We start from the raw sequence: 142,204 nt of genomic DNA on the forward strand, positions 1-142,204 counted from the left end.
GCCCAGTGTTCCCTGTACCCCCCCACCCCCGGCCCATGATCGTTTTCTGTAAATCTGGTGGTGATCATGGACCCCCTGAGAGGTATGGTAGGGCCTGCAGGGCCATGTTGCACTGAGGTGGGTGGCATTTTGGGTGGGGGTATCTGGTGGCTCTCCGGCACGTGTGTGCTCCACACTTTGGCCCCCTTGTGGAGAGGCTGGGGTGGTCAGGGCCCCATCCACCACAAATGTCTGAAGGAAAGAAAGGGAAGCGCCCAGCTTCCCTTTTAGCTTCTCCTCACTTGGAGGTCACCTCCCAGTGAGCCCCGATTTCCTGGCCGGTGAATTAGGAGTCATAATTCCCACGGCTACCGGTTGCGAAAATGAATTGAAATCAAGTATGTTTAGCACAGAGACTGGTACACACTAGGCCCTCATAAATGGCTGTCTGCATCCGTTCATCCATTCGTACCCTGGGAAAGTCAGCATGGAGCAGGGGCTCGAGACGCCCCGACCCTCCCGGGCAGAAAGCGGCCAGGGCCCTTAGGGGTGACAGTTCCTACGCCCCGACCCCTCCACGTACAGTCCCAGAAAACAGTCCCGGAGGAGGTCATCCCCAAGGTCACAGAGGGTCAGCGTAAAGGGGATGTGGAATACGACTCGTGGGGTGCCGAAGACAGTCACGCTCGGCGGAGCCGGAGCGCCTAAGTGCGCGCCCAGTCTCCCACTGAGCCGGGGCACAGCAGGCGGGGCCCAGGGGCCCTTCCCGGCGCGGGTCTCCCGTCGCCGGGAGCTCGAAACCCGGAGCCTTTTCTCGCCGGCCACTCGGGTTTCCGGGAGCCCCGCCCCGTTCACTCCCCATCCCGGCCCCGCCCCCCGCGCGCCCTCAAGTTTCTCCCAACTTTTCCGCGGGTCCCCCTGGGCGCCCCGCCCGCCGACCGGTGACGTAACAATGGTGCAGCGCGGCGGCCAATGGGTGGTGGCGGGGGCCGGCAGCGCGGGCCAATGGCGGCGGCGGGCGGCCCCGCGGTCCTGCCCGGCCGGGGCCGCACTGCGCCGCCCGCCGCTCGCCCGCCCGCCGCCGGCGCCGGCACCGCCGCCCAGCGGTCTGGCCGCGGCGGCTCAGAGCGCGGCTGCGGCGGGCGCGGGCGCCGGCGGCACCCTCCCGTCCGTCTGTCCTGGGAGCTTCGCCTGCGCGCCGACCCGCGGGGGGCCAGCAAGCTTTCCGGCCCGCAGCGGGGGCGGGGACGCCAGGCCAGCGGCCCCTCCGACCCCCACGGTGAGTCCCCCTTCCTCGGCCGGCTCGGCGTGTAGCCGCCGCCCCCCTCATCCCCCCCAGACACACGCGCACGCAGGTGCAGCCCTCGCTGCGCCGGCCACCGGCCCGCAGACACTCTGGCCTCGACCCGCGACCCGCGGCCACCCGGGGTCCGGCCGTGCCGCCCGTAGGGGACGGGGAGAAACTGGCGGGCGGCCCTGGGCGCGCGGCCTTGCCCTCGGTGGCCCAACCCCCCATTCACTGAGCCGCGACCGTGACTCGCTGCCCGGTGACGTGGGGCGGCTCAACTTTACGTAACCTGCCCCGCTCCCAGTGTCCACACAGGGTGCACCCGGGGCGCGGAGACCCAGGCGTGGTGCTCCAGTTACGGTGTCCCCAAAAGGGTGCTGTGGCTCCAGCCCCCAACCCCTGTGCCCGTCTCTGTAACTTAGTTACCCAGTGTGTGTGGACGCAGCTTATCCGCTGACCCAGGTCCCTTGTGCCCAAGGGCTTACCCCTGAGAAAACGCAGTGGGGAGCTTGGGCCAGGGCCAGGGGTTGGAGGTCAGGGCTCAGGTTGGCGCAGGGGGCTCAGAGGGCAAGGTTAGGGCTCAATCTGGGTTCCCTGTGGGTTGGGGGTCCCCCCACTTCTGGAATGAGCCCGATATAGGAGTTAGGAGATCTGGGTTCCAGGCCTGTCTCTACCATGACTTGCCGACTGACCTTGGACAAGTTTGTCCCTTACTGGAAAATGGGATGACAGTACCTGCTTCTTCTAGTCATTGGGAAGACTCAGGGAACTAGCAGACCTGGAGGGGATTTACAGACTGTGAAGAGTGTACACGCCAGTTTCTAGGTTGATTTCATCCTCTTGCCTCCTCCCAGGAGCTAGGGGCGGTGACATCCAGTAAACACCATGTTTGGGTGGAAGGCTAGAGGCCCCCACTTCCTGCTATGGCTCACAGACTGCCTTCCCTCTTTCTTACAGATGAGGAAGCTGAGGCTCAGGCAACAGTAATACACCCACCTACACAGAACTAGGTAATCGCGGTGCGCTAGCCAGGTAGGTCTGAGTCTAGAGCTCTGACCCTGCCTGGCCTGGGGTAGGGCCCTCGACCGCAGTCGGGGGTCAGATGACAGAGTCAAGGTTAGGTGGGGCTGGGGATAGGGAGCTTGGGCTACAGAAAAGATTTGCCTCAGCTTGAGATGTGGGATGCAGCTTTCCTAGTCCCCTACCTGGCTTTCCCCTTGATTGGAGTTGGATGCAGCTCTCACAGGTGGGAGCAGGAACTCTTCCAGTGGGTCCCTGGGCTGGACGGGGTGTGGGGTTTCGGTGTGGCCTTGACGGTAGCTGGGGCTGTGAGGGCAGGGACAGGGAAGGGCATCTTTAGCAGAGGTACCGGAGAACAAGACAGTTTTGGGGAGGGCGACCAGGCGCAGCTAGATCAAGGATGTGGGAGGTGGTTCAGGGCCTGGGAGAGAAGGGAAGCTGTGAGGAGTGACTGGGAGGGCCGGTCGGAGGCTGGGGGCAGGTACGAGAGAGGGCCGGACAGGTGGGGCTGTGTGAAGATTGGACGGGAGACCCCTCTCCGCCCGGAACTTCAACCCTCACCGCGCTTCCCTCTGCCCGCAGGTGGTCGGCCCCAGGCCCATGCCGTGAGACCGGGAGGCGCCGCCAGCATGCCGTGGGACACGCGGCGACCTGGGGGCGGCGCGAACGGCGGGCCCGAGGGCGCGGGCGCAGCGCGCTCGCGGGCGCAGAAGCAGTGTCGCAAGTCGTCGTTCGCTTTCTACCAGGCCGTTCGCGACCTGCTGCCCGTGTGGCTGCTGGAGGACATGCGCGCTAGCGAGGCCTTCCACTGGGACGAGCGCGGGCGCGCCGCCGCCTACTCGCCGTCGGAGGCGCTGCTCTACGCCCTCGTGCACGACCACCAGGCGTATGCGCACTACCTGCTGGCCACGTTCCCGCGGTGCGCGCTCGCGCCGCCCAGCGCCGGCTTCCGCTGCTGCGCGGCGCCCGGGCCGCACGTGGCGCTGGCCGTGCGCTACAACCGTGTGGGCATCCTGCGCCGCATTCTGCGCACCGTGCGCGACTTCCCGGCCGAGGAGCGCGCGCGCCTGCTCGACCGGCGAGGCTGTAGCCGCGTGGAGGGCGGCGGCACGTCGCTGCACGTGGCCTGCGAGCTGGCGCGCCCCGAGTGCCTCTTCCTGCTGCTCGGCCACGGCGCCTCGCCCGGCCTGCGCGACGGCGGCGGCCTCACGCCGCTCGAGCTGCTGCTGCGTCAGCTGGGCCGTGATGCCGGGGCCGCCCCCGCTGTCGGGGCGCCAGCGCCCGGGGAGCCGCGCCAGCGCCGCCTGCTGCTGCTTGACTTACTGGCGCTGTACACGCCGGCGGACGCAGCCGGCCCGGCCCGCCGCGAGCTGCTGGGCGACCGGCCGCGCTGGCAGCGGCTGCTGGGCGAGGACAAGTTCCAGTGGCTGGCGGGCCTGGCGCCACCCTCGCTCTTCGCGCGCGCCATGCAGGTGCTTGTCACCGCCATCTCGCCCGGCCGCTTCCCCGAGGCCCTGGACGAGCTGCCGCTGCCGCCCTTCCTACAGCCACTGGACCTCACGGGCAAGGGCTAGACCGCGGGGGCACCCCGTGTGCTGGATTTTTGGAGAATACTATTTTTCAGAGCGTTGTACCCGGCACTTTACATATATTGTTCTCTGGACAGCAGAATCTCTGCTTTGTCTGTAGCGTGCTTTGGGGGCTGGGCCAGGACGGGCAGGCGGACCCGGAGCTGCAGGTCTTCTGGATCAGGCCGTGCTCAGCTCCCCACCTCCCTGCGTGGACGGAGCTGGGCTATGGGGTCAGGCGACGCCTGAGAGCCGGGCCCTGCCCTCAGCTCGCTACCCAGACCCTGAGGAGCGGCCTCCCATCTTGATTTAGAGCCTCTGGGAAGGTGTCCCAAAGGGAGAGACAGCTGAGCTGGGCAGGTGCAGGGGGGTGGACTGACGTGTCCAGGCAGGGGGACGGCGGGTGCAAAGGCCTGGAGGCTGAGGGAACCGCCCGTGGGCGCTGGGTGGAGGTTCTCTGCCCCGTCAGCAGGTGGGGCCTCGACCACTCCCCTGTGGGGCTGGGCCTCAGGTCCCCAGGTGTGGAGGGCAGGACCCAGGCTGTGTCTCCTGTTTGCCCCCGTCCCGTACTGGCCACCTGCCTCCTCCTCGGCTGTCACTGGGACCGCGCCCTCCCCAAAGAAGCCCAGGCCTGGACTTGTCGCAGTCGCCCCATTGGCTCTCTCTGGCGACTAGCAGGTACCTAATCCTGGGGCTCCTGACGGGGGTGGCTGCGTCATCCCGTGGGTGGGCCCTCCAGCCTCAGCCAGTAGACCTGGTTTCCGCAGGAAGGCTTTGAAGATGGAGACTGGTTGACCCTTCAGGACAGAGGGACCCTGGCCGAGAAGCTGGGTCCGTGCCCCGAGGAGCCGTGGGATCAGGGATGGCCAGGCTGTCCTGCCCGGGAATTCTGCTGGGCCGTGAAATTCAACCCGCGCCGGCATGGGCTGGAGGGCCACGATGTTCTGCCAGGAGCAGAGGGCTAACGATCTGCCCGATGAACAGTGACTGCCTGGCTGGGGGCACCCACTGCCCACCCTGCCCCCTGTGTCCCCGAGGGGGGCATGCCTGGGGGCCGAAGGGGCTTTGGGTGGTGGTGGCAGAGTCCAGGGTGATGGGCCGTCAGAGGGGGGCTGTGGAAGGGACCTGGGCAGCGGGAAGCTCTGCCAGGGGGCCTGGTTCTGGTCTGCACCTGCCACCCACTCTGAGGGTGACCTTGGAGAAACCCCTGCCTTGGGCTTCAGTGTCCCCAGCTGCTTACAAAGGGGCTTTGGAGCATCTCCAAGCTCCCTACCTGCCCTGGCAAGGATGTGACCCCCGTTGCTGGGAAGCGTGGGGTGGGTGGGCACACAGCCCTGGTGGGGAGGAGGGGGGGATGGAGGGGTGTACGGCCCGGTGCTGATCCTAGATTCTGGGTGGCAGCGAGGGCTTCTCCCCTCCTGCTGTGTGTCCTGGCCCAGTTAAACAGCCTTTCTGAACCTTGACACTTGGGGGCAGTGGATACTAGCATCTCTAGCTTAAAACTTGGGACATCAGGAGTCCCCTGGTTCTTAACCGGGGATGCGTTGCTGGGGGAGGGTGCATTCCTTTGGAGGAGGTGGAAAGGGCAGACCAGAGCAGCAGGTCTCCGTGGCTTCTGGGCTCTGGGCTTAGGGAGATGTTGGGAACTCTTGGTGCCCTCGTGCCCAAGCAGCTTCTGCCTGGAAAGAACCTGGGCACCCGATGGGGGACCTGGGCATGCGGACTTCCCCTCATGTCTCCCAGGTCCCAGCTCTGTCCTCTGTGGGGTCAGCCCTCCTGGCCCAAGGCCCAGGGCTAGGCCCCCATCTGCTTCCCTGCTAGACATACAGCTGCCCCTTTGGTGATGAACTCCTTTGAGCCCCCTGGGCTGGGGATGGGGTGATGCAAGGTTGGGGGGGCTCCCTGGCGGGGACCCCACAGAACCCATTGTCCGGGGAGCAGGAGGCAGCCCCTGGGCTGGTCCTGGCACGCAGGGCAGGATCCGGGCAGGAGTTGTTGTGGGCACCACAGCAGGGGGCCCAGCCCCGGAGCACAGCTCATAGCTTGGAGGGGTGCAGGGCAGGACGGCAGCGGGGGGCGTCAGCCCCGGGTGTCCTGGCCGCGGCCGGGTGGGACAGGGAGCCACGGGGAAGGCTGAGGAAGCCCTGTGGCAGCAGAGCGGGGCCTGAGTCCCACTGGGGACCCCTGGCCCAGGGCACCCCAGGCGTCCGTGGGAGCAGAGAACCCAGGGCAACAGTGCAGGGCGAGAAGCCTCAGGGTTATCTGGCCGCTGCTGCCGGCCGAGTGAGGGCGGGCAGGCGGGCCTCAGCACTGGCCTTATCGCTCCCCTGGGCCCTCCAGCACCCCGTCACCACGTCGCCCTGGCGATGAGCAGGGAGGCCTGGGGAGGGCGAGTCCGCCAGGAGACTCAGCTCTTGGCTGCTGGCAGGCGGCCTTGATGGCTCCTCAAAGGCAGTGGCTCTGCCTGGGACAAGGCCCACGTGTCTGGGGCAAAGCGCCTTGGTTCGTTTGTTCACTTCCTTCATTCCATGAACCTTGTCTAAGGAAAGCCCCACTCCTGCCAGTACTGCCCCTGCCATGCCCACCCAGGGGCCCAGTGAACTTCCAACTCCGGAGAGCTCGGGGGCCAGAATTCCTGCACCCCAGACACCTGTCGGGGAGGACAGAGAAGGCTGGGCCACTCGTCCCCAAGGTACTGTGACCCTGTGCCTGGAGCCCAAAAGGGACACACAGCCCTGTGACGGCCTGTGGCCACAAGGCCCCTGCTCTGCCCCCACTTTGGCCGTGTTGTGTGCTAACTTACCCCACTACCTCGATATTCTCACTGATTTCCTTTCCTGTCAATTTCTTCAACTTTAAAATACTGTATTGAGAGCAGTTTCCTAAGTTACCTGAAATCCTGTTCAGAACAAGGGTGCTTCCTGAAGTCGGGATGGAGGGGAAACAGGCACGGTTGGGGAAGGCTTCTGCTCCAGAAGTGTGTGGATGTGAAGCAGCCCTGCTCCACGGTGACTGGTTTTTTGTCCTGCTACAGTTTAAAATTGAGGCATACTTGACATAATAAATGCACAGACTTTAAGTGTGTGGTTTGAGGGGTCATAACCAATGTCAACACACGTGTAACCATCCCAACCAAGGCAGAGGTTGAAGATAAGAGATTTCTATCCTCAGTGATTTTTTTTTTTTTTTTGCGGTACGCAGGCCTCTCACTGCTGTGGCCTCTCCCGCTGCGGAGCACAGGCTCCGGACGCGCAGGCTGAGTGGCCATGGCTCACGGGCCCAGCCGCTCCGCGGCATGTGGGATCCTCCCGGACCGGGGCACGAACCCACGTCCCCTGCATCGGCAGGCGGACTCTCAACCACTGTGCCACCAGGGAAGCCCCTCAGGGATTTTTTTTTTTTTAAGCCACACCGTGCGGCTTGCGGGATCTTAGTTCCCCGACCAGGGACTGAATCCGGGGCCCAGGCAGTGAAAGCGAGGAGTCCTAACCGCTGGACCGCCAGGGAATTCCCACATCTTCAGTGACTTTTATACAGAATTTCTGCTGATAGAATGCATGCTCATGGTAGAACGCTCGGATTGTGCAGAGAAATCCAGGGCAGGATGTGGCAGGGGCCCCTCCATGCAGCTCCCAGGTAAAGAGGCTGCCCGCCTGCCTGGCGGCATCCCACCACCCAACCACTGCTACTAGCATTTGGTGTATTTTCTTCTGTTTTTCTCTATGCACATATATACATATGTTCAATTTTTTTCTATGCATACTTTTTCACATGACATCAGATCAAATCTAGTATTTAAAAACTTACTGTAGAGTAAGCATTTCCGTTCACTGTAAAACATTGTGTAAATACGATTTTGGGAAGCCTCTGGTGTTTACTCTGTGATATCTGATTCAGCTGGCGCTGATACGACAGAGCTGACGTTAGAGAGAACTGAGGCTTTAAAATGTGAACTTTATTTCTTTTTGGAATAAATAACACATTTACATGGCTCAAATTCAAAAGATACAAAAAGGTGCACACTACAGGGGACCACCATGACCAGCTGCTTGGGTAGTGTCTTTCTGCCCCTCCTCTGCGCCCTGGAATTACGAAAAAGATTTCAAACCCACCAAAAGTTAGCAGAGTACACCGTGTCCACTGGCATCATCTACCTCTCCCTGTAGGTATGATCGCCTACAAACTCACGTGATCATTACCACGCCCGAGAGACTTAACGCTGCTATGATGAAACTGCATGACAGACTGCTCAGAACGTACATCCCCCGGGAAGACACGTGCTTTCTAACATCTGCATATTGTTTCATGAGAGGAATGCTCCCGAATGTCAGTTGTTTTTAGTGTTTCACAATTACAAACGATGCTGCGCCGTATGTTTAACCCTGACTTAGGATTTGTTCTTGAGGACAGGCTTCCAGAAGTAGGAGTTCCGGGACTTGAGGGTTTTAAGGCTGCTGCTGGACCCAGTGGCTTTCCCAGAAGGGCCGTGCCAACGGGGGCTCCCCGCTTGCTCCATGTGCACGCCTGCCCTGGGTGTGCACTAAGCAGTGCCCTTTCATCTCCTTTGTCCATACGTGTGTCTTCGGTGTTCCTCCGACTTGTTGCAACTATTTCCCCTTCTAGTTTTATGCGGGGTTTTTAATTCACGGCATCTTTATATGTTGAAGAAATCAAATCTATATAGTATTTTCCTCTGACTTTTCCCACTACTTTTGAGTCTAGAAAGTGCTTGCCATCCAGAAATCAGACAGTTTTTTGCCCCCTAGTTTTAAGACTCTTTAATCCACTTAATGTTTGTCTGAATGGTTAAGTAGCGGGCCGCATCAGTTAACTGTGAAGTCACTGTCCCGTCCTCTCACCTGCGTGCCGCCTTCACCTTGTTAACCCCCCGTGGACCTCGCTGGGCTGCCCGACGTCACTGGCCCTTCCATCCACATCCCACTTCGTTTGCTGGCCCCTGTCATCGCTCCTGGCAATCCTCATCTGTTTCTTCTCAAGACAGTGAGGTGGCATCAGACAGTACAGGTCTGGAGTCCCACCGAGCTGGGCTCCAATCCCAGCGCTCCTTGTGATGACTTAAGCAAGTTACTTCGCCTCTCTGAGTCTCACTGGGGCTAATGGTATTGACCTCTCAGGGCCCTACTGAGGACGTGAAGCTGCACGCGTGAGACCCTCACAGCATATCTGGCACAGGCAAGGGGGGGGTGTCTGTGGGTATGAACATTATTTTATGGGTTCTTCTCTGCCTACCCCCAACAAAGAAAATCCCAGTGGGGATTTTGACAAATTGAGTGAAAGCCATAAATGCCTTTGGAAAGGACTGGTGTCTTTCTTTGCACAATGGCTGTGGTCTTCCATCAGGAATGTCAACTGCCTCCCCAATTTGGGCTCTCTTGGAAGTCTTCAGTAGAGCTTGGCCAGCTCTCGACCGAGTCTGACATTTCTTGTTCAGGCTGTTTCCCGGCACGTGACGCATCCCGCTGCTGTCGTGAACGTGATCTTTTTTCCATGTGCTGGTTTCCACTAGGGCACTTCTGGTGTCTGGTTTTGTGTCCTGGATGAAGACCCAGGCCCAGGGTCTCGAGCCCCCAGAGCCTGCCCACAGTGGCCCTGTGCTCTGCCTCAGGGTACAGTGTCCTCCCCAGGGCCACCTCTGCAGTGGCACTCCCCCAGGACAGCCCCCGGGCAAACTGGTCACGAAATGACGTCTGCCCACACCCTCCTGGCCGTGGGGCTGGGCTGGCGACACCAGCAGCAGATTCTTTGCAGCACCAGTGGGAACAGCCTTCCTGAGTGCCCACTCAGGGCACCTTCTCACCACTCAGACATCAGACTCGACTAGGCTTGGAAAAGTCTAGTTTATTGCACTGTCTCAAAGCACAACTTAAAAAAAAAAAAAGAAAAAAAAAGAAAACTGTACAAAGCACTGAGGCTACAAGTAGTTTAAAAGTATCAAACTAACTAGACTGGGTTAATTGCACTAAAGTCCCGTGGGTTCAGGAGAGCTCTGCCATCTGAGGAGCCCGGCAAAAGGCACAACATACGCAGAAGAGGAGCCTCAGCCGCCTGCGCTCCCTCTGCTGTCACCAGACTTCTGAAAAAACGCATTCTATAAAAGTGAAGTAGTAAGTAAGGTCTGGGATTTCAGCATCTTGTCCTCATTTAGACCTGGAAAACCTCCATCCTCATGGCTAGCTGGGTCCTGTCAGAGAACAAATCTTATCGCTCTTCACCTGTGGCCTGGGGGCTCCCGGACACACCTGCTTAGTAGAAAACAGGCATTGAGTAACTGGGCCCCGGGCCAAGGGCAGGCTAAAAAAAGCAGCCAGGCTGGAGTCCTTCCGTGGGGCTGCCTCCAAGAGGGAGGGGTGGCGGGCTCAGGGCGGATGCCTGGCTGGGCTGCAGAGTCCTACAGCTCAGATGCCAGCGACAAGGGTAGGCACTGCAGGCCGAGCCCATGGACCGAAGTCTGACGTGGCCACAGCAGGCCCCAGTTTCAACCTCGCTGGGCACCCACCCAGATGCCCGCTGACAATGTCTGGCTGCCACTCGCAGCCAGCAGGCAGGTCCCGTGGCTGCCCCACACATCGAGGACACGCAGGGCGGTGTCCAGCCTCTGAAGCTGCAGCCGAGAACAGTGCAGGCTCAGGATAAACCGGGGGAAGGAGTCGAAGGCCTTCCCCTGGTTTCAGAAAATACATTTCTCTTCTAAATTTGTAAGATCTGATTTCAAGTGAGGTATCTCATGTAGGTTTGTAATACAACAAACAAAAAAGGCAAGAATTAGTAGATTCATCCTCTGAAGGTGCTTCTGGTTTTCACGACGTCACCAGCAGCAGGGCTGAGTGTCACCCTACGACATTCCTATGTCACTACCATGGCTAAGGTTCCCACGTCCCACCACACCTGCCTCGGATACACACGCACACTTCCGTATTCCGGGTCACCCACTGGCCTTTACTGTTCTGCTGGAGGCGAGCCCGGCCCCCTGGGAGCGGGCGGGGAGGGTGTGTGTGGCGTGTGCATGTCGCTATGCGTGTGTCCTCGTCCTGGCACAGCTGGCTTCCCATCTGGTGTGGCCAGCAGGGAATGGGCGCTGGGGCCTGCGTCTCAGAGAGGAGGTGGGGGGACCCTGTGGTGGAGACGAAGCCATCCCAGGAACACATTCGGCGGATGGACGGCACTGACCTTGGGCTCCACGGGCCCGGGAGCGGTCAGCGAGGGGAAGGTGACCACAGCAGACGGCGGTACCACAGTGCATGCGACTGGAGCAGCCGCCGTCCCACCTGGGGACGGCCTCAGCGGGAGTCAGAGGCCCTGCTGCTGCAGCAACGGCTCCGCACCTCTCGGCCAAGGCTGTGGGTTCTGGAATGAGACGGAAACAAATACGGAGGAAAGCAAGAGCGGAGCGTCCCACCTGGCTAGACGTGCCCGACAAGAGCGGGCGAGGCACGTCCAAGGGCAAGCGACTCAAAACCGCCCGTGTCCGCCACACGGGTCTCGGTGGCCTCCCTGCCGAGAGCTCCTTCAGATGACCTCCCACTCGTCGTCCAGGTCCTCGGGGTGGGGGGCGGTGGCCTGGCTGCTCGGGGCGCCGTGGGAGTGGCTGAAAGTCCTAGTCAGCCGCTGCAGGAGGGAGCCGGCGGGGCCCACTGCCCACAGCTCGTCTGACAAGGTCACTGCAGGGACAAGAGCCAGCCGCACGCCCGTTACTCCCCAGCCCGGCTCCACGTCTGCACGCGCGCTGCCTAGCGGTGGGGCCCCGGGCACGCCCCGACCGGCACCTCGGCTTCCCTGGCCTTCAAGGGAGCGGCCCGGCGTCCCGTCCTCTTCCCGGGAGACCCTGGCAGAGTCCGGGTGCTGTGTGGCCCCCGGCAGGTGTGACCCTGGGATGGGCTCCCGTGTGGGTGAACCAGCCCTGTGGGAGCAGCACCGCCCCAGCCCCCGGCCAGAGCCCCACCCCACGGCCGGAGCCCCACCGACGCCATCCACGGGAGCGCCAGCGCCCTGGCACCTGCCTGTGAAACACGTCACGTGCCCGGGAATCTTCTTCCAGTAGTCTCCGGCAGGGTTTCTGTCGGTGACGCCGTACCGTCGGGCGAGATCCCCGTTGGGGCAGCGGGCCCACACGGTCCTGGCGCTCAGGGCCAGCTGGCAGGCTTGCAACCCTGCAGTCAAACGGAGCGTCTGTCTGCCCTCAGCCCCGGCCGCGGAAGGGACGGACCGACCCTCCCCGCAAGCCTGCTCTCCCCCTGGCTGGGCACCGAGTGGGAGCCCAGGGAAAGGACGCCCTGTCTGCAGGGCCGGCAAGGCTGCAAGAGCCCAAGACCCGAGGACCAGAGCCCAGGCGGTCCGGAAACGGTCATCCGACAAGGAACCCCAAGGACACGGGGCTGGCGCTCTGCTTGTGGGGTGCCCACGCTGGGGAACACTGAGGTAGACGCTTGCTGTCACCTGCCTCAGCAGAGCCTCAGAAACAAACCAGGCCCCAGTGTGGCCCCAGTGGCCACCGCCCACCCAGCGCCTCTACCTGGCACGTGCTCCCAGTCGGTCCCCACCGGCATCTCCTCGGTGATCCCAACTCGGACGTGCACGTTCCACCTGCTGTCCAGGGCCCACAGCATCTGGTCGCTGGGGCTGGAGTGGACGCTGACCAGGGCGACCCCGGCGGGCTGGAAGCAGGAAGGGCCTTTCCTCAGGGAAGGAGGTGGGCGCACATGATTGGGGAGGGCAGTTCCCGCACAGCCCAGGGCAGCCCGGCACGGCAGGAGCGGCGGGCAAAGGGGTGGGGGGACCAGGCCTGTCCCCAGAGCACAGCCTCACAGGGATAGAAACGCCCCTAAGTCCCAGACTGAGGGACCTCCCACCAAGCAGGGAGCCCCAACTCTTCAGTGCTGCATGTCCTGGGGAACAAAGATAGGCCAGGTGACAGGAGAAGGAAAGGACATGGGGAGACCTGCGGGATGCCGGGCCAGGAGGGGCGGGCTGCGTTAACGGGCAGCGACAGACGGCAGGCGCCACAGGGGAAGGGGAGGTGGCCGGGGGCCTGGTCTGAGGGTCCTCACAAGCCCCTGTTCACAGCTTCATGCTCGGAGAGAAGGCAAACGTGGCCCAGTGTTGGCAGTGGGTGACTCTGGGTGGACCTGAGGCTATGGGAGTTACTGAAATCTGCAAGTTTTCCGTTGGTCTGAAGTTTTTCAAAATGAAAAGTTAAATTTTATAAGTTATGAAGGTAAAAGACACCAAAAAACGCAGTTGCCATTTAGAGTGTTGGGACAGAGGGTCCGCGGGGAGAAGGTGTGTGGACCGGCCCGGGAGCTCGATCAAGGGTGGCTGGGCAGCCTGGGGAGGGGTCGAGGTGGGTGTCTGTGGACATGGGTCTCCCCACTCACGCCCCCGAGCCCCCCTCTTCTGCTCTGCTTGGCATACAGACAGGGCCAGGCCGAGAGCCAGGCCGACTGTGCACAGCTGCCATGAGCTTCGCAGGAAACAGGAACCGGCAGGCAAGGCGGCCAGTGAGCCCGCTCGGCCTCGCGTGCGGGGAGGGGTGCCCTAGGTCCAGCATCGCCCCCCCGCCACCGCTCCAGAGAGGATGAGGGGCTGCGGGGAGCGGATGGACGGCCCTGCGATCGATCGGCACACCACGCTGGGCACAGACGCGGCTGACACGCCCTGTGTGCCTGTGGGAGATGCGATCAGAACTCATGGGCGCTCTCAGCTGAGGAGCATCCTAAACGCTTTCCAGGCAAGAACACAGGTTCTGAAAGCGCTCTCTGCTTTCCCATGGCTGGTGCGGCTGTGACTTCCGCTCTACGGAGACGGAGACGGGGGTCTGTGCCCCTCCCCTGGAATCCGCCCTCTCACTTTGACCAAAACAACATGGCGGAAGCATCCCGCTGGCAGGGCCGAGCCTGGTCTCGAGAAGCAGGCAGCGTCAGCTTCTCCTCTCAGAACTCAGCCGGCATGGAGAAGTCTGCGGTGCGGAGGCCCCGCGGAGGGGAGAGAGGTGTGCGGGGCCCAAAGGCCCGGCCGTGGTGAAGCAGGGAGGAGCCGTCCATGCTGGACTCCGCCCGCATCCCAGCCCCAGAGTCCTGAGAGGTACGAGTAGTAAAGCGCTGCTCGAAGCCACGAAGTTTCCGGGCAGTGGTGCAGTGGGAAGACAGAGAAGACACTGTGATGCGGAGGCAGGGAAGAGCCGGCGGGCGGGGAGAAGCCCTCGGAGGAGGAGGAGGGCCGGGAGGAGAACCGCCACTGGGCGGCCAGGGCGGGTCGGCGCCCCTTCTCTCTCCTCTCCCTCCTTGGGCGCCCGTCATCTCCTGGACAGCTCTGAACCTGGACCCCCTCGGTCCCCCGGCCCCACTGCCCGGTTTGGGCACGGTCCTGCCTGCCACCCGCCAGTCACCAGGGTGCCCAGACACTGTGGGACCCCTCCTGCCTGCCCGCCTGCCTCGCTGCCACGTCTCCCGACTGCCCAGAGTACGGCGGGAACTCCTCGGCGTGACGCCCCTGCCTCCTCGGGGCCTCGGCCGGCCTGCCCTCCCCCCACACGCCCTCGTGCACAGGGCAGGCTGCAACCCACCCTGCACAACCCCACACAGCTCCTGGCCGGGGGAGCTACACCTGCCCGGGCTGAGGGGGGCATGGACACGAGGCTCCCTGCTTCCCTCTGAGGGAAGCCCAGCCCTTCACTTATTCTCATCCAATAAAAAGATAGCTTTTTACTGAAGGGTCACACACCTTTAAAAAACAACACAAACCCTAAGTGTACAGCTCGGTGGGCTTTCAGGGCATGAGGGCAGCCGCTGCCCCCCACCCCCAAACTCGATGATGTCAGGACGGGACTTGAACCTCACTCCCAGGGGAGGCAGCAGGAGGGGCAAGGACATAAGCCAGTTCTCAAAGGACAGGAGAGCAGAAGCAGCTGGAATACAAGCAGGGACGTTGCTGACTGCACATTACGAGGATGAGCAAGGCACCCGTATGGACACATCCTACGAGGGGTGTCATCCTGCAGCATTTCCCAGGCTGGGTTCCGCGGGACACCATGCCACCCCCGCAGCTCTCGGGTCGGCTGCTTCCTGGACACACACCTCCCCGTGAAGCCACGCGGTCATTTGCTCAGCAAACGCCGAGCACCTCAGATGCTGGGTGCCGGGGAAACCTCCCCGCAGACAAACCACGCGCCTCTGTCCTCACAGAGCCTCCATTTCACCGGGGGTGGGCCAGGCAAACACACCAGGGCTGCGTCACGTGACGGGGAGAGAGGGGCCAGGGGAACACCACGGCAATGGGGTGGGGGTGGGGGTCCTTGACCCTGCCGCCCCAGCAGGGGCACACCAGCCTGGAGGCCGGTGAGTGAGGAGGCGGAGGCGAGAAGGCAGCAGACGTGCTAAGGGAGGTGTGGAGAGAGAAGTGATGTGAGCGGACACCGCTGCTGCGAGGACCGCCCTCAGGGAAGCTGGAAGGAGCAGAGTCCCGTGCTGGAAGCCGGTGGAATAATGCAGGTGAGAGACAGCTCGGCTGGGGGCGCTGGGCAGGACCCAGGAGACGCTGTCCCCACTCTGATTCTCAGCACGGGCTGCTCACGCCAACCACCCGGAGGGCCCAGGCCTCGGCATTTGAGATGCCCCACTGGTCACTCTGGCGTCCAGTGGTGGTGGGCAGGTGGGGGCGGGGCTCTTTGAAAACACTTTAACAGGATAATAAAGAAGCGGCGGGAAGGGCTGGGCAGTGGTAGCAGGTGTTACTCAGAGGTCAGGAGGAACACAAAATGAGCCCATTAGCAGCCCCTGGAAGTCTGCAGAGGGGCGGTGGAGGGCACAGCCAGGGCCGTTGAACCAGACTGCTAAGGGTTAAGAGGAGAAGAGGCCACAGGGCAGAACAAGGCTGCTGGGGCGCTGCTACCTGAACAAGTCAGCTCGTGGGAGAGGGAGGGACGCAGGGAGGCGGGCTGTTAAGGTTCCAGGAGGGGAGGAGGGGCCGGTGAAGTCCTGGAGTCGCTGGGGGGTGGGAGGCAGGGAGAGGAGCAGAGGACTTCTTCCTCAGAGAAGGTCTTGTCCCGGGAGGGGAGAGGCGGCACAGAAGAGTTGTCAGGCGCCCCCGCCAGCCCCACACGCTGCCACCATCCTCTGGGACACTGGGTCCCAGCCCTGGCGATGTTCTGTGTCTTTTCCAGGTGTCTCAGTCACCTGTGTGTCCTGAAGGACAGTCACACAACAGGTCCCAAGGAGTGTTTGTCTGATAAAGTGGAGAGGAAGGAGGTTCTGGAAACTCACTGACTGGTGCTTCCCCGCCAGCCAGCCAGCCAGCCAGCCCGCCACTCAGCCATCATCCATCTACCTGTCACTGCCCACCCCGCCCACCCATCACCGCACCCGCCCATCCGCGCCTCCACCGCCCTCCCACCAGCCCCAACCACCCAGCAGGCGTTAGGCTGAGCGCCTGCCCCGTGCCGGGCACGGTGCTGGGTGCTGGGGATCAGTCTTCTTGACTCCTGGATTTTCAAGTCTGGTGAGAGACACGTCGTTAATCAGACAGTCACACGAGGACATGTAAGGCTGCCACAGGTAAGGGGAGCTACAGCGGTGAAGAACGTGGTGCTCTGAGCACGTACCTGGGGTCAGACAGGCGGTCAGGCAGAGCTGCCCTAGGAGCTGTCGGCGAGGTGAGACTGAAGGATGATCAGGAAAGAACCAGGAGAGAAGGGCAGGGAGGCGTGTGCCGGGGGGCAAGAGCGTATGCACAGGAGGGAGCGCGGCCTGAAGGGCCGAGGCTGGAGCGGGCAGGGCAGGGCCGGGCGCCACCTGCAAGGTCTGTCTCCTCAGCAGATCCCAGCAAGGGCTCTGAGATCAGAGGTGCTCAGACAGAGAGAGGTTTGGAAATGTATCCGAGGTCTGATGGCAAGAAACAAGACGCAATGAACAAGAGGACCTCCCAGCCGAGTCGAGGACTCAGTGCAGGCCAGACAGGCACACCACCCTGGCCTCCGGGAGAAGAGGCAGTATGGAAAAGACAGGGAGATTCCATAAATGTCACCCACCCTCTGCCACCCCGAGAGCTCCTGAACTCGGCCCAAGAAATGCTGCTTCACGAAAGTCGACTGGAACACATTCCAATGACCTTACTCCCAGAGGTCAAGCAGGGCCAAAATGCCAAGAGGGGGCTGAACAGGAAGTAGCTGTGAAGACTGCTCCTGCCCACGAACTGGCCATTTTCAAACTGGGAAACTCGCTCTTGCTGAACCCCAGACCCCTCCCTAGGGAAGGTGGGTAAGGCCAGAGTGGTTCTCAGACCTTGGAGTCCCTGGGACTCGTGGGGGACCTCGTTAGACTGGCCCATTCCTGGGCTTGGGGCCAGACCTTCCACATCAGACTTCGGGGCTGGAGCCCAGAAGTGACTAAACAAGCCCTCCTTCTGTGCGCTACCTTCTGTAAGACAGTGCTCTACACTGTGAAGTAGACAAGGCAATACTACCCAAAGCGATCTACAGATTTCAATGAAATCCCTACCAAAATCCCAGCTGGTATTCTTACAGAAATGGAAGAGCTGATCCTAAAATTCGTATGGAATTACAAGGGACCCCGAACAGCCAAAACAATCCTGAAATAAAAAACACAGTTGGAAGACTCACACTGCCTGACTTCAGAACTGTTATAAAGCTACAGTAATCAAACAGTGTGATGCTGACATAAGGATAGACATATAAATCAGTGGAATAGAATTGAGAGTTCAGAAATAAATCTATACAGCCAAGTAATTTTTGACAAGGTTGCCAAGATCATTCAATGAGAAAAGAGTAGTCTTCAACAAATGGTGCTAGGAAAACTGGACAGCACACACATAAGGGAATGAGGCTGGACCCTTAACTCACATGGTATATAAAATTAACCTGAAATGGATCAAAAATAAATGTAAGGGCTTCCCTGGTGGCACAGTGGTTAAGAATCTGCCTGCCAACGCAGGGGACACGGGTTCAAGCCCTGGTCCGGGAAGATCGACATGCCGCAGAGCAACTAAGCCTGTGTGCCACGACTACCGAGCCTGCACTCTAGAGACCACAAGGCACAACTACTGAGCCCACATGACACAACTACTGAAGCCCAAGTGCCTAGAGCCCATGCTCTGCAACAAGAGAAGCCACCACAATGAGAAGTCCGCGCACCGCAACGAAGAATAGCTCCCGCTCGCCACAACTAGAGAAAGCTCACGCGCAGCAACGAAAAACAAAAACACAGCCAATAAATAAATAAATAAATAATAAATAAATGTAAGAGCTAAATCTGGCAATGGTTTCTTAGATATGGCACCAATAACAAAAAAGATAAATTGGACCTCATCAAAATTAAAAACTTTTGTACATCAAAGGACACCATAAAGAAAGTGAAAAAACCCATAGAATAGGAGAAAATATCTCCAAATCATATATCTGATAAAGGTCTAGTATCCAGAATTAAAAACTCTTTAAAAATCCAACAAAAACAACAACAAAAATAAAATAAAATCCAATAACAAAAAGACAACTGAACTTTAAAAAGGTCAAAGGACTTGAATGGACATTTCTCTGAAGACGTACACATGGCCAACAAACATATGGAAAGATGTTCAATGTCATTAGTCATTAGGGAAATATAAATGAAAACCACAGTGAGGCATCATTTCACACCCACTAGGATGGCTAAAAAAAGAAAATGGGAAACAAGTATTGGTAAGGATATGGAGAAACAGGAATTCTCACATATGCTGCTGGGGACGTCAAATGGTGCAGCTGTTGTGGAAAACAGTTCGGCAGTTCCTCCAAGGTTAAACATAGAATTACCATACGACCCAGAAATCCCACTCCTAGATATATACCTAAGGAATTGGAACAGATGTCCAAATAGAAGCTACACGAATGTTCATGACAACACTCTTAACAATAGCCAAAAAGTGGAAACAATCCACATGTCCACCAACTGATGAGTGGGTAAACAAAATGTGGTCTTATCCATACAATGGAATAGCATTCAGCAATAAAAAGGAATGAAGAGGGCTTCCTGGTGGCGCAGTGGTTGAGAGTCCGCCTGCCGATGCAGGGGACATGGGTTCGTGCCCCGGTCCGGGAAGGTCCCACATGCCGCGGAGCGGCTGGGCCCGTGAGCCATGGCCGCTGAGCCTGTGCATCCGGAGCCTGTGCTCCGCAATGGGAGAGGCCACAGCACTGAGAGGCCCGCGTACCGCAAAAAAGAAAAAAAAAGGAATGAAGTACCGATACTGATACAACATGGATGAACCTCAAAAACATGATGCTCAGGGCTTCCCTGGTGGTCTAGTGGTTAAGAATGTCTTGCAATACAGGGGACGCCGGTTCAATCCCCGGTTGGGGAACTAAGATCCCACATGCCGTGAGGCAACTAAGCCCACGCCTCTCAACTAGAGAGCCAACGAAAGATCCCACGTGCTGCAACTAAGACCCGACGCAGCCAATAAATAAATAAATAGTTTTTAAAAAAATGATGCTCAGTGAACGAAGCCAATCACAAAAGACCACATATTGTATGACTCCACTTATATGAAACATCCAGGAGAGAAAAATCCATACAGAGAGAAGGCAGATTAGTGGTTGCCAGGGGTTGCGGGGCGGGAGGAACGGAGAGGGACGCTACTGGGTGCAGGGCTTCCTTCTGGGATGATGAAACTGCTCTGCAATCACACAGTGATAAAAGGTACACAACGCTGTGAATGCACTGAGTGCCACTGATGGTAAATTTTATGTGTGCGTATTTTACCACAATTTTTTTTTCTTTTAAATAAATTTATTTACTTATTTATTTTTGGCTGCGTTGGGTCTTCGTTGCTGTGCTGGACTTTCTCTAGTTGCCGCAAGCGGGGACTACTCTTTGTTGTGGTGTGCGGGCTTCTCACTGCGGTGGCTTCTCTTATTGCGGAGCACGGGCTCTAGGCGCGTGGGCTCAGTAGTTGTGGCATGTGGGCTCAGTAGTTGTGGCATGCGGGCTCAGTAGTTGTGGCTCGCAGGCTCAGTAGTTGTGGTACACGGGCTTAGTTGCTCCACGGCATGTGGGATCTTCCCGGACCAGGGCTTGAACCCGTGCCCCCTGCGTTGGCAGGTGGATTCTTAACCACTGCGCCACCAGGGAAGCCCCTACCACAATTTTTTAAAAAACAAAAAGTAGACAGGCTTGGTTGTGACAATGTACTATTGTTTTGCAAGATGTCATCACTGGGGGAGACTGGGTAAAAGGTACACAGGGTTTCTATTATTTCCTACAAATGCAAGTGAATCTGCAGTTTTCACAATAAAAATCTCAATGAGAAAAAGAAGCAGGCAGGCTAGAATTTTGGTTTATTCATATTCAAAACTTCATAAAAATGAAAAAAAGAAAGAAGGATGCAATTTGTAAAATGGAATAAATAAGGAATTTAAGATTTAACATCATTTGGAAATGCTAAAAAAATTATGTATAATCTTGGTGTGCTTCCAAAGTCTGTGAGACAGTATGTGTGTGTGTGTACACGTGTGCAAGTGTGTGAGTGTGTGTGGGTGTGTGCCTATTCCTGCTTATTTTTAAGTGTCCTTTAAAGATAAGCTGCAGTGCGGGTGATGGGGAGGGAGCCACACCCCCTTTCTGGAAGCACCCAGATCACAGCCACCAACCTGCTTTGATATTTACAAATCAAAGGGGCTGTTCGTGACTATAAACACCCCATGTTCTCAAAAGATAAGCACTCAGTTACTCATTACTATGAACAAGTAACACCAGTGTTACAGGATATACCATTACTCTCTCCCATTAACTGAGAGACTCTCCACAATTTATAAACTGAGATCTTGACTAGACATGATGTTGAAGTTAAGGGGTGAAGTTTTCACGTGATGGACTGTTCCCAAACTGGGACTCCAAAGGTTCTGCTGCTGTGCACACCGGCCTGGGGGCCCAGAGTGACCGTTCTCAGGTTAAGGGATTCATCTTAGCTGCCAGATGCAGCAAAAATACAGCTGAGCTTAGATAACGTGAGCTGGAAATGTGGCAGGTTCCGTGTTTCCTGGAATCAAGACAAGCTTGTTTTCGAGTTACATACATTACTTGTTAACTCTGACTCCAAGCTTCTCGTCTCGTATATTCCCCCAAGAATTCGGACTACAGTCACTAAGTTAGTTGTGGTAAGACCACACACTCTGAAGACCACACATACAGATGGCCAAAAAGCACATGAAAAGATGCTCAAGATCACTAATTATTAGAGAAATGCAAATCAAAACGACAATGAGGTATCACCTCACACCGGTCAGAATGGCCATCATCAAAAAGTCTACAAACAATAAATGCTGGAGAGGGTGTGGAGAAAAGGGAAGCCTCTTGCACTGTTGGTGGGAATGTAAATTGGTGCAGCCACTATGGAGAACAGTATGGAGTTTCCTCAGAAAACTAAAAGCAGAACTACCATATGACCCAGCAATCCCACTCCTAGGCATATCTGGAGAAAACCATAATTTGAAAGGATGCATGCACCCCGGTGTTCACTGCAGCACTATTTATAATAGCCAGGACATGGGAAGCAACCTAAATGTCCATTGACAGAGGAATGGATAAAGAAGATGTGGTGCATATATACAATGGAATGTTACTCGGCCATAAAAAAGAACAAAATAATGTCATTTGCAGCAACATGGATGGACCTAGAGATTGTCATACTGAGTGAAGTATGTCAGACACAGAAAGACAAATATCATATGATATCGCTTATATGTGGAATCTAAAAAAAGGATGCACATGAACTTAATTACAAAACAGAAATAGAGTCACAGATGTAGAAAACAAACCTGTGGTTACCAGGGGATGGGGGGGAGAGATAAATTGGGAGATTGGGATTGACATATACACACTACTATATATAAAACAGATAACTAATAAGAACCTACTGTATAGCCCAGGGAACCCTACTCAGTGCTCTCTAATGGCCTGTATGGGAACGGAATCTAAAAAAGAGTGGATATATGTATATGTATAACTGATTCACTTTGCTGTACAGAAGAAACTAACACAGCATTTGTAAATCAACTATACTCCAATAAAAAAAAAAAAAGACCACACACTCATAGGATAAATGACTCTGGTAATCACAGACAATGGAGAGATATAGCTGATGGCTCTGGTCACCGGTCACCTGCCCTCCGCTGGTGGCAGCTGAGGCAGGCAGAAGTGTGCAACCCAGAAGTTGTCCAGCCCTCCCTCAGCTATTTTCACTAACATTGGTTTTCTACCCAATTTCGTGAGACTACAAGCTTGGCCCCTGTGCTGTGTGGCCTCAGTTGCTTCAGGGGCCTCCGAACTGGTCTCCATCCTACCTGGGGCTGCAGGATAGTCTGCACTGGGCATCTAACTGTCTTGCACTGTTGGCCACGGTCCCTGCTACCTGCAGGGTAACCCCCACCCCCCCACAGCCCTGCACCCTCTCCCAGCAGCACCCCCTTTCTGGCCTCACGGTTGGCCAGGCCCAACAGCGCTGGGCTTTGGCTCTAAGCAAACAGGACTTTGCACCCCACCTCTGGATTCCCCTTTGCAAGACTGCTGCGAAAACCCTCCCTGCTCACAAACTGCCTGCTTCGCTGGCCTCCTGAAGGACCCCCTGCCCCATCTCCCAGCCCAAAGGGGCCCCATCCAGGCTCATCCCACCAGGCCTTCCCCAGTGTGCCCCCCATACCCCACTCCCCTAGGGGCTGGGCAGACTCGGAATCCGTCACGCTTTTCCATTTTCACAGCCCGCAGAGCTCCAAGCGTGCCTGGTCTCACAGAGCCTCTGCTCAAGAAACCCTCATGCAACTGGCATATCGGGGGGCAGCAAGGCTCAGGAACCCCACGTGAGGAGAGGGAAGGCAGCACAAGCAACTCCAGCTCAAAAGAAAACACACAGCCTCTTACTAAAAAGCTCTGGCTTTTCTGAATCAAGGTCTCACCAAAACCGATTTGGGGCTGGAAAGGATGCAGGAGACCGGCTAAGCCCAACCCCTTCATATCCTGGGTGAGAAAACTGACAAAACTAAGGCTGAGAAGTGAGGATCCTGCCCATGGCTCTGGGGCTCAGACCAGAGTTCTCCAGACTTGTAGCAGACTGAGCCTTTGTCCCAAGAAACACACACACACACACACACACACACACACACACACACACACACACACACACACACACACACACACACACACACACACACACCCCTCCCTCAGCCAGAATGTGAATAAATCCAGGAGAAAAGAAAAAAAAATTGAAAATTTTGCAACCAAAGGTAATGTTTATCTAGACAGATCCTTCTGGTATGGACTTTATGTGACCTTGGATAAAATGCAGCAGGAATGTTTCAGGAACACCAAGGCGGATGAATCGGAGAGCCTGCAGAGCAGCACAGACCACACCACAAAAGACGCCTTCTGGAGAGAAACCCTAACCCCTCACGGTGGCCAGTCCCACTTCCTTCCCCTCCAAGTTGTGCCCTCCCTCTGTCCTAATGAACCTTGAATCCACCTAACATTTGTGACACACGGTGAACTCTGCCTTTCCCTGAGGATTTGGGGTCTGGACCGAGCACCCCGAGGCCGCTGTAGGGAAGCCCTCAGGCTGTCCCTGGGCCGTGGCCCCAGCGCTGTCGCACTTTCTGAGGTCTGTCGGGTCATTTTAGTTCTTCCGCGTTTTCTCCTGTAGGGGATCCTTGTGCTGCCTCTGGTCTATTCCTTCTCATTTCACATACGCTTCAAACCTGGATACCAGTGTTAACAGCCTGTATTTAAAGTACCAGCAGGCTCTCAGACACTCTGGCCTTCAACTCAGCGCGTGACCCGGGGCACACCCCCTCCTCCTCGGGCTCTGTGTCCTCAGCTGGAGGATGAGCAGGTGACCTGCGAGGCTCCCCTACCAGGTTTTCACGCTCTGAGTCTGGGACATGGCAGTTCTGGCTGCCCTGGGCCTGCTGTGCCGCCCAGTGGTCTCCCCCGAGACCTGCGAGCCCCGCTCTGCGAGCTGCCTTGGACCCCTGTGGCAGGCACCCAGGGCAGGTGCACGGGGGCAGCTCTGCCAGTACTGGTGGAACACGTTTGGCTGAAGTATAGGATTTTATCTGGAGAATGAGTTGCACTGCTAAAACTGCTGACCCAGCTGAGCGAGGCCACCAGATGCCAGGCTCTGGATGGGAGCAAAGTTCCTCTGCTTCTTTCTTCCTCTAGCTGGCCGACTGCAAAGCCAGAGGACCTCCCCCCTGGGGATTCCTGCGCCGGCTCCTGCAGTCTCCTTGGCCCCCGCATCTGGTCTGAATCCAGCAAGACACAGCATCTGCTAATTGCAGGGGGATGTGCTAAAGAAAAACACTCAGAAACAGGTTTTCTGGGCAGCTGTTACGTTCCGTTCTTCCTGAGCAGGGGCTGGTGAGGTCGGCCGTGATCACTCTTTCTGTTCACCACTGGGGAGTGGACCCCAGCCCGGATGACTGTGCCCGTGGTCAGCAGCAGGGCTCCAGCGTTGCTGTGATACGAGGTCTGCAGAAACTCTATCCCAGGGTGCAGGTGCCTCCAAGAGCTTCTCACATTCAGCTGCTCAACTGAATGCCTGGTGCTGGGGCCCTGTTCACCGGCTGCTGCCCAGGCAGCCTGGGGCTGGCCGTCCAGAGCAGCAAAGCCCAGAAGGGAAAGGTCCCTGGAGGTGACCCTATGGTTTGCTCCCCTGGGACCGCATGCAGACCCTTCCTGGTACTAGCACACACCTGTCAGCTGGGACAGATACCTGGGTGTTTGTTTTAATCTCTGGGTCATCGGGTGTTAGAGACTGGTGAGCGGACTGCTGCAGGGCTGGGGAGGGCCATCCGTACCCTGGCGGCCCTGGACTGGGGGTCACAGCCTTCCGGAATGAGAAGAAAGGTTTAGGGACAAATACCCCAGGGAAGGCTAATGTTTCTTAGGAACAGGGCTTGAAGGGATGAAAGCTCAAAACAACAGGTGTTCAAATGGAGCCATGGGAAAAATGGCGACGTGGGGAAAAAAGTAAAGAAGTGGCAGAAACCAATTGCCCTCAGAGTGGGGCCGCTCCGTCCAACAGCGTTAGACTCCATTTCTGGAGGTCTTCTCCCTCACCTGCAGGCAGCACCACTGTGTTCGTCAGCGACTCAGTGTGTAACAGAGAGCTCCACCGATACCTCGACACCACTCAGAGATGCTCAGAGGATTAAAGGAAAATGGACAGGAGGGAGGGGGCATCCTCTGAGGAGCCCTACCACCACGAGTGCGGAGTTGGAAGGGAGGACCTACACCATGGCTCTCAGCACTGGGTGTGTGTCCGAATCACCTGCAGAGCTTTGAAAAGTCCACAGCCTCCTGGGCAATCATAACAGAAGGAACACACGCATCTATCCTTGCAGTCCCTTCTGAAAGAAACAACACTACAGCGAGAGTGGAAGAGGTTTTTTTGTTGTTGTTTAAGTTCAGATCTCACAAGGATAATGACAAGAGGAGAAAACTGCCACACAATTTTGGAGGCTGGAAAGTGGAGAATGAGCAGGAAAGGACTCAGCAGCTGAGAGCAGGGACCCCCCCCCCCAGCAAACCACACAGCCCGATCGCCGCGCAGAGACCGCAGCCAGCACGTCTCATGCACGCTCAGGGGCCCCAGCCAGGCTTGTGGGCCCCCCGCTTACACCAAGGTCACCGACGTCTACAGAAAGCCCCTGCGTGGAGAAGACAGCGGAGAGACAGAAAGCAGGCAACTCAAGGGACACGGAGACCACGCATGGGAAGAAACTTCAAAAACGTCCTTGAGGGCAAGAGAAGACTCGACCACTGTGAAACAGCAAAAGGAGTGTCCAGAAATTTAAAATATAATCACAGAGGAATTCCCTGGCGGTCCAGTGATTAGGACTCCATGCTCTCACTCCCGAGGGCCTGGGTTCAACCCTGGTCAGGGAACTAAGATCCCACAAGCCTCACAGTGTGGTCCAAAAAAAAAAAAAAAAGTGTATGTTTGTGTGTGTGTGTGTATGTATGTGTGTGTGTGTATATTTTTATAGAAATAACCCAATAGAGGGGTTGCAGGATAAAGAAGAAAGATAAAAACATAAAGAAAATAGAGAAAAGGTAAGAGAAGTAGAGGCCACTTTAGGAAGTCCACAGTACGAAAGCAGGACGCCCAGAAAGAGGACACAGAAATGGGAGGGGCAGAGGCCAGAAGGTGACTGCCAGCATGGGAACAGGACACATCCCAGAACAAACACCGTGAGCTCCAGGCTGAAAGGGCTCCTGGCACGAAGGATAAAACAGGCTCCGCCAGGCACATGTCACTCTCTGCTCTCAGAACGCTGGGAACAAACAGATCTTACAAACTTCCAGAGAGAAAAAGCAGGTCAAATATCAAGGATCAGGTATCAGAATGGCTTCAAACTTCTCAACAGCAATACTGGACACCAGGAGATGACGGAAGAAGACCTTAAAATTCTAAAGGAAGTCTATTTCCAACCTAGACTGCTATACTCATACAAGGTCACGGATAAACGTGGGCAAAGACTTTCAGACACACAACGCGTCCAAAAGTTACCTCTACAGACCCTTCTCAGGAACCGACCGGAGGATAAACTCCACCAAAAAAAAGAGACAGAAAGAGGAAGACACAGGATCCAGGAGAGAAGGGATCCAAAGCACGAGCAAGGCAAAGGGGGCCCAGGAGGACAGAGTGATCAGGCCAGAGGGCCGGCCAGAGCATCCAGGACAGATGACTCCAAGAATGGGATGGAGCCCACAAGAATGGGATGGAGCCCACACGCCCAAGTGTACGGAAGGGAAACGGACACAGCTGGCAGGGAGAGCCTGGGGTTGAATGTGTAAAACACAGAAAACCAGATGGGAAAAAAAGACTACGATCGAGCCCAGGGAAAACAGAGAGTCGTGTGGACAAGCAAACGGAGTGCAGTTTACTGCCCGGCTCAGCTCTGAAGGGTGTGCGCCCCATCACAGCACCGCAGCTCCCGAGGATGGAAGCAGGGAGACGGGCGCACGGCTGGGGGGACAGGCACCCTTCCCTTCCAGCAGGAGTCAACCGAAAACCTCTAGAGCTAGAAGGATAGAGACGCAGCTCCCTATGACGTTACTCAGGGAGATGACGCCAAAAGAAAGGAGTTCTCTAGACGGGGGATGACGGGCGGGTAGACGCGTTTCCTGTAGCACACCTGTAGAACCAGCTGACGTGTAACCTGTATAGTTACGTGTGTGACTTTGATAAAAATAAGAACCAACCAACCAAGATGCCTGAGCCCCACCCCGCTGAGCTGATCTCCAGGGGAGGGACCCCGGCCTGGACATTCTCAGCAAGTACCTCAGCCGGTCCCCAGGTGGATGTGATTCTTCACTTTACTGGTCAGGAGATGAAGGGCCAGTGAGTTTGGACAACGTGCCCAAGGTCATTTGGTCTCATATGGAAAAAAATAACTTTTAGTTCAGGTTCTTTTTTTTTTTTTGCGGTACGCAGGCCTCTCACTGTTGTTGTGGCCTCTCCCGTTGCAGAGCACAGGCTCTGGACGCGCAGGCCCAGCGGCCATGGCTCACGGGCCCAGCCGCTCCGCAGCATGTGGGATCCTCCCGGACCGGGGCACGAACCCGCGTCCCCTGCATCGGCAGGCGGACTCTCAACCACTGCGCCACCAGGGAAGCCCAGTTCAGGTTCTTTTGACTTCAAATAGCAGACTCTGACACTGAAGGTCCTGGCTGGCAGAGCCCCAGGGGCCGCTGTGTCCCCTGCTGCTGAGGGGGAAATGCCGCCACACCCTCCCGCCATGTCAGCGAGACCTGATGCATCAGCAACAGAGCTGGCAGGCACAACGAGGGCAGCCAGTCTCGTCACCGAGAGAAGGCCTGGACCCCAACACACACTGGCTTCCTGTGCCCCAAACATTCGGCGTCAGGGTCCCCACTCACCTGCCACCCCAGCCCTGCGTCTCACAGATGTGCACTCTGGATTCAGGGAGCCAGGCCGAAGAGTTTCACGGCTCACTGCAGGCCTTCCTCGCCTAGAGCCTGTCGGGTCCCAGCCGTCGGGGACGCCCACTGCCCCTGGGGCCAACGGCAAACTCTCCAGGCCAAGGGCCAACTCCCCCAGAACCTGAGCCCGAGGACCTCTTGAGTCTCCTGTCACACGATGCCCTTCCTGTATCCTACCCTCCCAGAGGGTCTTGCTGGGTACGACTAGGATTTAGAGCCGAGAGGCACAAGAAACTGATGTCTCACCAGGCCGAGGATGGTCCCCAAGAATGGACCCCAACAACGAACTGTCCTGCCCAAAGCACCACGGAGCAGCACTTTTCCCTACTCAGAAACACTGGGCCAAATGAATTATCTGCTGGTCACTGGAAGTGCCCACTGGGTCTGCCAGGCCCAGTTCAAGGACTACATCGTCCACAGGAGCCAGAGCTGGCAACCCTTGGTGACCTGGGTCTCCTTCCTGGCTGCTACCCTGACCTACTGCCCCCTCTGCCTTTGGTCACCGAGCTTTCATCTCCCTCCAGGGGCGGCCTCCCTCACCCCTGCTCCCCGGCAGCGCCCAGCACAGCCCCGCGCACTCTCGCATTCCTTTACAATTTTTTACTGTCTGATACATTTTAAACAGCTCTGCAGGGGTGTGACTCACATATAATAAAACGCACACATTTAAAGCGTATGATTTGTGGGAACTCCCTGGCGGTCCAGTGGTTAGGACTCCGCATTTTCACTGCTGGGACCTGGGTTCAATCCCTGGTTGGGGAACTAAGATCCTATAAACCGCGTGGCACAGCCAAAAAGGAAAAAGGGGTACAATTTGATCCCTGTTTCCATATGCCTACACTGCTGACACCACCCCGCACCCCTCCTTCATAACCCCTTCCAATCCTGCTGCCCTCACAGGTCCCCAAGCAACCACTGCTCTCTGGAACTACAGATGAGTCAGCATTCTCTAAATGTCATGTAAATTAATCATTATAATATGTATTATTTTTCCACCTGACTTCTTCACTCAACATAATAATCTCATCAAGTTCGGGTTATTTTCAGCCATATTTCCGCAAGTATTTTTCCTGTCACCTCCCCCTCTCTCTTCTCCTTTGGAACTCTGACTATACTTCTATTAGGCCACGTGAAGCTGTCCTGTGCTCACTCATGCCCTGCATTTTGTTTCCAGTCTCTTTTCTCTCTGTTTCAGTTTGGAAGCTTTTAATCACTGTGTCTTCGAGCTCACCAATCTTTTCTCCTGCGATGCCTGCACTGCCGCTCATCACCCAGGGATTTGCCTCTCAGGGATTTTACAATTTTTATCCCTGAAAGTTTGATTTGGGTCTTTTTTACGGCTCCCATTTTTCTACCTACCGCGTGCAATCTTTCCCCAGCTTCTAGAACATAAAGGATAAAGCCATAACAACTGTTATAATGCCCTGCCTATGCATTTTATTTATTTATTTTTTGGCTGCTCTGCGTGGCTTGCAGGATCTTAGCTCCCCAACCAGGGACTGAATCCGGGCCCTCGGCAATGAAAGCACCAAGTCTTAACCCCTGGACCGCCAGGGAAGCCCCCATCCGTAATTATTAGAATAACTGTCATTGTAATAATCTGCTAAGCAGACTCTTCACAAGGGCGGGTGCCACCCCTGCCTTACTGCCCTATGCAGCCTCGCTGTCTGCACTGCACACAGTCAAGCTTCCACTGTCATAAACAGCATCAAAACAAAGAGCTTTGGGAACATTTCTGATTATTTCCCAAGACTGATTCTTATTAGATTATTCAGTTATGAACTTACTCCATAAGTAATATAAGTTCATTGCAAGATATTCACAAAATAGAAGTGAATTAAAGGAAGAAAAGCAATCAGGCACAACAGCACCACACAGCTATAACCACTGCTATCATTTTGCTGTATATCTTTATAGATTTTTTTCAATGTACACACAATTTTAAAAAAATATTTATTTACTTATTTTTGGCTGTGTTGGGTCTTACTTGCGGCACATGGGATCTTCTGTTGTGGAGCGTAGGCTCTTTGTTGCAGCATGCAGGATCCAGAGCACGTGGGCTCTGTAGTTGCAGCACACGGGCTCTCTAGTTGTGGCCTGCAGGCTCCATAGTTGTGGCACACAGGCCCAGTTGCCCCACGGCATGTGGGATCTTAGTTCCCTGACCAGGGATCAAACCCACGTCCCCTGCACTGGAAGGCGGATTCTTAACCATTGGACCACCACGGAAGTCCCGCACATAATTTTATTTTTTTTTAAACAAAAACAGAATCATCAGACATACTTGGTAACTGACATTTTTATTCTCCATGGGAAGAAAACCTCCTCTGGGAAGCACAGTTCAGGGGACGTCGCTGCCCATGCTGCACGCATCCTGCAGAACTCAACTTGGGCCTCAGCATGAACCCCTGGCAGCATCCTCAGGAGCAGGGACCTCCTAGACACTAAGCATGTAACTAGCAACGCTGCTCTCTTTCTCTTATTAAAAGACCGGTACTGTCAGATGCAACTGTGTCTCATGTTTGGCACGCGGAGCTCTGAGCTCCCTGTCCCAGGATGCCGTGTCGTGTCTCTGTGTGGTATCTCGCTCACTGGGATGTGAGGAGGGATTTAACCCATGGTGCCCCAAATGCAGTGAGAGGAATCTGGTTTAATTACCCCCAAGGTCTTGTACTTTTATGTCAGGAGGGAACACGAGTCTTCAGAACACCCCCAAATTCTTAGAAGCAGGCAGCTGGTTGGACCTGCAGCGCTGGGCTTTGGGGTGTGGGTGCCCCGCTCCTTCTGCCATCCCCATCCCCTGTGTTTGTGACCTGTGCCAGCCGCGAAGGAAGTATGAGCAGCATCCAGGGTTGCCCAGAGCCGCCCTGGACAGGAGCAGAGAGCGAGAGCCACTCTCCCTGCGCCCTGTGCGCTCCCGGTGCCCCGAGACAAGTCAGTGGAAGGCCCAGCAGGGGTGGGGGACTTCTCTAACCCTAACGCCTCTCCAACGCAAGCCTTCCTGACGCTAGCTGTGAACTTCTCTAAAGATCTGGACGTGTAAAGCAGCATCAAGTCCTGTGCCCGCTGGCAGCATCTGCGAGCACGGCATTCTCATGGGATTACCTGTTACCATGTTTGCATATTTATTTGGGGGTTTTTCTGTTCATATAGCTAAAAATACCCAAAGCAGCTGAGTTTAAAGTAAGTTTTTAAGTGCTCGTTTGGCCACTTACCAGTCATATTAGTCTTAGTTTTCCTAGTTTCTCTCTTTTCCAGGAAAAGCTATAATCCAGGCAGAGTAAACGACCACGGAGACCAGATGGGCCAGTCCACCCAGGAAGAGTCAGTTGGAGGCTCCCACAGGGGAGGCCAGGACACTGGGCGGGCTAGGGAAGAGCAGGGGCTGCTCTGGAGGCGGAGGGGGCAGAGGGAGGGCAGAGAGGGTCCTCTGAAGGAAGAGGTGGGACCAGTGCGGGTGGGGCTAGCTGGACGAGCCTCTTCCCCTCGGGCATACAGTGCCCCCAGTGCAGCGAAATCACAGCATCAACTGTGCTCGCTTTACACACACCTCTACTATGGACAGAAAATTCTCCCACTGAAGCAGCAAACTCCAAAGAAAAGATGCTAAACATAACTATAAATATTTTCTCCAAATCCTTCCAAATGTTGGCAAGTCTGAAAACTGAGTCATTCGTTTTGAGTACTTTGTTAAAACTTCACCCCAAAACTCCTACAGGAGGGATGTTTTACCAGAGAAGAGAAAGGGACACAGAAATTGAGAAACCGCTGCTAATTTCAGAAGATCCCTGTGACTTCACTTCTCTGTGCCCTTTAGCATCTGTTACCGCTTCAGCTGCACACATCCTACCTGTAGACCAGGATGTGCATGCCCAAGAAGAAATAAAACAAACTAGAAAGAGGTCGAGGACTTCCCTGGCGGCGCAGTGGTGAAGAATCCACCTGCCAATGCAGTAGACACGGGTTCGAGCCCTGGTCCGGGAAGATCCCACATGCCGCGGAGCAACTAAGCCCATGCGCCACAACTACTGAAGCCCACGCTCCGCAACAAGAGAAGCCACTGCAATGAGAAACCTGCACACTGCAACGAAGAGTAGCCCCCCACTCGCCGCAACTAGAGAAAGCCCGTGCATAGTGACGAAGACCTGAAGCAGCCAAAAACAATTAATAAATAAATTTTTTAAAAAAGAGGTCGATTATGATCAAAACATGGAAACCCCATTTACATTCTGATACTTGAATTCAACCAAACTGTCCTGATTTTCTAAATCTTTTTTTTAAAATAAATTTATTTACTTTTGGCTGCGTCGGGTCTTCGTTGCTTCACGTGGGCTTTCTCTAGTTGCGGCTAGCAGGGGCTACTCTTTGTTGTGGTGCGTGGGCTTCCCATTGCGGTGGCTTCCCTTGTTGCAGAGCACGGGCTCTAGGCGCGCAGGCTTCAGTAGTTGTGGCACACGGGCTCAGCAGTTGTGGCTGGCGGGTTCTAGAGCACAGGCTCAGTAGTTGTGGCACACGGGCTTAGTTGCTCCGCGGTATGTGGGATCTTCCCGTACCAGGGCTCGAACCCGTGTCCCCTGCATTGGCAGGCGGATTCTTAACCACTGTGCCACCAGGGAAGCCCCTTTCTAAATCTTTTAACAAGGCCTCAACCCACCCCACTCCCACCCCGCCACTGGACTAGTCTTCTCAGGACCCTCTGCAACTTTAAGGTTAATTTAAAATTCAATTTAAAGGTAGGCTTTGTCCTAAAACACTGAGTGTGAGGCCACCGAGCATGTGACACGCTGCCTGGACACAGCGTTCCATCGCAGCTCCGGCAGACAGTGGCTGGCCCAGGCCTTGGTCCTCAGCAGGGCTTGGAAAAGCGCAGCAAAGGGCCTGTGCAAATGTAAGGCCTGTTTTTTGTCCCCACAGGAACCAACTCTCTATCTACAAATTCCACGGCCAAGTGCATTTCTTCTACAGCACACTGAAGCTACTGAATAAGAAAATGTGGTCTCATTTAGTGGAACCACCTGAAATAGTTAATGTTTAACAGCCTATTTAGCAATCACTACTTTATTCAAAGCACAGCTTTGAGGCCCTTTCATGTGAATTTGTTCTATTTTGGCCATTTTCCTGGGCAAAGTTGTAGATCACCACAGTCAATAGAGCACTGCAAGTAAAGCTTTCTTCCCCCAGTTTTAGCTTTGCTTCCTAGAGGTTATTCTAGAATCTAAATGTTGAAAGGAAGAGGAATTCGCAGTTTCATGCAGTCCTTAATGTGACACCAAAAGCATAAACAACTAAAGGAAAACGTAGATAAAATGGACCTCATCAAAATAAAAAACTTTTGTGCATCAAAGGACACCATAAAGAAAGTGAAAAGACAATCCAGAGAATGGGAGAAAACATTTGTAAATCATAATTCTTAAAAGGGTCTAGTACCCAGAATATATAAAGAAGTCTTACAACTCAATGATAAAAAGACAATCCAATTACAAAATGAGCAAAGTATTTGAATATTTTAGTTCTCCAAATAAGATATACAAATGACCAATAAGCACATGCAAAGATGGTCATTAGGGAAATGCAAATCAAAATCACAAGGACATGGGGATGTAATGTATAGTATGGTGACTATAGTTAATACTGTATTGCATATTTGAAAGCTGCTAAGAGAGTAGATCGTCAAAGTTCTCATCACAAGAAAAAAAAATTCGTAACTACGACAGATGTTTACTAGACTTATTGTGGTGATTATTTTGCAAGATATACAAATACTGAATCATTATGTTGTACATGTGAAACTAATACAATGCCATACGTCAATTATATCTAAATTTTTAAAAACCCTATTGAGGGACTTCCCTGGCGGTCCAATGGTTAAGAATTCTCCTTCCAATGCAGTGGACGCGGGTTCGAGCCCTGGTCAGGGACCTAAGATCCCACATCCCTTGTGGCCAAAAAACCAAAACATAAAACAGAAGCAGTATTGTAACAAATTCAATAAAGACTTCAAAAATGGCCCACATCAAAAAAATCTTAAAAAAACAAACAAACCATAAAAACCAAATGAATTGTAACAAAAAGTGCCAAGTTGGATCAGATCAGCTTTCCTTTCTCTACAGGTCTGTTCTAATATAAATCAGAACATTCAGTAACCCACACAATATAAAAATTAATTTTTCCTGTTTCAATAAACTTTTTTACCCTGTTTTTTAAAAGAAGCCCACAATGAGATACTATTTTACAACTATTAAGGTGGCTAGAATTTAAAAACTGGGCAAGAGAAATTTTGCAGTGAGGATGTAGAGAAATTGGAATCCTCATACATTGCTGGTAGAATGTAGAATGGTGCAGCCACTGTGGCAAACAGTGTCTGGCGGTTCCTTAAGAAGTTAAACATACGATCACCACATGACCCCACAATTCCACTTAAAGTTATACACCCAGCAGAATTGAAAACGCATGTCCACATAGTCTTGTACACGAATGTTCACAGCAGCATTTTTCATAGTAGCCAAAAAGTAGGAACAACCCAAATGTCAATCAACTGATGAATGGATAAGCAAAATGTGGTCTATGCATGCAATGGAATATTACTGAGTCATAAAAAGGAATAAAGTACTGACACACGTTACAACATGGATGAACTTTGAAAACATGAAGCCAAGTGAAAGATGGCAGATGAAAAGGCCACATATTATATGATTCCATTTATATGAAAAAGGAAAATCCAGAATAGGCAAGTGCACAGAAACACAAAGTAGATTAGTGGCTGCCAGGGGCTGAGGAGACAGGGGTTCCGGAAGAAAAGGGAGTGTCTACCAATGGGTAGGGGCTTCTTTTCGGGGTGGTGAAGAACTTCTAGAATTGGATAGCAGTGACGGTTGCACAACTTTTCGAATACACTAAAAACCACTGAGTTGTATTGCTGTAAAATGGTGAATTACAACTCTTTAAGAAATAACATAAAGCCGTCCGAGGTTGACAGCGCCATACCACAGGAGCAGGCAACAAGAGGGCGCCTCGTCTGAGGGGGCTTCACATCAGCAATGAAACCAGCTAGAGGTCGGCTTGCCTTCACCCTCGCTGCGCACCATCAGAGCCCACAGTGCCCGTGACAATGCCTGCCCCCGTCGCCTGACCGTGGCTGTCAGCGCACCGCCGTGTGCAGACGACTACGGAGCGGGCGTCTGCACGGCGCTTTCTAACTCACAGACGCGATTCTACTCGCTCTTCGCAGGACCCTGTGAGGAGGAAGATCCACGTGCAGCCAGCCTCCCCGTGGCCATGAGCGCTGACCAATGACCTCAAAGAACTCGGGACCGGACTCCTGCCCAACTGTAGGGTCTCCCAGCACAGGCCCCGTGTCCCGTGGGCAGGACTGGTGGTCCTCATGACCAGCCCTGCACCTTGACCTCAGCTGCCCCATCCCTGAGGGTTCATGATGCCCAAAATGTAGACAGTCATGAACACAGGCATTCACCCAAACACCTGATTTTCTTCTTGTCCCCGCTGAGCACTTTTTGTTCAAGGACTAACCACTCCTGCCACACTGCCACCTCTGCATATGGTAACTTCATTTTTTTCCCCAACAAAGTCACAAAGTGGGGACTAGCAACAGTTAGAGCAAATAACTCTCACTAAATCACAGCCCCCCATTTATAAATTTTAGCAGAAATATATTTAACATAGCAACCAGGCCCATCAGGTATTTAAGGGTAACTAAATAGTACACTAAAATCACACTCCCGCTTCTGATTCGAGTGGTGGAACAGTCAAAAGAAAAGGAAAAACATTTAGGATACATGGTAAACTGAAATATGGCCGGGGTCGGGGGAGGGGACGGGGCGCACGAGGAGAAGAATTTCTTCAACGAACCAGGAAAGGCACTCACAAAATAATAATACATTATCTCTATGACAAGATTTTAAAATGACTTTTACTTTCTTCTCTATACTTTTGGATATTGTTTGATGTTTTCAAAAATAATGTTCATTCTGTAAAAAGTTAGAAACGAAACACTTTGAGAAAGAAAAAAAGCAGCATTGGCTCAGATAATTGTTAATCTGTTCAGCCCTAAACTTCACAAATATCAAATTCCGGGTGTGGGTTGCCAGTGAATGAGCGTGTGTTGACCTGGGGCACACCTTAGTCCCCAGGCTCCCTGACACGCCCCTCCTCCCCCAGTTGCTGGGAGGCCACCCTAGCAGGCATGGTCCTCTCCCCAACACCAGCACCCGAGCAACTTACTGACGAGCAAGTTGGTATCAGTTAACTTTTGCTTACCTGGACAGGCGGTTCAATCGTTATCCAGGCTGGAAGCATCAGACTGGGATTCAGAGGCTGGGTACCCACGCGGAAGTAAACTCCACCCCTGGAATCACAGGCCCAGACGTGCTGATTTCCACATGCCAGGCTCATCAGTTTTACAGCTCCTATAGACAAATAGAGAAAAAGTACACACGTTAATTACTCTTGTAAGATGACTCACGTTTCATTTAATCTATGAACTTTGATTTTATACTTCAAAGAAAGAGATGATGCTGCCTTTGCAGGTGAACTCTGTTGCTTGAGAACGTTACAGTGCACGGGAGTCACCAACGCCTCTGGCTGCCCCGGCACCTGCCCCGCGCCACAGAGCAGCCCTTGCACACCACGGGCAAAATAATCAAGATGCCATCCGGACAGTGCCCTGAGCCACCAAGCCCGGCAATTAATATCTCAGTATGGGCCCCGTCATTAGCTTCATCAGATATGTGACTATTACCAGCAAATTCTGGATTTGGGGCAAGGGAATTCATCTTTTAGGTAATCTTTTTCTTTTTTGGCTGCGTAGGATCTTAGTGGCAACACGCGGTATCTTCATTGTGGTGCGTGGGCTTCTCTCTAGTTGCAGCGTGTGGGTTTTCTCTTTGGCTGTGGCGTGCAGGCTCCAGGGCACGCAGGGTCTCTCGCTGAGGCGCGAGAGATCAATAGTTGTGGCACGCGGGCTTAGTTGCCCCGCGGCATGTGAGATCTTAGTTCCCCAACCAGGGATCAAACCCGTGTCCCCTGCAGTGGCAGGCAGATTCTTTACCCCTGGACCACCTGGGAAGTCCCTCTTTCAGGTAATCTTGATCCTAATTAGAATTAAAATTAACTAAGTCTCCCAGGATCTTCATTTTTCTTTTTACATTTCTCCTTGTTTATTAAACCAATTTTAAGAGGAAAGGAAATGGGAGGAGTCTTCAAAGAGAAACTTGATTAATAGTTTATCTGGCAGAAAGAGCAACAGCCCATAGTTACTGACCTGCGCGACAGTGATGCACGGCTCTTGCCGTCCCAGCTCATGTGTGAGGCCGTCAGGACGCAGACCCCGGAAAAGAACGTGGAGAAGCCGGGAGGCAAAGGGCAGGCCGCGGCTTGAACCCAGGCCTGCCTGACCCTCCCCGCCAGCCACCTCTGACCTCCAGGGCCCCACATCCCGTGAACACACAGATCTTACACGGTCAGTTCCCTCGCTTTTGACAGATGAACATGCCTGGGCAACCCATGGCTTATCAAGTTATGGAATGTTTTCATTGCCCCAGAAAGTTCCCTCAAGCCCCTTCCTCAAGAAAGTTCTGCCCCTCTGCCCCAAGGCAGCCACTCTTCTGACTTCTATCGCCATGTATCTGTTCAGTCTGGTCTAGATGACTGTAAAAACAGAATCACAGGTATGCACTCCCTGGGCCTGGCTTCTTTCACTCAGCGTGATGTTCTGTTCATGACATTCATCCAGTCACTCCTTTTTACTGCTGAGTATGAGTCCACTGCATGTAAACGCCACAGTTACTGGTGTATCCTGCTGATGGGCATTTGGGCCATTTCCACTTTTTGCTATTAGGAGTAAAGCCGCTATCATCATTCCTGCAGAAGACTTTTTTTTGTGAACATGTGTTGTTTTTCTTGAATAACACCTAAGAGTGGAGCTCTGGGCTATAGGTAGATATCTGTTTAACGTGGAAAGAGACCACCAGCCTTCCCATTTTACACGCCCACCAGCGGTGTGTGCTGGTGGCTCACACCCTCACGAGCATCCACTTCTGGCACCTCTGTCAGCCATTCTAGCAGGTGTAAAGTGGCATCATGGTTTTATTTGCATTTCCCTGGTAACTAGTGATGCTGAGAATCTTTTAATGTGCTTATGGAGGGCATCTGTATACCTTCTTTTGTGAAGCATCTGTCAAGTCTTTTGCCTGTTTTTTCAAGGTGAACGGTTTGTCTTCTGATGACTAAGTTAGAGGATGACTCATTTTGACTGTAAAGCAGGGGAAAAAGGCGGTGCGGCTACATTCACTGGCAGTGCTGCTCTTGGCCACCTCACACAGTTGTCACCGGTATCAGATGACAGCCCATGTGTCTACACCAAAACGTACAGGCACGGATCCTGCTATGGGGAAATCTCGTCACATGTGTTTAGCTTAAAAGTATCAACCCACTACTACTGAAAAAATTCTTAGTATCCCTTTGTACATTTCCTGAAGATGATGATTTCTCTTATACTGAAATTAGCTGTATTTTTAAAATCTTTTATAGAATGTCTTACCGGGGAGTTAAAATAGACATCCTAGAGCTCTAACATGACCCATGAAAAGATTTGTAGCGATCCAAATAAAGGACTTTCAGCAGAAAGTCCTTCCAGAAACGGCCGAGAAACAAATTCTAATTTTAAAATGCTAATTAAAAATAATGTTATGTTGGAGTCGTCAACCTGCCCTAACAGGAACTACAGGTGGCAGCTGCCACGTGAAGAGTTACATGGTGACAAAAACACACTGGGCCAGCACCTCAGAATTAGCAGCGAATAACACCACCACCAGTGAAGCACGGAGTTCATATTACAAGGCAAGCGTTCTTTTAAAACAAACATAAAAGGTTGCTAGAATATACACTTCAGTGTATAAATCAGCTTATTCTGAATTGAAGAGACAGGTCAAAGAAGAAAACGTTTAATCGAGGGCTTTTCCGTAGTCTCCTACTTCACAGAGGGTCTCCCAGGCTGCCTGGGTGCAGGTGTATGAGGTCAGGGCAGGTGGCAGAGAACACTGGCCCCCCCCAGCACCCCCTGGCTCGTCAGTGTCCCTTGGAGTTAAGCGGGGCCCTATCACTGGTTCTGGACGATGGGCTGTGGGCAGAAGGGATCTGTCACTTCTGAACTGAACCATAAAAGAGCTGGCAAGAGGGCCTTGCCTTTCGGCTGTCTCCTGCCACAGTGACCAGAGGGGCAGAGCCACAGAGCACCGCAGGGGGTCAGTAAGCCACCACCTGGGAACCACTACCACAACCATCGAAAGACTGACAGGTCGAGAGTCAACTTCGCGGGAGCAGAAAGCAACCTTCACTGTGTTACATGGCTGGTATTTGGGACTCGTTACTGTAACAGTATTAGACTGACTAACACAGACATACTGCGATTTTCCTGTCTTCCCCCTATTTTGTTCTTCCCTCCCATTAAAAAGAAAAGTTTTAATTACTTTATTCAACAGATGAGACATTTTCCCTTTAGGATTACTTTTTAAACATATATTTTAGACAAAAAGTGGCATTTATTTGGTGTTTTACGATTTATAAGACACTTCTCTGCATAAATTACTATATAAGCCTATTTGTTATCTAAAGGCACGAACCGACACTGAGTATTTCTTCATTAAATGCTGTGACCGGATGTATTCGATTACAAATTGCATTAGTTTGCTAAACATTCCAATGCCTGACATATGCATATTTATGCGTACTGGGAAATCAAACGTTATGAGCATATTAAGTATCTGCTAAATGACACAAATTTTCTTCCAAAAACTAGGATGGTCATAAATCATAAAATTCCATATTCAGTCTCTATAACTGGGTTCAGTAGCTAGACATTTAATTGAAGAATTCTCTTAATCTAAGAAATGGAAATCAAAACTACAATGAGATACCACCTCCCACCAGTCAGAATGGCCATGATTTTTAAAAATCTACAAAAAACCCCCACAAATAACAAATACTGGAAAGGATGTAGAGAAAAGGGAACCCTCCTACACTGCCGGTGGGAATGTAAGTTGGTGCAGCCACTATGGAGAACAGTATGGAGGTTCCTCAGAAAACTAAAAATAGAGCTCATATGATCCAGCAATCCCACTTCTGGGCATATATCTGGACAAAATTATAATTCAAAAAGACACATGCACCTCTATGTTCACAGCAGCACTATTCACAATAGCCAAGACATGGAAACAACCTAAATGTCCATCGACAGATGAATGGATAAAGAAGATGCGGTACATATATATAATGGACTACTACCCAGCCATAAAAAGACAAAATAATGCCATTTGCAGCAACATGGATGCAACTAGAGATTATCATACTAAGTGAAGTTAGAAAGAGAAAGACAAATACCATATGATATCACTTATACGTGGAATCTAAAATATGACACAAATGAACCTATCTATGAAATAGAAACAGAATCACGGACGTAGAGAACAGATGGATGGAGTGGGAGGTTGGGCTAGCAGATGTAAACTATTATATATAGACTGGATGGACAACAAGGTCCTACTGGATAGCACAGAGAACTATATTCAATATCCTGTGATAAACCGTAATGGAAAAGAATATTTAAAAGAAGAACGTAGGGCTTCCCTGGTGGTGCAGTGCTTAAGAATCCACCTGCCAATGCAGGGGACACAGGTTCGAGCCCCGTGTCCATCATCAAAAAGACAACAAGGGACTTCCCTGGTGGTCCAGTGGCTAAGACTCCGAGCTCCCAATGCTGGGGGCCCAGGTTCGATCCTGGTCAGGGAACTAGATCCCACAAGCATTGCACCAACTAAAGATCCTGCATGCCACAACGAAGGTCCCACACGTGGCAACAAAGATCCTGCATGCTGCAACTAAAACCTGGTGCAGCCAAAAAAAAAAAAAGATTTAAAAAGACAACAAATAACAAGTGTTGACAAGAATGTGGAGGAAAGGGAACCCTGCTAGTAGGAATGTAAACTGGTACAGCCACTACGGAAAACATTATGGAGGTTCCTCAAAAAACTAAAAATAGGACTATCATCTGATCCAGCAATTCCACTCTTGGGTATTCATCTGAAAAAAACGAAAACACTAATTTGGAAAGATACATGCCCCCCAGCATGCTGTTCACTGCAGCATTATTTACAACAGGCAAGATATGCAAGAAACACAAGTGTCCATCAACAAATGAATGGATAAAGAAGATATGGCGTGTATGTGTGTGTGTGTGTGTGTGTGTGTACACACACACACAATGGAATATTACTCAGCCTTAAAAAAGAATGAAATCCTGCCATCTGCAACAATGTGGATTGATCTGAAGAGTGTTACACCTAGTGAAATGTCAGACAGAGAAAGACAAATACTGTATGTTTCACTTATATGTGGAATCTAAAAAACCAAAATAAATGAACAAATACAACAAAACAGAAATAGACTCACAGATTCAGAAAACAAACTAGTGGTTACCAGAGGGGAGTAGGAAGGGGGGAGGGGCAAAACAGATGAAGGGGATTAAGGGATACAAACTACCATTTAAAAAGCAAATAAGGACTTCCCTGGTGGCGCAGTGGTTAAGAACCCACCTGCCAATGCAGGGGCCATGGATTCGAGCCCCAGTCCAGGAAGATCCCACATGCTGCGGAGCAACTAAGCCTGTGCGCCACAACTACTGAGCCTGTGCTCTAGAGCCCGCAAGCCACAACTACTGAGCCCGTGTGCCACAATTACTGAAGCCCACACGCCACAACTACTGAAGCCTGCGCGCCTAGAGCTCATGCTTCGCAACAAGAGAAGCCACCGCAATGAGAAGCCCACACACCGCAAGGAAGAGTAGCCCCTGCTCGTCGCAACTAGAGAGAGCCCGCGCACAGCAACGAAGACCCAACGCAGCCAAAAATGAATAAATAGATTTATAAAATTTTTTTTTAATTTAAATAAAATAAAATAAAAAGCAAATTAATTACAAAGATGTAACATACAGCACAGGGAATATAAACAATAATAATAACTTTGTATGGTGTGTAATCTATAAAAATATCAAATCACTATATTGTACACCTGAAGCTAATATAATATTGTATGTCAACTATACTTCCAAAAAAAAAAGTGCATCTGGGAAAGAGAAGTTTGCTACTGCACAGAACCCTCACATGTAGAACCACAGTCTTGAAAAGGCTGTGCTTCCTTTCACTGCTGTGAGCACCACCATGGCCAACTTTTAAAAGAACAATGCAGCACCCCAGGTAACCCCAGGCAAGGCAGCATTAACGTTACCTGCGTTACTACACTCTGTTCACTACTCCCCAGTGAGTGCTGCCAGATGACAGCCTGCCATGGACACTGGCAGGGAGCACACACCTGAACTCAAAATCTGCATCCCCTAATATAAATAATACTTTTTTAAGAAACCTTGATTCACCGGTTTGTCCCACAGGCTACACAGACCATCCCTGGAAAGAGCCAAACAACAGAGTAGCTGGTGGCCCTGACCTGCCTTCCGCCGCCCCCCCACCCTGGCACGTGGAAGGCCAGCACCCCTCCTGCTGTTCCCTGCACGCCTCCCCGGCCTACCAACTCTGGACTTGCTTCGTTCTCCCAGGACGTTCAGAATATCGTAAAAGAAGTCTTTATCCATCCTCTCAGCAATGGCCAGTAACCCGGATAAACAAAATCCAGAGCTCAGGGCAGGAAAAAGACTAAGCGAGGCAGAGCTTCCTGGACTCGGCCCCCGTCATGCACGGCGCCAGACCCGAGCGAGCACCACCCCTCCCCCAGCAGCTTGAGGAGCTGGGCAGCTTTCAGGCCGTCACACCTGCCTGAGACAGGTTCCGTTTGCACATGATGCTTACTTGCACCACCTCTCTGGGGCGGGGATTGCCGTTACCATCAGAAAGGTGAGGACTGATGTTTCAAGGTAACCTGGCTAGCACTGCTCCCGCTGCCGCCCTGCCTCTGCCGGGAGCCCCAGTGAGGTGGTGAGGGCCCAACCACCTCACCTGCGGTCTGTGTGAGCCACTCCAGGCCTGGCTGGACTGCGGACGATTCTGCAGGCAAGAGGCAGGGCAGCTCTGTGAAAGCCTGCCGTTCTCGGCTCCTGCAGCCCTGCCCCCAGCACGCAGGGGAAGCCAAAGCACAACCTGGACTCAGGGTGGCCCTGCCTGGCCCCTCCCACTCTGAAAGGGAGACTCAATCCCACCGAAGCCCAGTCACTCCCCTTGAAAGAACGGCCACCGACCCCAGGGAAACCCAGCCAGCCGCCTCAGAGGCCTGTAACACTCTGGCTAGCGCACCAGCGCGGGAGGACTGGACTGAACGGACGGGAGGCGTGAGCTGTGCGCCGGAGCCCGGAGGCCAAGCCGCGCTCGAGGCCGTTCTCTCGGCACGTGCTGCAGCACAGAGGCCTCCTCTGGGCGGTGGTACCGGGCAGAGCTCTGCTTCTGCCCCAGAGGGGGCAAGGGCAGGGCCCCCAGCGCTCCCAGGATCCTGTAGCAAGGAGGACACCAACCTCGCCCTGGCCTTTTTACCTCCAGAAACTCCCAAACTGCTCTGCTTGGGGGCCAAAGGAGGATGGCTCAGGCCCACAGGATCTCTGAACCAAGGAAAGGCTCCCCGGGGCAGGCGGGAAGACGGCCCCGCACTGGCAGGCAGAGCCATGGCCAGCTGCAGCCTCTCTGGTCCATCACCATTGACGATGGCGGCTGGCAGGCACTCTCAGAAGCTGGACTGTGACCGGCCTTGGGGCTGGGATTAGGTTCAAAACACGGTGCGAGTGAGGCCAAAAGCATGATCAAAATGACCCTGGAAAATTCCCAGCTTTGGAACAAAGCTTACTTCTTTAGTGGAGAGCCAACCTGCTTCTTTAGCTAAGCTGGGTTGTATTTGGGGGCCTTGTGGGACAAAAGAATGACGATACCTCTGCACGTCATGGGATGGTGGGAGGCCGTCAGCTGGAGACGCAGCCGGGGGCTGCCAGGGCGGGAGGTGGACAAAGCGTCCTCCCTTCCCTTCTGCCTTCTTTGTCCTTTTTTTTTCAAACGAGTACATGTGGTTGAATTCTCAAATGTTAACTGCTTGTAAAATTCAATTCTACCACCTAACAAACAAAACACTGGTTACCAGTTCACCAGAACGGGAAACTGCTGGGCATGGAAGTATTCCTAAGGCTCGCATGGACTCCGGAGCTGCCTGGCGCAGCCTGCACCTTCTGACAGCCACACCTGCCCATCTATCTGCCCAGAGGATAACCTAAGGGCGTGGGCTCATTCCATCATCCTATTCCTTGGAACAGGAATGAATTATTTATAAATGGCCTCATGCTGCTTGGCTGCCCTGCAGCCCTGTAGGGGAGACTCAGGGAAGGGCGGCAGCGGGAGGCGGCACACACCCCTCCAGCAGAGGGAGAACTGGGCCCTCTCCAGGCTGCGGGCCGCGGACCCTGCGTCGGAAAGGGCACAAAGCAACCGCCACATTCAGACAGACCAGCAGAGGCAGCTGCATCCACAGTATCATCTCGAGCGTGTCTTACAGCAGCCTTCTCTGAGTTCATGCTCCTCCTGGGTTCTGAAAACCCTGTGACGTGTAAAGCGTGGGAAAGAAAAGCTCCTCACAAGATTCTTAAGAGGCCCATTACCCTGCAAGAGCGGCTAGTCGACCTCCTGAAATCCAGCAACCGACCAAGCAGCTTACAAGAATTCACGAGGGTTGGACACAGGGCCCCGGGAAGCAGGTGAGACACCCCTCCTGATGAGGCCGGAAGGCAGGGCCCGGCGGCGGGGGTGGGCATACCTAGCTGCGAGAGGTCCAGCCTCGTCCAGTGCATGCCCGTGGGGCAGCTCGCGGACAGCGTCCGGATGAACACCTGGCCGAGGCTGTCCAGGGCCCACAGGGCGTCTTGGCAGGCGGCGTAGGCCCTCATCTCGGCGTCGGGGGGCAGCTGCACGGTGGACGGGCGTGACTGGGCGTGCTGGGCGCCGACGCGGCACAGGTCCTTGCTGCTCTGGCAGAGCCACAGGGAGCTTCCTGCGGAGAGGGCATGGCGTCACCGGCGAGCCTCTCGGGGCAGCCTTTGCCTTCAGAGGCTGGCTGCCCAGCCCCCACCCTCACTCCCCACCTCGGGGAAGGAGCAGCCAGGACTCAGGGGGACACACCGGGACCAGCCAGTTCGTAGGAAACAAGTCCGACACATTTAAAGAAATGAAAGGAAGCTGGGCTAACGAGACCTTAGGAGGCCCACAACGTTGCCTCAGAGGCCCGGACCTTGGACGTTGTATAATGGACTGGGAAGCGTTCAACTTGGTGTGTTAACTAGTGTCCTAGAGGGAGCAAGGTCAGCAATGCCTCAGAAGGACAGCACCGAGGACCCTCCCCTGTCCTGGGGGCAGGATGAGGGGAGGTCTGGCGGGGTGGAGGCTGCTGGAAAAGGCCCGGAAAGCTGGAAAGCCTTTTCCTCCCATCCTCACCTCAAAATTGCATGCTTTCATTCTCTCCCCCGTTTTTAGAGTCCTTCAGGTTTAATTCACTTTAAAATGCAAACCACACTTGGGGAAATTAAAACCTCAGTCAGAATGTATTATCTAAAGTATATCGAAAACTTGGGACCAGTTATGGTCTGGAATTCAAAATTACCCTGGACCTTGAAAACATAAGGTAATGGGTATGCCATACGTTTACGAAACAGCCTGGGAGCCAGGCAATACCCGCCCCCCACCTGCCCCCGCAAGAAGTGCAGCAACGTTCCTGCAACAAAACACGTCACAGTCGCAGTCAGCAGGACAGATGGAGGCAATAAGGAGCCTCCCATCAGCTCAGGTCAGGTTTTGCTGCCGAATGATTTGTGCCAAGCTTGGGAAAGAACCTATGGTTTGCAGAGCTTACTTATTGCACAACTGCGGTCAGAACGATCTGGGGAGGAAGCATTTTATTGTACTGACCAGGTTCTGCACATCCTAGTGGGACCACGAGCTCGAACTCACCAACTGCAGAGACCCCCGACATCTCCTCATCTGACTCTCAGCGTGATCCTGGGAGGCGGCTTCGGCCTCCGCTGCGGCCGCCTGACCGCCCAGCTCTCATCTCCTGGAGTAGCTGCACTGCCTCTCCTGGCTCCAAACCCCGAGCTGTGGTCAGGGCTTTGGGAGGTCTGCCCTACCAGGGGCATGACAGTGGGACTTAGGCCAGCCAGAGGCTGTAAACCAGCCTGTGAGGAGGTGACAGAATTCACAGGGGAAATGGCCAGGCACCCAGAGAAGCCTGGTGCCTACTGGCCCTGTGCTATGGCCCTGAGACATGTCACTGAAGTCAGCAGCTGCTGGCCTCAGAGGTCACACTGTACACTCCCCTCCTTCGGAAGGACAGCTCGCCTCCAGACCCACTCAGATCACCACACCAGACCCTTCTCTCCTGGGCAGGCCTATCCAGCTTCGGGGGCCCTCAGCTCAGCCAACGAGGGCTGCTGGCCTGTGACACCACCGCATCCAGTCCCTGAGGGCCCCACGGCCATGCTCCCGCCCCAACTAGGCCACGTCAGACCACAGTTTTAACTGTTCAGCTGCCAACCTGTGCACTGCACTCCCCAACCAACCTTCCTTTGTGGGAGCAGTGGAAGCCAACACAAAGGCCCACTTTGTGGCAGAAGCTGTCCCCCGGGGAACAACATTATTCCAGTAAGTGCCTAGAAAGAATAATGGGAAGAGTACGTTAAAGAAAGAAGAAAGAAAAACCATACATACTTCAGAACTTTAGTTCTAGACCAACTGGTCTTCAAAACCCCTTACAGCTGGTTCTAGACTGTCCTCAAAGTAGGAGACCCAAGCCAGCACTGCAAGAGCCAGCCCGACAAGCAGAGCACCATCTAGCCCAGGGTCGGGGGAGGCCACGCAGGGGGAGAAGAGCTGGAGAAAATTCACAAAGCAGGGTTCACTCAGAAATGAAGCCCCAGTGGGTAAATGTGGATTTACACCTACGTTTACAGATCTGGCCAGAGCCTTGCATTTTCAACAGTGTGGTCATTTTTTCTACTAGGCTCTTTAGGAATGGGAGGATTTTTTCATTTAGCTGGAAATTATTAACATAAAAATGAGCTCCATGTGCTCTTCTTGTAGCCTAATCGGTTCCTAATGGAAACTGATCGCACACCATCCAGACACTGGTATCCAAGTCGTAGGAATGACAGACTAAAAGGAGGGAACTGATAGAAAGCAGAGGGAATGCCTCCATTCCAGACACTTCATACCACTGGCACTAAATTATCTTTTCCACTTGAGCTCATAAGGCTTTTCCTTAAATGCTGCCTCTAAGAGGAGCTGCCTATCCAGCCGGCGTGGAAATGAAGTGATTCACCCACCGATGAGGCTTCCTCTAGAGACGTGGATTTCATTCTTGCCCGCGGAGATCCAGACGCCGCTGCTGTTGACCCCTAGGAGGCTCGGCTGGCACTGGAGCTGCTGAGACCACAACGCCACGCGCAGTTTATCCGCCACCTTCTCCACAGGCACCTGGGCTGCTGTGGCCACCGAGTGTGTGGCGTGGATTATGGTCTGGAACAAGCTGCACTGGTCAAACACCACATAGTCTGTGATGCTCGCCTGCAGGGGAGACGGGCAGACACCCTGTCTCAGCGCAGCTGCAAGCGCCTTCTGTATGCTCCCTGCCTGAGAGGTAACGGCCCGACCCCACCCGTCAAACACCCAGATACCCACGTGCACATTTGTGTGAGGACTGGAGAGGAGTGTGGCAGGACACCCCCACTGCTGACTGTGATTACTTCCGAGGGGTGGACTCAGAGGGATGTAAGAAAATGTTCACCTTTTATTTTATACACTTTTCTATTACATGGACCTGTTGCAAAGAGCATGTATTATTTTTATGATTATCACCCCCTCGCACCCTATAAGTCTTTTATTCTAATCAGTGAGAAACGATTATTTTGTTTTTAAAATTTAGGAATTTCTAATGGACAAGTGTACAATACTTAGGATCATAATACGGGTTTAAAAAGAAGCAATTCATGCCCTAACTGGGCCTGTTACTAATCAGGCCAGAAGGACAGCACAGACAGGAGCTGTCCTGGACGTGCAGAGTGCACCTGGGCTCAGACTCGAGACACGCTTCTCTCACGTTCCTGCAAGAGGTCTTTCTCCAGGGTGCCGCCCTCTAAGGAAGCCTCTCCCTTGCCGCCAGCTCCGGCTGTTAGAAAGCTCTGACTCTGCGGGACTTTCCACGCACTTCTGCCCTGCCGGGTTGGGTTACAGAGAACGTCACCGCCCTCCGCCTAGGACAGCCCCGTGCAGGCCACACTCCCAGGTCACGCACAGCGAGGTGCTGAGTGAAAGTGACACCACCTAGGATAGGGAACTTAACATATAATAAACAAAACACACAGAAAGGAAACTATCATAAAACCCAGCACTGTAGTGCATGTGCGATGCGGCCCTTCTCTTCTGTGAAAGGGCTCGCACTGACTGTGAGCTTCTGCCTGCACTGAGGCTTAAGCAAACGGTGTCAGCACGTCAACCCCGCGGCCCTGCTGCGGAGCCCGCGGCCCTGCTTCTCTTGAAGAGCAGAGCACGTGCCAGCCTGGCTAGGCGGACTCCATCAGAGCCCACAGGACGCTGGGCAGGTACCTGGGGACCAGTGCCACGCTGCCGTGTGATGGCCCAGGAGCTCTGCCCTTCCTCGGGGTGTATGATGCCAGGCCACACAGAAAGTCTGTGACAGGCTCAGTCCCAGCACCCAGCATTGGCAGATAAGCAGGATGCAAATTAACAAAAAGAAAAGAAAGGTTTAACAGCCAAACATAACGCTGGCTCTAGCACTACAGAGAAATCAATCTTATAGTAAATAAAATAACTCTGTTTCCAAACACCTCAGAGATGATTCTGTCAAATTTCTCTGAAGACAATGTTCTAAATATTATGATAAAATGATAACTAGTTTTCTTTAGGTTACTTAAAGACAGAATTTAGTACATACGCTACACTTGAGTGTGTGTGTGTGTGTGTGTGTGTGTGTGTATAAAACCATATAATACGGTTACAAATACAGGGAGGATACTTTTGAATCAATCGTATAACTTTTCAAATAGTACCTGGCATATTAAATTAGAGACTGTGTATATACACACATACTCATCAAAGAGCAAACACAACTTACTTTTCCACATCCTCATGTGAAAGACCTGAGAGCGGCCACTGGAAGACCTGCCCTCGATGAGGCAAGTCTAAGGCGACAATAACACCTGAACCAATCAATGGAGACAGAACACTCGAGAGCTGCTGTGTACCCCACAGCCGCTGATGCCAGCACAGCCTTACCTGCCACGCTGGGGAACCACGGGCGCTACGTTTACACTGAATGGTACCAAAAGGGCAAAAGTTAGCTTGATTATACCTTACTACTTCTTTCTTTTTTTTTTTAAATTTCTTTTTGTTTATTTTATTTATTTATTTTCGGATGCATTGGGTCTTCGTTGCTGCGCACGGGCTTTCTCTAGTTGCGGCGAGCAGGGCTATTCTTTTTTTTTTTTGACAAGAAAGTAGGGTTTATTGGTGGGCATGGGTAGGGAGGGGGCAGCGCCAAGCCTCTCACGAGTGCAGGGCCCGCCATTTGTCCAGGGGGCCACGATTAGGGATGTACTTGACCCCACAGCCATATGGGATGAGCCACTTTTCTGCCACCATGTTTTCAAATTAATCTGCATTAAACTTAGTAAATCCCCACTTCTTGGAGATGTGGATCTTCTGGCGGCCAGGGAGCTTGAACTTGGTCCTGTGGAGGGCCTCAATCACATGCTCCTTGTTCTGCAGCTTGGTGCGGATGGACATTATGACCTGGCCAATGTGGACCCTGGCCACTGTGCCCTGGGGCTTTCCAAAGGCACCATGCATACCTGTCTGGAGCCTGGATTGGGGACAGCACGCCAGTCATGAATGTCCACTGGAAAGGGCTGTCTCCAGGGTCCCTTAGGGCAGCCCACACAGGCAACAGGCCGCACACACTACCAAGGAGGCTGCTGTTTGCAGCCACTGCGCACCGGGCCCCCATGGGGAAAAGAGCACAGGCGGCTTAACTGGCTGCAAAGGGCTACTCTTGGTTGCGGTGTGCGGGCTTCTCACTGCAGTGGCTTCTCTTGTTGTGGAACACGGGCTCCAGGCATGCGGGCTTCAGCAGTTGTGGGTCGCAGGCTCTAGAGCGCAGGCTCAGTAGTTGTGGCGCATGGGCTTAGTTGTTCGGCGGCATGTGGGATCTTCCCGGACCGGGGCTCGAACCCATGTCCCCTGTATTGGCAGGTGGATTCTTAACCACTGTGCCACCAGGGAAGCCCCTACCTTACTATTTCTCAAAGTGTTTACTTTTCTGGGGGCATGTAGGAAAATTCCCCTTTCTTCGTTGAAATACCATTTACTTACGAGGGCTTTTGTACAAGCAGAGATAGTGAATTTTAATTGTGGGTTGGGTTTTTCACATCTATTGTCTAATCTCTCTTCTTCTTAGTACATTCCTCCAGAATTAATCATTATTATTATCTAGGTCTTCAAATGGCTATCAATGGATTTATTTGGCATATAATGACAAATTTCTAAATAACACCAAAATTAAAAAATAAATAAACAAAGCCTACATATTTAAGCAAAAAGAGCTTCACAAGTTATGTCCTGTGATGAAATTCCTGATAATTCTTTTTTTTTACATTGAAGTATAGTTGATTTACAATGCTGTGTTAGTTACTGCTGTACAGCAAAGTGATTCAGGTATACATATGTATACATTCTTTCTCTTTTAATATTCTTTTCCATTATGGTTCATCATAGGATATTGAATACAGTAGAGCCTTGTTGTGCCCTGATATTTCTAGTGTGCTCAAATACAGCAAAGTCTAACTCATCCAATAGTAAAAGCGAACACCGTTTATTTACTCCAAGCCCCCAATCTCTTTAGGGAAAAGAGAGGGGCTGTAAGAGGGAGAACAGAGCCCCCGACTCAGGGAGGCACCCAGGCACGTGGCCCGAGAGCTCAACACCTACTTGCCACCAGTGGTCGTCATCCCCTTGGGGCTTCTTGGAAACGACGCCAGTTCTGAACCACAGGTGTCCTCGGACGTCCAAGGCCCACAGGGTCTGTTGGTCCCCAAGAGTGATACAGACAGGTTCCAAAGCCTGCCTTTCACTGGAAACGAGGAAGAGAGCGTGGAGTCAGCACCCGCATTCATGGCCCCCAGCGCGCCTAGGATGCCGGCATCAAGCGTCCTGGGGGGCTCGGTGTGGGACAAGAGACAAGTTCCGAGGAAGGAAGCTTGAGTTTCGAGTTAAACGACTGTGCGATATATACTGTTCCGAAGTGAGGGGGCGTCTGAAGAATTCCTGAAGGCCCAGGACGGTAGGGGGAGCTCTTAAGGGAAACTAACCCAGGGAAGAAGAGAGCAGGCTCATGAGGGATTTCAGGCCCCGAGTGGCCCATCTCCCCACCCCTGCCTTCACCAATTAAGCGAACAGAAACTCCGCAGCGTGCCAGGCTGTGTTGGGCAGCTGCAGCCTGGCAGACGCTGCCCACTCTGCGGGCAACGCCCTCCTCCCACCCAGCCGGTGACGTCCCCACCAGCTTCGAGGCTGAGCTGCGGGTCCACTCTGCACGGTGCCTACCTGACCTCTGCAGGGGGAGCCGAGGCGTCCTCGGTGCTGCTCGTCCCTCTCCAGCTCGGGACCATCTACACTAACTGGCGTTGGTTGCCCCAGATGGGGAGCTCTTCGAGGGCTGGGCAGGGTCACGTTCACTCAGTGCTCACAACAGGTGCTCACTCAAATTTACTGGGTTGCTCAATTCAAACCGAGAATATCCTAATCTAATTTTTCTAAAGACTACTGATAATTTCACACCAGCAAAATGATCTGACAGTAACTCTTTAATTAAAATTTTGACTGGTAGAAAGTAACCAAATAAATTGCAATTCAGAGATTAACTTCAACTGACTAGGAGGATAATAAAAGAAAAATATTTGGCCTTAAGTCATCTGAGACTCTAAACAGAAACTATCTGACAATGGGCAGTTCTCTAGAAAGACCATCACGAGAGACTCGTGACCGTGTGGGGCTCGAGATTACACATGAGGGCAGTAACATTTTTAAAACTGAGCTCTGACCCAATGCCCAGTCTGCCAGTCAGAAGGAGGCACAGAGTGCCTTCAAGGTCAGGCTGCTGAAACTGGCTCTGGCAATCCCAGAGAACACCACGACCGTGGAAACCTTCAGGGAACCAGCTCTGCCCAGGAGAGGCTCACATGGGTCCCTTAAGAAGAGTCAAGTTGACAAAGAACAGACAGTGGGACAGACAGGACGCTGAAAATGTGTCTGCTCCTCCCCCGATACCTGACGATGTCACATGTCCAGCGCTCCCCTTCGGGACAGAAGCTGCTCACACCCTCCCGGTACAGGAGCGCCCTCTGCTCCGTCAGTGCCCACACCACGCTGCTGCGGGCTGCGACCTGGGACAGTGGGCATGGACAGTCAACCTTTACGGCTCTGGCACAGGGGCGGTCCACGCTGAGACCTGCCGGGGAGAAGGGCAGGAAGCCCCCGGAGACACACAGTCAGGACTTCCCACCTCATTTTCATTCTGTTTGCTTATTTTTCTTTTTTGGTATTTTGCTATATCCTTTCACAATAAGTACTTTCTCTTTTCAAGGTCTAGTCAACATAAAATAGTTAGATCGCGCTTAAATATAATATCCATCTGAACTGTTTTCAGATGCTCTTTGAAAACTGGAGGAATAACAATTCCGAATCCTCTGGTGTCCCAAAGTAGCTAAAAATGTTCCGAAAGAACGTGAAAGCCCAGTGCAGGAGAGCAGCCAGCTCCGGAGCCAGGAGGGCCCAGGCCCAGAGGAGCCAGTACCAAGGGACGTCTTCTGTGGCCGTGCCCCTCGGAGCCTCAGCTGCCACTGGACCCACAGGGATCCGAGGGCTCCAGGCAACCTCTGCAGAGCACCTCCAACAGGGTGGTTCCCCTCCGCCTGCTTTGTACGTGGTACGCGGTGCTTCCACTACTAAAATGAAAACCCCGAAATTCCTAGATGGAAGGTGAGGGCCAGAGCTCAGGGTCCCCGACTCCCCATCCAGGGCTCTTCCCCGCCTCTTTGCAGTCGCTGTCTGATGAGCTTCAAGGCTGGCACAACAGCTGTTACCTAAGGCCCCATATTAGTCCGCAGCCTCAGCCTGCGGTCAGGGCTCAGAACTCAGCATGCTCCCTGCCCGATCACAACAGCACGCTACGGTATCACAGCCCTTGGGCTGCATTTCCTCAAACTCAGCTACGTAGGAATCACCTCCTGGACTTCTTACACTGCAAACCTTCAGGACAACCCTGGAGACTCTAAGCCAGTAGCTCTGGGTGGTTTGAGCTTGTCTGCAACCACTGCCCAGGTGACTCCTAAGGCCTTCCTCACCCCCAGGCCAGAAGCACCCTGTTTCCCCAAAAGGAACGAAACTCAGATGCCACTGGAAGTTGGACATGCGTATGCTTTTCCAGCTATTTTTCACTTTCAAGGGAGACATAGGAACCAGGCTGGAGAGACCAGGGCCGGCATGTGGCCCAGAGCTGGCCAGGCTGCCCTCTGGGCTCAAGCAGGAGCTGCTAGGATGCCGGCTCTCCCACATCTGAGAGCGAGCCAGATGTTCAAGGGCTTTCAATCTCAGAGAATCGAATATTTGCAAACGAAGCAACCGACAAAGGATTAATCTCCAAAATCTACAAGCAGCCCATGCAGCTCAATACCAAAAAAACAAACAACCCAATCCAAAAATGGGCAGAATACCTAAACAGACATTTCTCCAAAGATATACAGACTGCCAACAAACACATGAAAGGATGCTCAACATCACTAATCATTAGAGAAATGCAAATCAAAACTACAATGAGGTATCACCTCACACCAGTCAGAATGGCCATCATCAAAAAATCTACAAACAATAAATGCTGGAGAGGGTGTGGAGAAAAGGGAACCCTCCTGCACTATTGGTGGGAATGTAAATTGATACAGCCACTATGGAGAACAGTATGGAGGTTCCTTAAAAAACTACAAATAGAACTACCATATGACCCAGCAATCCCACTACTGGGCATATACCCTGAGAAAACCATAACTCAAAAACAGTCATGTACCAAAATGTTCATTGCAGCTCTGTTTACAATAGCCAGGATGTGGAAGCAACCTAAGTGTCCATCAACAGATGAATGGATAAAGAAGATGTGGCACATGTATACAGTGGAATATTACTCAGCCATAAAAGGAAATGAAATTGATTTATTTGTAGTGAGGTGGATGGACCTAGAGTCTGTCATACAGAGTGAAGTAAGTCAGAAGGAGAAAGACAAACACCGTATGCTAACACATATACATGGAATCTAAAAAAAACCCCAAAAGGTTCTGAAGAACCTAGGGGCAAGACAAGAATAAAGACGCAGACACAGAGAATGGACCTGAGGATGTGAGGAGGGGGAAGCATAAGCTGGGACAAAGTGAGAGTGGCATGGACATATATACACAACCAAATGTAATACAGATAGCTAGTGGGAAGCAGCCGCATGGCACAGGGAGATCAGCTCAGTGCTTGGTGACCACCTATAGGGGTGGGATAGGGAAGGTGGGAGGGAGACACAAGAGGGAGGAGATATGGGGACGTGTGTATATGTATAGCTGAGTCACTTTGTTATAAAGCAGCAATTAACACACCATTGTAAAGCAATTATACTCTAATAAAAGATGTTAAAAAAAAAAATCTCAGAATCGTCCCTGGCTGACAGTTCATAACAGAGATTAAAACCTTCTCTTGGGGGGCTTCCCTGGTGGTGCAGTGGTTAAGAATCCACCTGCCAACACAGGGGACACGGGTTCGAGCCCTGGTTCGGGAAGATCCCACATGCCACGGGGCAACTAAGCCCGTGCACCGCAACTACTGAGCCTGCGCTCTAGAGGCCATGAGCCACAACTGACTGAAGCCTGCACGCCTAGAGCCTGTACTCTGCAACAATGAGAAGCCCTCACATCCCAACCAAGAGTAGACCCCACTCGCCACAACTAGAGAAAACCTGCGTACAGCAATGAAGACCCAATGCAGCCAATAAATAAATAAATAAAATAAATCTATTTTAAAAAAAACAAACCTTTTCTTGGAATCAGCAATATTAAATGGTTAAGAGATTGATATTTACATAAATCTATTATGGCCTCTTGACATCCGAAAAAGAGCTCCTGCCCCGTAATCGTTTCCAGGTACTGGTGAATCACATTGCTTTTGGAAACCCATATCTCATTTTGCTGACAGTACGTAAACACTGACTCTCATTACAGTTTATTTTTAAAAAACAAGTCCCACTGTGTCTCTTCCAGCTGCTAAAGGTCCCCCCTCTCAGGGCAGTTTCCTAGGATGAGATAAACTCCTATTCAGAGCAAATTATCTCCTTGTTTTTTCCTGACCCACGTGTAAATAAGCGTATAGAAGCAGGGCTTTGACCTGGCTGAAAAAATCCAGCCATAAGTTAAAGGGAAAAATGATTCTAATGCCATTTCTCTGTTCTTCTTTCCTCTTCAGATCTGATACTGCAGGATAAGGGATACGCAATGGTGAGCTGTAAGGAGAATAAGATTCTGTTTCTGTGCCTCGCCAAATAATTCTATTAATTCCTGCCCTAAATTTGTCCTGGGTTGAATGTGAGTCAGTAGCAGAAAACTGCTAATAGATTCCAACAGCAAATACTCTCTTTCCAGAAGTGTTTTCATTTAAATTGACTTCTAGCTTCTTGGTCACTGTCTCTAAGCACATCGCTACCAAAGCGCAATCACACCAGATCCCACGGGTGCTGGGGCGCCGGCTGCAGCTACCTGTCTGTAGGTACAGGTCCCCATTTGTCCTGATGATCCAGGCCGTGTCATCGCTCAGGGCCACAAACACCGCCTGGGGCAGAGCTTCGTACCAGTGACGCTTCCCCTTGATGGTCACTTTTCCACAAGCAAAGGCTCGGTTAGATTTCTGTTCAATCTTCCAGAGAAGGGCTCCTGTGGAAATAAAAATTATATTCACTGTCCAATAAATACTGAGAACTTTCACCCCCAAAAGTCCATTCTGGGTGCTGTGGGGAAGAGAGATTTCTACAACACGCCCCCCCCCTTTGCTTCTACCCCGAATGGGGAAAGAGCCTGCGGCGCCGAGGTCTGAACCCCTGCCACCACCCCCCACCATGTGGCTTGGGGCTCATGTCTCCAAGCCTCATTTCCTCATCTGTGAAATGGGATCATCTGCCCCGTACAGGCTGCTAGGAAGGCTGCAGGTGAGGCTGTATCAAGGACACAGCACACACAGCGGGCGCATCAGAGGCACTCATCACACGGCAGAGAGGCACCACCAGCACTGCTAGGTGTGCCAGGTGAGGGCCCTAAACGACCTTTGGGAGGCACAGTTAGTGTCCTGAGAAAGTCTGAAAGTCCTACAGGGATTCAAAGGGAGTGGGTCAATTCTGGACCAGCCAAATGGATAAGGTGCAGATGGAAAGGAAGCACTTGAGCTGGGCTGTCCCTTTTTTCACTTAGAAAGGGACAAAGAAGAAGGGGAGGGAAGGAGAAGGGCAGACAGGAAGGTGGTCTATGCAGATGCAGGTGGCGTCTAAGAAACCATCAGAGTCACCAAGAGCACAGACGGCTGGACTAGAGGGTCTGGCACGAGGTGCCAAGGGAGGTGTGGGAAGCGAGGCGGCGGCCAAGCCCGCGGACCCCGGGGTGCCCACGCTGGACGGGGCCCTCAGCCACAGCACCAACCCTGGTGGAGACAGAGCTCCTGCTAGAGTAGCGCGAGACTGAAGCGTTTGGAAACACACAGTAATTCACATAATCAGGAAAAAACCGAAGTTTATAAATGGCTGGGGAGATGGACCCAAAGGTAAATGAGAGGAAAAGAATTAAAACCCATAATTATATAAAGCCAGCTAATGGGACAGGCTATTATCTTAGTCTCTAAGGAAAAATATTTTTCAAAGAGATAAAGAGATAGAACAAAACAACCCTGAACAAACTGGTATTTTACGTAGTGACAAAGACCAGGAGAGTTAGAGGAAATCCATCTCAAAGCACAGAGGGCGAGGGGAGGTCACAGGCTCAGTGTTGTCTGCCTTGCATTCCAACGTCCTAACAGTAAACCAGCTACGATACACATACACACTTCTGTTCCACTCGCCATCCCACAAATAGGTAAAGTGGCCAACATTGTGACAAACAAGCAAATTATTCTGTATAGATGAGGGGGTAGAACCTCATCCAGGAAGCGTCTGCTCCAGCTCACTGAAAATGGCCTGATCATGGCATGAAGGAAGGAAGGCATTTTCTTTTCACAGTCAGGGAGTAGATTATTCACCCAAAGCATATATATAGCTCATTACAGAGTAATTTCTAAGAAAGAAACCAAACGATCCAAACTTATCCAACACAACCGCGGGCCCATCTTCATTAGTTCAGCTGTTTTAAAGCAACACTAAGGGACTTCCCTGGTGACGCAGTGGTTCAGAATCCGCCTGCCAGTGCAGGGGACACGGGTTCGAGCCCTGGCCTGGGAAGATCCCACATGCCGCAGAGCAACTAAGCCTGTGCGCCACAACTACTAAGCCTGTGCTCTAGAGCGCACGAGCCACAACTACTGAGCCCACGTGCCACAACTACTGAGGCCCGCGCACCTAGAGCCTGTGCTCCCCAACAAGAGAAGCCATTGCAAGAAGCCCGTGCACTGCAACGAAGACCCAACGTAGCCAAAAATAAATAAATAAATAAGTTATAAAACAACAACACTAAGAAATAGAAACAGATTTATTTTTATAAGGCATTTTATGTTAATATTTCTAAAAAAAAAACCTCAAAAATGGAAGCTATTTGTCTAACTTACAAAACATGTTCATGTGTTACCACTGCAATTAATAAAAAACCAAAAACTGAACTGCAATTACACTATTTTCAGTTGATCTCAAATGCAGCAATCCGCGTTCTTTGGAGAAAACGCCTCAAACCTGCAGGGGAAAAGGCAAGTCTGCTAAATGGACTGGTCCCTGTGTGCTCGGGCCTCTACACCTGGGGCAAGAAGCAGGGAGCTGGGAGGCGAACCTGAGGGCGAGACTGCCACCTGCTGGACGGCATCTTCAAACTTCTGCCAGCGCAGCCCAGCGCCCGGCAACGCGCTGCAGAACAGGCCGCCTTTGTAGTCCAGGCACCAAATGTACTTCTCGGAGACCGCCAAGCTGAGAATGCCGTAGCCCGGCCCGGAGTAACCCATCCAGCTTTCTGCAAACTAACAAGGACAGAGCCTGCTGAGTTCTGCGGCAGAGGACACAGCTGCATGTGTCGTACTGTCGTCAATAAGAAAAGTGTGCAATCACTTAAGTCGGCCCTCTATCTCTCGACCAGCTCTAACAGAAACATTGTGAAGTGGGAGCGGCTGTCCCCTACAAAGACCCCATAACGTTCCTGGAAAACAGTCTGTCACAGATACTACAACCTCTTCCCTCACCTAGCGCTTACATTCAAAGGATCTGGTTTTATTCTACAGGGATACCTCACTTCCCACTTGTATGCAAACTGATTTTTTGTACAGCTAATCATTAGAGATGTGTTAGGAGAAATGGCACTACCACTATCTTTGTTTTTTTCACCATATTGTTTTAAGCGCTGATCCAATCATCGGACACGTGGCACATTACGTGGTTGATGGAAATCTGGCCAAGACACTGCCTGACTGAATCTTGTAGACTAAGGTTTAGATGTTAGGGTTCTTTTAAAAATCAAAGCTAAATAAAGTGTGTACTTTAACAGCTTTCCAAAACTGCAAAAGAAACCCATGTATTTGCACAATCACCCACACATGGACGTTCACTGCTTCACAGAGTTTGGCACCCAACCCCTCTCGATCTGGCCCTGACTCACCAGGACACGCCTTACCCACCCCCCAACGCAACAAAATGTGGCTTTCCAGCTCTCTGGAGGGGGACAAGGCGGGGAGCAGTGAAGGCTGGGGGAGGTCCTCAAAGTACCAGGTGTTCTCTCACCTAGGACTTTTCTAAAGTTCTGGTCTAGAATGCCAACTGCCCACGCCCTCGGCTCAGCTGCTTGGCTCCTGCCATGGTTGGTGGGCGCCGCGCCCCTCCTGCACTTTGCTCATCACCATCGCCCGAGTTCCACTCAACTGGGAGGATCTGCACACGTGTCCAGGACTCTTGAGATCCACGACTGCCTGTCACGGGCACTGCAGCATCCCCAGCGCCCGACGCAGAGCCTGGCAGCCGAAGGCACTCACGAAAGGGTGAATGCGCGGAAGACTGAGTGAAAGGGCATTCTGTCTTAAAACAAATAAGCAGGACATTTCACTTTCGAGGTAGGACAGACAGCACAGCGGTTCGAGAGAGAGGGCCCTGGCCCCACTTGCCATGCGACCTGGTGAAAGCCATTTATCTGTCTGAGTCTCCACTTCCTCCTGTGAAACGGGAGCACCTAGTTTGTGGGTTTTGTTCTTCGAGCAGTATATGAGTTAAACTTGTAAAGTGCTTAGCACGGCACCTGGCACACGGTGAGAGCCGCCCCAATGTCACACGCCATTAGGACGCAGAGAATCCAGAGGCACATCTGGGGAAAGCACATGTGGCTGCGTAAGTTCACACGCACGATCCACACCTCATCCACTCAGCAGAAAGGGTTACAGTACACAGTTAGTTCTGAACCCAAATACATCTACATAATAATTACTTGCTAAGGAAACAAGCACTTTTTAAAAGCCACTTTTTTAAATAAAATGACCAAGAACAGCTAATAATCGTCTTTTAATTGCACAGGCTAGGTAGAACCCGACCCAGGAAACTGGACGCTCGAAACCTGGTTTCTGCACAGCCTGCAGGGGAGCCCTGGCGCCGCTGCTTGGAGGTCAGGGAGACACGGCTCCTCGAGACGCTTGTCTGCGGGGCAGCGCCTTCCCCTCCACAAGTGGACGGGCCTCTCGCCACGGGTTTCTGGGAGCGGCCCCCAGGCCAATCCAGCCATCCTCTGGGATGACTAGCACTAGCTGCCCATGCTGGGCCGGCCCCGCCGGAATCAACAAGGAGAGGCTGCTTTTGTTGGTAAAGTGGGTAACTGAGCAGGGGTGACAGGTCAGCAAGAGTCCAAGCCATTCTAGATCCCTGCGCTGGAAATCTCCCAAAGGCAGACTTCCAAACACCTCTGGCATACGGGTTTTACAGTAGGAATATAATTTCTTTGCATAAACAGAAAAATATAATCAGTTCGCCAATGATTTCCCTTAAGAAAGGAGCGCACATACCTCCTCTGACTTCAGCAGCCCGGGCTCGTCTGTGCCCGGCGGGTGCAGGTCCTGCAGGGAGCGGCTCCCTGCCAGCTCTGTCACGCTCGTCTCCGAGGATGAAGAGGGCAGCCCGTGGGCATAGATGTCCTCCTCATCACTGGACGTCAACGCCTGGTCCCGTGAGGGCTGCTCATGGGCGCTGGCCACCGAGGCAGAGACCCAGCGAGGCCGTCGTCCTCCTGCACTCCCCAAGTCACATTCGGAAGCAGCCAATGCTTTCTGGCCTGTGTCATCGTCAGCAGCAGCGTGCCGGGGACTCGAGCCGAGGTGGCCTGGGGCCCCCAGGTGCCTCCGGAAGCCCTGCTCTTCACTGGGCTCCTCAGCGCTGGTCCCTGGAAGCCACCGCTCAGCACTGGGAGTCCAGCTGAGGCTGGAAGGCACCAGGGGGGAGCCCTGGAGGGGGGCCTCCGGAAAAGTGCTCTGGGGTTCAGCAGGCTCCATGCCCCCCACCTCCTGGGCCTCTGCTGAGCTGCCCCGCTCTCGGCAGGGTGACTGTGTGCTCCTTGGCCCACCGCTCACGGGACAGGGCTCCTCTTCGAGCTCCGCGATGTCATCACTCCCTTCCGCGTCCTCCCTCGGATGCCAGGGTGAACTCAACCCCCCGCTAGGCGGCTGCGTCTCGCCTGCGCCGTCACATAGTGGGATTTCGGTTCTTCCGTCACCTTCCTCATTCAGTGAGTCAGGGGCGGGGAAGGGCGCCTCCAAGACACTGAACGTTTCGGGGTCGCTGTATTCTGGCAGGACACTGCTGGCCTCACCACTGAGACTGCACTCCTGGTCCGGAGACCCTGTACTGGACTGATCCACGGTGCTGCCCAAACTCGAGGTCGTGGACAGCAAGTCTGTGCTCAAGGACTGGGGGCTATCACCAGGACACTCCCAGCAGGGAGTCGATTCAAGGGAACTGGGGCAGGTAGTCCCGCTTCCACCTTCTGTTTAAAAGAAGAACGTTTAAGATTAGGTATGAATCTAGTAAGACACTAACTAAAAAACAAAATTTGGGCTTAAGATAAAAGCGTTTTAAATGAAGGATATCTAAATGGTGAAGAATAAATCTCTAAAGTACAAATTATCCCAACGCAGGGATGTTTTAAATGGATGCAAATACTGTACACACTGATGGGCTCTGAGGCCTTCAAGAAATGTTAACTAAGAAAAACAAAGGAACAAATGGATCACAGACCAATTTCTTTTAATTATTAAAATGCTAAGGGATCTGGTAACATTTTCCTTCAATATCGCAGTGATCTTTAGCTAGAGAGGCTCAACAGGCACCAAGAAGTGAAAAATTTTTTTAAACTCAGTGTTAAATCCCGTATCTGGGAATTCCCTGGCGGTCCAGTGCTTAGGACTTGGTGCTTCCACTGCCAAGGGCCCAGGTTCAATCCCTGGTTGGGGAACTACGATCCTGCAAGCCATGCAGTGCAGCCTAAAAAAAAAAAAAAAAAAAGAAAAGAGAAAAAAAAGCCCATATCTGATGACATACCCTACATTAAACATAAATCGATCCATCTAAAGATTTCCATGACCTTCCTTACAGGTTTATAGAATCTCTGGTCTAATAAATGATGTACATGAATAAACAGAAATTTTTACTTAAATATTGAAAAGTATAACACCCAGACCTGTTAAGCAGGGTGGTATGTTACATTATAGTTTAATGCTTTATGTGTGTGTATAATGTATACGTATTTCACAGTAAAACTCCTTCGAGGAGGAAAGACATTCGCTTTCTGTGCTTTCCAGCGAACGGGCAGTGCTCACTCAGCAAGCAGCAGCCTTCCCAAAGAGTTTGGTAAAAGGCCCCACGGGGGCGGAAGGAGGTCGTGTGTGCTCTGCCGTGGATGGTACCTGTCTTCTTCTTCCTCTTCTTCTTTTTCACTTTGAGAGGCTTCACAATGAGCTCTTGGTCGAAGTCCTCCGAGCTGATCACACTGAACCTCTTCGAGGTGAGCTGGCTGCTCCTGCCCAGCTCGGGAGCCGCCTGCGGCCCGGAGCTGCTGTCAGTGGAGTTGAGCGAGCTGCTCCTGCTTCTGGGCTCGCTGGCCACGGAAGAGCCTCTGAGCCTCGTCTCAGAAGGCGTGGCCCCCGGCGGCTTCTCCGCACGCTGCCCATGGACTTGCTCTGGGCATCCTGACGGCTCCAGACCGTCCCGCACTGAGAAAGAAGAGTCAGTTTTACCATGGTTACTGGAGGGAAAGATGGAGTGCTCTTATTAAGGTTTGCCAGCCCTAAATACCAGCCTGCTAAATTCAGAGAAACCAGCGAAACTAAAAGAATTGTACAACAGGTTCCAACACGTGGTTTTTGTTCTCCAGGAAGTTCATGTATCAAAATCAGTCAAATAACTCACAGCAGCTGTCTTCTGTAAATAACTCAAAGTAAGGGACTATCATAAGGTAGAGCATTTCTCACTTCAACTCACAAAATAATAGATAAAGGTGAGATGCCTATTAAAAAAGGGCTTGGAAAAAAAATAATAATAAAAAAGAAAAAAGGGCTTAGAGGGAATTCCCCGGTGGTGCGGTGGTTAGGAGTCGGTGCTTTCACTGCTGGGGCCCCCGTGGTGCAGCCAAAACACTACTCCTCCAGGGACCTCTGAAAAACACACATGTACCTATAATAAAAATTCTCAAAGTTCAAGGAGGGAAAGGTCATTTTTCACCAGCGCAAACTCAAAACAGAGGAGTTCATTAAAGGAGTCCACGTGCGAAGAGGAGAGAGAGCAGAGCAGGACTGGCAGTGGGCTGGTGGGCCTGGCGCTCTGTCCCCACCTCCATGGACACGTCCTCCTCTCAACACGACAGTAGGAGGTTCCAGCCACAGGACCCTCAACACAGGACTGGGGGTCCATTTTGATCCATCCAGCCATCCTTCTGTTACCGAGTACCTACCGCATGCCAGATGCGTTCTAGGCATGGAGACACGGCCCTTACCCAGACAGGTGGGCATTCCTGCCTCGACCGGGGGCCACAAGTGGGGACGAGCAGGGCAGGGAAGTGACTTGCAGAAGGTCACACAAGATTACACAGGCAGATCTTGGTCTGGAGCTGCACCGTCCAGTACAGTAGCCAGCAGCCATGTAGCTATTTAAATTCAGATTCATAGACATGAAACAAAACTTAAAATCCAGTTCCTCAGTTGCACTCAGCACATTTAGAGTACTTGGCAGCCACGTGTGGGCAGTGTAGTTACAGAGCATCTTCACGCCTGCAGGAAGTCTACTGGCCTCGTGGCTCCTGGTCACTTCTCCCCTGTAAGTGGCACTGCCACTTGGTGACACTGTTAAGGCCCCCAGCTCACAGGCTCAAGAGCAGAGCTCTCTCCGTTTCTACGAAAGTTACAACCCTGGAATGATGTTCGCCCCAACCTGCCCTCTGTGACTTAAAAGGTAATTCACTCTCTTCTTGCCATCTCTTGGGAGATTATAAATTCAGGACAGTGACAGCTAGTACTTCATTTTTGTCTTTTTGAGGCTAAATATCTGGCTAAAGTGAGGCTGTTTTTTATATTCTCCCAGCAGCCAAACCTTGTATTCTAAGGTTTAAAAGACAAACGCTATAGCCATGTCCCAGGCAGGCCGCTCCCTCCCGTGCTGGAGGGAGGGAGCCCCACTTCCTGCCCAGGATCTCCGCTGCCTCTCTTGAGGTCACTCAGACATTAGCTGACACTGGTCAGAGTAGAAACACCAAGGATGGCCCTGTGGCCAAGAGACCCGAGGAAAGCAGTGGCGTGCCCACAGCCATGGCACAGGGCGGGCCCTCCTGACTAACCTGGCGAGGCAGGGGAAACAGCGGCTGAAGCGGAAATCTGGACGGTGACTTGGGGCTTGTCACGTACTACCCCAATCCTCAATTTTCTAATCTGTGAAAGGGGGACACCATTGACTAACACGCTAGGGTCTTCTTCAAACCACGTGCTGTGTTAGGGCCACAAGGTGAGTCACGAGAGCCTTGCAATCAAAAATCTATTCTTGCGTAAGGTAAGTGGTGAGGCAACGACTCCGAAGTCAAGGAGCAGCAGGAAAAGGGCCCCAGGAACGCAGTGAGGAGAGACTGACTCAACTAAGGCGATTGGAAGAAGTTATCAAAAGTGCGGCGATACCGACCGAGTCTTGAATGATAAGGGGGAGGGGTGCACAGGGCAGCACCCGAGGAGGGCAGGCCTCGTCGGGGAGACCCAGGCAGCAGTGTCAGGACAGGCGCACAGCAAGCGAGGAAGGGCCAAGGCCGCTCCAGCCCCAGGGAGGAAGGTAGCCTGGTTAGGGAAAGGCGGGGGCAGGACGCCTGTGCAACTGCCCAGTGAACTTCAGAGGCCCCACGAGGCGCTGGCATCTGTGGGCACTGCCCTCACCTCGGGCATCGGGCCCTCCCGCACGAGGCTGTTCGGAGGACTGGACGAGATCGTGAACGTTAAGTGCTTAGCAGAGTCTGGAAGGTGGTGAGCACAACGCAGTGATGACAAGGCGGGGAGGGGCAGTGGGGCAGGGGCCACACAGCTGTTGTTGCGACCACCAGGAACAAATACATAAAGTACCATGGTCGTGTGCATGCACGACAACACAGAGTAAGGTTCTTTACTCATTAGAATTTGGGCTTAAATATGAATTACCCAAAAAAAGTCAAAAGCACAGAGAATAATCAATACTACAAGGAAGAACTATGTTAAAGGTAAAAAACCGTGTCCCAGGTGACAGACTGAAATGTTCTAAAATCTTACGCATCAATCCCACAGGCTGTCTCAGAGTGTCGGACGGAGATCAGTCAGGTGGGTGCCAAGTTCTCCTTCCTACTCACCCAACCTCCCTGACCTCCAGACCCGCAGAAGCAACTCCACCAAATGTGAGACCCTGGCTGATGTAAGCCTGAAAGCAGGTAACCTTCAAGAAAAGTATCACAAACCGTCTTTTCAGAATCAAAGGAAACCCTCTGAACACCTCGTTTCGAAAAAGCTACAATCATTTAACGAGCAAAAAAATGGTACGTTTTATACATCACAAACTGTAATTACATACATTTTATAACAAATTTTGTAACAAATACATTTTATAACATTTTACAAGAAATACAAACCTATTGATGCTAGTCCTTCAGGTCTGCTTGAAATTCTTATAATGTTCCTGTCTCCCTTTAAGAAAAATATTTCATTTTCTGTGCAGGAAACAGACACGATATCACCTGATCCTTCCAAACCAGCAATTGTGGCCTGTCCAAAAAAAAAAAAAAAAAAAAAAAATCACAAAACCAGGCAATAGTAATAGTTCAAATCGTACAAGCATGTGTAGCAATCCAAATAAGTCAGACAACTGCTCTTCGTTGTCATGATTCTGAAACTCAGGGAAATTCAGTCAAAGTCAGGTAATACCTGACGGATGTGTGACTGAGTCACAACCCCTGCCAGTAAATTTATGAGACTGAGCGAGCAGTCTCTCCCCGCCTCTCGGCCACCCTCTGAACCGGTCCCCGCCTTGCTCCCCGCTCTCTGATCGCCCTTTTCTGGCTTCAGGTGCCTCAACTGGCCAGTCCAAACCCCAGCCCTGTTCCTCCACGACGTCACGCGCTCTGCTTGAATTCTTTTCCTGACCCTTGCTCACTGGGAGAGTTCCAACTTGATTCAGAGGCCGCCTCCTTGGGAAGCGTCCCTGACAAGCTCACCCTCCTCAGCAATGCCCAGGACTCTTCAGAGCTCACAGCACTTTACACAAACCCCCACCTGGCACGTCTCTCCTGGGCTGGAATGTGTGCTGGCAGGTCTAGGTCCCCTACCGTGCGGAGTCCTGTGGGAGAGACTAATAGGCATTGCAACCCTTGGTTTTGAATGAATAAGTGAGTGAGGGAGGATTCCCCTAACATCACCTGAAAGCAGACAGCAAACAAAACACAGGACATCCCTGACTTAAAAAAAATTCTTGCTTCTCAGTCAACAGTGCAAATAAGAGACTAGCTCATTATAGAAGAGAAAATGAGTCTCAGTCCTTTGTAAATTCTTAATAATCCTGACAGTAGTTTGAAAGCTTTTAATCATGTTGCCATGTAAAGACTCTCTGCTCATGACCAGGTCCTCTGTCTCCACTTCTCCATCTATAAGATGAAGTTAATTATACCTACTGGGGAAAGCCCTGGGTAAGTGCTCAGAAGAGAGGAACTGATGTACAATTATACCACATCTTGACCCCGCCAATTAACAAGTGCACATTAAGTTCAAATAGTACCCAGAAAAAGAAGAAAAGCTGTGTTCTCTACACCTGAGGAAGAATACAAAAATGTCTTTCAAATCGTTCCTTAAGAAAAGAAACAAACTCAGGGCTAAAAGGCATCTTGGTGATTCCCTAATCCAACTCACCAGTCCCCTCCCCATGTTCCAGGTAGGGAAACCAAGCCAGGCAGACGAGAGACTCCTGGTTATAGGTAGAACCAGACCAGAATCTCCCAGGAAGAAGAAAAAGGTCAGTTTTTCTTTCTACTAAACCAGTAGTACCAGGCATGGCTGATAACAATCATTAAGAAGCCTTGCAGACGAATTTCATTTTCTGTTCACACAACTAAGAAAACCCTTTGATTTCTACCGTGAAGTGCTGCTTATAAAGAAAAGGGCGTCTGTTAGAGGCCTGCTGACTTCAAGAAGGAAGAACGTGAGCAGGATGGGGGTGGGGTGTGGGGTGAGGAGATGACGTACAAAACAGCAAAAGCTCTGCTCTTAAGAATAGACTGAAACTACACAGCTTTGTTTTTTTTTAATTCCTAATTCCACCTCTGTTGGCAATAACCTCTTACCATCCTGATTTAAACAGAAATTGTTTCCTACCATGATTTAATAATGCTGGGAAAAAAAATAACGCTGGTAAGTTGTCCAAATACATCATTAAGTAAAGTGGGGAAAAAAAATGGCAAAACAGTGTGGCTCCATTTGGGTAGGAGAAATAAGGGTAAAAGAACAGGGTGGAAAGAAAGCTAGAGAAAGAGCCCCCTGCCCAACTCAGTGTTGCCCTGCGGAGGCCTTGGGGAATGAGTCCCTATCTTACTGTTTCCGTCACGTTTGCGTTTTCATTTAATACCCTCGCAGTAATTTGGTAGTCAGAAAACACGTGATTCAAAGAAATTATAAAGAACAAGTTTAATTTTGTGCTTAAATAAAACACACACAGGGCTTCCCTGGTGGCGCAGTGGTTGGGAGAACCACTGCGTTGGAGAGCCAACGCAGGGGACGCGGGTTCGTGCCCCGGTCTGGGAAGATCCCACGTGGCGCGAAGCGGCTAGGCCCGTGAGCCATGGCCGCTGAGCCTGCGCGTCCAGAGCCTGTGCTCCTCAACAGGAGAGGCCACAACAGTGAGAGGCCCGCGTGCCGCAAAAACACACACACACACACACACACACACACACACACACACACACACACACACACACACTTTCTTAGCAGGGGACAGGACTATGAATATTTAAACCAAATATTTTTTCAAATCTACAAAAACAACCAAACCTTCATTTGGATTCCTTGACTGGCCCAGTGGAAAAAGCAAAGCATCTGAATCAACACTGTTCCTTCTATCGTCTGAGAAATGAAGCAGAACAGTCCATAAACATTCTCTTGCCTCTAGACACCAAAGACGTGGTACAATCACTTTACTTACCTGGTTGACGGTGTCTAGAAGGTAAATACTATATTCATTCCAACTCAACACCCAGCCTTCTTGAAAGAAACATGAAACAAGCCCCAGGTGTTTCTCGGGTGAGCTGCAACTTCCCCTGTCAGAGGATTCCAGGCGCGGGTAAAGCTCGAAAGGCTTGACTCCTCCAGCAAAGACATCTTTTAAGATAAACGTGGCCTGAACGGTCCCATGGATGTCAGCCTTCCACAGCCGGAGCCCAGGCCGTGATGCGTACAAGGTTAGATCACTTTGCTTACAAAGTCCTGGTATAAAACAAGCACCAAATTTCCCAGTGCTGAAATTACAAGAAAAAAAGGAGGAAAGAAAGAAAGAGAATGGACTGATTTAAAGTGCTAGCTGTCAACCCCCGATATTAACTCTAACAAGAATTTCTGGACTAAGCCAAAACAAGATTGATTCTTTTTCGAACCCTTTTCTACAGTGTATTTTTTGGTTAACTGAACCGCCTGGCCAACACTGAGGCCACAGAGGAGCCAGTCTCTGTCTTGCACTCCCTACAGCATCCTCAGAAGTGTGCACCCCGCTAAGCACACGCAACAGTTACTGCGCACAGTGCTTTTTTTTAAAAATCATGCTGTTATAGTTTTTAATGTATGAAATCCGAAACAATTTAGATTTATCACTGACAAAGTGATAAGTACATACCTAGATCAGTTTCTTAGGTTAAGTTGTGGCTAAATTGACTTTTAAGTTCAAGGTTCTAAGTGACTGGGGGAGTCCTCTGTACCTTGAACAGCCTTCTGTCCCAATGAGATGAGCCCCTACTATAACAACCTGTGCTAATTCCATCATATTTATCACATTGTATTTTAATTATCATTTTATCAGTCTCCCATCAGATTGGGGATTCCTTCAGGGAGAGACTACCTTGTTCACTTTGTCTTGAAATAGGTACCAAATTATTTGACAAATGAGTAATGAACAACACTTCAAATGGCATGCATTTAACCATAATTATTGAGTATTAACCTACAAATATTCTATAATCCGATTTTAAATCCTCCAATTTATACCAAGGCTTTGATTTAGCTTATGCTAATTTTTAAAATGTGTCGCTTTGAGGCGTTTTATTATAAAAGCTGGTACTCATATACATAAATGAGTAAGAACTTAACATTTATCATACATTTACTTCACTTTTTAGCTTGGCCTTCTAGTAAATCTTTAGCCTCATTGATTTTGGCTGCTATATAAGGAGATCCTCCCTCGTCTGGGTGATTTAAAAGCATAATTCATCGATGAGCATCTCTTATGTTTCCCTTACTGGCAGCAGGGCTTACACCTAGTATTAACGATGCTTCCCGTTTTGTCATTTTGGGTTCAAACCCACCTCTGTAATAGCCACCACTGAAGGCAGATTTCGGTAGACTTTGAACAACTTGTTTTACTTGAGGCTCCATATGCTTCATGGCCTGCGAAGCATAACCCCCTGCAAATCCCGCAGCAGCAATGGTCAGTCCAACCGCTACCGCTGTGCTGGCCGTGGCTCCCGCTCAGCTCCCCGGCCCCACCCGTAGCACGGCTCATCCCACCCCACCAACTCTATGCCTCTACCCTGCACACAGTGCTTTATCTCCACTCTCCTTTAACCCTCAACACAGCCCTGTGAGGCAAGCATCACGACTCCCGTTTCAGAGAAGAGGAAACAGAGGCAGAGGTGACAGACCCAGGACTGACCATCCTCTCCCTGCTCTGAAATTCTGTTCCTTCTAACATCTGACTGCTGTGCTCATCCCAACATGCCAGTGAATGAGCTTTATGTCCAGAATTGGGGCAGCACTTTCAGAATTTCTCTTAAACCCATCACAGGGACCAATCTCCATTCTGATCCTCCGGCTTGGGGTTTTTTTCCTTCTATTTTTAGTGTCATGAAATATCTAACACAAACAAAAGAATATATATGCTTTGAAGCCTAATAATGAAATATACACCCAGGAACCTATCCCTCAACTTTGGAAATAAATTGGTAGTCACATCGCTGATGCTCTCTGGCTCAAAGAGTCCCTGCCCACTCCGTTCTCATGTGTGAGCCCTGAATTTTGTGTTCATTATTCCCTTGCGATTATCGATAGTTTAACCACATACCTACGTACTCCTAAACACCACATAATTTAGTATTGTTTGCCTTCCATTTGTATAAAAATAATAGTACGGGGCTTCCCTGGTGGCGCAGTGGTTGAGAGTCCTCCTGCCGATGCAGGGGACACGGGTTCGTGCCCCGGTCCGGGAAGATCCCACATGCTGCGGAGCGGCTGGGCCCGTGAGCCATGGCCGCTGAGCCTGCGCGTCCGGAGCCTGTGCTCCGCAACGGGAGAGGCCACGACAGGGAGAGGCCACGACAGTGAGAGGCCCACGTACCAAAAAAAAAAAAAAAAAAAATAGTACGATGCTATTTGCATCCTTTTGCAACTTGTTTTTAACTTAACATAATATTTCTAAGATTTATCCTTGTTGATAAAAAAAAGCTGTAGCTTATTCAGTTCCACCGCTATAAAGCGTTCCACAATTTATTCTCCCTCTTGTTGAAGGGCATTTGAATTATTTCCACTTCTTCGTTTTGAATAGTGCTCATTATGAGCATTTCTGCAAATAACCTCCTAGTATTCAGGTCTAAGAGTTTGTCAAGGATACTTCAGAAGTGGAACTGTTGGATTGCTGGGTAACTGCTGGGCTGTTGAGTAAAAGCAGATTCAAGTTTGGAAGACAACTTCAAACTTTTTCCAATGTGCTTACACCAGCCTATACTCTCGTCAGCAATCTATGAGTTCTCATTGCTCCACATCTTTGCCAAATCTCAGACGTCCACCAGAATTCAAATATTAAGAGTTTCAGTTTGGGGGCTTCCCTGGCGGCGCAATGGTTAAGAATCCGCCTGCCAACGCAGGGGACATGGGTTCGAGCCCTGGCCCAGGAAGACCCCACACACCGTGGAGCAACTAAGCCCATGCGCCACAACTACTGAGCCTGCACTCTAGAGCCCGTGAGCCACAACTACTGAGCCTGTGTGCCACAGCTACTGAGCCCGTGTGCCACAACTACTGAGCCTGTGCTCTAGAGCCTGTGCTCTGCAACAAGAGAAGCCACAACAATGAGAAGCCCGTGCACCGCAACGAAGAGTAGCCCCTGCTCACCGCAACTAGAGAAAGCCCACACAGCAACGAAGACCCAATGCAGCCAAAAATAAATAAATTAATTAATTGATTTAAAGAAGAGTTTCAGTTTAACCCTAAGTCCTGCTGATTCTCTCTCCGAAGTATTTCTCTGATTTTGAATGGTAGAAAGAGGACTGGCTTTAGGTCGACACCTGGGCTCAATTTCCAGCCCTGACATTTAATAGCTACGTGGTATGGATCTCAGTTTCCTAGTCTATAAACCAGGGATAATAATTCCCATCTCAAAGGCTGATGTGAGGATTGAATGACAATCTATGAAGACAAAAGAAAGCAATGCTTGTGACACTGTAAGTCCCCACAAACGCTCAACTGCCTCTAATTCCACCCCTGTTACCATCGTGTGCTCCTGTGGGTGCTGGGCCCTCTCCTCACCCTCACTGCACACACAGCACACCCGACCCCCAGGGAGGCATCCACAGGGCCCATCTCACAAAGGCACGCAGATAAAGTTATCTGGGTGTTTCTCTGCACTTCAGCATCTCACTACACCCCTTTGGCACCTCAGTAACTAAATCCTTCCAGACAGGGTCCAAGGAGGACACCAAATATCGAATTCAGCTTTGAACTGAAACTGTTAAGACTAACCAAGAATCAAGATCGTTACTAACCTAACACTGTAGATCGTTCATGGACAGCTCCGTAATCAGCATCATGTTCTGATGATTTTCTTTAGTGATCTGTTCTGCAAAGCTTCTCTAAATAGAGACACCCAAAGGAACTCTGGCATGGTAGCCTATAACCTCTTCCTCCTGCCTTTCCTATCAAATCAATTTCTATTTGGTGATCCAATTTTCAAATCTATATTTCTCCTACTAATAAGTCCTCTTAAAAATCTCTTATCGGACTTCCCTGGTGGTTCAGTGGTTAAGAATCCGCCTGCTGGACTTTCCTGATGGCGCAGTGGTAAAGAGTCCACCTGCCAACACAGGGGACACGGGTTCGAGCTCCGGTCCGGGAAGATCCCACATGCCGCGGAGCAAATAAACCCGTGCACCACAACTACTGAGCCTGCGTTCTAGAGCCTGTGAGCCACAGCTACTGAAGCCCGCACGCCTAGAGCCCACGCTCTGCAACAACAGAAGCCACTGCAATGAGAAGCCCGCGCACTGAAACAAAGAGTAGCCCCAGCTCACCGCAACTAGAGAAAGCATGCATGCAGCAATGAAGACCCAACACAGCCAAAAATAAATAAATAAATAAATTTATTTATTTATTTTTTTAAAAGCTCCTGTCACTTCACCTTAGGTGACTAAAGCGTTCATTTTAACAAACATTTAGTGAGCTCCTGAACCATGTAAGAGACTCTGCGCTGCAGGCAACGTGAAAGATGCATAAGAGGAAGGTCTTGGCCCTGTCTCAGGACGCCCTGCAGCAGACGGGCGTCTGCGAGGTGCCATCTCTGAGGCTCAGAGGGCTGCTCGAGGACTACAGACAAGGGGGACACGTTCTGACCTGGGCATCAAAGGCTACACCTCGGTTACTGAGTGGACAATGACCAGACTGAGAAAGGGGAACGGGCACTCCAGGGAAGGGCAGGCTGAGCGGGGGCCTGGCGTGGGGCTGCCTCTGAGGCGCTGCGGAAATGTGTCGGGAGCGGGTTGGGAGAAGGCAGTGAAGTTGGGGATAACTAGCTGCAGCCGGGTGCAAACTGTCCTCTACCCCGGACTCGGCCACCACCTGCCTGCAGGGCGATTCTGCAGCACTTGCTGATGTCATTCTGAATCAGACACAACAACTCCAACTTCTAAGGTCTAAGCACTGCAGGATTCTAAAATCATAAACACATTAACTTAGTTTCTTAATTTTGGTGGAGCTGATTTCTAGAAAGACCATTGATGACTTTACAAGACACCTTAATTCCCTTTATGAGCCACACTAATATGAAAGAAGTGTTGCCGGTGATCAAATTCTAAGCAGCAAATGGTGTTTTCTAACTTATGTATAACAATGCTGAGCACAGACAGAGCCTGAAACGGGAGAATGAGTCAAAGCCGGGACAACTGTCTCCACAGACAAATGCCCAAAGGCCACCAGATGGGCACGATGTGGCTCTGGCGGGGGCGCAGGCTCCACACCCCACACCCGGCCTGGACTGCAACACGCAGGCGCTGCCGACCCAGGACAGTCCTCCCGACTGGACTGCAGGACACAGCGATAGGCACGGGGAGGGCGCCAGCATACACACAGAGGAGAACCGAGACGGAACACACGTCGGGGGATGGCTGGGGACTTTGAGATTTTTCTAGGAGAAACATACACGCTGTCAACCTGAGGAGGTTCGCAGACTGGGTCAGGAGAGGATGACCTTGTCTTCCGGCACTCCCTGTGCCTGTCCCCGAGCCCGGCTTCCCCGCTGGCCCACAGCAGCCGCCCAACGTGCCGCCACACGCTCCATCCAACGTCTCGCCAGCCCGCACGGTCCCCTCCAGGCACCCGCTAGTTCTGCGTTCCCATCTACACAGAAAGAGTCCTGCCTACACTCACTGCCCACTCCCCCTCCCTCAGCCCTTCCAATGCCACGGCCTGTGCCCCACGAGGGTGGGCACGCGCGGCCGCCACGTTGCCAGAGACAAAGGCCCGGCTCAGCCCACCTCTCGGGGCCGATCAGCGGCTCTGACACGGCTCTCTCTGACACGGAAGCAATGGAGTGGCCCAGAATGCAAGGCCTCCCCGTTCCCTAGTGACACTCACTCCCCAGGTGAGCTCCTCTGTCCCAGAGCTTTGAACACTGTCTATCGGCTAACGGGCCCCCCCGCATGCACAGCTGCGGCCCCACCTGCTTCCTGAGATCGGCCGCGGCTCCTCCGCCAGCCTTCTCGACACCAGTAGCTGGCAGCCCCGCCTAGCCAAGTGCTCAGGCCACCATCTCCAAGGGATCATCTCTCTCACACCCCGGAGCCAACACACCCGTTGGCCCTGCCTTCAAAGCGCCCCCACCACCCCGGCCTGGCGTGAGGCCCTGCTCTCACCTGAATCGCCCGGGAGCCCCCGCCAGCCTCCTTGAGCAGCTGCCCTCACCCCCCTCACGCAGCAGCAGGACTGACTCCCCGGGTCAAGGCCGCTCACGACTCTTGATGGCAGTGGCGTAAAGCAGCCCCTGAGCAGGGCCCACAGGATGGGCTGCCCCCAGCGCCCCTGCTCCCGGCGCCTGGTCTGTGCTCCTAGACCCTCCGTACACGCAGGGCTTCTGCCGCCCCTCCCATCCTCCCTCAGGAATCTGCTCAGGCTCCACCCACCAGCCTGCCCTAAACACACACCCGCTAAGGCAGGTATCCTCGCTAGCTCCATACCCATTCGTTACTACTGAACATTCTAGAACACATTTAATGTCTGTCTCCCTCACAGGACATGAGCTCCTTAAGATCAGAGCTCTTGTCCCCCTTGTTCACAGCTGTCTCCCCAGACTGAGAAGGGCGCCTGGCACACAGCAGAGACTTAGTAAGGATTTTCCAATGTTGAATGAATAAACACTCCCCCTGGGTGACCTCATCCAAGGCTAGGGGTCTCAATGTCACCTGCATCCGATGACCTCATTTTCATTTCTGGCCAAAACCCCTTCCCTGAATTTCCAACCTGTGTATGTTACGCTGGACTGTGATTCCTGCTTAGTTACCTAACAGGCATCTCAGATGCAACAGCCCCAAGACAGAATTCCTGAAGCCTAGACCTTAACCCTGGTCTTCCCATCTCAGTTAAATGGCTTCACCATCTGTCTAGTTGCTTTAGCCAAGGGCACGGAAACCCTTTCTTATTGTTCCTTTCTCTCCGTTTTCCCCTACATCCGATTCACCCCATTACCCTCCATCCCCCTGCCCTCTCCTCTCCATGCCGGGTACCCAGGCGAGGCCTCCGTGCTACTCCTGGGCTCCTGCAGCAGCCTTCTCACTGTTCCCTGCCTGACCGTCTCCAACTAAGTCTCCAGGCAGATCCAGGGTAGCCCAGATAGTCCTTCTCCTGCCTGAAGCCCCCCACTGGCTTTCCGTCTCACCTAGAATAACGCGGTTGACAGTATCCCTCGCCTCACGCAGGCTCAGGCCCTCCTTTTCAGCACCCGGCCCACTGGTCTGCAGCCACCCCAGCCCCCTCCTGGCTCCTCGAACGTTCTAGGCCCTGGCCCGATCCAGGGCCTTGGCATCTGCTGTCCCCTGAGACCAGAACGCTCTTCCCATGCTTTAGGCTTCAGCCCACAGATCTCTTACCCAGAGGCCTTTCCTGACCATTCTAAGAGAGGCCCTGCCCCCAGCCGACACCTCACCCTGATGTTGCCTCTATAGCACTGACCGCAGCCTAGACCTTTATCTTACGTGAGGGCAGAGGCCCGTCCCCTGGCTCACCGCTGTCCCACCGTGTGCCACCCAGAGGGACACTGTTGCATGGGGCACCACTTCCAGGAGGCAGACATGGCTGACATCCTTTTCTAACCACAGCCTAACACAGCACACGACAGACACAAGCCTTCAGGACACAGAGGTTAAAAATGTTTCCGTTCATTCTGTCATCCCTCACTTCTCTAATACAGCTCCCTAGGAGAAATGGGACCCGTTTATCTGTTTCTATATCCTGAAACGGTGCCTGGCAAGAGTATGCTTCTAATGCAAGCTGCCGAAAGACTTGGCTACACAAACGCACCAGGAGAGGTTCACGCAAAGGTGCTCAGGTTTCACACGGGAGGTTACAAGGCCAGGTTTGAAGAGAAAGACTCTTGGGTATACGATCCCCGTGGAGGTAACTGGGTTTTAAATCTCTCTTTTTACACCCCACCTTCCTTCCAAAAGGACACAAGGCAGTAAGACACCGACAGACAAGCCAGGACGAGACGTCAGCAGAAGAGTGGGACCCTGGCAGAGGGAAAGTCACGACCAAGTTCTGCACACCACTAAGCCCAAGCTACAGATTCTGCTGAGCGTTCCAGGGGCCGACAGGGAGATTACTGTTATAGAGACACCAGATTGTTGGTGGAATTAGGGGGGTATTCAGCGTGGAAAGTAGAAGCCAAAGGGGAAGCGCGAGTGTCTTTTAATAGCCATGGACCGCCACGCAGAAAAAGAATAAACTTGCACTGTGCTGCTGCAAAGCCCGGGACACAGCACAACGGACGCTGAGAGGACCGGAGGCTGGCACCCCCAGCACCCCCAGCTGGCCCTCACTGACGCCCGCCCACCTCCTGCCCACTCCCCAGCACCACGCCACCCAGGCCCCCGCGTGCCCCCGGCCCACATGCCGTCCTGCCCCTCCGCCTCTCCCCCGGGCAGGCTGGGACTGGACCGACCCTGCTCGCCGCTGTTCGTCCAGGGAGCAGGTCAAGGGAGGGGCCCTCTCCCGGCCAGGAGCCCTGACCCCTTCCAGACCCGCCCCCTCCCTCAGGACTCCTCCCGGCCCCAAGCTGGGCTACAGCCCATGTGAACTCTTCCCGCGCCCCCCGGCTCGGCTCCACAGCAGGTGACACAACTGGTAGCACCTCCCCTGCCGAGGTCACTCCATTGTCACGATGGTGCGGCACGCGGAGGGAGCGAGGGGCGAGCTCCCACCCGACCCTGAGCCTGACCCCTGACCTCCTACCCGGGCTGTGGAGGAGGGGCCGCAGGGAGCAGACTGCAGCAGCCACACGTGGCGGGCAGGCTGGGGACCTGCCTGGAGCCGCGTCACCACCAGCCTCGACACCAGCGATGCTCACCTTCTCCTTGGCTGTGTTCCGATTTGCTTGACAGACTTCTCCTCGGTGTAGAAAAGCAGACTTCTCTGTAAAGTCGAGACCAGCAGCACCTTCTGGCTGTAGTCCAGTTGCACGATGGAAGCCGGCTCCTCCAGTACCAGGTGGGAGTGACAGATGCCCTGCGGAGAGACGCCAGGTGAGGCTCACAGGTGAGGCACACGGCGCAGCAGGCTACAGTGACCCCACGTCAGTCTGAGAGGACTGGCCCGTGTCCCTCCTGTGCCTGACACTGACTTTGGTCAATGTCTACCTTAAAACGAATGCTTTAATTCTCACTGGATTCAATGTCAACCCACTGCAATGAAATTATTTGCAAAAGTCCTCACTAATGAGAAAACAGTCAGGGTTACCATCTATGTCAGGCTACATCAAGTTGGCCAAGAAACATTTACAAATTCTGTATAATTTTTTTAAAATGTTCTCAGTACACGGTTCAAAGAAGAATCCACAAAGATTAAGCAGAAATATGTTGCACCATGTGTATCATTAATTCCAACAGAACACACTGGGGCTTTCTATAATATTACTGTGACAACGGTCAAAGTCCATATCGCACTCCTCCTCCACAAAGGGTTCAAAGCAATCGTGGGGACATTATATCCTTGCCTACTGAAAGGGTCAGAAGAAACACGTTAGAAAGAAATTAAAATGGTATTAAGTATATTGAAGAACAAAGTAAAGTTCTAGAAGGCATTTTACTGCTAACACAAACTATATTTCTTGGTGTCAAATATCTGCTGCTATAAGCCACTCTTCTCCTGAACCTGTTTCTTTAATTGTTTAGAAATACTGATGCAATGTCATAGACCTTTGCAGGGAAAGAGGGAGCAGCAATCAGATCCACTGGCAAGATGTACATACAGTAAAATTCACTCTTTTTCGATATACAATTCTATGCATTTTGACCAATGCATTCAGTTATGTAACCACCAGCACAATCAAGACAGGGAAATCCCCACTATCCCGCAAACATCAAGGACATCAAGCCAGATTTCCCTCCCACCTTTGCAGTTATGCAGGCTGTAGCTTTTCAATTTTTCACTTAGCTTGTAATGGAATTACATTTATTGTACCGTATTGTGCAAAAACACACGTCTTTTTTGCAAATCTCATGAAATACCTGTGTCTCCAAAAAACAATGATCAGAACCTCAATAAAGCTGGGAAAAGAATGATCAGCATGCTAAGGATAGTGCTTTCTGCATGTGATTTTTCTCTCCATTTCCTGACATCATGCATGAGCAGTGTCCCCTCTGTGCAACTCAGGCTGGGGGAGTGACAGCAGGAAAGTACAAATATGGGGACCCTTAAAACCTTAACAAAATGTTTTCCTGGAGAGTAGCAGTTCTCAAAGTGTGGTCCACAGTCCCTGAGGGTCCCCAGGCGAGGTCAAAACCATTTTCATTATAATACTAGGTTTTATCTGCCTTTTCCACCAAGCTGTGGTTTGTACTGATGGTTGGTAGAGCTACTGAAAGCTCAAACGGGCCCAAGATGAGCAGGGCACCAAAATCCGGTAGCTGCCACGGTGCCCTTAGCCACTGTGCACTTGCAGCAAAAACATGAATTTCACTTCAGAAGGTCTTTGACGCAGGAAAATGGTAATTCCATCTCATCTTGACCCTCGTGTACGCCTATCTTTGGATTCTGTGTGACAAAACAGGGCGCGCACGTGGCCCTCCTGCTGATGCTGAAGCACTTCGGTTCTCTCAAGGAGGAAGCACTTGTGCGGCTGTATGAGCTGTGAGCTCAACCAGCTGCTTTTTTTCACAAAATACATTTTTACTTGAAATACTATAATTATTCAAACTTGGGTATTTGGCAGGCATTTTCTCAGAAAGAACAAAGTAAGCCTGTCAATTCAGGGAAAATAAGTGACAGTATTTGTTGCTGATAACAAAATGCAAGTTTACAAGTGAAGATTAGAATTTGAAAACTTGTATAACAAAATGCAAGTTTACAAGTGAAGATTAGAATTTGAAAACTTGTATCCACCCTTGTGAACCTGACAGATTCCCAACAGCTAAAGACTTTTCTCATCAGAATGATGGCGATATTAACAAAGGTGCTTTCTTTGATGTTATATAATTAAATGTTTCAACATTTGGAAGATGTGCATCACTCAGTAGGTCAGTATTTTCCAAGTGATCAATGCAAGATGTTACAAAATCACACGTGGGTCAAGGAGCCATTCTAAGTGCAAGACAGACCAATAGATTTCACTGTAACAGAGTGAGAAAAATTCATCTATATGCTTTCAGATTCCACGTTGTAACCAACCTTTAAAGAAACTACCATTAGTCAATTTGGGGATGTGGTTAAAGAATGTCCACAATTCTCCAGAAGGGCTATTAAAATACTCCTCCTGTTTCCCACTACATGTCTGTGTGAGGCCAGATTTTCTTTACATACTCTAACCAAAACAATGTATTGTGTGTGACAGACTAAATGCAGAATCCAGCTGTCTTCTATTAAGGCAGACATTAAAGAGATTTGCAAAAATGTAAACCCATGCTACTCTTGCAAACAGCAGTAGAAGTTTTGTTTTGCTTTGTTTTGTTTTTTTCAGCCACGCCGTACGGCTTGTGGGATCTTAGTTCCCCAACGAGGGACTGAACCCAGGCCCTCGGTAGTAAGAGTGCTGAGTCCTAACCACTGGACCACCAGCAGTAGTTTTGAAAATAGTTATTTTCACAAAAGTATGTTATTTATGTTAACATATAATGAGTTCATTATTTCAATATAAAATTAATAAAAATTTTTTTAATTTCTCAGTTTTAATTTCTAACATAGTACACTCAGTAGATATAAAACCCATACAAACAAAACCTCTTTGGAATCCTCTTTTTAAGAGTGTAAAGTGTAAAGGGGTCTTGGGACCAAAATGTTTGAGAACTACTGCTAGAGAATATTCGTAGAAGACAGGTCAGTCTTGGATCAGAGGGACTAAAAGTCATCCAGCTAGTAACTGCTGAATTCCTAGACGCACTAGGAATGATGGCTACAAATGAGAAAACGAAAGGACCGTGCCACCAAGGGGTTCATTCTAACTGAGCAGAGGTATGACAAAACAAAGCACAGGCAGGCAGAAAGCCACATGCGCGATGGGAGCACACCCTAGGTTTGAAGTTGAGCTCTGCCAGGCATCAGCTCATGACTGGATCCCTTGGAGCCTGGGTTTCTTCTCTACTGACTGAAGATCAGCACACACAGCTTAGGGCTCTGTCATGAGGCTTAAATAAAAGGACAAATACGAGGGTGGGGCTAGGTTCCCTGCTGCCACCAACCCTCCCACACAACCAGAGCTTGGCTGGGGGTGAGCTCATCACCCACTGGAAGCACTGACCTCTGTCCACAGTGTGGACAAAGAATGCTGCCCGCCATACAGATGAACAAAGGATGCTGCAGCTATCAGCCACTGCAGCCTCCCCCAACAGTGCAGCTGAAGGGGTTCAAGACGGAAAAGAACAGGATACTTACTGGCCCTAGACAGTTAAGGTGTATATCAAAGGAATGATTTCAATGAGCCCAGACTCTGGTATCTTCCCGTACATAGAAAAGCGCTAAAGTCATTAACTTGAGATGTTTGTTTTTTCTTTAATTAGCAGAAATCTTGATGTTCAACTACCTGGTTTGTGCAAAACTCCTATATATCCTGGCTCTTCCCTTATCTCTTTGGAGCAGTCCCTCAGAGTCATGTGAGAGACTGTCTATCGGGCTTAAGTCCTCAGTAAGTCCGCGGAATAAAAATTCTCGACTTTTAGGTGGTGCTTTTTCTTTTTTTTTTTAGTCGACAATAGTCATGACTGTGAAACGCTTCACATCCTCCTACAAACTCTCCAAGGAAATACGTTTGATAGTGGCTACTTTTCTAATTGATAGCAATAGAAAACAGGAGAATAAAAAAAGTGTATGTTCCAGAAGAAACAAAGGCCAATTCTTCAGATACAGAAGTAGAAGCTTATAAAGCATTAGAAAAGCCCTTGAAAGAAAATGTTACAAACAACAGTTGAGATTAGAAAGGGACAATGGGGAGTTCCTGGTGCCCTAGAGGTTAGGATTCCACACTTTCACTGCTGTGGCCTGGGTTCAGTCCCTGGTTGGGGAACTGAGATCCCACAAGCCAACCGGCACAGCAGACAAAAAATAAATAAATAAATAAATAAATAAAAATTTTAAAAAGGGACAATAACCAAAAATTCAAGTTGACCAACTTCTCCAAATATAAGACAACCAATATTTCTGAAAATAATTTTACCTGATCTAGATCCAGAGAAGAATAGACAATTTTCCCTTTGTCATCTCCAGAGAACAATTTCATTCCATTGGGGCTCCAAGCCAGAGCTGTTATGCTATTCCTGTGAATACCAGTGACGTCAAACCTCCGAAGCTATGAATAAAGGATGAAAATACACACAAGAAAAAGACAAGGATAAACACTGTGAGATGTGAACAAGGTGGTACGCAATCCCTCCCGTTTATGGAAAAGCTGGTGTTCCAAGTTGTTTCCATGCAAAAACCTGCACAAGGGTCCACCTTTAAAACTGACAGAGAAGAGCCAGAGACTATTAAGCAAAATTACCCATATATGCTCTTTGCCAAGTGTCCTACCAGGAACAAAAATGTCATCTGATTATAAAGAGCACAGAGCGAGGCTTTTCTGAGCAAGTGTTTTCTTGACAGATGAGGACTCCTCATTTTAAAAGACATGAGGAATTTGCCAAGAAGTTAAGAAATGCTAAAATGATTAGTACTTACCTGTCTATTTCTTCCTGGCAAGGAGGATACAAGTTGAAAGACTGCAACCCTCCCAGAGGCTGTGCCTGCAGCCACCAGGTCATCAAAGCAGCTCAGCAGTTTCACCACCGTGATGGATTCCGTTTTCCCCTGAAAGAGGAAACATTCAAAAACAAATGGGCCATAATTCAAAGAGTCATGTACCACAATGTTCATTGCAGCACTATTTACAATAGCCAGGACATGGAAGCAACCTAAATGTCCATCAATAGATGAACGAATAAAGAAGACGTGGCACAGGCTTCCGTGGTGGCACAGTGGTTAAGAATCCTCCTGCCAGTGCAGGGGACATGGGTTCAAGCTCTGGTCCGGGAAGATCCCACATGCCGCAGAGCAACTAAGCCCATGCGCCACAACTACTGAGCCTGTGCTCTAGAGCTTGCGAGCCACAACTACTGAGCCCATATGCCACAACTACTGAAGCCCATGCGCCTAGAGCCCATGTTCCACAACAAGAGAAGCCACCACAATGAGAAGCCCGTGTACCGCAATGAAGAGCAACCCTTGCTCGCCACAACTAGAGAAAGCCAGAGCACAGCAAAGACCCGATACAGCCAAAAATAAATAAATAAATTTAAAAAAAGATGCAAACACGATGTGGCACGTATATACAATGGAATATTACTCAGCCATAAAAATAAACGAAATTGAGTTATCTGTAGTGAGGTAGATGAACCTTGAGTCTGTCATGCAGAGTGAAGTAAGTTAGAAAGAGAAAAACAAATACTGTATGCTAACACATATGTATGGAATCCAAAAAAAAAAAAAAGGTTCTGAAGAACCTAGGGGCAGGACAGGAATAAAGACACAGACGTAGAGAATGGACTTGAGGACACGGGGAGGGGGAAGGGTAAGCTGGGACGAAGTGAGAGAGTGGCATGGACATATATACACTACCAAATGTAAAACAGATAGCTAGTGGGAAGCAGCCGCATAGCACAGGCAGATCAGCTCGGTGCCTTGTGTTCCCCTAGAGGGGTGGGATAGGGAGGGTGGGAGGGAGACGCAAGAGGGAGGGGATATGGGGATATATGTGTACACATAGCTGATTCACTTTGTTATACAGCAGAAACTAACACAAAGTTGTAAAGCAATTATACTCCAATAAAGATGTTAAAAAAAACAAACAAAAAAACAAAACAAATGGGCCTGTCACCAGGCCAGCTTTCAGACTATGAAACGTTACCTACCAATGGAATGGAAAACCTCATTGGACTGCAGCCTATATATATTCCTGATTGAAAATGTATACAATTCAGAAAGATAATTAATCTCTTTTTCTTTCTACGTTTTTTATCTTTGAAATGACAATTGTTTTTGTGTTTTTTTCTGGCTGTGCCACACAGCATGTGGGATCTTATTTCCCCGACCAGGATTTGAACCTGTATCCCCTGCACTGGAAGTGCAGAGTCTTAACCACTGGACCACCAAAGAAGTCCCTGAAATGACAAAATTTTAAAACTGCATTTCTGAGAAAGGAAATACTGTTCAATCAAGTATGACTACGTTGAGCTCTTATCAAGAGAGTACTAAGGAACTTGGATAGGAGAGGTAGTTCCCCTCAAAACTAGAGTCTGGAGTCAGAAGAGCTATCCCAGACGCAAGCTCTCCTTTCTCCTCTTTCAACGTGGACAAGTCATCCACCGACTGTAGTCCATGGTGTGTACCTGCCACACAGGCTTGCTTGAGGATCAGTGAGACAATACATTTGAGAGTGCTTTATAAACTGATTCCTGGCGTGTTTTGGTTCTCATATCAATAATCACATTAAATAACACTAACTCAAGCTTAATACATTGGTTTATTAAAAAGCACATGTCAAGCACTGAATACAGATATTCGGGCTTCCAGAGCATCTGAATGATCATTTTTCATTTTGAAACCACTCATTCAGAAAAATTACACAACCATTTCGACCTCGCTAAGACATATGGCAAGATCTTCCATAAGCCATTTTGATCCCTGATGCAGTAATTTAGATGGTAATCAATCTGTGCATTCAGGGGACTGAGTGGTAATACACAGTAGGGCGCAGGCCCGCCCGCTCACAGCTGAGCTGTAGCAATGAGACGTGCACATGAAGAGCTGCCCCCCACGAGCGGGGGTGGCAGCGACTGAGCTCACTTTCACCTGCCACTTTACAGCTTGCAGCGGATGTTCACGGGCTATAAATACACTTGGTGCCACGTCGTGATACGGGGTAAGGGACCTGGATCTTAAGCTACGGGAAGGAAAAGGGGGACCCTTGAAGATGCCTGCTTTTGCAGGTGTATCAGTCAGAGGTGTTTCTGGTAACCCCATGAGAAACAGGATGGAAGGAGGAAGGCGTGGGACCAGACAGGGGACCAGCTGGGAGCCTCCTGCGATAGTTCAGGTGGAGGTAGTATGCGCCCGGTCAAGGGAAGTGGCAAACTGAACAGGTGCAAGGGCAGAACCCTGACGAGGAAAGAAGAGTATGAAGACCCGGTCAGGAGGGCAGCAGTGATGAACAGAGCACATCGACTCTCTCTGCAAGGGACGCTCTGCCAGTCGCGCGTGTCCTGTGCTGGGCACCCTGTTCAGCACTTCACAGGCATCATCTCCTGGGGTCCTCAAACCGCCAAGAGGGCAGGTGCTGGAGTTATCCTCATTTTACAGAGGTGAAGTGGTTTGTCTCAGGTCACAAAGCTAGAGAGAATCAATAGTCAGGACTCACACCCAAGTGTGACCCTACAGAGGCCCTGCTCTGCCTCGCTGCCCTATGCCTTCTGAGCAGATCCATGGCCATGGAGATGGAAGGTGTGGTCGGCTGTGGGAAAGAAGGAGAATGAAAGGAGTGCAGGAATGTGAGTGATGGTTCCATCTCTGCTTTGAGGGAACAAAGTAACATAACATGCTTTAGATGTGTATCGTCTGACATGGCAAAAGAATGTTAAAAAGAGAATATTTTTCCTGGGAATTTGTAACTATAAAAACTGCTACTACAACAGGAATCAAAATCACTTATTGGAGATCTTGCCACATCATAGCACAAAATCAAAACGGTTGTGTAATTTTCCTGAATGAATGGTTTCAAAATCATTGCTCAGATGGGCTGGAAGCATGAATATCTATATGCAATGCTTGTACACGTGCTTTTTAATAAACCAATGTACTAAACTTGACTTAAGGTTATTTAATATGATTATTAAATAGATTTGGTTCTTGACTCAAGAACCAAAACATCCGAAGAATCAGATTATCAATATCTAACTATACTTCAGACAGAAACAAAATAAGAAGTTTCAACTTCTCACAGTATAACACTCTAGCTATTCTGAAAAACATTCCTCTCCAAACACCTAGAAATGTTGAATAAGATACATAAAACATTCTTTTAAACACATAGCTGATCTCTAGAAAAGTAAAGAAAATCTACAAGAGCCGAAAACAAAAAGAATGCTGTCAAACTAGAACAGAAGCCAGCCCTGAAGCTACAGGCTACATAGGGCAATCTGGCCAACGCCTAGACCCTTGATTTTCTGAGGTGAGGACGGTTAATGAGGACAAGGCTTCAGGCCAGGTGACGTGGGGAGCTGGAACTGACATCCCCTGCTAAGGCCAGAATCCCTGAAGACCTAACTCTCAGTGAAAGTGTAAACTAGGGGAAAATCAATTTGCTGGGAAACGAAGCTGACAAGGACCTTTGTCTTATCTCAGGCATTGACTGGAGTGAATAAAAAAGATTCTGTAATCACAAAGCTGCCGTATCCAGCACCAGCGTTTGAATTTATTCTCCCTTCCCACTGAAAAGAACCTTCAGGCCAGGCACTTCACCTGACATGCTTCCGTGTTTGTAGCACTCCAAGGCGGCTGGCAGAGTGACCATCAACCCCATCTGTGGAACAGTCTCAACCCAGGCCCCTCAGCACCCCCACATATTAGGATCAGCCACATACCTCACAATTAGACATGACCACAGGGAGACAGGTCCCCTCAAGAAGAATCAACTAAAGAAAGCAATAACAGAATTGGACAACTCCTCATCCTGACTCAAGCATTTCATGTAGAGTGAGGAGACCCAGAACATAAAAGAAATATGCTTAAGGGGAGGGAAAGATTGGGAATTGGGGATTAACAGATACTACTATACATAAAATAAACAACAAAGACCTACTATATAGCACAGGGAACTATATTCAATATTGTAATAACCCATGATGGAAAAGAATGTGAAAAAGAATATATAACTGAATCACTTTGCTATACACCTGAAACATTATAAATCAACTATGCTTCAGTAATAAAAAAGAAATATGCTTAAAAATGTTAAAGAAATGTAAAAATAAATTGAAACATAAGACCAAACTATTATCAGAAATAACAGAAATGAAAAATAATCAAAAGAATGTAAAATCTCAGGGGTAAACTAAATAGCAGCCTAGTCACAGATGAAAGAAAATTACTGAACTAGATGACAGATTTGTGAGGCAAAGGAAAGATAAAAAATATGACAGATGGGCTTCCCTGGTGGTGCAGTGGTTGAGAATCTGTCTGCTAAAGCAGGGGACACGGGTTCGAGCCCCGGTCTGGGAAGATCCCATATGCCGCGGAGCAACTAGGCCCGTGAGCCACAACTACTGAGCCTGTGCGTCTGGAGCCTGTGCTCTGCAACAAGAGAGGCCGCCACAGTGAGAGGCCCACGCACTGCAATGAAGAGTGGCCCCCGCTTGCCACAACTAGAGAAAGCCCTCTCACAGAAACGAAGACCCAACACAGCAAAAATAAATTAATTAATTAATAAACTCCTACCCCCAACATGTAAAATAAAATAAAATAAAATAAAAATTAAAAAATAAATAAAAAATAGAGGTGGAGTCTCTTTCCAAAAAAAAAAAGAAATTGTAAATGACTTCCACCCCTAATCTAAAAAATATATATATATATATATGACAGATAAGTTAAGAGTCATAGAGAATAGAATATGAAGGTCCAACCTACATCTAATTGGGATGCCAGAAGGAAAGAAAACAGAGGATAAGAGAAGGAAACATCTTCAGAGATAAGGGCTAAAAATTATCCAAAACTAAAAAAAAAAAAAAAAAAAATTATCCAAAACTGATGAAAGACCTATATCCTCAGGAGCACAAGCCTTGAACAAGACTCATGAAAAGAAATACACACATACACATTTTGTACTGAAACAGTAAAACCTCAAAGGCAATGAGAAGATATTAATATGTCAGAGAAAAACGGGAAATAACTAAATATGAACAATTATTAACAAAAGACATCTCAACAATGGATGTTGAGATGTATCATCCTCAAAGTGCTAAGAGGAAAAAACTGTTAGCCTTGAATAGTATACCTCTAAACATTTCAAAGACAGAGAGACATTCAGACAAACAAAAAAATCAAGAGTACTTACCACCAAAAGACTTCAACACAAGAACTACTAAAGGATGTACTCCAGGGCTTCCCTCGTGGCGCAGTGGTTAAGAATCCGCCTGCCAATGCAGGGGACACGGGTTCAAGCCCTGGTCCGAGAAGATCCCACATGTGGTGGAGCAGCTAATCCCGTGCACCACAACTACTGAGCCTGCGCTCTAGAGCCCGTGAGCCACAACTACTGAAGCCCGCACACCTAGAGCCCGTGCTCCGCAACAAGAGAAGCCACCACAATGAGAAGCCTGCACACCGCAATGAAGAGTAGCCCCCGCTCACCGCAACTAGAGAAAGCCCACGCACAGCAACGAAGACCCAATGCAGCCAAAAATTTAAAAAATAAAGGATGTACTCCAGCAAGAAGGAAGAACTGAGATGTAACAAGGGATGGTGAGTAAAGACGTTGGCAAAAGTGTGAGGGAATCTAAACAGTGACTATAAAATATAATAATAATAATGTCCAACTTGAGTAGTTAAATATAGAATGAAAACACTAGATATGTGTATAATAAGAAAGGCCAGACAGAAACATCATAAGAAAGCTACAGACCAATATTCTTCCATGAATACAGACACAAAAAATCTGAACAAAATATTACTAAAAGGAATACAGCAAGATTTTAAAAAAAAAAAGGATAATATGGACTTCCCTGGTTGTCCAGTGGTTAGGACTTGGTGCTTTCACTGCCAGGGCCTGGGTTCAATCCCTGTTCAGGGAACTAAGATCCCACAAGCCATGCCACGAGGCCAAAAAAAAAAGGATAATATACCATGACAAAATGGGGTTTAAAAGATTAATGCATGGTTGGAATAATAACCAAAACTCAATTCATGTAATATAACACATAAATAAAGAAGGAAATCATATCATCACAACAGATTCAAGTGAATATCTGACAAATTTCAATACTCATTCATGATAAAAACTCTCAGAAAACTAGGATAGAAATAAACAGAAATAAAAAGCGTCCGTGAGGAATCTATAGCTAATGTAATGGTGAAGACCAAGGCTAAGGCAAAGATATCTATTCTCACTGCAGGCACCATACTGGGGTCTTGGCCAGCACCGTAAGTCAAGTAAAACATTAAAGGCATACAGACTGGAAAAGATGAGGTAAAACTCTTTCTTCAGAGGCAAGCAGGATCATCTACGTAGAAAACCCAGGCTTCCCTGGTGGCCCAGGGGTTAAGGATCCGCCTGCCAATGCAGGGGACATGGGTTCATGCCCTGGTCCGGGAAGATCCCACATGCCACGGAGCAACTAAGCCCGTGTGCCACAACTACTGAGTCTGCGCTCTAGAGCCCGCAAGCCACAACTACTGAGCCTACGTGCCACAACTACTGAAGCCTACACACCTAGAGCCCATACTCCACAACAAGAGAAGCCATGGCGATGAGAAGCCCACGCACCACAATGAAGAGTAGCCCCCGCTCACTGCAACTAGAGAAAGCCCACGCACAGCAACGAAGACCCAACACAACCATAAATAAATAAATAAATAAAATTATATATATATTAAAAAAAAAAAGAATGTGGAAACCTTACTACCATATAGGTCCCTTACTCTCCCCTCTTACATTATAGTTATCTTATATATTACTACATGTATACACACTGAAAACTCGATCAGTGTTATAATTTTTCTGTCAAGTATATTTTAGAGAACTCAAGAGGAGAGAAACAGTCTACTGTATTTACTATTATTCTTCCTTCATTACTGATGTTCCAAGTTTCCTTCTGGTATCGTTTCTTGTTTGCCTAAAGAACTTCCTGAAACAATTATTTAGAGCAGGTCTGCTGGCAATGAATTGCCCTAGTTTTCCTTCATCTGAGAATATTTTTATTTCACCTTCTTTCCTAATAGATATTTTTCTTGGGTAAAAATTCTGAGCTGACCATTCTTTTCTTTCAACACTTTATAAATGTTGTACCACTGTCTTCCAGTCTCCGTAGTTCCTGATGAGAAATTTGCGGACATTCAAAGCATTGTCCCTTACAGGTAATGTGTCATTCTCTGGCTACTTTTAAGATTTCTCTTTGTCTTTAGTTTTTAGAAGTCTGATTAGGATATGTCTGGGCATGGGTTTCTTTGGTCTATCCTGTTAGGGGTTCACTGCTGGATTCATAAGTCTTTTTTGTTAAGTGCTGAAGTATTTGGGAGATCTGATATATTAATCCATAACCATAGTTTTTAAAGATTAACTATGTAATGGTTTTAAATGTGTGGGGAATTTGAGCAGTCAAATCCATGAGCTATTAAGCAAAGAAAAGAAATAGCAATAGTTTTCATTTTCATACAAAAAATACAAATGTAAACTCTAGAGCCAATCTGCCCAAGTTCAGACAATGGTGCCACCACTTCCTAACCACCTCACAAGTCACTCAACCTCTCTGTACCTCAGTTGTCTCCCTGGTAAAATGGGGATGAGAAAACATCATCTACCTCACAGCGTCTTGTGAGGATGAAATGCGTTAATATATGTAAAGGTTTACAATAATGCCTGGCACATAGTAAGTGCTATATACATGCTAACTAACCATTTGTGTTATTTTAAATTGAGTATAGAGGCTTAACAAAAGCTAACTTTTTAAGTTAAACTTTAAGTTGAATATTGATTAAAATATAGATATTTGTAAATACTTCTCTTAAACACAAAAGCCTTGTCTTATGCTGTAAAAGTCTACTGGCCACAAGCAGAGTAGAACCCCATGAGGCTGTGAGGCAGGAGCCACAACTCAGTCACCCTTGAGTCTCTCACAAAACCCGAGCACTCATAAATCACAGATATCAACTCAGCGGATGAATTCAGTCCACCTCCCCAGTAACTACAATACACAGAGATGCCTGAGCCAACCAACACAGAACAGAGGTCGGTCAGGACCCCAGTGGCAGTGTTCTACAGAAGTGACCTCAGTTAAGATGTACGTGTTCTGGCAGCTAGCCAACATCGATCCTGATCCGTTTTTCACAATAATTTCACCAGAATAGCTAGTGATTATTTGAGTAAGTCAGGTAAGGTATTTTGAGAAACAAAACACTTAGAAAACACTTAGAGGGACTTCCCTGGTGGTCCAGTGGCTAAGAGTCCACGCTCCCACTGTAGGGGGACCAGGTTCGATCCCTGGTCGATGAACTAAGATCCTGTATATCACATGGTGCAGCCAAAAAAAAAAACAAAACCAAAACAAAACCAAAAAGCAAACACTAAGAAAAACATGCCTACTTTCAAAGTTTTCTATTAAGTGTTAAACACTATAATGTTCTCTTTTAAAGTAACTCTGGATTTTTGGAAGCAGGAAAAAAAGTTAAAACATCAACATTTTTAGCTGTACTCCACCTCAATTAAAAATGGTCGGGGCTTCCCTGGTGGCGCAGTGGTTGAGAGTCCGCCTGCCGATGCAGGGGACACGGGGTCGTGACCCGGTCTGGGAAGATCCCACATGCCGCGGAGCGGCTGGGCCCGTGAGCCGTGGCCGCTGAGCCTGCGCGTCCGGAGCCTGTGCTCCACAACGGGGGAGGCCACAACAGTGAGAGGCCGCATACCGCAAAAAAAAAAATGGTCATAAAGTATTGTTTGGGAAGGGCACTCAGGCCATATTCTAGCAAATCAGAAGTAAATTACCCCATCCTGGAACTCGCAAGCATGTTAAACATTAGCCAGGGCTCACACATGCTCAGGTGAGGACAAGCAAGACTCACCTCGAAGTTGTACTTCTTCATCTGGTTCAAGTGCCGGCAGTACAGGTAGAGCATGCCAATGCTGCTGCCCACGGCAATGTAGTCCCCGTTGGCGTCCAGGGCCGTGAGGTAGACCACTATGGAGCGGAACCCCTTCTGGATCTTTGTGGGAATGGCATTGAGGAGATAGTACAAAGGGCAGAACTCTCTGAATGTAACAGACTCTGATACGGATGCCATGGCCAACGTTCCCACAGATGATCTTCAAGCAGGACAGGAATTTTAACGGGCATCTAGGGAAACCTGGGGGCTGAAGAACAAGGCATCATAATGCTTTCAACATCTAGTCATGCAAAGAGAAGTCAGGTATCATAGTGGGAACGAGGAACTTTCAGGTGGGTATGAACTATAGTCAGAGTTGAATTAAACAGAGAAAGTAACCAAGTGCCATTAAGATCACTTCTGAGCATTTTAATTCAAAACTCACTTCAATATGTGCTGGCCCCTGTAATTTATATTGTGATAAACGCTATGGAGGGAAAGGGGTGGAAAAAATATTAAAAACAGTTCTTAATCTCAAGTAGCTTATGATCTAGTTAGGGAGGCAAAAGAAACTGTGAAGAGACATAAAACCAGATGTGATTAGGTGCTAATCTGTGGGTCTCAATCAGAAGAGGGAGAGAGCAGTGTGGACTAGAGAGTGGAGAAAGCTTCACCGGAAACATCCAAAATTCTGAAGCCCACCAGGAAGGACAGAATGTGGAGAAGAGGAATTCCCTGGCAGTCCGCCCTTCCACTGCACGGTGCACGGATTTGATCCCTGGTCAGGGAACTACGATCCCGCAAGCTGCATGGCCAAAAAAAAAAGTGTGTGGAAAAGAAACAGTAAAGACACTGTACTAGAAGAACAGTGGACCAATCCAGACGTAGGAATAAGCTCACTGTGTCGAGGTGGTGGAGAAACGTGTCCCCCGGCTGGATAGCCACAGCCTCCACAGCACTCAACATCAGCTACACAACACCTCCTATCTGTTCTGCACTGACACCCACACCTCTTGAAAATCTGGATTCAAAGCCTCCCTCAATAAAGGGAAGCATGTTATATATCATCACACAGTGTGTTATACTTTATGAACTGTTCATTCACCCATTTAATCCTTACCCTACAGACTTTTACATGGGTTTGGAAGTCCCAGCCACAGCAATCAGAGAAGAAAAAGGAATACAAATCGGAAAAGAAGTAAAACTGTCACTGTCTGCAGATGACATGAGACTATACATAGAAAATCCTAAAGATGACACCAGAAAACTACTAGAACTAATCAATGAATTTGGTAAGGTTGCAGGATACAAAATTAATGCTCAGAAATCTCTTTCATTCCTATGCACTAACAATGAAAGATCAGAAAGAGAAATTGAGGGTAGAATCCCATTTACCATCGCAACAAAAAGAATAATATACCTGGGAATAAACCTACCTAAGGAGACAAAAGACCTGTACTCAGAAAACTATAAAACACTGATGAAAGAAATCAAAGATGACGTAAACAAATGGAGAAATACACCATGTTCTTGGATTGGAAGAATCAATATTGTGATAACGACTATACTACCCAAAGCAATCTACAGATTCAGTGCAATCCCTATCAAATTACCAATGGCATTCTTCACAGAATTAGAACACAAAATTTTACAATTTGTACAGAAACAAAAAAGACCCCGAATAGCAAAGCAATCTTTTTTTTTAAAAATAAATTTATTTATTATTTTATTTTTGGCTGTGTTGGGTCTTTGTTGCTGCACATGGGCTTTCTCTAGTTGGGGCAAGTGGGGGCTCCTCTACATGGTGGTATGCGGGTTCCTCATTGCTGTGGCTTCTCTCTTTGTGGAGCACGGGTTCTAGGCGCTGGGGTTTCAGTAGTTGTGGCACGCGGGCTTCAATAGTTGTGGCTCATTGGCCCTAGAGCACAGGCTCAGTAGTTGTGGCGCACGGGCTTAGTTGCTCCGTGGCATGTGGGGTTTTCCCAGACCAGGGCTCGAACCCATGTCCCCTGCACTGGCAGGCGGATTCCCAACCACTGTGCCACCAGGGAAGTCCCAGCAAAGCAATCTTGAGAAAGAAAAGCAGAGCTGGAGGAATCAGGCTCTCCAACTTCAAACTATACTACAAAGCTACAGTAATCAGGACAAGTATGGTACTGGCACAGAAACAGAAATATGGATCAATGGTACAGGATAGAAAGCCCAGAGCTAAACCCACGCACATATGGTCACCTAATTTAGGACAAAGGAGGCAAGAACATACAGTGGAGAAAAGACAGCCTCTTCAATAAGTGGTGCTGGGAAAACTGCACAGCTACATGTAAAAGAATGAAATTAGAACACTACCTAACACCGTACACAAAAATAAACTCCAAATGGATTAAAGACCTAAATGTAAGACCAGACACTATAAAACTCTTAGAGGAAAACATAGGAAAAACACACTTTGACATAAACCACAGCAAGATCTTTTTTGACCCACCTCCTAGAGTAAAGGAAATAAAAACAAAAATAAACAAATGAAATGGGACTTAATTAAATTTAAAAGCTTTTGCCCAGCAAAGGAAACCATAAACAAGATGAAAAGAAAACCCTCAGAATGGGAGAAAATATTTGCAAACAAAGGAACAAAGGATTAATCTCCAAAATAGACAAACAGCTCATGGAGCTCAATGTCAAAAAAACAAACAACCCAATTGAAAAATGGGCAGAACTAAACAGACATCTCTCCAAGGAGGACATACAGATGGCCAAGGGGCACATGAAAGGATGCTCAACGTCACTAATTATTAGTGAAATGCAAATCAAAACTACAATGAGGGGACTTCCCTGGTGACACAGTGGCTAAGAATCCACCTACCAATGCAGGGGACACAGGCTCGATCCCTGGTCCTGGAAGATCCCACATGCCACAGAGCAACTAAGCCCATGTACTTAGTTGAGCACTGCACTCTAGAGCCCATGTGCCACAACTACTGAAGCCTGCACGCCCTAGAGCCCACGCACTGCAACTACTGAGCCGGTGTGCCTTGAGCCCATGCTCCACAGCAAGAGAAACCACTGCAATGAGAAGCCCGCGCACCACAACAAAGAGTAGCCCCCGCTCGGCAACTAGAGAAAGCCTGTTTGCAGCAACGAAGACCCAACTCAGCCAAAAAAAACCCAACCAAACAAAAAACAACTACAATGAGGTATCACCTCACACCGGTCAGAATGGCCATCATCAAAAAATCTACTGGGCTTCCCTAGTGGCACAGTGGTTAAGAGTCTGCCTGCCAATGCAGGGGACACGTGTTCGATCCTTGGTCCAGGAAGATCTCACATGCCGCAGAACAACTAAGCCCACGCACCACAACTACTGAGCCTGCACTCTAGAGCCTGCAAGCCACAACTACTGAAGCCCGCGCACCTAGAGCCCGTGCTCCACAAGAGAAGCCACCACAACGAGAAGCCCGCGCAACCGCAACAAAGAGCAGCCCCGCTCGCCGCAAACAGAGAAAGCCCGTGGGCAGCAGCAAAGACCCAACTCAGCCAAAAATAAATAAATTTATTTTTAAAAAGTCTACAAACAATAAATGCTGGAGAGGGTGTGGAGCAAAGGGAACCCTCTTGCACTGTTGGCGGGAATGTAAATTGATACAGCCACTGTGGATAACAGTATGGAGATTCCCTAAAAAACTAGAAATAGAACTACCATATGACCCAGCAATCCCACTACTGAGCATATACCCTGAGAAAACCATAACTCAAAAGGACACACGTACCCCAGCTGGTTCATTGCAGCACTGTTTACAATAGCCAGGATATGGAAACAACCTAAATGTCCAAAGACAGATGAATGAATAAAGAAGATGTGGTACATACATACAATGGAATATCACTCAGCCATAAAAAGGAATGAAGTTGGGTCATTTGTAGAGAGGTGGATGGACCTAGAGTCTGTTATACAGAGTGAAGTAAGCCAGAAAGAGAAAAACAAATATTGTTTATTAACGCATATACGTGGAATCTAGAAAAATGGTACAGATGAACCTATTTGCAGGGCAGGAACAGAGACGTAGACATAGAGAATGGACATGTGGACACAGAAGGGGAAGGGGTGGGTGGGACGAACTGGGAGGTTAGAATTGACATAAATACACTAACAAGCATAAAACAGATAGCTAGTGGGAACCTGCTATAAAGCACAGGAAGCTCAGCTCGGTGCTCTGTGATGACCTAGATGGGTGGGAGGGAGGTCCAAGAGGGAGGGGATATATGTATACATACAGCTGATTCACTTCATTGTACAGCAGAAACTAACACAACGTTGTAAAGCAATTATATTCTAATAAAAAAAAAACTTTTACATAAGCTACTGAGGGCCAGAGGGTCACAAGACTTGCTCAAGACCACACGGGCAAGACCTGAATCTAGGCCGTTGCCCTTCAAGTCCTCAGCCCTTTCCAAAGGACTCTCTATCACATCCCCACCCCCTGCTTCTCTTTCTCCACGCATCCTCTTCCTCTCCTGTTGATGGCCATCTCTGCCTGGTCCCCTCCACCACTGGTCTGTATGCCCAAGAGCAGAGGCCACATCCACCTCACTTACCTGTCTAGCCCCTGGAACCTAGAAAAGGGTCAGGCACATCGGAGGCACTAAGTATTAATTAATTAGTTTTTTTATAAATTTATTTATTTTATTTATTTATGTATTTCCAGCTGCATTGGGACTTCGTTGCTGTACACGGTCTTTCTCTAACTGCGGCGAGCCGGGGCTACTCTTCATTGCAGCTTCTTCATTGCGGGCTTCTCACTGAGGTGGCTTCTTTTGTTGTGGAGCACGGCTCTAGGTGTGCGGGCTTCAGTAGTTGCAATGTGCGGGCTCAGTAGTTGTAGCTCGCGGGTTCTAGAGCACAGGCTCAGCAATTGTGGCGCATGGGATGGGCCTAGTTGCTCCGCAGCATGTGGAATCCTCCCGGACCAGGGCTCAAACCCGTGTCCCCTACATTGGCGGGCGGACTCTCAACCACTGCACCACCAGGGAAGTCCCACACTAAGTATTTATTGGATAAATGAATGAGTTATAAAAAAAAGGAAAATCTGCAAGGAAGGAGTGAGTTCAAGAATGGAAAAGAAACAAAATTTCTTCTTTTCTCCAATATGGCCCCAGTTCAATGCTGGAATAAAAATCCTCTAGATCATTTTCAGACTCCTATTTCATTTGACAGTCATGATAGACAAAACATACAGTGAAGCAGGCAGGGTAACTTACAAACACCTTTCCTAAAGGTAAGTAAACAGTAATAAGTCCCTCTGCGATGGTTAAGAACATTAATATACCCTCTTTTAGCAGAAGTTGAAGCTCTGGGAGGTTCAGAAATTTGCCCAGGGTCATATAATTTTAAGTGAAATTTTGACGGTGAATATTGATCCTGTCCATACAGCAGCATACTTCATAAATTTACAACTTTGTAAGGTCAAGACTGCCTTGGCTAAAAGATATCCATGCTCCCCAATCTTTGGTTTGTACAAGTACTCCAGAGAGGTGGGCAAAACCCACATGACCCCGAAATCAAATGAAAATGAAACGGCTATCAGGCAAACACAAGCGAGGACAGCCACAGTCAGACACCTTGGGAAAGCACGTAGATCATTTTAAGGAGGACACTAAAGCCAAAATAACAATGAAAGTAGCAACAGTGGTAACAGTAAACACTATTACTTAACAGAAACTGTTTTACACACGAACTCATTAAATCCTCACAAAAAACCTCAGGAGGTTGGCACCACTGTTATCTCCACTTTACAGGCGAGAAATGTTCTCATTTCAACAGTTCCTCTCCACCTTCAAGCAGAAGGGCATCACAGGAGCAGGAAAAGATGTATTTCCTTGATGGGTGTGTGCACACAAACACTGATGTGCCACAATTTACGTGATGTTTTTAAAATAAAATTTTATTTTTATAAAAGTTATAAATGTTCGCTATCAAAAACATAGCAATATAGAAAAGTACAAAGAATGAAATAAATGCCACTCATAATCCCATCATAGAGACATGTTACATATATAGATAGGGTATAGCTACATGTGTGTAAACACACACAGGGTTTTTCACTTAATAAATCATGAGCACTTGCCATGTCATTAAATACTTCCCTAGAATAAGATTTTTAGTGACCATATAAAAAAACTGCAGAGAACACACTATAGTCATAAACCAAGAGAACACGCTATATTCATAAACCAAGATTTTCTCAAAGTGTTTTAATTTCCACTTTAGCTGATGAGATCTCCTAGGAAGCAAGCAGAGGAGAGAAGCACTTCACAAATGTCAGCTGATATTAGTTCCTCCTTTAAAAGTCTTTTTCCTCAAAGTAGCCCTATCAAATTATGACATTTAGATTTCAAAAACTCATTCCCTTGAACTGATACTATTCACTGAGAGTTCCATAATCTCTACACAGAGGGGGCTTTGAGGTTGCAGTCTGGTTAGAAGGGGGCAGAGGACTTGCCTTGAAACTGCACTGGTAAAGCAGGCACACTAGTCTCACTTAGAAAATATGTTTATTTGAGGTGGCGCAGGCAGTATTAGAGGAAAATATGGAAGGTCAGAGTCTCTGGAACCATCTCCTTGGCACAATCAGTGATCATACAACCAAAAGCAATTTCAAATGTGTAAGAAGGGAGTGCAGGACTCGCTGGCCAAACTCCATTAAAAACTATCATAATTCTGTAGCAGGTAACAGACAGCATAATCAAATTTTGGATCAAAATTATTTAAGCTGAAACCCTATCATTCATCCATGATTTCTCCCTCTCCCTCACCCCTACAGTAATCCCTCACCTTGTTCCATCAGCTCTATGTCCTAACCTACCTCACAGCTGGCCCCTTCTCACCAACTTGTGGCCATGCCTGAGACAAATCCAGTACACCTCTCACGTGGACCACCGCATTGTTCTTGTAACAACTGCTCTCCTGCTTCTACACCTGTCCCTGGAATCCGGATTCATACAGAGCAGTCAGAATAAGCTCTCTGACTTCAACAAAATTAAAAACTTTTGTGCTCTGAAGGATATCATCAAGAAAAGTAAAAAGACAACCCACAGAATGAGAGAAAATACTTGTTAATCATACATCTGACAAAGGACTTGTATCCAGAATATATAAGAAATGCTTAAAACTTAATAATTAAAAGGTTTTTTTGTTGTTGTTGTTGTTGTTGTTTTTTTTTTTTTTTTTGCGGTACGCGGGCCTCTCACTGTTGTGGCCTCTCCCGTTGCGGAGCACAGGCTCCGGACACGCAGGCTCAGCGGCCATGGCTCATGGGTCCAGCCGCTCCACGGCATGTGGGATCTTCCCAGACCAGGGCACAAACCCGTGTCCCCTGCATCGGCAGGCGGACTCTCAACCACTGCGCCACCAGGGAAGCCCAAAAGGTAATTTTTAAGTGGGCAACAGATCTGAATAGACATTTCTCCCCGGAAGACATACAAATGGCCAATAAGCACATGAAAAGATGCTCAATATCATTAATCATCAGGGAAAATGCAAAACAAAACCACGAGATATCACTTCACACTCACTAGGATGGCTATAATCAAAAAGACAGATAAGTGTTAACAAGGATGTGGAGAAACACATACATTGTTGGAACATTGCTGGAACCCTCATACATTGTTGGTAGAAAATAAAATGCGGCAGTCACTGGCAGTTCCTCAAAAGGTTAAACGTACAGTTACCATATGACCCAGCAATTCTACTCCTAGTTATATACCTAAGAGAAATGAAAACGTATGTCTACACAAAAACTTGTATACAGAACTTCATATTACTATTCATAAAAGCCAAAAAGTAAAACAACCCAACTGTCCATCGACTGATGAATGGATAAACAAAACATTGTATATCCATGTAACTGACTATTATTCAGTAATAAAAAGGAATGAAGTACTGATATATGCTACAATATGATGAACCTTGAAAACATTATGCTAAGTGAAAGAAGCCAGACACAAAAGACCACACATTTGCATGATTCCATTTATATGAAATAGCAATTGGCCAGAATAAGCAAATCTACAGACAGAAAGCAATGACTGCCTGAAGCTGAGAGAAGAGAGTGGGGGTGGGCATGACTGCTAAAGGACATGGTGTTTCTTTTTAGGGTGGTATGTCCTAAAACTGATTGTTGCATAACTCTGTGAATATACTAAAAAACACGGAATTGTACACCTTGAATGGTTAATATATATGGTATGTGAAATCTCAATGAAGCTATTACCCCAAAAAAACACACCAAAAAAACCCAAAAAACAAAACAAACAAGAAAAAGAAGAATCAGCCCTCCAACATGCATTCATGACAAAAATTTCAGTAAACCAGAAACAGAGGGGAACTTCCTCAACCTGATAAGGAATATCCACAAAAAAAACCTAACAACTAACATTACACTTAATGTTGAGAAACCCAGAGCTTCCCCAACTGGGCTTCCCTGGTGGCGCAGTGGTTAAGAATCCACCTGCCAATGCAGGGGACACGGGTTCAAGCCTTGGTCCAGGAAGATCCCACATGCCGCAGAGCAACTAAGCCCATGCGCCAAAACTGCTGAGCCTGCGCTCTAGAGCCCACATGCCACAACTACTGAAGTCCATGCGCCTAGAACCCGTGCTCCGCAACGAGAAGGCACTGCAATGAGAAGCCCGCGCACCGCAACGAAGAGTAGCCCCCGCTCAACGCAACTAGAGAAAGCGCGTGCGCAGCAACGAAGACCCAATGCAGCCAAAAATAAAAAATAAATATGTAAATAAATTTTAAAAAAAAAGCTTCCCCAACTGAGATCAGGTACAAAGCAAGGATGTCCCCCTCTCACCACTCCTTTTCAACATTTACTGGAAGTTCCAGCTAATGCAATAAGACAAGGAAATAAAAGGTATACAGATTGGAAAGGAAGAAATAAAACTATGTTTGTGGATGACATGTTTATCTATGTGGAAAATCTGAAAGAATCAATAAAAAAACTCCTGAAACTAATAGGCAATTATAGCAAGGTTTCAGGATACAAGATTAATATACAAAAGTCAATCACTTCCCTATATACCAGCTATGAACAAGTGGAATTTGAAATTAAAAACACAGTATCATTTACATTTGCATCCTCCCAAACAAAACACTTAGGTATAAATCTAACAAAATATGTAAAGAGCTATACAAGAAAAAGTATAAAACTCACATGAACAAAATCAAAGAACAACTAAATAAATAAATAAATAAATAAATAAATAAATAAATAAATCCCATGTTCACAGATAAGAAAATTCAATATTGTTAAGATGTCAATTCTTCCCAACTGAATGTACAGATTCAGTGTAATCCCAATAAGTTATTTTGTGGATACCAACAAAATAATTCTAAAGTTTGTATAGAAAGACAAAAGACCCAAAATAGCCAACACAATATTGAAGGAGAAAAACAAAGTTAGAGGACTGATACTACCCAACTGAAAAACTTATTATAAAGCATCAGTTATCAAGACAGTGGTACTGGCAAAAGAACAAATGGATCAACAGAACAGAAGAGAAAGCCCAGATATAGACCCACATAAATACAGCCAGCTGATCTCTGACAATGGAGCAAAGGCAATACAATGGAGCAAAGACAGCCTTTTCAACAAATGGTGCTAGAACAACTGGACATCCACATGTAAAAAAGTGAATATAGGCATAGACTTTCACAAAAATTAACTCAAAATGGATCACAGGGGCTTCCCTGGTGGCGCAGTGGTTAAGAATCCACCAGCCAATGCAGGGGACATGGGCTCCATCCCTGGTCCGGGAAGATCCCACATGCCACGGAGTAACTAAGCCCGTGAGCCACAACTACTGAACCCGCGTGCCTAGAGCCCGTCCTCCACAACAAGAGAAGCCACCACAATGAGAAGCCCAAGCGCCGCAATGAAGAGTAGGCCCCACTCAGAAACTAGAGAAAGCCCGCGCGCAGCAACGAAGACCAAACGCAGCCCCAAAAAAAGGATCACAGGCCTAAATGTACAGCACAAAAGCTATAAAACTTCTAGAAGGCAATATAGGAGAAAACCTAGATGACCTTGGGTATGGTGATGACATTTTAAATAATATCACCAAAGGCACGATCCAGAAAGAAGTAACTGATAAGCTGGACTTCATTAAAATTTAAAACTTCTGCTTTACAAAAGACAACGTCAAATGAAGGAGAAGCCAAGCCACAGATTAGGAGAAAAACTGCAAAACGTACCTATCTGATAAAGGGCTGTTATCCAAAATATACAAAGAACTTTTAAAACTCAACAACCCAATTAACATACAGGCCAGGGCTTCCCTGGTGGTGGTGCAGTGGTTGAGAGTCCACCTGCTGATGCAGGGGACACGGGTTCGTGCCCTGGTCCGGGAAGATCCCACATGCCGCGGAGCGGCTGGGCCCGTGAGCCATGGCCGCTGAGCCTGCGCGTCCAGAGCCTGTGCTCCGCAACGGGAGAGGCCACAACAGTGAGAGGACCGCGTACTGCAAAAAAAAAAATACAGGCCAAAGATCTTAATAAACACCTCACCAAAGAAGACATACAGATGTCAAATAAGTTCTATGAAAAGATGCTCCACGTCATATATCAGGAGAATGCAAATTAAAACGAGATACCACCACACACCTAGTAGAATGGTCAAAATCTGGAACACTGACAACACCAAATGCTGGTGAGAATGTGGAGCAACAGGAACTCTCATTCATTGCTGGTGGGGATGCAAAATGGTACAGCCGCTTAGGAAGACAATTTGAAGGTTTCTTACAAAACTAAACATAATCTTACCATGATTGGTAAGTTGCAGCCCTTGGTATTTATCTAAACGAGTTCAAAACTTATGCCCACACAAAACCTTCACCAGAATGTTTACAATATCTTTATTCATAATTGTAAAAATCTGGAAGCAACTAGCACATTAGTAAGTGAATGAATAAATAAACGTTGGTACATCCAGGCACTAGAATATTATTCAGCACTACAAAGAAATGGGCTATCAAACCATGAAAAGACGTGGAGGAACTTGAAGTGCACATTACTAAGTGAAAGAAGGCAATCTGAAAAGGCTGCACGCTGTATAATTTCAACTCTGTAACCTTCTGGAAAAGGCAAAGCTATGGAGACAGTAAAAAGATCAGTGGTTGCCAGGGTTTGTGTGGGGGAGGGAAAGGGATAAGTAGGCAGAGCACAGAGGATTTTTAGGGCAATAAAAATACTGACACCATAAAGATGGATACATGTCACTATACATTTGCCCAATCCTACAGAACGCACAACACCAATCCTAAGGTGAACGATGGACTCTGGGTGATTATGCTGTATCAGTGCAGGTTCATCAGTTGTAACAAATGCCCCACTCTGGTGGGAGATGCTGATAAAAGGGGAGGCTATGCACACGGGTGGGGCAGGGAGTAAACGGGAAATCTCTGTAGCCTCCCCTCAGTTTTGCTGTGAACCTAAAACTGCTCTGAAAAAAAGTGTCTAAAAAAAAGAAGTTCTTTGAAAGAGAAATGGGTGGATCTCATACCACTCACCCTATTCAACATTCTACAGTGGTTCCCCAGTGCTCTGAGAATAAGCAAATACCCTTCTGTGGCCTACAGGCTGTGTGGTCTGACCCCTTCCTGGCTCCCCCATCACATCCCCACCTCTCTCCACTCATCCCCCAAGCTCTAGCTCCACTGGTCCACTCTGCCCTCCTCAGGCTTCAGAACTGACTACTCCCCCTACGATCGTTCATCTCTCTCCACACACCAGGCTTCAGAAAGGCCTTCCCTGATCAGATCACTTACAGTATCCATCAGTCCCCTCCTCCTTCTAACATATCATCTTGTTTATGTCCTTCATAATTCTCATCACAACCTTTAATTACTTTATTTGATAAACAGTTTAATGATCATCTCTCTCATGAGAATGTAAGCAACATAAACCCTCTCTTGTTTACCAATGAAAAGCCTCGTACGTTAACAATATCTTTGGCACGGAGTAGATGTTCAGTAAAGATTTGTTGAATGAATAAGTAAAATGTTAACTTCAGGTCTTACTGCAAAAAAATATTCTCAATCCAATCTTTAAAATCAATAATGCTTCCGTGGTTCTGAATATTTCCATTAAAAATATAAAACATCAAAACATTCTTCTTTGAGGCAGGATAATTCTCTCCCCCATTAACACCACAATCCCATACACCTGGAAGGTGGGAGCTGACCTTCACGCTGACTGATAGCACCCAAATGCCTGATGGGCAGTTTTATAAACTGGAGCTAGGACTAGTAACACACAGTCTAAATCATCCACTTAGTACAACGATCAGAAGTTGCCAGAGCCCCCTGACAGCTCTAATGGTTTAAGGGGTCTCTCCAAAATCTCTAGGAAGTGACAGTCACTCCCTGTTGCAGGGTCTTTTTTTTTTTTAACATCTTTATTGGAGTATAATTGCTTTACAATGGTGTGTTAGTTTCTGCTGTACAACAAAGTGAATCAGCTATACATATACATATGTCCCTATACCTCCTCCCTCTTGCGTCTCCCTCCCATACAGTCTATTTTTAAAGTCTGGCTACAACATCCACTGTTCTTTTAAATGTTAAAATCTTATGGCTGAACATAATGAGATGGAGGCAGTCATTTATCTTCCAGATGAGGTTTTGTCACTTTTCTGATCCCAAGCCCGCTGGCTAGCCAGTGCTCAGAGTCTAAAGCCTGATGACAGCATGAAGTTGAGCAGTTCAACAAACCGGTCCGCATCCAGCTTCATCTCAGGCCACTCTTCCAGCCACATACTCCACACTGCAGCCACAGTGAGCTTCCCACACAGTCCCTGAACACACAATGACCTGTGTGTCTTTGCAAAGTCCCTTTCATTCCTTCCCCGTCCCCATACGCATCTTGTAAGAACAAGTTCTCCACAGGAAGCCTTCAGCCTCCCTCTTTCACAGAACGCTATGAGGGCAGTTATCACAGGGCGCCATCATGATTTGTTCTCTATCTTCCTCGATGGCTTCTTTCTAGTCTTCATCTACATCCTGTTCATCCACAAATTTGCAGCGGCTTCAAAAGACCAACAGGGAGTGTGGTACAATCAACGCCCAACACACACCTGTTGAATTAACCTCCCTCAAAACACTGTGCCAGGGCTCCCCAAGTATGACAGGACAAAATATAAAGCCACTCTACCTCAGTCACGCCCACGCTATGCAAAACTTCACTGGTCTCTTATGTCTGGATCCAAAGAATACGTTCATTAAAATTGACACACACTTGGAACAACAGCTCACTTCCACCTCAGCAGTTCACAGAGCCATCAACTACTCCCTCTGGATTCTATCAAGCTCCTTGAGCTCCACTATATCTAGAAATCTCTCCATGCTTGACTCCGAAGCTTGTCTTCATTATGTGTGCAACAGTTTCCTCATCTGTTCTTCACTTATTCTAAGTTTAATTAACTGCTCTGCCTGACGCCTGTTTCCTTCCCTTTTTCCTCATTAAGTTCTAGGAGCTATTTTGTTCAAACTACATACAAGCTAATAAGAAATGAGACCTTCCTCAAACTTGAAGTGTAATTTCTCTAAGAGAAAACTGAAAACAAACCCAGTAGGAGCCAATCTTCTATTGAAAAAGACAATGTGACAACAAAATAACTTAAACCTAACAAAAGCTGCTTACTAGTCACTCCTTCAGGAGAGGACTTTCCTTATCCCACCACCAGTCTCCAAGCCAGTCCTGAAAACTCAAATAGAGCATCCCCTGTATCTATGCCTGCTGGTTCTCAAGTTTGAAAGCTCCCTGAGGGCAGGGACTGGGTCTGTCTGGTCCACCACAGCATCCCTAGAAGCTGGTATGTGGCTGGCATACAACAGGCCCCAAATAACTATCTGCTGAATGAACCAACAAGAGATGTTGGGGAAAAAAAAAAAAAAGCAAGGTCAGAGCTTTGTCAAGGTACATTGTAGCTGGGTGAGAGAAAGTACAAAATGCCTTGCAGCTCCTTGCAGGAGTCACTGGTGACCACAAGGGCTGCAGTGGCTTTATTCCCAGATTCTGCCCATGCTGGGATCTGGGTTTGGGGATTTCCAGAACTCCTTTCCTTAAAGTTCTCAAGACCTTGGCTACAAGGAGGAAGTTAACCCCAAGGGCAACTTATCACTCCAGCAGGTAAGGCAAAGGTGCATGCATGCTGGTACCCCACACTCTGCCTACAAATGTTAACAGAAGCAACAGAACAGAATAAAATTCCTGAATCTCACCGAGAAAGTGAGGAAGAACAAAGGGAAGGGAAGAGAAAAGGAAGTAGGGTATGTGGGTAAGGAGAGCAGGGGCTAGCCTTTATTGAAATGGACCGCGTGCCAGGCACCGTGCTGAGCAATTCACACGCACTGACCCATTTAATCCTTCCACCAAGCCAGAGCTAGAAACTATTACCATCCCTACTTTACTGATGATGAACCTGAAGTTTAGTGAGACATCACTTGCCCTGAGCACACAGCTAGGAAGGGGCAGCGCTGTGAGCCGGGTCTGACTCGAGGGTACCCCACTCTTCAACCTGCACTCACTATTCTGCCTCTGAGGCCTTAAGGCAGGACTGGGAGACGAGTCGTTCATTTATCCATTTAACGAACACTTACTGAGCACCTACTGGGTACATGCCAAGGCGTGGTGCCAGGCGCTGGTGGGCGGATGAAGGGACGGGGACTGAGAGGGTCGGGGGATAAGACGCAGCGTCAATCGTAAGACCACGGAGCTCGGCGCCTCGGGCCCGCGGCGCAAAGGGGATGCCAGGGTGCGGCACAGGGGAGGGAAAGCGCTGAAGGGGAGGGGCGAGCGAGCCGGGTCGCTTGGGGCGGAGGGCCCGCGGGAGGCGTCGGCCGACCCGCGGCGCCCAGGAGAGGTGGGCGACGACCACTCCCTCGGCGGACTGACAGCTTCTGCCGGGCACGGAGCCCGGCGCTTCGTGTGCCATGGCATTCGGCCTCGGCGGTCCGGCACGGGCGAGACGGAGTCCGGGAAAGGGAGGGAAATGGGCAATGAGACCCTGAGGCGAGGGAGAGTGGCCCAGGGGCTGCGTGAGCGGCGGCGGGAAGGCCGAGGGAGGGGCGCGGGGCCGGGGGGGGTGGGGCAGGCGGCGTCGCGGGCGGCGTCGCGGGACTCACCTCCCGCTGCAGCCCCTCCGGACTCTTCGGCCCGGCCGGGCCGGAGGAGGCGGGGATGAACTCCGAGCCGCGGGGACTGCCGGGAACCCGTTCCCTGGGCAACGGGGCCGGCACCGACGAGCGGCAGCTGGCTCCGCCGGCGGCTAGAGCGGCAGAGCCTCAGGAGGCGGTGGGCGGGACGGAAGTGACGTATAGGACTTCCGGCGTGCGTGGGCGGGGCTCCGGGTCTCTTTCCTGGGATCTCTGCAGCCAGCATGGAAGGTGCGTGAGAAGGGCAAGCTCCCCCAGGCAGGGAGGGTACCATTGTTATAGTTTGATCTTCGGGCTGAATGGCGGTCCGTCCCTTGCCCCAGCCCAGCCCGCTGGCCCCGATCAGGCTCTGCGGTCAGCCCGGGAGTCAGTTTTGCCGAGCCTCGATTTTTTCATGTGTAGAACGAGATGATGCAAAGGAGTGTTAGCAGATCCTGACACTCAAATTGTAATTGTCGTTATAAATTAGCACCAGCGGAGCACTTTCCCTGAACTCCCCTCAGAATTCCCGGCTACAGAGCTTTCTGCTTGTAATAAAAGCTATCATTCGGCGAGCACTCACTGTGCGCCAAGTCGTGTTCTAAGTACTTTCAGTGGATCAGCTCGTTTGAGGCGCACAGCGATCCCATGAAGTAACGTCAACAGGTGGGGAGTCGAGGCTCGGAGGGGATAAGTAACGTAGTCACTATGCTACTGCCCTGCCCTGTGATTGACAGCTGATCTCTTTCCCAGCCGAACTGTGAGTTTCTTGAAGTCAGAATATTGGGTTTGGTTCCTAAATATGTGCTGGGTATGGGTCAGACACGATGAATCACACGTGGTCCTCGCCCGCAAGGAGCCCCTACTGGCGGAGGGAAACCCTTAGAAGATTATAGTACAGGTGGTAAGAGCTTTTCTTCCGTTTAACACATTCTAGTCAGCACCTACTACGTGCTGAGATTATGAGAGGGACCAAGACAGTCTTAGTCCCTACTCTGGTGGAACTTAACAGTCTATCAAGGAATGTAAACATGCAAATACACTACACTGGTGAGTGTCATGAATGAAGCTGAATGAAGTACAGCGTGTTCCAGATATATAGTGCAGTGAGTCCTTACCCAACCTGTGGATCTAGGAGGACTTCTTTGTGGAAGTGACTTTCTAAAAACCTACATCAGATCATGTCACTTCCCAACTCAAAGCTTACTGTTTGCTTTCCATTGACTTGGAATAAATCCAAACTTATTATCTTGGACTATAAGTTTCTAGCTGTCTGACTGTCTCCTCTCTCTCCATTTCATTCTAGCCACACTGGTCTTGTTCTTTTTTCACACTCACCAAGCTCATTCTCACCTTAGGGCCTCTGCTGTTGACTTCTCATCATTCAGGTTTCAGCCTAAATGACAACGTCTCAGGGGTTCACGCTAACACAAGACCCTGTTTTATTTTGTGGCACTTATGATCTAAACTGACGATCATCTAATTGTCTGTTATCCACCTCATCTTTGGAAAGTAAGTTCAATGAAAATGGTCCTGGTCTATCTAATTTAGTCATTTCAGCCCCCACAGCTGGCATAATGTAGGCACTTGGCGAATATTGGTTAGTTGTATAAGTAAAGAGTGAATGAAAAATCAATATGATATTTAAAAGAGGAGCTCCTAGGTAACGTAAGGATGGGGGCTGGTTGTCAGGGGAACCAACCATGTGATTAGAGAGTTGGAACTTTCAGTCCCACCCCACCAAAGCCCCATCTCCAACAAGGCAAGAGAGGCTGGAGGTTAAATCAGTCACCAATGGTCAGTCATTTAATCAATCCTGCCCATGTAATGAAGCCTCCATAAAAAAACAAAAGCAAAGGGTTGTGAGAGCTTCCAGGTTGGTGAACAGGTGGAGACGCAGGGAGAGTGGCACTTGGAGAGAGCTTGTCAGCTCTGTACCCCTGCCCACGTACGTTACCCTATGCATCTCTTCCATCTGGCTCTTTCTAGTAATCTAGTAAGTAAAATGTTTTCCTGAGTTTTCTGTGAGCCACTCTAGCAAATTAATCAAACCCTAGGGAGGGGGGTCTTTGGAACCTCCGACCTATAGCTGGTAGGTCAGGAGCACAGGTGACAACCTGGACTTGAGACAGGTGTCTAAAGTGGAGGCGGGGGAGGAGTCTTAACAGGACTGAGTCATTAACTTGTGGAATCTGATGCTGTCTCCAGATAGATAGCGTCAGAATTGAATTTACTGCTTGGTGGCAGTGGGAAAAACACGTTGGAGAGGCCCTTGTGGTAATACATCCTATGCTGGATACTTGCCATGTGCCAGGCCCTCACACCCTCACAGCTTTACACATATGTATATGTTTTATTTGGGGATTTTTTTGGCCGCGCTGTGTGGCGTGTGGGATCTTAGTTTCCCGACCAAGGATCGAACCCGCTCCCCCTGCAGTGGAAGCGTGGAGTCCTAACCACTGAACTGCCAAGGAACTCCTAGCTTCATATATATTATCTGATCTTCACATCAACTCTTTGTAGTAGATATATTTTATCCCCATTTTACAGATAGGCACTTTGAGGCTCTGAGAGGTTAACTAACTTAACCCAAGATTGTACAACTGGCAGTGACAGAGCTGGGATTCAAACCCAGTCATTCTGGTCTTCAGAGTCTAGACTCCAAACTATACTGCCATTGTGCGTCCTGGATTCCTTAAGGGGCCTCTCTCAGAATTTGGACCTTATCCTGTGGGCCATGAGACGCCTTTGAAGGATTCTAAGTAGAGAAGAAGAGAGGGCACAGGAGGGCTGGGAGGGCCCAAACAGCCTGAGTGGTCTGGGTGTTGCTTCCCACAGGAGCTGGGATCTGGGTGAATCCTGCGGTATGGGCAGCGTTAGCCCGAGGAAGGAAAGAGCTTTCTAGCAGAGAGAACTGCACATGCAAAGGACTTTTCAAGAGCTGCCAGTAGTTGACTTTAGCTAGAGATCCAGGGGCTTCAAGGTCGGGGTTGAGGTGAGTGTTGAGGCAGAGAAGTAGCCGGGTCCTGAAGGACTTTGGACCTCCTCCTGCATTCCTAGCGTGGAGATCATCACCGCATCTCCGGGGTTCAGCTTGTCAGTGTGTTGGAGTGGTGAGCTCTGGTGACCCACAAAGCTCTGAGCAAACGTCAGGTATCAAAGTTCCAGAGACTGGAGAACGGGCGCGGTAAGGCAGGGGCATCGGAGCCTCGCGGCGGAAAGTCACAGTTCCACCTCCTTCCCAACCTTTGAAAGTGGTCAGAGTGTTCGGGGTAAAACTTTGTGGAGCCGTTAAGCTTCGAGAGGATTTGTATATCTGGTGAGACCTAAAAACGTAAAAACAATTCTGTTTTGTCTTGTTGCAGCGACTTTCACATTCATCCACACGTCTTCATTAACACTACGTGTTTTGTTCAGTGGATGTAGTGTTGCCGATAGTTTTACTGTTGCAAATTAGTACAGTTTGGGTTTTCCCCCCAACCGTGATCATGAATTTCATAATATTATGTTTCTTTTGCTCCCTATCAGCAAAGACTCTTGGAAGTGCAACGCCCAGAAAACCTGTCTTATCTGTCAGTGCAAGGAAAATTAAGGACAATGCAGCCGATTGGCATAATTTAATCCTGAAATGGGAAACCCTCAATGATGGAGGTTTTGCTACTGCAAATAATATTGCCAACCTGAAAATCAGTTTATTGTAAGTACCTACAAAGTGTGCTCTGTGTGCTTCACCCTTAATGATTGGGCAGAAATTTCATGGCAGTCTTTTAGAATGGGAAGGGTAGTCTCTAGGAACATGGATAAATTATATAAAGCGAAAAAGCAAGTGATAAAATAATGCATGCAACTATGAACTGTGTGTGTACATTTTAAATGCAAAATTATACTATAAATTGTCCATGGTTACATCTGTATATAAAATTATAAGAACGGATTGGAAGGATACAGACTCAATTCATGACACTGGTATCTTCTAGGAAGAAGTATCACTTCATAATGCTGCATTTTATTTCTGTGGTATTGTGATGTATAGTAAAAAAAATACATGTTTCGTCTTTATCCCTTCCTGACACACGGCTCTTAAAACCCTTATAATTTCCTTAGGGACATGAGCAGTGGGAGAATCTTTAGTTAGGCTGAGATTTCTTCTTTTGTTCTCCAGTTCCTGGACTAGCTCCAGAGTGGTAAAGGGGAAAGGAGTCTCTTGTTACCATAACAAACCCCTTTCTACCATACCTGAGTTCGTGTTAATGAGGGGGCTTCTGGAAAACCCTACGGAGGGAGGCAGTAACCACGTGACTAGAGTTGGCACTATCAGCCCCACCCCCTTACCTCACCTCTAGGGAGGTGAGAAGGGCTAGAAGTTGAATTAATCACCGATGGCCAATCATTTAATCAATCATGCCTTCATAACGAAGCCTCTGTAAAAACCTAAAAGGACGGGGGTTTGGAGAGCTTCTGGGTAGGGGAACCAGAACGCTTCCATGTGCCTGAAGGGAAATGTACCCCAGACTCCTCAGGGACAGGAGCTCCTTCGCTCAACCTTCCAGACCTTGCCTTGAGTACCTCTTGTCTACAGGTATGTGAATAAAGGATACGAATAAAGGATATTGGTCTCCTTTAATAGCCTTTGTAATAAACCAGTAGTCTAGAAAGTAAACTGTTTTCCTGAGTCCTGTGAGCTGGTCTAGCAAATTAATTGAACCCAAGGAGGGGGTCGTGGGAACTTCCAATTGACAGCTGGTCCGTCCTAAGCACAGGTAACAACCTGAACTTGTGATTGGTGTCTGAAGTTAAGACGGGGGCAGTCTTGTGGGACAGAGCCCTTAACCTGTGGGATCTGATGCTGTCTCTGAGAGATAGTATCAGGATTGAGTTACACTGTAAGACGCCCAGCTGGTGTCTGGAGAACCTGAGAATAGCTTGGTGTGGAGAGGCGCCCCCCTCCCTTTGATGACCAGGTGTCGGAAGTAGAGAGGGGTATTCAGAGCAGAGGAGACACACAAGAGCATGTTTTCCCTTAGCAAGTTCTTCTAAAAAGACAAAGGAGTACAGGTGGCCAACAAACACATGAAAGGATGCTCAACGTCATCAATCATTAGAGAAATGCAAATCAAAACTACAATGAGGTATCATCTCACACCGGTCAGAATGGCCATCATCAAAAAATCTAGAAACAATAAATGCTGGAGAAGGTGTGGAGAAAAGGGAACCCTCTTGCACTGTTGGCAAGAATGTAAATTGATACAGCCACTATGGAGAACAGTATGGAGGTTCCTTAAAAAACTACAAATAGAACTACCATATGACCCAGCAATCCCACTACTGGGCATATACCCTGAGAAAACCATAATTCAAAAAGAGTCATGTACCAAGATGTTCATTGCAGCTCTGTTTACAATAGCCAGGACATGGAAGCAACCTAAGTGTCCATCAACAGATGAATGGATAAAGAAGATGTGGCACATATATACAATGGAATATTACTCAGCCATAAAAAGAAACGAAATTGAGTTAATTGTAGTGAGGTGGATGGACCTAGAGTCTGTCATACAGAGTGAAGTAAGTCAGAAAGAGAAAGACAAATACCGTATGCTAACACATACGTGGAATCTAAGAAAAAAAAAATGTCATGAAGAGCCTAGGGGTAGGACGGGAATAAAGACACAGACCTACTAGAGCATGGACTTGAGGATATGGGGAGGGGGAAGGGTAAGCTGTGACAAAGTGAGAGAGTGGCGTGGACATATATACACTACCAAACGTAGGGTGGATAGCTAGTGGGAAGCAGCCGCATGGCACAGGGAGATCAGCTCGGTGCTTTGTGACCACCTAGAGGGGTGGGATAGGGAGGGTGGGAGGGAGGGAGACGCGAGAGGGAAGAGATATGGGAACATATGTATATGTATAACTGATTCACTTTGTTGTAAAGCAGAAACTAACACACCATTGTAAAGCAATTACTCCAATAAAGATGTTTAAAAAAAAAAAAAGACAAAGGGGTTATGGGAAAAAACTGTTGACAGTTGCCAATTCTAATTGGAAGATTTGCTTTACTGTTCTTGCACTTTCCTATATATATGTTTTTGTTTTTTTTAATCAGCTTTGCTTATGCAAGGCCTCAAAAAATTTAAGCAAGACTCAAGCTTGTTCCTACCCACGAGAATCTTTAGTAAAATGCGAAAGATTTATATGATCTGAAGAGAAACATGAGTATGGATCTATATATGTGTAGTTTTAATTTCTCAAAGTTGTAATTATATATTTGTATATCTTTGTCTACTGGCCAGAGTCTGGAGTCTTAACTTTCTGGCCTGGGTCCCTGGCTCTTTCCAGTTCTTTCAAACATATCACACACGTCGGCCCTCTGCCGCCTTTTCCTGCTTAGCAAGTTCTATGAAACAGTTCTTACCTTACTGCATAAGATGCTCTCTGATATTTTCTATTCTAATGTTTAATTTTTTTCCTTAAATTTCTTTTTTTTTGGCCATGCTGCACGGCATGTGGGATCTTAGTTCCCCAACCAGGGATCCAACCCATGTCCCCTGCAGCGGAAGCGCAGAGTTTTAACCACTGAACCACCAGGGAAGTCCCTAATTTTGTTCCTTAATTGTTGATTGTGGCCCCACTAGTTTTATTTCGGGTGCTGTGGGTCACAGCCTTCCGTTTACAAAACGCATTCCTAGCTGGTGGACTCTGAGGAAATGATCCGTGTCTTACCCCCTTAGGATGCCACAGGGCTGGATTGAATTGACTTGTTCTAGGGCAGAATTGAGTAGCGGATGGACATATTCGTTGTATATATAAATAACATGTAAATGTGATGACGTGAAATGACGCCAATGGAAAAAGTCGATGATGACCTAAGTACATGGATATTGAGTTTTCGAGGGTTCATCACAACGAAATGAAGCGAGCCTGTGGAGTGTATTTTGTTCCCACTCTTTTCCATCTTGTCCAGGAGCAAAGACACGATAGGATTAGAGAGCAGCAGCCTGGCTTCTGATGAAAATGCAGAAAAGGAGCACCCAGAATACAGCAGGGAGCTCGAGATGCTGTGCGAGGGGCTGCAGACCACCCTGGATGCTTTGGTAAGGTGCAGGGATCCTCGGGTGTCGCGAGTGCACAAGCACCTTGCAGCACTCCACGTGGTTGGTCGTGCTTTCCTTCACCAAGCTTTCGTTTTTCCTTCCTCAACCTCCTCCATTGGTCTCTCTCGCTCTACGTGTCCCACAAATCTTGTTTCCCAAGAGGCTGTCCTAGACCTTGGTTCTTTTGGTTCTGCATGTTGCCAGGGCAATTTCACCCACTCCCAGGCTCCACAGGAAGTGTGTCAGGCTTTGGGGACCCTGCAGGCACTCTCACCTCTACTCATCAACAGTACAGAGGCGAGTGCGTGCGGCTGTGTTCCCATAAAACTCTATTTATGGATGCTGAACTTTGCATTTCAGATAATTTTCACGTGTCACAAAATATTCTGCTTTTGATTTTTTTTTTCAACCACTTAAAAATGTAAAACCCATTCTTAGCTCAAGGGACACACAGAAATAGGCCTTGAGCTGCATTGGGCCTGTGAGCCTTGATCTCGCACATAAGAGATGCTCTTATATGTTTGTTTAAAGTCTGGATGTCAGTACCCACCATGCTGGCCACCGCATGTGCACGAAACACCTCATCTCAACCAGACACAGGGATAAGGTTTTGCACATCTTTGAACTAACTAACTAAAGCTTCCCACAAACATAGAAAGTCTGTATAGTTTAACCTTTCTTGATGGAAATGTTTCTAATGTTTTACATGCTTCCTTGCCTTTTTAAACAGAATATGTCAAATATAATTGTATTTCTTCAAGACACCACTTATTCAAAGTTAGGGTTCCACGTATTATGAGGCAGACTATAGGTTTAAGAGTTTTTCGGGAAAGAAGCACTGCCCTTTTAAACATCACATCCATTGTAAGATGTAATGGTTTCTGAAACATTAAAATGAGAAAAATAAATAGTGCATTGAGAACATTTTGGTGATTTAGCCTTTTGTTTGCTTGAAATGCAATATTGTCTTCAAGATATCTTGCCCTGTATGGGGCTATTTGTCTCCTCTAAATAAATGATTAGGTTTTTGTAGTTGTCCCGTCTGTTTTGTGATGCTGCCTGGGGGTTGTGCTGTGATAAGGAACACTTGCCGCACCCCCCGCACCCCCCCCCCCCCCCCCCCCGCCCAGGCTCTCCACCTGGTGCTCAGGCAGGAACAAGACAGGCCTGGGTCATCAGTCACTTTGTTTTAAGCCCCACTCACGGGAAGGCTGGAGGATAAGGTGTGTGAGCTTGGTGTTTTCTTTGTTTTATCTCCAGGTTCACAGCTGTGTCTCCAGTAGTTGAGTTCTAGACCTAGACTTCTGGACCAGTAGAGAATTAACACAGGCAGAGTAATCAATCGAAATTTCCAGAAAGACCCAATTGAAAACTGACCACATGTATGTTTTTTCCCCAAATTAACCCATTTGATTATGGCAAGTGGTTTTATTTGGACCAAGCACGGGCACACATATTGTTTGAAAGAGAAGAAACTGAATGGCTAAGTTCCTATATTGAAATATTTTATTTATTTATTTCCTGGTCACACTTAGCTTTTTTTTAAATTAATTAATTAATTTATTTATTTTTGGCTGCTTTGGGTCTTTGTTGCTGCGCACGGGCTTTCTCTAGTTGCAGCGAGTGGGGGCTACTCTTCCTTGTGGTGCGTGGGCCTCTCATTGCAGTGGCTTCTCTTGTTGCAGAGCACGGGCTCTAGGCGCGCGGGCTTCAGTAGTTGTGGCACGCGGGCTCAGTAGTTGTGGCTCGTGGGCTCTAGAGCGCAGGCTCAATAGTTGTGGCTCACAGGCTTAGTTGCTCCGTGGCATGTGGGATCTTTCCGGACCAGGGCTCAAACCCGTGTCCCCTGCATTGGCAGGCAGATTCTTAACAACTGTGCCACCAGGGCACAGGGCTTTTAATTGTCAGTTTTTGTTGTTGTTGTTTCACTGAAGTATAGTTGATTTCCAATGTTGTGTTTCTGGTGTACAGCAGAGTGATTCAGTTAGACATATAAATACATATTCTTTCTCATATCCTTTTCCATTATGGTTTGTTACGGGATATTGAATATAGTTCCCTGTGTATACTGAAATACTTTAAATAGCCAACAAAGTTAAACACACGATGCTGGGCTCAGTCATTTGTTGTTAGATGTGGCAACACTCCCACCAGAACCTCTTCATCCTTGACCTTCCATCTTCCTTTCTGGCATAAAACACTTCACAGAGGGCTTCCCCGGTGGCACAGTGGTTGAGAGTCTGCCTGCCGATGCAGGGGACACGGGTTCATGCCCCAGTCCGGGAAGATCCCACATGACGCGGAGCGGCTGGGCCCGTGAGCCATGGCCGCTGAGCCTGCGCGTCTGGAGCCTGGTCTTCAGACAAAGGTCTTCAGACAAAGCCTGGGCTGACCACGGGTGCTAGTTGTCAGGCCCCAAAGTTCTGCTCCAGGGAATTTATTCTATTTTAAAGTGGTTTGAGGGACTTCCCTGGCAGTCCAGTGGTTAAGACTCTGCACTTTCACTGCCGGGGGTCTGGGTTCGATCCCTGGTCAGGGAACTAAGATCCCGCAAGACGTACAAAGCGCGGCCAAAATATAAAGTAAAATAAAGTGATTTGAGAATTAGTTCACATTCTTAGGTTCTTAGGTTAGGATATTGATATTATTTTTCCTATTTTCCTCCATCCTTTAGAGAGAATGGTTTCCCGAACTTGACTTTGTCTTGAATCTGAAATTGGTAGAGGGTGGAGGCACCTTTGTCCCTAAGCTGGACGAACATCTCGAGGTGTGGGCTGTTGGCTTTGGGAGGGGACGGGGAGCTGAGAGCGTGTCCAGCTGCTGTCACTTTAGGGCTGCACGTGCGTGAGACTTTGGTATCGTCATTGATGAATGAGCCCCAGAATGCGGCTGGTACCTCTGGCCCGGTGGGGTCAAGCCTCCAGGATTTTCTTGGCTCTCCTGACCTTTATCAGCTTTTCTTAGCATTAGGTGGAGCTGCTGCAGGACACAGAGGAGAGAGCTCAGGATTGGGTGTCAAGAGACTTGGGGTCGGAAAGCGTGTTATCAAGTCCTGGCCTCGTGCTTCCCTAGCTCAGCAACCTAGAGAATTTTCCCACCTGTGGTACGGAAATGATGAGTCCTGCCTCTTGGGGTTGGGTCAAGTGACATATCGAACCTGGAAAGATTTGGGGAAAGGAGTCTAGTCCTTTAAAAATTAATGCTCGCTAAATTTAGTGCATGCCTCTTCAGATGTAATTGGAGGGTGGTTGAAGGACTAAGTGCAAGGAATTAAGATTTTGACGATTTATATATCTTTGCTTATACCCCCTGGGTACATAAAGCTAACTCCATACTTAGGACCTAGACTTGTGGTCTTAGTAGACCCGTGCTACTGATATCTGGAATCTCTGTTACTTCACCCATTTGTTTTGTTTTGTTTTGTTTTTTTGCGGTACGCGGGCCTCTCACTGTTGTGGCCTCTTCCATTGCGGAGCACAGGCTCCGGACGCACAGGCTCAGCGGCCCTGGCTCACGGGCCTAGCCGCTCCGTGGCACGTGGGATCTTCCCAGACCGGGTAATGAACCCGTGTCCCCTGCATCGGCAGGCGGACTCTCAACCACTGCGCCACCAGGGAAGCCCCACCCATTTGTTTTACTTAACAAACCCTTACGTAGCTCTGACCAGGTGCTCCACAAGTACTATCTTAGTCCCCCGACACCCCGTGGAAGCAGCCACTTTGTGCCGCAGCACAGAGCCTGGCGTATGCTGAGGCACCGTCCACGTCACGTCCTCACCACTTCCTTCCTGTGTGAAGTGTGTAGGGCTGCCTTTCGTTATTACCATTTTATAAACAAGGAAACAAGCCTCAAAGAGGTTTCAGTAAACTGGAAACAGAGCAGGACCCTGTGGGGCTCCTGGGCACGGAAGCCTTTCCGTCCCCCGCTTCTTGTTTGTAGACAAGACTCCAGCCTCCATGACCTTCCCTGAGTTCCAAAGGGCAGGTTCAGACAGTTGCTGAGCAAAGCAAGAGCAGCCAAGAAACCACCTGAGGCGAGATTAAAGGGACCCGAGAAGCTCATCAAGATTAGGAGAGGGGCTTCCCTGGTGGCGCAGTGGTTGAGAGTCCGCCTGCCAATGCAGGGGACGTGGGTTCATGCCCCGGTCCGGGAAAATCCCACATGCCGCGGAGCGGCTGGGCCCGTGAGCCATGGCCACTGAGCCTGCGCGTCCGGAGCCTGTGCTCCGCAACAGGAGAGGCCACAACAGTGAGAGGCCCGCGTACGGTGGGGGGGGGAAGATTAGGAGAGGACCATTGGTGAGACCAGATTAAAGGAGTGCAGGCCCCACACACACTCGAATCTTATCAGCAACCCCACCCTTGAACTGTTGCTATAAAACCCCTCATCAGATCCTCCCGGGTTGGGGACACATAGTTTTTCAGGGCAGGAGCCCGCTGTGTCCCCCTTAGCCTGGCAAAGCAATAAAGCTATTCTTTTCTGCTTCACCCAAAACTCTGTCTCCAAGATTTGACTCGACACTGGTGCACAGAGGCCGAGCTTTTGGCATTAAACTCAAAGGCAGTTCATAAGAGTCAGAAATGAGGGACTTCCCTGGTTGGTGCAGTGGTTAAGAATCCGCCTGCCAAGGCAGGGGACACGGGTTTGATCCCTGATGTCCAGGAAGATCCCACATGCCGCGGAACAACTAAGCCCGTGCGCCACAACTACTGAGCCTGCGCTCTAGAGCCCATGAGCCACAACTACAGAGCCGGTGCACCTAGAGCCCGTGCTCCACAACAAGAGAAGCAACTGCAATGAGCAGTCCGCGCACGGCAATGAAGAGTAGCCCCCACGCGCAGCCACGAAGACCCAATGCAGCCAAAGATTAATTAATTAATTAATTTTTAAAAAAAGAGTCAGAAATGAGCTCATTTAATGCCTCTTCTCCTCTCATTCCATAAAAGCGAGAGCCTGCCTTGCCACCCCTCCAGGTCTTTGGTGCTAAAAAATTAGTGATGTTCGGAAAACTTAATGAAGCGGGACCCAGCAAGCTTCCTCTTCTCCAGCACTGGAGATGGGGGCTTTATTACTGAAGTCATCCAAATTAGTGAAATCGTAGCAACTGTCAGTCTCCTTCTCCCTGGAAATTTGCTGCACATGGAGTTAATGTTGTTGATCACTGGACTTACGATCTCAACAGACTTACATTTCTTAGCTTTGAAATCTTAGAGTTATTGAATCTAAGACAGGATTTCAAATAATAATCTCATATTCTAAATTAATATCTTTTCAGACCAAAATACAGATGAAAATGGAAAAGCTGTCTTCCACTACCAAGGGGATTTGTGAACTAGAAGATTACCATTACGGGGAGGAGAGAAAACGGCCCCCCCTGTTCCACACGTGGCCCACAGCCTATTTTTGTAAGTAGTTCTTCCTGCGTTGATTTTCAAGGGTAGGTTATGAGAGCATTTGGTGTCATTTAGATCTGGCCCTCTAAGAAGCTGACAGGCTTTGAAATTCAGTTGAAGAGGATCCATTGGGAAGGAAGGAGATGAGGACATCTTAGAGGAGTGTTTCTTCTTGCCTTTAATTACCTACTAATCAGCAAAGAATATTAAATGTAATTAGAGACCCATGAAGCAAGTTGCCATTATTAGCCCTTTAAGGCCAACGGGTAGAATGCACTTTGCCTCGTTTTTGTTTTTCAAGAAGGATGGGTTTTTGCTTTGTTTTATTTAAAAAGTACATGGCGGGGGGGTGGGGGTCACTTCAGCCCACCCCATGGAAGAGGACCGCTGGGAAAACAAACTCCATTACATAACTAAGCTGTGAGGTAAGGGCTGTGTTTTTGCTTTATTAGTTTAAAAGAAGGACTAAGCTATTTGATGTTGCTTTGAGGCTTAAATAAGGGAGAAAATCACCTCACGTAACGTGTTTATTGAACGTTGTCAGTTTGAGGTCAATCTGCTATGTATAATGATTGCCAGTTCCTAAGAGTCGAGTGGAAAGGTAACAGGTACTTTTTAATTTCATGACACTTATTTACCATGTTATCTGATTCTAATCTGCACTGGCTGGAGCCCTTCTTCCTCTTGTGCTGTCGCTGACTCTAGCTTTTAAGGAGGAGCTTTGCAAAGTCCCTGGCTGTCCAGTGGTTAAGACTCAGTGCTTTCACTTCAGAGGGTGCAGGTTCCATCCCTGGTCTGGGAATTAAGGTCCCGCAAGCTGCGCAGCGTGGCCAAAAAAAAAAAGTGGCGGGTCGTCCCTAGTCAAGGGTACCCCCTTGAATGCCACTGTTCAAGGACGGCTCGCGTTCCTTTCAGACGAGGTCTCCCGCAAGCTCTCTGACATGTACGGCCGGGAGCTCCGCCTGAAGCGCGCCGTCGTGGAGCAGCTGGCGCACACGGCCGACCGCGACCTGGCCCTGAGCTACCTGTCCATGTGGCTGCACCAGCCCTACGTGGAGGGCGACAGCAGGCTGCTTCTGGAAAGCATGCTGCTTGAAACCGGGCACCGAGCGCTGTGACCTCCCAGTGCGGCTCCGCGCTCCTCCGGGCTCTGGACCTCAGCTTCTGCAGCTCCCCCGGTGGACAGTCTTTCGGGTGGGCCCTGTGCTGCACCCCGATCACGCCCCTGCCGCACCCCGGGATCACGGCCGATGCCTCACCCCGGGATCACGGCCCCTGCCGCACCCCGGGGTCACGGCCCCTGTCGCAACTGGGATCTCACCTGTGCTCTGGCTCAGCCACCCACTGACCTTCGGATCTTCCAGACCTGATCACTTCACCAGCTCTCTGCGGTTATTGCTGCTGCCTGCCGTCCACCACTCAGCGTCATCTGCACCTACTGTGAATTTGTCACTATGAAGACTTCTGCCCGAAATAAATGAGTTCCTCAACAGAATGACTAAGTGATCTTGTTTTTGTAAATTAGGTGTATTTTACATAGATTACATTTACTTAGAAAATCCCTGGTTTAATATTTTTGCGTATTGTTTAAACTGTGGGACCGTATTAGTTTTGTAATCACAACTAACCTTTAAAGTACCGTAGAGTCACTGAGCAAAGACCAGCATCATGGAAATGAAAACTGGCTACCAAAAAATGACCCCTATTTTTGTACTGAGGCTGTGACAGGCCAAGTGAAGTGTCTTCCATGTCATTCTCTGGGCATAAATCCTATAGTTTGGCAATATTTGCAACCAGATATCCAGGGTCAGTCCTGCCATTGCTCCCCAGAAACAGAAATCTAAGAAACTTCATGCTGTGTGATACAGGTTGTAGCCTCATGAAACTGAACTTCTAGCATCCCAGGCAAAGAAAGAAAATATTCCCAAAATAAAAGACTTTATATATGATGGGAATGTATTTTGAGTGAAAGGATATCTCACTGTGTAAGTTGGCATAGCCAAAGCATTTAAAGGCAACATGTCTTAGAATTTCTCTTTCCTTTGCAGTATTTATTAAAATCTAACCATCAGAAAAGCAGCCTGTCAGATGTCCTGCTGTCTGGAAACCGCCTGGTCAGCATTCGGCAAAAGTGGCACCCTGCCCCCTGCGTCCTGCGGCTTAGACAGCAGGCTGCAGTCCTGAGCCAGACAGGCGGGACGGGGCCCTCCGAGGCACGAGGTCAGTTTTATGTTTGGGGTGGGGTGTGGTTACTTAAAGAACAAATGCTCTTCAGAGGAGACCCTGAAGAATTTCTAGCCCTTTCTAGGACATTTCCTGTGTTCGTGATGCCTCGTCCTCGGACACCCAGGTTGCCCAGAAGAACTAATGGAAACGATCAATGCTGCTGATGCCAAAACCCCACCTCTGTGCACTAGCGCTGAATTGAATCTCGGAGACAGAGTTTGGGGTGAAGAAGAAAAGAATAGCTTTATTGCTTTGCCAGGCAAAGGGGGCAACAGCGGGCTAATGCCCTCATAACTGTGTGTCCCATCCTGGGGTGGGGCTGCTGATAAGGATGAGAGTGTGTGCAGGGCCCCCCGTTCCTTCAGTCCAAATATCTGGCATCATCGAGCTGTGGCCTTTCTGGAATAAAGAGTGCTTCGTCAGGTAGTTAACGTCTTCTATTTGTTGGGGGTTTTAGCTCTGCAGAAGAGCTCAAAGGTATTGTTCTGTGTATCCCTTGAGGAGGAACCAGGACCCTGCCCTAAGGCTGCACTATTGTTTCTTGACTACTCCTCTTGTCTCTGCATCCCCTCCGTTCCCTGATTAGCGGCTGTTTGAACCTGCCCTTTGGAACTCAGGGAAGGCCATGGAAGCTGAATGAAACCAATCTCCTACAAACAAGAAATGGGTGACATGGAAGGAATTGTGCCCAGGAGTCCCACAGGGTCCTGCTCCGTTTCACTGCAAGGGACAAACAAGTGAATGAGCCAGGTGTCCAGTGGCATTAGCCCAGGGGTCCCTCACACAGCGGAAGAGGCATCAGATGGATGGAAGAGCTCTCGGCTGTTGAGTTTGCTGAGTTCCAAAGTCATTACATAACTATAGGACAGTTTCTATCTGAAAGGAACAATGAAGCCATTGGAGAACCCATATTAGACTTCTAAGCATAGTGGATTGATCACCAGATATCTCCTCTGCCTCTGGAAATCTTGCGGAATAGACAGTAAAGAAATATTAACAGGTAGAATCCACAAAAACAGAACTGGGATGGGGAAGCAGTTCAAGATGAATTCACGATAAGTACATTTAATGAAAACTAAAAAAAAAAATTCCCTCCCTCTCTCTTTCCAGGAAACACAAAAGCTTAGACAAACCATGAAAGTAATCACAAGGTACCAAACACAGCACAGCTGTGAACAACAGTGATAATGTGACCTCTGTTGATCAACCACTCACGCTATTCACCAAATATTCCCAGACTCCTGCCTTCCCGGCCCATGGAAAGCCTGCACTTCAGTGCCCTTGGGCTTGGGTGGGACCATGTCGCCACCGAAGTGCCTCTCGTGGTGGGTCTAACCTCTCCCGAAGCTCTCTCCCTCTGGTGGCGTCACCAGCAGTGCTTGAGATGTGGCTGCCCCTGCTGGGTCCCCTGCGACCTCTGAGTGACATGACTTGTGAGCAGGAGACACACACCCCTTTGTTGTTTCGAGCTGCTACTACCACCTCTCCAGACTGACCCGAAGCAATTTTAACCACTCTGGGGGAGGCGTTTGGCGGGTCCTCCTTTGGTGTTGATTCTCTTCTTCATTTAAGTGTTACCTGACTATGGCTACCAGTTTAGGAGGAGGTTTCAGAGCCTTTTTTGCAGCAAGGTTGGCCAAGGACCAACGAGATGTGAGCAGAGGCCTTGTGTGCATCATCTCCCAGATCTCGACCCTCACAGGCTCCTCTCTCCGGGGGATGGAGCAGACACACGGGGCGGCGAGCCTTCTGAGACCTCTGGGAAGAGGGCCACCCTAGGTGCGGAAGCGACCTGGGTCTGGACCACCTCTGGAGCAGAGCCACTCAACTCCCTGAATGCCCACCGGCTCACATTTTTACTTGAGAGGTGCCATGCTCTGGATGTGTCCCCCCAGGTTCGCGTGTTGAAGTCCTAACCCCCACGCTCTAGGCCCCCAGGACCGGACCCCCAGTGGTTTCGCGCGGCTCTGGGTTCCCGAGAAGTGCCCGGGTCCACAGGATGTGCTGAAACCGAGCGGGGCCCTGTGGGGCTCCCGGGCATGGAGGCCTTCTTGTCCCCCGTTTCTTGTAGGCAAGACTCCAGCCTCCATGACCTCCCCTGAGTGCCAAAGGGCAGGTTTGAACAGCTGCTAATCAAGGGAGGAGCGGCCAAGGCTAGGAGGCGAGATCACAGGGACCCGAGAAGCTCAGCAAGGCCTCGAGAAGCTCATCAAGGCTAGGAGGCCCGCGCCTGAGACCCCCTGGCCCCTCATCTTGTCAGCAGCCCCGCCCTTGGGAGGTATTGTTATAAAACTCCTTATCAGATCCTCCCGGGCTGGGACACATAGTTTTTCCAAGGCAGGAGCCCACTGTGTCCCCCTTTGTCTGGCAGAGTAATACTTCACCCAAAACTCTGTCTCTGAGATTCGATTGGGCACCAGTGTACAGAGAAGCTGAGCTCTCGGCATCGGTGCCATGGCCTGACCCTCGAGCCCGACTCTCCTGAGCAGCTGTGGTTTACTCGTTCCATCCTGCAGGGACGCCCACCCTTCTGTTCCTGTTGGACCCGCTTTGATATCAAGTTAGAGGACAGGAAGACGCCCCCAGTCACTTGAGAGGGCTGTAGGCAATGTGGCCCCCAAGAATAAAGCCCACCCCTCCACAGCGGGCCTGACGGGAGCACAGCACCAGGGGGTGCAGCCCACAACCCGCAGCTCCGCCTGCCCGGGGCCTCTGCTGACAGTCTCTGCCAGCAGGGGCAGAGGACAGCTGTGCCCCCTTGATGTTGTCGTCTGTGTGTGGGCAAATGGCCCTCCCTTTCTCTCCCTGTAATAGAGCCAAGGAAAACATTCCAAAAAGAGAGATCTTGATAAGTGACTTTACACGTGGGACATCAAAGGACTGGGGGTCCCATCCCTATGCCTCACTTTCCTCATCCATAACGTGTCAGTAGAAACAACTTTCTTTCCTACTTCCCAATAAAATGCTGCCCAGATGGCAAGCTTACGTATTTATTTTTTTATTGAGCCCAAAAGAAGCTTCTAGTATGGACCAAGTCTGGTGAAAGAGCAGCATATCACCAAAGAGAAAGGGGGCGTAGTTTTTTGGAACTGGGGAGCAGGGGAGATTCAAGAAACAGTGTAGTGGTATTAACTGCAATAGCGGTCAAAAGCTCCTACCAATTAGATGTATCGGGAATTTGTTATCAGGTAACGTATCTGCCATTATCACAATGAGAAAGATGTAGAAAAAGGTAGACAGTGGGGTAGAAAGACATTATTCTTTATAAATAAAATGTTCACTTGTGTCAGTATTCACATTAGAAAAATAAACATTCCTTGAAGTAGACCTCCAGGTAAAATACATACAAAGCTAGGACTGCGGTTCTGCCTCCATTTCATGAGAGGGCTCCGTCTCCATGGTTTCCAGAGGAACTCCTTCCAGGGGCCCCGGCTGCGGGGCAGGCCCCTCTGTGTCGGTCGCTATGACAATGTCCCCCTCCCCAGACACTATGGAGCCTGGATGGGACAAGATACGCCCATCAGAAGTCTGGATAAATATCTGCTCCTGTCGCTGGGATGGCAACGTGGGACCCCCACTGGCATTTTCGAAAGCCATGGCTTCCCTGACGGCAGTGATGCCCTCCAGCTCCCTCCGGTCAGCATGTGTCTCGGTCCCGCAGGGCGACGGGTCCAAGTCCCCCGCGCGGCCTGTGAGGCCCCCTTCAGGACCCAGCAATCCACCCTGGCTGGGTTGAGGCCCCGGCTCAGACGTGGTGCCGTAGGCATAGCCAGCTGGCATGACGTCCACGGACCATGCTTTCTCCTGCGGCGGGGCCGCGGCCTCCAGAAGCAGGACCTCGCCAGGGCCGGACCGCGGGCTGCTCAGGTGGGAGCCGCGCACCTCGCGGAGGCTTCCCGCCTCTGCATTTCCAGGCCGGCCAGGCATCAGGGCCATCGAGGTGCCGCAGAGAGCCCGGCTTCCCTGGCCGTCCCCAGCATCCTGTTCTGACGAGTGTTCCTGGGCCTTCTCCCCAGAGGACGCTGCCACCTGGTCTTGGGCCAGAGACCCTGGTTCTCCTAACTGAGTATAAACCCCCAGCCCACGGGCTTCTCGAAACAAGAGAGCAGGGTCTGCAGACCCACTCCCGGCGGCTGAGTCAGCAAATGCTTTCAGCTGCTGGCCCGCCTGTGCTGTGCTGCTGTCGAGCTCAGAAACCGGCATCGTGGGACTTTCTTCAGGTAGGTGAGACGTGCCCCCATTCACTCCAGGGGCAAAACCTAAACAGTTGGGAAAAACAGACAATCATTTGTGTACTGCTATGGCCGGTCACTGTACTCACTATGCAAAACAAGCTAGTCCGAAGTAATTTTCTTGCCCCAAAAATGAAAACATAAGCCCTCCTTGTTACTTGGTAGCTTCCAAGAATGGATGAAATTAAAAGAGGAAACTCAGACTAGTTAGGGGAGAGGAGCTGTGTTCCAAGCAGGTGCTAGAGGGTTTCATGGTTCTCAATGAATAAATCTGCACTCGCCTCCGGAAGAATTAAGTTAGAAGTTCTAGAAGGGAGAACGCCTCTTTAAATTGGAGACTTCGGGATCAGGCGAGGTATCAGGCAGCCCTGATAAGGTTTTAGAATGTGTATGCAACCATGCCCCGCGCGCGCCTGCCGTGCGTGCGAGCTTCTCATTAATCAGTTCTGGCGAAGTAAAGCCGCAACGCGTCCCATTTTCGAGCGTTAACTCTCAGCTGGCACTCAGAGCCAAGTCTCACGAAAGCCAGGCCGTGGACTTGGTGTGTCCTTGGGACCTGTCCCTGGTCTCAGGTCTGCCTAACTTCCTGGGACCCCCGCCAGGTACAACCGACTCAGTACCACGAGGCAGGTCTTCGTTTCAAGAAAGCACCCAAGAAAACGCCAAAGACCCCAAGACTCATGGGGAATAAACATGGAACCACAGCACACTGGGAGGTTGGGGTGAAACTCTTGAGAAACCAGAGGGTTCTCTGAGATGTGGCCATAGGGGCACCCACCCGAGCAGCAGGCCTCTGAGCCCCAGGGTGCACCCCGCAAAGAGTGTTTTACCCGCACTGGCAGCTGGGGCACACGAGGCCAGCCTCTGCAGGCCTCCACCGTCGGCAGAATACTCTGTGGTGTCCTGGGGCACAGTTTCTCTTCTGGTCCTTTTCACCGAAGCCAGCCTGTCCTCTGCGGTCTAGGAAGAGAAGATGCAACCAGCTAAGACTAGGGAGAAACAGGCCACCTTGCACCTTTTCTTCCTGGAAAACAGTGTTGCGAGTTGAAGAGCTCCAACCCCAACAGTGCAATGTGGAGCAGACAGTAGCCGGGCGCCCCTCACGGCCACGCCCACCTCATGCTCCCTCTTCTGCGGGCCAGCGCCCTCCAGGTCCTCCGGGTCGTCCCCTCGGCTGCTGCGCTTGGGAGGAGTGCCGTCCGTGTGTATTTCTTTTTTCCTCAGGAATTCTTCTGTAATTCCTAAGGACTCGGCAACCTGAGCAGAAAGGGGCCCATAGAGACGCTCCACTCAAAACACAAGATTCGGAATCATGTCAACACTTAAGAACAAAGGGCTGAGTTTAAATCTATGAAGTCCCTTTGTACAGCAAGGTGCCACCTAAACAGTGGGAAAAATGAAGATAAATTGTCGTCACAAGCTTCATAATGTTAGTCTGACACCATGGTAACTTTCTTGCCCATTATTCCTCCTTTGCTGAATTCTCACTGGTATCTTCAGAAAGATAATCCTGCCTATTCTGGGACCAGATCTCCTTTCCCAGTTGGTGGAAAGGATGTGGGTTTGAGAGCCAGAGCTGGACCCCAGCACCTCTGCTCAGAACCTGGGTGACCTTGGAAGCCACCTACCTGCTAAGTCTCCTTATCTTATGAGGGAGACCACAGTTGCCCTGAAGGGACTTTGTAAAGAGTAGATTAGACTCCCTATACAAAACCTACGTAAAGCACTGGATGTTAAGGTAATAACCAACAGCTATCATCACTGATACCTGGACAGCATAAAGAGAACACCACAGAGCAGGCAAGGGGTGGGGAAGGAAGGAAGGGCAGCAGGTCAAGGTTAAGCTAGAGAACAGGGGTCGGCAAGCTTAGTGCCCAACAACCTGACAGTGTCCCCTGCCAACAGAGCCACTGTGGTCGCTCCAAAGAGGCTGCGTCACATCCCGAACTGCCCACAAAGGGTCCCGGTGAGCATGCACAGCGTTCGTGCACGTCCTGCCTGCTCCGTAACAGGATGGTGCCCACACCGGCTTAACCGACAGTTTATAAACAGGTAGGTGACCACTGCCAACTGGGGCATCTATGGGAGGCCTAGCAAAGAATCCACTGCATTTTAAAAATATATGATTTAAGAAAATTAAACACAAGAGTTTATTAGGTTATATTAAATATTGAATTTGTATAAAACTAATGATCATGGCCAAAAAAAACCAAAAAACAAAACCCAAAAAACCCATGTATTATATTACAGTGTAGATTAAGACTTCTTGCTACAGAAGCAACTAACTGCTCTGTACTGAGAAAACACTCACCTTTCCAATCACAGACAGGCAGCTCCATCGTCAGTGTAATCACATGTTAGGAGCAGTCAAAGTCAACATGGCCTGAGCAGTCTTCATTGTTGTGTGAGTGATTTTTTAGTAAACCCGACACCACTTATTTACCTTCTGACCTACTTACTTACGTACCTGTATTCACTAGCTGGTTGTATGTCTTAGATCCCGCATATAATTGATGCTATACCGCATTTGTCTTCCTCTGACTTACCTCCCTCAGCATAATGCCCTCCAAGCCCATCCATGTTGTTCAACAGTCTGGCGAAACCAGACTATTACAGCCCCGGCACGTGGGAGCCGGAAAAGCCCGTGAGCTCAGTGCTGCCCTTTGGCAGAGGGATGGAGGGTGCAGGGACTTGCCGGGAGTCAGTGAGCTGCTCAGTGGAGGCGCAGACCTGAGTCTCCGTGCTGGACACAGTGAGAGGCCCCTGATGACCTGACCACGGGCCACACTCTGCCCAGCAAAGGGTTTGATCCGAGACAACTAAATCCTCATCAGCTCATGACATCTTTTGGTCAAGGACCCAATATAGCTAAAGGCAATGACACTGAAATGAGAATTCTGTCGACACAACCGCAAAAAATAACTACTGGTCCCTGTGTAACTCAGCCCTTTGCAAACACCTACACACTGAAGAAAGACACAGTCTATTCACTGTGATCATCGGTGAGTGGGAGGATTATGGGTGTTTGCAATTTTCTTTTAGCTTATCTGCATTTCCGAGTTTTCTGAAAAAAGCATGTATCGCTTTTATATTAAGAAAAAAACCTTGCACTTGACAGTAGAAAAAGCTAGAAGAAGCTGACTGGGAAGATGTCACTACTAAAATAAACATCCTCCTTTTTAATGGACAGCCTTCTTTTGGCTATAAGAGCGAGTCTCTTGTGAGCTTGTTACCTTACTGTTGTTTATTTCCAGAGAACAGGGACCAGAGCTATGGAGGTAATCTTGACACATTTTCTTAACCATTTTATGCAACTCTTCAAATTCCTTGTACACAGCTGGGAAGAAAGGTTTTGCTAGATGACCTTTTTCAACCTTAGTGAAGATAAAGATGACAAAAAAAATGTTTAAACCCAAGGCAATGAAATGGAAAATACAGAGAGAAATCTGAAAGAGGGAAGGCCTCAAGCTCCTCAGCCCTCAGCAGCCATGAACGCAGGCACTGCCTTCACTCCCCAGCGAGAGCCTATGTGCGCCCAGCATTGTGTGCCCATCGGCTGGGCACCAGAATGGGCCTGGGAGAAGCGGCCCAGGAAACAAGCCAGCCCAGATGAGGGCCACAAGAGGATGGTGGCCAGGGGAGCGGTATGGGAAGGCAGAGAGGCCCTGAGGACGAAAACGGGCACAGTCCAGGGCCTGCAGGCCAGGGAGGGCCAGGCCTCTGCTCCTCGGGGCGCCTCCAGGGAGCGTGGGTGCCGGCGGTGAGGCCACATCTCAGAGCAGGCTTATCGGGGGCAGAGCTGCAGTGGAGGAGGCTGGCAGGTGGGTGGGAGCCAGGAGAAAGGTGACTGTCGCTCCTCCCACACAAAGTGAAAACAGTCACGGGTCCACGAGCGGCCTGCCTGAGAGCCGTGTGCTGGGCATCCGGGTAGGACCGGCAGGCTCACTTTAGCTCTGTCCTGGGGCAGGGAGAGGATTTCCAAGGGCCTGGCTCCTTCTAAGTAAATATGAGGGACGCCTTTCTAAATAACTTCAAATCATCCCCTCAATCACTTAGAAACACTAAGGAGACTCACCTTCATCAGAAGAAATTCAGACACGGTCACGACCTGAGCCAGCAGAGGCAGAGCCAACTCCACTAGATCCTCCCGGTCACACTGGTGGAGAAACTACCAGAAGAAAGCGTTTGACATCTTTGACAGTATGGAAAGAATTTCCCAGCAGCCAACGAGTTGTTGTAGCAAAGAACACAGAAGGCAGAAAGTTCCCTAAATTCTCAGTGATTACGCGCCTCTCAACTGTAAATGTTCTGCCTTGTTAAGCATCGCACTTGCTCACCCGCTGACAAAGCCCCGTGGTCAACGGTGGGTTCAGAGTCTGGTTCCCGCGCGACAGCACTGAACGAGTGGTGGGCGCCAGGCCCTGGAGAAGGACACAGCGGTGGGGAAATGTGCTTCCTGCTCTCCAGGGCTCACCAACTAGTGCCCGAGACGAAAATGCAAGCAAATCCCGGGGCAGCCCTCCGCCAGGAGACCACCACCAAAGCACATGTACAGGCAGGACAGACGAGGAGACTAGGACCCAAGGTGGGGGGGAGGGGGGGAGAGGATGCAGGGAGGGCACCATCCTCAGTCCTCAGGATGGGGGAGGGGTGAGTGAAGGGGGAAAAGAGGAGTCATGGGTGCCTCTGGGCACCCAGCTGAGCACCCAGGCAGCCCCCTGATAATAGGGGGTGGGGCAGGAAGCCAGCCTGTGGGCTCCGGCAGGATGTGGAGGGCTCTACAGGACAGCAGGTGGGGATGCCTGAAATCAGCTCTGAAGCTCGGGAGTGGTCTGGACAGAAGTACAGGCGTGAGAGTCAGCAGACGGAAGGTGCTTTGAGAAACCAGGAGGATGAGTGAGATCACCCAGGGAGGCAAGAATGTCAGGGCGAAACCGACACTTCCTAGAAACAGTCATACAAGGCTCAGGGAGGTCACGGGCTCAGGGCTTAGGAAGGGCCATCTATTGGGAGCTGCAAACTGGCAGGGGTTCCAAGGAAGCCACAGATGGTCATAAAACAGTCAAAAAGCAAAAGGAAAACCTTTTCATTTGCAAGATAAAAATGTCTAATCGTGACTTTCAAGAGCCCTTAGAGCAAAATGACCAGCTGGTTTCCAGCACTCAGGAGGCGTGAGAAGGTGGGCGTGTGGGGCATGGCCCCTCTGCAGCCTGACCCACGTCCGGACGTCCAGGACACACATCACAGCAGCAGAGAGGGCACCTCCTCAGTTCCCCGCTTCCCAGCCACGGGCACCTGGCCGTGCTGCCGCTGACTGCTCTGGCTGCCACCTCTCCCCTTGCACAGCGTTCCCGCCCAGCCAGGACAGGGCCCGTTACTGGACGGACACCCAGTTCCTGTATAAATGAATGCCCGTTTCTGGGGAGACTCCCATCTGTAAGATCAAGAGCGGTGCTGTTCGGAGCAGTCCTCGACTCTCAGTATGAAAGGTGTGGCACTGCGAGTCAAGGTGACGTGTTAGGGTCACCTCACTGGTCTCAGATCCAAATTCTGGATCCGCACACCTGCGGGGTGACCTGGTACAAGTTAACAGCCCCTGTGAGGTTCAGGTTTCTCACCTAAGTGGAGCTACTATGGTCAGGGACTCAGTGAAAGGAGGCACGGCAGCTGCGCCGCTGCGGTGCCTACGGGAAGCCCGTGGTCGGAGCTGGGAGGCAGGGCTGCTGCCAGCAAGCCGCTCCTTCTGGGGCCAGTTGTCTCACTAACTTATCTCGCGCTCTCTCTTGCTGTTTTTCACTTCTTTTCTTTAAGATACTCATCCAGCCATTAGCAGGCAAATAAATACATCCTAGTCAAAGACAATTCGGGTAAGTTTGGGTTTCCGCTTTTCTAAGCCAATCCAACTAAATTCGATAAACTTACTTTCAAGGGGGTGGAATGGAGATTCTAGAGTTCAAAACCTGAAACATGCTTTTATACCTTGAAACTTTTTACAAAAAAATAGAAAACCATTTCTGTTGTTTTCTAAACTGCTTCCATGAAAACGCAGCTTATAATTATTCTAAAACTGAAAAAGGCAAGCCGCTCTATATTTAAGGCCCTCTGGTCATTTCAAACAGGTACACCTAGGAGTTATTTCAGATAATGCTGTCTTTGAATTTATTACACACTTCATCTAATTACACATCAGGTGAACTGCTTAGTTGACCTAAACTGGGTATTTTACTTCTAAATTCAGAAACCTAATAGTGAACTGCCACGTACCATGCCAGAGACACAGGTTTCAAGAACAGGGTTCTAAGAGCGACGCACCTCCAGGAGCCTGGCTCTGCTCCTTGCCGGGCCCTGTGCACACGCTGCCCCAACGCCCACCTGCGGGCCAACCGCTCCACTCTGCTCCAGGACGGCTGCGCTGGGCTCTGGGAGGGCCACGGAGTAGCCGCTTCTTCTAGGTCCGGGGTGTCTCTCTGATCCCAAAAGGGCTGAAAAACTTCCATTTTTTGGTTCAGACACCAGCGCCTCTTCAACGTCTACAGACTGACCATTCTAGATAGGGTTGCACACCCAAACAAAAATAAAATAATCATGTTTTATACACCATGATGAAAACCTTAAAGCAGAAAAATGTCAAGTCAAAAGCAAGGAACTTGCTAAATTCTTCTTCTTTGCATAATTAAGACACATTAACTATAATCAATGCATCTTACAGGTAAACCAAGTATCCCTTTAAGACACCAGACGAATACTACCCTGCAGGTCAGGGCTGACAAACCCTAACCCTGGGGTGTTGCCCAAAATGAAACAAAAGACTTTTTTTTTTTTTTTTTTTTTTTTTTTTTTTGCAGTACGCAGGCCTCTCACTGCTGTGGCCTCTCCCGTTGCGGAGCACAGGCTCCGGACGCGCAGGCTCAGCGGCCATGGCTCACGGGCCCAGCCGCTCCACGGCACGTGGGATCCTCCCAGACCAGGGCACAAACCCGTGTCCCCTGCATCGGCAGGCAGACTCTCAACCACTGCGCCACCAGGGAAGCCCCAAAAGACTTTTCTGATGTCACTACCATCTTAAAAATTGACCTGAATTTTATTAATTCATAATTTACCCATGACTTTTAGATTTTTTTAAATTATTTTTTATTGGATATATTTCAAATACCATAAAGTTCATCCTTTGGAAATATACAATTAGGTGGATTTTAGGATATTCACAAGGTTGTGTAACCATCACCACTATCTAATCCCAGAACAGTTTCATCATCCCCCAAAGAAACCCTACACATTATCACACATTCCTCCCTCCCCCCAGACCCAGCAGCCACTAATCTACTTTCTGTCTCCATGGATTTGCACAGCTTTGTGAAAAGAATCGGGATCTAACACTATCTAGCTATTTCCTCATTCTGTGCCAATTCCCTCCTCCTCTGAAAATAGGAATAATACACCTACATCTCCCAGGACTGGTGGAAGGTTAAATACAAGGAAAGGTAGCACAAAGTGTGTCCTCTTAAAGAATTTTCCCTCCAAATCTTCATTAAAATGGAGCCTCAGGAGGGACGCCAGGTCCGCCTGTGGCTTTAAGCACCACGTGGCCATCCACGGCCGACTCAGGAGAGGAGACGAGGCATAGTTCTGGCTGGAGGGAGCCGCTCTGGGACCCCACGGCCTCAAAGCCGTCTGGAGCAAGGCTAGGTGCCTCAATTCCAGAAATCAGATATCCAGAAGCTGCTTTTGCTGTGGTGTAAGATTTCATTATTGAAGGAAATGGAAGTGCCAGCCGGCCTGGTCGTCCAGTTTGTCTGAGGCAGTCCTGGCTGTACCTGCTGTCCCTTGGAACGATTAATAGTGCCCCATTCATTCTCAGAATGTCCGGGTTTGGGTGACAAACTACATGGTCATGCTGCTCCTACTACAACTTAAGAAAAGTTAGAGGTCTCTCAAAAGTCGGGCTCTTGCCAGCTGTGAGATGCGTAGAACCTCCTAGCAGAGGCAGCCGGGCCTAGAGTGCAGGCTCTGAGGTCAAAAGACCTGGGTCTAACCCCAGCCTGGACAGAGTCCTAGGCGTGCCTCGACGGGGAACCCGTCATCCCCTCTGAGCCCCATGCGCCTCGTCTCCAGTAGGGACTCCTGCACCTGCCTTTAGGGCTCTCACAGGATGAGAAAACGTATGTGATGTTCCTGCCCAAAGCAGGCGTGCAATAAACGGTATTACTGTTATTACTATTATTACTGAGGCTGCAAGGTGAGACAATATTTTTGAATCCTAACACAGGGCTGTCCCATGGTTCTACCACTAGGCCTCACTCAGTACAGATCTCCTGGGCCCAGGAGGTGTCTGTTCAGGCCCCAAGGAGCGGATGTGAAAGCGGAAGCAGTCGCCGGCCTCAGCCCTCCCGCAGGAACCCCGTCCGCTGCTGGGAATGAGGAGGTCGCCACGAGCAGGCAAACATGCATTTTCAACAGCTTCCAGGTCCCTAAAGTCACAAACTCCCATCAAGTAGTCACATCAATTCCAACGCCGGTTTCTCTATTTAACGTCTGAAAACTACAAATAACGAACAACAGCTAACACAAGTCAAAGGAAAAGGAAGGAAGCTTAAGACAAAGAGGGATGAGGGCGACCACAGAGGCCTGCCACTTGTTAACGTGATCCACCTGCTGTTTTTTAAATAACTGACCTACTGTACATGGCACACAAATGCTCACCACACATGTTGGGTAAGTTAAAATTTCAGTAAATAAACGTTGACGTGGTGATGCAAACTCATGGTGACTCGTATCTGCTTTGTCTGATTGAGTTTCGGAAGCGGCAAAGCAAGGAGAGAACACGGCAAGCAGACGTCTTACTGCGGACGCCCCAGGCAGCAGCCCTGTGGACTGGCGCCCCCCACTTGGACCTTTCCCAGGCCCACAGTCATGTCAGCATGAGCCGAGAGTGCTTGCGATTAGTTTTACTGACCGGATCTACAGGACTGGTGCCTGCGTTCCCGTCAATAAACCGTCGGCACTGGACGGAAGACACACTTCTCCTCGATTATCTGGCAGCAGTGCAGACAACGTAAAGTTAATTTAAGGATGATGGGCAGGGGACTTCCCTGGCGGTCCAGTGGTTAAGGCTCCATGCTGCCAATACAGGGGGCGTGGGTTCGATCCCTGGTCGGGGAACTAAGATCCCACATGCCGTGCGGCATGGCCAAAAAAAGATTAAAAAAAAAAAAAAAAGATGGGCAGGAATCAGGACGCTATCACCAGACAGAAACGTTACCTGCAGGCCACCCCGTGCTGAGCGGGCCCCTTCCTCACTTAGAAGAGCTGGCGTGGACAGCTCCCGGGATGCCAGGCTGGTGGTCCTGCCCTCCGTGGGGCCCAGGATCATGCTCCCATTGGCTTTCTTAGATAGCAACGTCTCAGGCTCCAGGTGGCCATGGCCTGGATTCAGTTTAAAGTGTCGGGCGAGCCCCCCCTTTCCTATATATGACTTTTCACAGGTCTGACACTTAAAAGTTTTGGGCCTCAGAGAGCAGCTCGATAAATCAAAGAGCGCCTGCCTTCCACTGTGGTCTTCATCTTCCTCCACGCTCAGTTCTGAATAGTCGTCAGAGTCTGAGGGGTGCCCACCGGCCAAATCCTCTGTTTTTATGAATTTATAATCTTTAGCTTTATACTTGGGAGGTCGAGATATCCGTCCAGAACGTGTTTTCACTTTTAAAGATTTTTTTAGTTTCTTGGTGCATTTTGTTTGCGAGTTGGAAATAAATAAATTTGCTGGACTGGATGAAACAGATGTTCCTGCTGGCGGGTCAGAGGCTGACAGAGGGGACAACGTGGTGCCTTGTCCACTCAGGGCCTCAGAGGCCAAGACTCTCTTCGCAGGGTCTGGTCGGAGGGCGAGCAGTGGCCTCTGGACGAACACCTGAACAGGAGGCTGAGGTGAGTGACTCAGGAAACACGGCTGTGGCCCGGTGCTCAGGAGGGGCTGCGCCCCGAGCAGCGGGGAGCTGGTGACGCTGAGCCCCAGCGCGCTGCAGTGTCTCCCGAGAGGCTGGCTCGGCCTGGCTGTCTTGGGCTGGATGGTGGCCAGTGCAGGCATCGGCTTTTCCTGACCTTTCGTCCCTCCAGATGTAACCTTGACACAGATGGCTTCCAATTGCTTAAACACAGAAAGAGAAAAGAAGGACTATGCTTATCAACATTTCTACAATTTTACTCTCATCTTAAATCCACTGTTGAGATTTTTTTCTAACTTATACATCTTACATAGAAAAGAGTCTATATAATGTATCTGTAGTGTTTACAGTGGTGCTTCTCAACCCTTCTGCCCAGTCCACAGTAATCCATTTTACGTCACACCCCTCGTGCTTACAGAAACATTTGCATATACATAACAAAATAAAACGTTCATGCCCTTACCACTCCTACAGAAAGGCCTTCTGATAGCATCTACTCTACATCACTTTAAAAAAAAATACCAGTCAAGATCCAGTAATGAGCTCATGAATATCCTTCTTTATAGTTTTACCATATGTGTGTTAACCTGGAGTTCTTAGTACTCTAAATTGGACTCAATTCAATATGTGGCCTCTTTTTTAAAAGTTTTCAGTGAAATTCTGGAAACCAAAAAAGCCATAAAGAACTATGTAATTCAGGTCGCTACCACCTACCTTACAACATGCAACATTACTACCCGGGGAAAGCCCTCTGCTATGCCCCCAACCCGCATGCCTTTTTCTTCACCCTGTCCTGAATCTGCTCTTTACCATTCTCATGCATTCTTTATATTACACTTGTAGATATCCCTAAAGATATGCAGTTCCGTTTTGATGTGTTTTTAAGCTATAGGTAAGTGAATATCATCTCCGGTATCTTGTTGGGGCTTTTTCCTCCCTATCTTGTTTGTGAAATTCATCCATATTGAGGTGTGCAGCTCTCAGGCGTTCATTTGCTCTGCAGCATGAGATCAATGTTCTCCTGTCAGAGGACAGGTGGTCACCAACCCTGCGCTCTCTGGTCTGCTCTGCGCTGTGATGTATGTGTGTGTATACACGTGTGAGTTCCTCCAGGGCACACACCTAGGAGCGGGGCTGCATTTCTTCACCAACTTTTTTTTTTTTGACATCTAATGAAGTTTTAAATGCATGTGCTTTTTTTTTTTTTTTTTTTGCGGAACGCGGGCCTCTCACTGCTGTGGCCTCTCCTGTTGCAGAGCACAGGCTCCGGCCGCACAGGCTCAGCGGCCACGGCTCACGGGCCCAGCTGCTCCGCGGCATGTGGGATCCTCCCGGACCGGGGCACGAACCCGCGTCCCCTGCATCGGCAGGCGGACTCTCAACCACTGCGCCACCAGGGACGCCCCGCATGTGCTTTTTGATCCCCAGCAATCCTGCTTCTTGGATCCCAGGAGAAACACTGGCACAGGCACAAAGTGTATGTCTGGGAGGTTCAAGGCAGCACTGTCTGTAACAGCAGAACACCCACCAAAGGGAAGGGCTGCTGCCAACAAGGTTCCACAAAGACTGAGCAGTGACCGGGTGCCCGACACAGCGCTTTACGGAGACTAAATGCTGTCATGGGCTCGGGGGAGGGGCAGCAAAACAAGGCTCCTGCCCTCACCAAGCAGAAACAATGAGCATCTTTCTCCAGGGAGAAAAGACAGACAAACCTCATCACCCAGAGCCGGCTTTCTCAACTGCAGCACAACTGACATTTCGGACCAGTAAGTGTGTCGTGGCAGGTGTGCTGTGCACTGTTGAGCACCATCCCAGCCTCTACCCACCAGATGCCAGTAGCACTCCCCAAGCTGTGACAGTCAAAAATGTCTCCAGACAGCGCCAAACGCCCCCCTGGGGCAAAACTGCCCCCAGTTGAGAACCACCAATTTGGGGTCACCAACAGGCCCTCTTTGGACTCAACCCTCTACCAAGTAGAGGGTCAATAAAAATATCACACAGGACAGAATGGAAACCCTCACTGAAATCAAGCTGGGGTGTATGTGTCTGAGTGCGTGTTATACACTTACTACAAACAGCAGAGACAAGTCAACATATTGGTTTTTGAGGAAGGGTACAGAGCTGGTCCTGGGCTACTGTGAATCCAATGACAACTAGATTTACTTGCACATCTTTTAAGAATCACATTTGTTTCACTTTACTACCAATCACTTTGAATGTGTCTCTAAGCTCTTGGGGTATTACCAGATAATGCCATTAAAGACAGACAGAACCCCCCCACCCCCCCAGGCCAAATCCTATTGTTTTAGAATTACCACAAGGGGCCAAGGTGGTCTAATTCTTTCATCTGCTTTCCAGACCAGTTTACCAAGTGGGTACTATACTTGATACTTTGTTATATGTCTATTTCATTCAACAGAGTTTTACTAAGTATCTCTGGGTGCCAATACACAAACAAAAGTTAAGTCCCAGCCTCACCCTTGCGGAGGGGGTGTTTCCCCTGCCCCACCTCAGTCACCTACAAACTTGCTGACTCAGGATATCCTGCCTCAAAATCTGTACTTTCAAAATGCCACTGATGATTCTGAAGGCAGACTAGGTTTCCTAAGGAACACCGATAGGAAAGCAACACCAAGGTGCAACGGGTGCAGTAAGAGGGGCAGAAACAGTTCAGGCCTGGTAGGCTTCCCAGAAGCGGTGACCTCCCCGGGGGGCCTTGAAAGCTGAGTAGAATTTTTGCCAGATGGAACACATATTCTAGGTGTAAGGAAAAACGTGTGAACGCAGGGATGCATGATAAAGGGCACGTTGTGTGGTAGGAAACTGGAAATGTTTCTGTGGGGCAGGAACGGGAAGGATGGGAGGGATAGGGGCTGACCTGTGGGAGTGTGTCCACTTGGTCTGTGCCTTCTAATCCACACCACCCCCGACAGAGAACCACAAGGCCTGGGATCTCCAAAGGCACACCCTGCCCCACCTCCAGCACTGCCTCTCCTCTCCTGTATTTTCAACTTGGACCCACCCTGCGGATCTAGTTCAGATGCCACCTCTTCTGATCCCCTCAGCCAGAAATAACCTCTCCCTTTCTCTCAATGCATTTAGTTCTTTCTCGTACCTCTAGCTTTCTGGCCTTGATCAGAAGTTATCCTGAGTCATGTTTTACCTGCCTCATAACATCATAACCTCCCTAGGGGCAAGGTACACATCTGATTTGTCTTTGTGGCCTCCATGGCACAGCTTGGGGTGGGGGTGGGGGGCGGGCAAAGAATATTAGCTGAACAGACTGCAAAATTACATCGTCGTGAATGCAGGTAGAATTTATAGCACTCCAACTAGATTAGCTACCGAACACGATCATGCTACCCAAGTTTGCTTTCATTTTCCGGAATACGTCATTTTTGGACTCTTTCCTAAGCTACCAAACCCAAAAAGCTGTAGCCACGTGCAACAGGCCCTGGAGAGTAGCCACACCTAGGGGACCCCGGGCAAAAATCACTCAACCCCTCTGAGCTAGTTCTTCATCTGTAAAACGCTGATAAAAGCACTGCTGTGCGGCTGCGCACTGCACACAGGACCAAGCGGCTCAGCACAGCGCCAGGCACGGAGCAGAGGCCAGCAAGTGAGCCACTGGCACCCTTCTGACTCCACAGACCTGCTGTGCAGGGCTTATGTGAGAGGCATCTGTTTCAACAGCAGAGTACGAGCTGGAAAGCCAAAACCTCCCACAAATAAGGAAACTAAAGCCCAAAGAGGTCGCGTTACCCAAGGTCACACCTCTAAGAAGTATGGCATTTGAGCAGGATCATACTTGTCTTCCCAAACTTTAGTGAGACCACCTTTCCAGTCTTGATGACCAACTGGATATGACCCTAAACTGTCAAAATCACTCAGTCAAAAACAAAACCGGAGCTTCCCTGGTGGCGCAGTGGTTGAGAGTCCGCCTGCCGATGCAGGGGACACGGGTTCGTGCCCCGGTCCGGGAGGATCCCACATGCCACGGAGCGGCTGGGCCCGTGAGCCATGGCCGCTAGGCCTGCGCGTCCGGAGCCTGAATTCCTAACTGTAGAGGCCACAACAGTGAGAGGCCCGTGTACCGCAAAAAAAAAAAAAAAAAAAAACCGTAAGTGAAACCCCGTGAAGATCGCTGATTCTATTCTCTACCTATTTACTCTAGTGGAAGAAAAATCTATGGCAATTTTGAAGTGAGAAGCATTGTCCTTTACAAGCCCAGTGCTGAAAGGGGATGCCTTTACACGTAATGGGAAGGACCTCAGGCTTCAGGTGCTACACCGGACCCTCTGGGCTCGGAAGACCATGTTCTAGATCCAGCTTCCCTAGCAGCCAAGAGCTGTGTGACGGGAAAATAGCGCCGCTGAGAAGGGATGTTGGCTAGTATACAGAGTGCTTTCACGTGTCTCATTCATTAAGCGAATGTCAGGCACGTGCTGGGCCATTTGTAACTGGGGTTACAAACACAGGCACTGCCACAAGCCCTGCACCAAGTTAGTGTAATGTACTTAATTCTGTCCCGAGTCTCGTCCGTGCCACTTGCAGCACCTTCCACATGGAAAATTCTCCTCTTAATGTCCTTCTAACCCATTCCGGTCTCCACTCCGGTGTCAGGCCTAAGGACTGCTCACTCTCCAGCAGCCCCCGTGTCAGGCCCACAACATGCCTCACATCCTTCAGGGCTGTGGTCGACGCTGCGCCTCGGGCAGGGCCCGGAACACCGTGAGTGATCGAGGCGGAATGAACGGACGAAGGCCTGGGAGAGGAGCCAGGCGGCACGGAGGAGCCCTGAGCAGGGCTGGGTCCCAGGCAGGGGCCGCCATGGGCACAGGCTCCGAGAGCCCGGAGCGGGGGAGGAGTTGAAAACGCTGGGGCGGTGACAGGTGCGGGTGGCCTGCGGTCCCCATGGAGCTGAGTGTGGGGACGCCCTGAATTGTAACGCGGGCGGACACCGGTCTCTCGGGCTGGGCAGCTCTAAGGCCTAAGGAGGGAAGCGCGGGCGCGGGCTCCGGCCTGCCCGCCGCGAGACCTCGTCCCACTCCGGGCCTCAGTTTCCCCGGAGGTCCCTCCCGGCGCCTCACCTGCGGCGGTAGCAGGCGCCGCGGGCGCGGGGGCTCGGCCCCGGGGCCCCGCTGCAGGGCGGCCTGCTGGGCCGCGTCCCGCAGCCGCCGCGCCGCGTCCTGCAGCACGAAGGGCGGCGGCGGCGGCGGCTTCGCGGGTGGCTGCGCCTTCGTCACCTGCTCCAGGACCCGCCGCAGCTGCTCGGGGCCCAGCGGGGCCACGCGCGCGGCGCTGCCTCTCTGGCCTGCGGGAGCCCGGCGGCCGCCGCCGCCGCCGCCGCCATCCTCACTGCCGTCCTCAGCCTCAGGCTCCGCGTCCGCCATAACGGCCGACGCGGGGACTCGAACCCCGGTCACTGAGCGCCGACCGCTCAAATGTGCGTCACCTGGGAAAGGGGGGGCAGCTACGAGTGCCCCGCAGGCCAAGACACCTCGGAAGGCGAATGCACCTGACCGAGCAGATCGGTAGGCGGGGCCTGAGCCGGGCCGGCTCTGCCACCGCTTCACCAACAACAGGACCCGGCCGAATTTTCTTATGGCTTGTCGTAGACGTATCTATCGTTCACATATCACCTCCTCCAGGAGCTGTCCGGGAACTCTCAGGCAAAGGTCCTCGAGGTTCCAGAGCCCCGGCCCTAACATCACCCTGGCCAAATGTTCTCAACGTCACGTGAAGACCCTGCCTGGACGTAGACTCCTAGGCCCCACCTCCAGACCTTCCGATTTAATATACCCGAGAGGTGGTTCAAAGTGTGAATTTTTTAAAATAAATTTATTTTATTTTATTTATTTATTTTTGACTGCGTTGGGTCTTCTTTGGTGCACGCAGGCTTTCTCTAGTTGTGGTGTGGGGGGGAGCTATTCTTCGTTGCTGTGCGCGGGCTTCTCATTGCGGTGGCTTCTCTTGTTGCAGAGCACGAGCTCTAGGCCACGGACTTCAGTAGTTGTGGCTCGCGGCCTCAGTAGTTGTGGCGCACGGGCTTAGTTGCTCCGCGGCATGTGGGATCTTCCCGGACCAGAGCTGGAACCCGTGTCCCCTGCCTTGGCAGGAGGATTCTTAACCACTGCGCCACCAGGGAAGTCCCTCAAAGTGTGCATTTTTAACAAGTGTGCTCCCCAACCCCGAAATTGTTTCCATGCCGGCCCCCTCCTCCCTACCCACTCACCCAGGCGGGGCGCACCTCGAGGGTGTAGTTTTACTCATTCAGTGTCCAGCGGTGCACGCTCAGGCAATGAATGATGGACGAATATGAATGAATGAACAAACGAGCGAATGAACATCCCCACCCTTCTTCACAGCTCAGTCCTCAGCTCTACCGCCCCCATTTCTTCGGCCCATCCTTTCCCAATCTCCCCTCCTTCTACTCTCCTGATTCCGCGTGTCTTGTAGCCGCTAGTGCGTGCACCTGTCTCAAGGGGGCAGTAGAGCCATTGGTCAACAAACACTAAGCGCTTGTTGGGTGAGTCATCATCGCTGCCCTCTGTATAGAGTCTAGGCTGGAAGAAGGAAGACAAAACCAGCATTTGCTGTATGATATGATGAATGCCATGATGCTCATGGTGGGGGCAGCTGGGGGCCAGGCTGGTGTCTGAGAAGTTTCCAGGGAACTTGCTGATCATTTTTCTCTCCACAGGACCACCATCGCATCGTCATCATAGTCAATCTTGCGTTCGCTATGCTCCCTGCAGTGTCTATCATTAGTGGCCTCACTAAGGATTGGCCAGAGGGGAGATTAGATTTGTGGAATTTGTTTCAATGTCTTTCTTTCTTTCTTTTTTTCCCCCCTCAATATTTATGTATTTGGCTGCGCCGGGTCTTAGTTGCGGCACTCAGGATCTAGGATCTTTGTTGCAGCATGCAGAATCTTCCTTGAGGCATGCGGGATCTTTAAGTTGCAGCAAGTGGGATCTATTTCCCCTACCAGGGATCGAACCGGGGGCCCCCTGCATTTGGAGCGCAGAGTCTTAGCCCCTGGACCACCAGGGAAGTCCCTGTTTCAATTTCTTAATCCTTCTGTTTTCTTTCTTTCTGTCTGTCTTTCTCTTTTCTTTTCTTCCTTCCTTCCTTCCTTCCTTTCTTTCTTTCTTCTTTTTTTTTTAAACTTTTGAAAGAAAGATCTTTTCATCCTTCCATCCTCAGATGTCAGAAAGATCCTCTCTGATCGCTAAGCCAAGTGCCCCTCATCTAGAACACAGTATCCCATTTATCTTTCTGAGCCTGGAAGGGAGGAAAAACTTTTCCTCTATCCTCTCAGGTTCAGTCTCTGGGGGAGTGTGAATTAAACTGACAAGAGACAGATTAACAAGAAAAAAGACCATTTTTAATAATGTATTTTTATTC

General features: G+C 49.8%; 4 protein-coding genes, 2 non-coding genes and 1 pseudogene across 10 annotated transcripts; 2 read left to right on the forward strand and 5 right to left on the reverse strand.

The window, feature by feature from the left end:
* Positions 1-1,067: 1,067 nt before the first annotated feature.
* ANKRD9 (ankyrin repeat domain 9) lies at positions 1,068-6,934 on the forward strand. 3 transcript variants are annotated; one of them, XM_060156737.1, is made up of 3 exons: positions 1,068-1,258; positions 2,225-2,299; positions 2,870-6,934. In XM_060156737.1, the coding sequence occupies exon 3, from the start codon at positions 2,917-2,919 to the stop codon at positions 3,859-3,861; it is 945 nt and encodes a 314-aa protein (XP_060012720.1). In that variant the 5' UTR covers positions 1,068-1,258; positions 2,225-2,299; positions 2,870-2,916; the 3' UTR covers positions 3,862-6,934. The 3 variants fall into 3 exon arrangements, with proteins under 3 accessions (XP_060012720.1, XP_060012800.1, XP_060012886.1); XM_060156817.1 differs by having other exon boundaries at positions 2,225-2,277; XM_060156903.1 differs by lacking the exon at positions 2,225-2,299.
* An 855-nt stretch (positions 6,935-7,789) lies between these two features.
* Positions 7,790-106,040, reverse strand: TECPR2 (tectonin beta-propeller repeat containing 2). 2 transcript variants are annotated; one of them, XM_060155857.1, is made up of 20 exons: positions 105,903-106,040; positions 90,701-90,989; positions 81,557-81,685; positions 81,057-81,188; positions 76,761-76,918; positions 67,875-68,187; positions 65,320-65,452; positions 62,099-62,404; positions 60,206-61,179; positions 58,006-58,189; positions 55,747-55,920; positions 52,235-52,415; positions 50,897-51,038; positions 47,218-47,458; positions 46,456-46,545; positions 44,661-44,894; positions 36,129-36,277; positions 12,386-12,527; positions 11,874-12,023; positions 7,790-11,534 (listed from the first exon to the last, which is right to left on the reverse strand). In XM_060155857.1, the coding sequence occupies exons 2-20, from the start codon at positions 90,917-90,919 to the stop codon at positions 11,383-11,385; spliced, it is 4,203 nt and encodes a 1,400-aa protein (XP_060011840.1). In that variant the 5' UTR covers positions 90,920-90,989; positions 105,903-106,040; the 3' UTR covers positions 7,790-11,382. The 2 variants fall into 2 exon arrangements, with proteins under 2 accessions (XP_060011840.1, XP_060011850.1); XM_060155867.1 differs by lacking the exons at positions 7,790-11,534; positions 11,874-12,023; positions 12,386-12,527 and adding an exon at positions 35,694-35,839.
* Positions 49,817-49,951, reverse strand: LOC132505893 (small nucleolar RNA SNORA70). The gene has a single exon (XR_009535589.1). It is a non-coding gene; the product is annotated as a small nucleolar RNA SNORA70 (small nucleolar RNA).
* On the reverse strand, positions 68,708-74,913 carry LOC132526016 (mitochondrial import inner membrane translocase subunit TIM14-like; annotated as a pseudogene).
* CINP (cyclin dependent kinase 2 interacting protein) lies at positions 105,996-119,890 on the forward strand. The gene is made up of 5 exons (XM_060157023.1): positions 105,996-106,163; positions 109,440-109,608; positions 112,873-113,002; positions 118,278-118,407; positions 119,311-119,890. The coding sequence occupies exons 1-5, from the start codon at positions 106,157-106,159 to the stop codon at positions 119,511-119,513; spliced, it is 639 nt and encodes a 212-aa protein (XP_060013006.1). The 5' UTR covers positions 105,996-106,156; the 3' UTR covers positions 119,514-119,890.
* On the reverse strand, positions 112,013-112,128 carry LOC132505295 (U5 spliceosomal RNA). Its single transcript, XR_009535348.1, has one exon. It is a non-coding gene; the product is annotated as a U5 spliceosomal RNA (small nuclear RNA).
* Positions 119,891-123,866: 3,976 nt separating the features above from the next.
* On the reverse strand, positions 123,867-140,187 carry ZNF839 (zinc finger protein 839). 2 transcript variants are annotated; one of them, XM_060155964.1, is made up of 8 exons: positions 139,885-140,187; positions 134,113-134,997; positions 131,166-131,399; positions 128,929-129,021; positions 128,087-128,227; positions 125,970-126,110; positions 125,684-125,813; positions 123,867-124,880 (listed from the first exon to the last, which is right to left on the reverse strand). In XM_060155964.1, exons 1-8 carry the CDS (start codon positions 140,185-140,187, stop codon positions 123,973-123,975), a joined length of 2,835 nt encoding a protein of 944 aa, XP_060011947.1. In that variant the 3' UTR covers positions 123,867-123,972. The 2 variants fall into 2 exon arrangements, with proteins under 2 accessions (XP_060011947.1, XP_060012004.1); XM_060156021.1 differs by having other exon boundaries at positions 131,226-131,399; positions 139,885-140,005.
* Between the last annotated feature and the right edge of the window lie 2,017 nt (positions 140,188-142,204).

Source organism: Lagenorhynchus albirostris, chromosome 1 (assembly GCF_949774975.1).
Source record: "Lagenorhynchus albirostris chromosome 1, mLagAlb1.1, whole genome shotgun sequence".
NCBI lineage: Eukaryota > Metazoa > Chordata > Mammalia > Artiodactyla > Delphinidae > Lagenorhynchus > Lagenorhynchus albirostris.

What these genes read in the sequence shown, in the direction of transcription:
- ZNF839 (XM_060155964.1), bottom strand. Translation starts at nt 140,187, where the DNA reads ATGGCGGACGCGGAGCCTGAGGCTGAGGACGGCAGTGAGGATGGCGGC. An exon ending in GGCGCCTGCTACCGCCGCAG is followed by an intron (nt 134,998 to 139,884) that starts GTGAGGCGCCGG and finishes TCTGTGTTTAAG; the next exon opens with CAATTGGAAGCCATCTGTGT. An exon ending in CTGAATTTCTTCTGATGAAG is followed by an intron (nt 128,228 to 128,928) that starts GTGAGTCTCCTT and finishes ATCTTCACTAAG; the next exon opens with GTTGAAAAAGGTCATCTAGC.
- CINP (XM_060157023.1), top strand. An exon ending in AACCTGAAAATCAGTTTATT is followed by an intron (nt 109,609 to 112,872) that starts GTAAGTACCTAC and finishes CATCTTGTCCAG; the next exon opens with GAGCAAAGACACGATAGGAT. An exon ending in GTGGCCCACAGCCTATTTTT is followed by an intron (nt 118,408 to 119,310) that starts GTAAGTAGTTCT and finishes CGTTCCTTTCAG; the next exon opens with ACGAGGTCTCCCGCAAGCTC.
- ANKRD9 (XM_060156737.1), top strand. Translation starts at nt 2,917, where the DNA reads ATGCCGTGGGACACGCGGCGACCTGGGGGCGGCGCGAACGGCGGGCCC.
- TECPR2 (XM_060155857.1), bottom strand. Translation starts at nt 90,919, where the DNA reads ATGGCATCCGTATCAGAGTCTGTTACATTCAGAGAGTTCTGCCCTTTG. An exon ending in TTCTAGACACCGTCAACCAG is followed by an intron (nt 65,453 to 67,874) that starts GTAAGTAAAGTG and finishes TTTTTTGGACAG; the next exon opens with GCCACAATTGCTGGTTTGGA. An exon ending in CTCTAGAGGAAGCCTCATCG is followed by an intron (nt 46,546 to 47,217) that starts GTGGGTGAATCA and finishes TATTCTTTCTAG; the next exon opens with GCACTTACTGGAATAATGTT.